The sequence below is a fragment of the Calonectris borealis genome, chromosome 25, assembly GCF_964195595.1.
Source record: "Calonectris borealis chromosome 25, bCalBor7.hap1.2, whole genome shotgun sequence".
In the NCBI taxonomy this organism is placed as follows: Eukaryota; Metazoa; Chordata; class Aves; order Procellariiformes; family Procellariidae; genus Calonectris; species Calonectris borealis.
Window position 1 is genome coordinate 7,934,385 of NC_134336.1, and position 132,842 is coordinate 8,067,226.

At 47.9% G+C, this 132,842-nt stretch overlaps 4 protein-coding genes and 1 non-coding gene across 9 annotated transcripts in view; all 5 read left to right on the forward strand.

Moving 5' to 3' along the window:
- Positions 1–56,978: 56,978 nt before the first annotated feature.
- CITED4 (Cbp/p300 interacting transactivator with Glu/Asp rich carboxy-terminal domain 4) lies at positions 56,979–59,169 on the forward strand. The gene is made up of 2 exons (XM_075173769.1): positions 56,979–57,048; positions 57,293–59,169. Exon 2 carries the CDS (start codon positions 57,305–57,307, stop codon positions 57,917–57,919), a length of 615 nt encoding a protein of 204 aa, XP_075029870.1. The 5' UTR covers positions 56,979–57,048; positions 57,293–57,304; the 3' UTR covers positions 57,920–59,169.
- Positions 59,170–79,042: 19,873 nt separating this feature from the next.
- STX12 (syntaxin 12) lies at positions 79,043–93,417 on the forward strand. 3 transcript variants are annotated; one of them, XM_075173775.1, is made up of 9 exons: positions 79,043–79,304; positions 82,717–82,786; positions 84,738–84,837; positions 86,703–86,840; positions 87,649–87,692; positions 89,588–89,693; positions 90,172–90,244; positions 90,414–90,496; positions 91,955–93,417. In XM_075173775.1, exons 1-9 carry the CDS (start codon positions 79,106–79,108, stop codon positions 92,045–92,047), a joined length of 906 nt encoding a protein of 301 aa, XP_075029876.1. In that variant the 5' UTR covers positions 79,043–79,105; the 3' UTR covers positions 92,048–93,417. The 3 variants fall into 3 exon arrangements, with proteins under 3 accessions (XP_075029876.1, XP_075029875.1, XP_075029878.1); XM_075173774.1 differs by having other exon boundaries at positions 79,092–79,304; positions 92,019–93,417; XM_075173777.1 differs by lacking the exon at positions 79,043–79,304 and adding an exon at positions 80,497–80,555 and having other exon boundaries at positions 92,019–93,417.
- A 1,399-nt stretch (positions 93,418–94,816) lies between these two features.
- PPP1R8 (protein phosphatase 1 regulatory subunit 8) lies at positions 94,817–121,451 on the forward strand. Of its 3 annotated transcripts, none has more exons than XM_075173771.1 (7): positions 94,817–94,965; positions 108,188–108,248; positions 114,701–114,854; positions 115,478–115,698; positions 116,346–116,490; positions 117,700–117,764; positions 118,768–121,451. In XM_075173771.1, exons 1-7 carry the CDS (start codon positions 94,904–94,906, stop codon positions 119,119–119,121), a joined length of 1,062 nt encoding a protein of 353 aa, XP_075029872.1. In that variant the 5' UTR covers positions 94,817–94,903; the 3' UTR covers positions 119,122–121,451. The 3 variants fall into 3 exon arrangements, with proteins under 3 accessions (XP_075029872.1, XP_075029873.1, XP_075029874.1); XM_075173772.1 differs by having other exon boundaries at positions 94,886–94,996; XM_075173773.1 differs by lacking the exon at positions 94,817–94,965 and adding an exon at positions 98,594–98,706.
- LOC142093056 (small Cajal body-specific RNA 1) lies at positions 111,130–111,295 on the forward strand. The gene has a single exon (XR_012677285.1).
- Positions 121,452–129,923: 8,472 nt separating the features above from the next.
- THEMIS2 (thymocyte selection associated family member 2) overlaps positions 129,924–132,842 on the forward strand; it is a 9,483-nt gene continuing 6,564 nt past the window's right edge. Inside the window, 2 exon segments of the mRNA XM_075173878.1 lie at positions 129,924–130,110; positions 130,607–130,729. Of these exon segments, the coding sequence (XP_075029979.1) occupies positions 130,636–130,729 (94 nt within the window). The 5' untranslated portion in view covers positions 129,924–130,110; positions 130,607–130,635.

A 132,842-nucleotide genomic window follows, 5' to 3' on the forward strand; every position in this document is an offset into this window, starting at 1 on the left:
TCTGCATGCAGTCTTGATGTCCAGTGTCCCCAGAGGCCAGGACAAAAAGCCCCGCACTGGGTTCCTCAGCAGCACTCACATCTGCAGGGATGCAGGAAGAAAAGCCGCTCTCTGGGTTAGCAGGAGGTACAGACCAGTGAATCTTTTATTGGGACACAGGACAGATTCTTGTTGTGGTGACTGAGAGAAGACCGCTGAGCCACGAACGGGGAGCACAGCTGGATGTCTGGGGGAAATACTGCTGGGACTCTGGCCTGTGTTAGTCTGAGCGGCAGCCACAGTACTGTTACCTTTTTGGGTGACAGTGGGACCGACCCCACTGAGTGACTTGGGGCCATGTGTGAAGCGTTCGGAGGCAGCCCAGTGACTCTGGGATGGCCCCCGGGTGCTTCAGGCAGATCTCAGCAAGGCTCAGAGGCTGCCAGAGGGGATGGAGTGGCAGGCTCTAGTATTTCTCAGTTTATTCAGATGTTAGATCCTGCATATGATGCTTTTTCTCATCATCTTGGGGTCTCTCCAATAATGAAGACACTGTATAATATTTGCAGATAGGGCAATAAGTAACTGACAGCCATGAGTCAGGCAGCAGCACATACCAGTTGAATACTTTCAGGAGAAACCAACAGTAAGAGGAATGTGGAGCAACCGAGATGCGGCACACAGCCTGGTGTCCCTCTGCGTGCATTCACCGCGTCCAGCAGCCACCACCAGCCCAGATGCAGCAAGGTCCAGTTTTGGTCCATGCAGGGGCTGATGGCAGGGGACCCCTGCATGGGTGCTGAGAAGACAGGCTCAGGCCAGGAGGTTGTTCATCCTCCAGGCACAGCCTTCTGTTGCACAGGTCTCCACTTACCTCCCTTGGCAGACAGCAGCAGGGTTGGCTCCGCAGTCCCTCCAGCGTGGCTGACCCCAAACCTCTCTCACTGCCTGGCCCAGTCTCCCCACCACAGCTGTGCCTGAAACCTTCTGGATGAAAGGCCTCTGAGGCTGCATGGAAGAGATGGGCTGTGTGCCAAGGTGAAGGTACTTGGCACAGTGTGCAGGTCACCAAGGCACAGAAGCGTTAGCTGGGATGAAGCTCTGGAGGTCCCTAGTCCAGCCTCACGTTTGAACGGAGGTATTGCCAATAACAGACAATGTCACCCATGGCTTTGTCTAGCAAACTATTTGGAAGCCTTTGAAAATCTGCCTCAACAAGAGTCCAGAGATAAAGTAGTAAATGGCAAGAGAGAAAGCACCAGCAAATTCTCCTGCAGAGTTGATGGTTAAGGGAACAGTTCCTGGAGCAGCTCCCCCTTCATTCCTGGGCTGTAGCACCCAGTCACAGACTGCACTGGAGATCAGCACGGTGCCTCATGATGCTGGAGATGTCTCTGGGCAGTAAGGCAGAGCTTTGCTGTGTTAGGAGCTGTGCAGTCACTGTGGACACTCTGGAGAGCCCATAGTCTAGTTCCTTGATGAAGTACACATGTATCTGGACAGATGAGGAGCCCACAGAAACCACAGGACAGTGCTGATGTACTGATAGGTGTTGAGCTCAGCCTCAGGCATGCTCAAGGTTTTCACTGGCGGCAGGACAAAGCAGAGCATGAAAGGAAGGTTTGGCAGAGGTAACAGGATTGCTATTCTGGTGTTTACCCCTCAGCATGGAGAATGGCACAGTAGAAAGCCCAAAGCATAAGAGGCAACTGGAGGAAACCAATGCATGAATGACTAGCAGTGGACTCTCTGGTACGCAGGTGCAAAGGACGCAGTCCATGGAAGGACCTGAAGGTGAAGGCAAGTACCTTGTACCTGGCAGAGCAGGGATGGAGGTGTGGGGAGGGATGTGAAAGAGGGATGATGCAGGAAAGCAGCAAGACAGCATGGTCCTTCAAGCAGTGATCTGGGCAGGTGGTAGCCTGATGCTGGTCAGATGAAGAGGTACGGCAGCTGTAGTAACCCACGCACATGACAGGGAGGACACAGGCAAGTGCGCTGTCGGTATGTGGACAGGAACAAAAAGGCTGCACCACTGAGATATTAGACACAAAGAACCAACAAATAAGGTACTGCCTGGTCACAGGGGCTCAGGAGGAGAGCTAGGACAATCCTGCTTTCCAGGGTACAACAGGCAGGACAGAGCTGGCTCCAGTGACTGAGGGTACCCAAGATGGTGAAGATTAAGAGCTCTGAGCAAGTGATGTTTGGCTTACAGCTGATAGTCCTAAGTCCCTGGTCAGGACCGTTGCAACAGATCCAGTTTCCTCCCAGTGAGAGAAAGAAATCAGCACATTGCATCCCCATTAATTGCTCACAGCTAATGAGCCTTATGAGGTGAGAGCACAAAGGCCAGCTACTTAGAGGTCCCTCTCCCATCCAGATCTGGAGCATCAAGGGAGCAGGAGGGAAGAGAAGAGGAGCAAGAGAGGCTGAGGCCAGTTGGTGTCCATTAACCCCTTGCCCAGCCAGCAGGAACTGGTGCAAGAAAAACACCATTGCAGAGGGTGCATCTTGAGTCCCCTGAACCACCTTAGGGCAGTCCCCTGCCACGTGTCGCTGCAACGTGCACGTGCCAGCCACACCAAGGCAGCACGGACTGTGTCCTCCTGCAGCCCCACCACCTTCCGCCCTTCCTGGTCCAGACTCTGCTCAGGTGCAGCCACCTGCACAAGCCACTCCTGAAGCAGGCTGCAGGACTGTGCTCGTGCGCTGAGGTTGCTCCCACTGGTCTGTGCCACCCAGCAGCTCTCAGACACAGCCTGCAGGGCCAGGCTGTGGTAGTAGAGTGCTGCTGAAGCCTGGGCTGCGTAGGGAGAGGGGCTCTGTGCACTGACACCTGTAGAGCCGGAGAGTGATGCTCCCTTTCTGACAGCGGCAGAAGGGATGTTGTGAGACATAGGCTAATTTCACAGCAGGGCTCCTTTTGTCCCAAAAAAGAGAGGAGACAACAACAGGGGAGCAAGCAGCTGGGAGGGGTTGAAGAAACCCTTGCTTCACCCCAAAATTTTTTCCCCACAACCTCACTGAGCAGGAAACATTGCTAAAACCCCAGAGAATCCCAAACGCCTTTGGGGTTTTCCCTGGACAGGAATTAGGAGTGATTCCCAGGGCAGAAACAGTGTCGCAAAGGCTGAGAGCCCAGACACTGAATGTGCTTTCACTTCCAGCTCTCACTATGTGCCACATCCTTTAGTCATCTAGACCCTACACAGCAGACACTTCTTCCTGGGGTTTCGAGCTGGCAAAGGTAGGAGGGAACAGACCAGGGAAGCAGAATTTCTCCCATTACACCCTGTGCCATGTGGATGGTAACTGGAGTTTCTCCTTGCACTGACAAAAGGAAAGATATGTTACTCTCAGCGGGATTTTCAGCAGGGCTCAGCAACCACGTGTTGCTCACAGCATGTGATTTTGCCCCTGGGAGTTATGGCCGTAGCCCTGACTCTGCACTGGTGCACGTCTCTGCCTTCACCTTATCTTGCTGGGGGAAAGGGCTGCTCCACAACCCCACCTCCCACAGCATCCCTTAGAGGCAGCACCCAGCTTTCACTCTCTGTAGCACCTGGAGTGGCTTTCACCCACTCCCCAGTTCCCAGAGGAGGACAGGAGGTTTGTTTACTGGAAGTTGTTACACAGGACTCTTTATAGTCCATATAAGTCGCTTCTCATTACAGTATATGTTTAGCTATAATTATATGCGGAGCACATAGATGTGCATAGAGCTCTGCACTCCCAAGGCGCTGCAGAAATGACACTCAGCTAATCCACTAGCCGAGGCAATGTCTGACCCCCAGCCATTCTTGCTACGGTACCTAAGCGAGTGTGCTCCAGTGAGGAGCTTCAGCAGCTCACAGGGGAGCAGGGAAGTGCATGGCAGCATCTTCGCCTGTGACACCTCCTGGGACTGCATGTGACCGTGCTGAACCCAAAAGTGTTGTGGAGATGCAAACACCACAGCCACAAAGATGCAGGTTTGGCTCTTCTTCTGCTCGTTCTGCCTTGAGCGTGAGCCAGCGGTACCACGAGCACGCCAACATCAGCAGCACAACTGGAGGCTGCAAGGCATAGTCCTTGCAGCAAGCAGCTGTGGGAACTGAGTTGTCAGCCTTTCACTTTGCCCTAAACATGACGCATGAACATGCACCATCCCACGGATCACCTCCATCCTCCACAGACCTCCAGCGACAGAGCACTGCTCAACTCCCATCCACAGCAGCCCAGCAGTGCACACAAATCGGAGTCACCATGAGCAGACTCTTTCCCACCTCAGTGTCTCCAGCATCTTCTGGAAATACCTTTTTTTTTCCTGGGCCTTCCCCGAGAGCATTGCTCTTGGGGCACATCTCTAGAGTCATATCCAGTCTCATGGTCTTTCTTAGCAATGAGCTGGTGGTTCACTCCTGTGAGCAGGTCCCTAATCCAGGGTGTCTGTGCAGACAGTATTACACACACACACAGACACAGACACCCACAGCTGTTCGTACCAAGCCAGCAAAAACTCATGCCATGAATCTGCCAGCCGAAACACCAGCAAAGCAGAGCTGTGAATCACTTCTCAGCTGCAGGGCTGTATTGACTCTCAGAGAGTAACTTTTAGTACCTACAACCACATAATGACCACATAAAGCCTTGAACTGGAAATGCAAATAGACATATAATTTATATTTAATAAGGCAGTTAATGTACTGTGTGTCCAGTAAAGTACCACCCAGCTCCTATCACCCATTTATTGAGGTTACTCCACATAATAAATTCCAAATGAGTGATAATGGCTGTATTTGGAATTGTATTAATAACTATGCATGCGTATCAAAGCCAGGGAGATGAGGGTCTAGCCTTGCTGTGCAGGCACGGCAGCACGAAGGCCCATGAGTATTTTGGAAATTTTATGTAATTGCCATCATGTTCCAAATGAATGAATTAATCGGCTCCCCTTGCACCCTGGCAGAGGGGACCCGCTCTCAGGCACTGAAGCAACCAACACCATGTACAACTGATGTAAAGGAAAGATTTAAAGGGAAACGTTTTCTGCAGTGTTTCAAAGTCTCCTACCCAGGTCTGGGTGGGAAATTTGCACCTGAATTCATCTGTGCAGGTATCTGACTTCTTAGGTTCGTTGCAGTTTGGAGGAGAAAACCTGTAATTTCAGATACCCTGGAAGCAAAAATGTTTAAAGAAACCTGAGTTAAATTAAGTCCTAAGGGGAACCAGGAAATATCTAATTCAAACTGAAAAGAAAGGTTTATTTTAAGCACTACCAAAAAGCTTAGAAATCAAATGGATATTCATTTCAAAAGAAAGCACAATACAGTAAATGTAATTTATTGAACTATTTGTTTCAATAATACATTTAATTTTCAGTACTTAAGTAAATACATTTTGGGGACAAGTGCCAGGTGAAAAGCCTCAATTCCTTTTAAGATCTTTATATTTCTCTAGCTCAGTGATTTGCTGTCATAGACACAGACTGAGCCCCTATCACTTCTTTTTGTAATGAAACAGGATTTCGTCCCAACTATTTTTGTCTTTGTCTCCTGCGCCGTTGTCCAAGCTGGCAGCTCCTGCAGACACTCACCCACCAGGCAATTCACACATTCATGGGAAGGCACTTGCACCTCTGTGCACACTCACGTGCACTCATGCACCTTCACGGCAAGCCAAAGGTTAGGGGAGATCCTTGGCCTGAGCAGACATGAGGTTAGGAATATTTTAGGAAGGCTGGTAGTCATCTTCTAGCTTTACTGATGGTTACTTGGGGTCTGAAAAGCCCAAGAGGGTCGCTTGGTTGATCAGCTCAGGGCTTTTAACCCAGGGCACGTAAAGGACTTCAGAGAATCCCAGAGTTGGTAGAAAGGACGTCTGGAGGTTTTTAGTCCAACCTCCTACCGCCAACACCATGGCTTAGTCTGGTCAAGTCTTTAAAACCTCGAGGAACGGAGATTCCCCCTCCTGTCTGGTGTCCCAGACTGCACTACCCTCCTGGAGAAGAATGCCAAGAACCTCCCACATTGCAGCTTTTGGCCAATGCCCCTTGTTATATTATCTGGCAAAACCAAGAGGAGACTGGGACCTTCTTCGTTTGTAAGAGACTTGCCTCAGGGAAAGGCGTGCCATCTGGCCTTTTAGCAGACTGTGGTGTAAATGTTAGGGCAAAACGAATAGGGGCTGAGCCCAGAGGAAGAGTGTGACCCAGGAGGACCACACAAAGGAGCACAGCCTGTGAGGAGGCCTGGCTCTCAGCTCTGCTCAGCCACCTCTTGGGGAAGTGGGTTTTCCCAGCCTCACACTGTCCCTCCTCACATGGGCTTTCAGCCAAGGCATACATACTGTTGCATAAGGACCAAGTCTTACTGGGCATTTCTGAGCTCCTCTTGCCCAAAAGCAGCAAGCTGAAGAAGAGACAAGGTGTCCTAGTGTCATCAGTCCCTTGGAAAGGGAAAGACTTTCAGACTTTGTCTTGAAGATCAAGTGCTATCAGACAGACAGACTGACAAGGTACACCCCACAGCATCCACTCCAGGCTGGTTGCTGCACTGTGCTCTGCCTCATGAACGGGCAACAGGAGTTAAAGCTGTGACTGGGCTGGCTTTGCTTGCAGGGCGTTGGTTGCTCGAGTATGTGAAACTCACTGCAAGGACAGAAGCTTACACGGCTTTTCACTTTTTACTGCCCCATCACATTGAATTGTACATGTGTGTTGCCTCTGGAGAAGACGGACTCTGCAGGATGTCTGGGCTCAAGGGTTCTTTCCTGACTCTCAGTGTCTGGAGGACTTTGGCGTGCTTTGGAGGCCCAGACACATTTTGATGCCCCTGAAGCATCACTGCCATCCTTGCAATCACCACTTAGCTGTCTGGTCCTCACCTCTTTCCTGCTGACCAGCTCTTTGCTGCTCGAAGCCTTCAAGTGAGTTTGCAAAAGCTTCTTCCCTAGGAGCCTTCCTGAGGCAGAAGCCCACAAAATTCACAGGCAGCATTTATGGTTCATGTGGATCCTTACCCACAGCAGCCCATTGCATGGAGCTCCCCAGGACCACTGCACACTGGAGTCACATCTCTGCTCTGCAGCAGGGACCCAAACCCATCACTGATGTCCAAGGGACCCTCAGCCTCAGGCATGGTTGGCAGTAAGGGCTGCTCAGCCATTAGTCAGGCACCACAGCACTACCTGTCTCAGGAGCTGGGTTTCAACCCCAAATTTAAGATGTAGCCTACCGCTGTTGACTATCCAGTACACGGTGAAAGGTTTCCCAGTGCTCCCACTGAGGTGGTATATGGCCAGTGCCTGGCCAAGGCCAGGAACCCAGCCTGAAGACGTCCTCACCCTGCAACCCAGCTCACATCTGTCCCCACATGGGACAGACTGCGCAGCCAGGACCTGCTGTTCACCAGCGGCAGTGGGGAAAGGACAGGACAGGGTTCAACCCTGCGGTTTCCAGAGGGTTAATACAGCAGGGCCAGCCCTGCCTGCAGGAAGCACTGCAGGAGTTTTGCTCCCTGCCCCTGCCAGCTCTGCTGGCCACAGGGCCCTGGATTTCCCCAAGTCCCTCGCACACCTCTGGCACTTCGCAGTGGATCCTCACCGCATCCCTCGGAGCTGGCTCCCCTGGAGAATCGGGAGCCAACAGGGCTACAGCCATCAAGTGTGTGTTTGCTTGGACAAGCTGCAGACCCCGCTCCTACCCAGAGCAACCCCCCTGCATCCCCCCTGCACCCCCCTTCCTCAGCCCCTGCTCAAGCCCTGGCTGCCGGCCCCGCGGCAGTGCAGCACGCACTCGTAGCGCAGCCCTGCAAGGGACGAGGCAGGCAGATAGAAATGCAAAAGCCAAGCCACATGGAGATCATCTCTGCTAGCATCAGATAACAGTTCAAAAGGCAAGCATCCTTTCTCCTTGCTCTCAGTCTCCCTCTCAGTTTCTTTTGAGCACAAAAATAGCACAACAACAACAAAAAAAAAAAAAAAAAGAGGAAGAAGAAAGGGGGGGGAAGGAAAGAAAAGAAAGGGGCGACTTCCAGCCAGGCAGTAAAATGCCATCTGTCTCCTGATGGCTCATGTGACACTGACAGACGTCCACTGCGAACCGGAGCCAAAGGCACAGCAGCCCATGATCCCTGTCACAGCGGGCGAGGGAGCACCCCTTCCCCAGCCTCCGCTCTCTTCCAAACCCATCAAAAGTTTTTGAGCCGGGAGAAAAAAATAAATCAGGCTGATCCTTGCTGCCCTTCCTGCAGGGAAACATGCCCAGGGCGGTGGTGGAGGTGGCAGTGTCGGACTTTGGAGCGGGGCTGTCTGTGCCGCGTGACTTTTCACCAGGCTGGGATCTCCTCGGATCCACCTGTTTCCCTCTCAGAAGCAGCTCCTGGAAAACAAAGGAGATGAACAGCAGGCAGCCCACCACCCCCACGCAGCCCAACTGCTTAATTGCCTCTAGGGAAAGAGCCTCGCTGACCCTGGGAGCCTCCTCGGCTGGAAGAGCAGAGACGAAAAGGGAGTTGTTGTACAAGACAGACGTGCTGCCGTGGCTGCCAGTGACCGGCCGTGGGCCAGCCATGCAGACGCTGCCACAAAGAAGGAAGCTGCAGCTCGCGTTTCCTGGGAGCACAGATGTCTCTAGATGACATAACCACGTCCCAGAAAGAGATATGCCCCGATTCGGTCCCAGAGGAGATGGTGGGGAAGTCCCCGTACAGTGGGTGGAAGAGGAAAAGCCCCAAATGTTCCTGATTTCCCTGGATTCCCAGCAGTGATGGCTTCAGGAGAATGAGACTTAGCTGGGTGTTGGAAGGTGCAACCTTCTTGCCCTACATCCCGAGCATCTGTGGCTTAGCAGAGCAGCGCAGACCCCGGGAAGCTCAGCACCCTGTGGCGAGGCTGCCCTGCGAGGGCGAAGGAGCTCCGCTCATGGCACCCACCGAGCGGTCCTGGGCAGGCTGGGTGCGAGGCCACGCACCTGCATGGAGGCATGACCACCCTCGTGCCAGCTGGGGCCGCAGGGCCAGCACAGCAGTGAGGTGTCCACACACCCCTTCTCTGGAGCACCAAGCCCACCATGAGGAGCCAGCAGCACAGGCCAGCACGCGCCTCCTTCCCCATGAACCTTTTCTCATTCCCAGCCTCACCATCCAGGCTATTGCTCACCACCCAATACGTGGCAGGACCTCACTGGCTTGGCCAACGTGGAGCGGAGTTGCTCATGTCCTAAACCTGTCTCCTGGGCACAGAGTTGCAGAAGGAGTCATCAGCCATACACAGAGCTGGGGGGATGATGTGAGGGGGTGCAGGAGGCTGGTTTCCCCTGCCTGCCAAGGGACCAGCAGGATGATGCTGTAAGGTTCCACAATACCCTTGGACCCTTCTCCACAACCATACCACCCATCAGTACTCAGGCATGGTTGGGCACCCTGTTAGGTTCTGGGCACCTTCCCTGAGGGGAGCTGGAAGTCCAGGGCAGCAGGAGATGGGCAGCTCCCACCAACCCAGCTGCAAAGTGGCAAGTCCCTTTTGATGCTGGCACCTTCTTGAACAGCCTGAGAGTCACTCACGGCTCAGCACGGTCCAGGGGGGAGATGCTGCTGCCAACACTGAGCACCGCCTAACCCCTGCTCCATCTTTGAGCCTGACAACATATCTTTCTAAGCCTCTGAGCCCAAAGGCAGATGAGGACCTTGACCTGCAAATATTCATTTTACATTTTTTATTAGGAGACATGGAGTCAGATGCAATTTCCCAAGGGCATCCCCAGACGAAGGAATGCAGAGACAGAGCCCAGCATGCAGCAGGTTTGCTGAGTCAGAGCTGGTCACCGGATACCCGGCATGGGTTGGGATCCTGCCTCGCTACAAGTGCAGCACAAGGCCAGCCTGGCCCCTGTCCCATCTCCACCAGCAAGACTGAAGCAGCCTGTCAGTGGCTGCCAACACCCTGGTCCTGCCAGATGAAGCCACCAGAGAAATAACACCACATTTCACACTATGTCCTCCCTGCTGCCTTCAGGGACAGCCCTGGTCCTTGGCATTGCCAGAGGGATGAGAGAAGGGCTGGACACACGGCTGTCTCATAAGGGTGGGCAAAGAAACAGCAAGATTGGCCCAGGACAACCCAGGACAACACCAGGCCATGGGGCACAGCACCAGGGCAGCACTTCTCTCCCTTGCCAGCTGCAGCAGGTCAGTGCTGCATCAGGAGAAGCTGCCGTGCAGAGCTGCTGCAATGAGACTCCCCAGAGCACACCATGAACTTAGGCTGTGAAGCCTGGAGGATCCTGGCGTATCGCACACAATTTGCCAAGCAGACCCTCAGCATCACCTCCCCCAGCTCCTGGTCACAGGTTTGCTGCCCACCAGCATCTTTCCACCTGTTCCTACACCATTTGACCCCAGAGGTGGTCCGTCTGACCTCTGCAGCTATCCCTGACCCCGCAGTTATCTCAGGTGACACCTTCAGTGACTCCTAGCCATGTCCTGCTCCCCTCGATGCCTGCCCTGGCTGTGTCTCCTGGGCTTTTTCAGGAGGACGGTGCATGTGTCATGCAATGGGTACCAGGGCTCAGGGCTGTCTGGGGGACAGGGAGAGTGTCAGTACATGAAGGGCTTTGAGCCAAGACAAAAATGGTCACAGGGGTTCAAAAGGCCCTAGAGAGACCCTGAAGATTTTATTATCGTGGCAGAGGAAAAAGCTCTGATTACGTTGTGAAACGATGGTGTGGGATTGCCTGGCCTCAGCCCATGGTCCGCGGGAGGGATGGGGACAGGCGTTACTGCAGGTGGGGCTGGGAGGTGTGTGGCTGCCTCCGCCTCAGTCCTGCAGGAGCCACCGTCCAGTCCTGGGTATGGAGAAACACTCTGAAACAGCCTGGCCCTGCTGTGTTTAACCTGGCTAATGATTAGCTAGGTAGGACGTAGCCATTCAAGGGCACAGGGTGAAAACAGCCCTTCTGCCTTTGCTTACACAGCACACACAGCTGGGCCATTCCCACAGCCAACACCCAGAGAGAGCAACAGCGATGGGGGAAATTGCAGCTCTGGAGCAGCATCCAAGGGCTTGGGCTGGGAGAGCAGCCCAGAGGATGCTGCCCAACCCAGCTCTGCTTGAAACTTCCCCCAAGCAAGAGCTGACCCCAATGTACACAGTTGCAAGTCTCTGCAGAGATGTTTTTGCATCCAAAGGCAAATCCAGGGAACTGGGATCTCACTCTTTGTCCTTCTGGCATCCATCAGAAGTTGAGTCAGGAGTTAATGTGAAGCTCTGGGGTCTCATACTTGGAGACCCCACAAGGTTTGCTACTACACCCTCTTACCTGCCCAGAGAGCAGGCGCTTTCTCCTCCAGGGCCACTGCAGCAGTTTTACAGCAAACTCCTTCCTTTCACTACCCAGTTCAGCCCCCCGCATCCCCGGGATCCTGCCTGAAGTCTGCACATGGCTGCCATGATGAAGAACAACAGGTCTTTGATCAGGGTATGATCCCATCTCTGCAGTGAGAGTGTCAAAACTCTGAGAAAACAGAGCGTGGCCATGGCTGAAGGGATCTCTGCCTACCTGAGAAACACCCCTCCTAAAATTTTATCCAAAGCCACCCTCTGGCCAAAAGCTGAAGGCATCAGGTTCTGTGCTTCCCCCAAACCTGACAGCAAAATGTCAGGACCAAGAGGCGGAAGGAATGGAGAGACTGCTTTGCCTGAATGCACACGTGCTGTACATCGTGGGATCAAAGGGCCAGACAATGCTGGTGTGAACCCTGCACAACCAAGCACAGGAGACCACCAGCCCTGAGACCCTGCCTGCCCCACCTGCTCACTCCTGCTGCTGCCTGGGCCCTGGCACCAGGCTCGGCTGCTCCTGAAGACTGGCTCTCGGCTCTGCCCACCACGGGGTCCAGCACTGTGGACCTGCTGGGGTGGCACAGTGCCTGCCTGGAGCTCTGCTCCACACGGTTGTGTCTGTGGGATCCATCTTAGGAGCCAGTTGGAAGAAGCAGTGCATGGCTTGTCTGCGGCACTGAAGAAGGAGGGGATGTCTCCCAGTTTTGGAGACTAAACATAGGACATGCCCTCTGACAGGTACTCATCTCTCTTAAGGTGAATGTTTTAACACTGGGACTGGCACCCAGGGCTGGGGTGGAATCTCCGTCTTTGGAGAATTTCAAAACTTGAATGGACTGGCCCTGAGAAACCAGTTGCAGATTTTAAGCCAGCTCTGCACAGAGCAGGAGGTTGGACCAGAGACCTCCAGAGGTCCCTCCCAAACTAATTCTTTCTGTGATTCTTTCAGCCCCCTGAACTTTTGCCCTTTGCTGGCCAGTGAAAAGAAATGGGCCCATACATAGGTTCCCACCTATGGCAAGTTTGGAGGAACCCAAGGACTGGATTTGACTGGCTGTAAGTACAGTGGGTTTATAGTGTGGGTTTTGCTTTGCATGGCTCTGGAAAGCTAAGGCTTTACATGTCTCTCGTATATCCCTCCCACTCAGGTTAATATTACTCTTCTTCTGAAGTGGAAATCACTTAAAATGGCTCTCACAAGTGCTTCTTATCAGCTTGACTATATAGAAAAGTGAATATGAACTGATCTTAGTTAAATGAAGTCTACTTCAGTTGTCAATTAGGGGTTCAAAGCCACTTAATTAATACACTTCAGCTTCACCTCCCTGTACACAGATCCAAAGGGACCCCTTCCATCCACTTTCACTGCTCAGCAATTGAACAACCCTACTCAATCCACATGATATTTGAAGATCTTGGTGAACTTCATCTAAGCCCAGATCCAAAATCCTCTTCTGATTCAGCAGACCCAGAACAATTTCCAGCAGTTCATTAGCCCTTCGCTCCACACCAAGCAGCCGGCATCTGCTGAAATGGCTTAGAAGCAGCAGCAAACCCCAGTTCTCGAGATCTTATAAATTTTCTTATGTTTTTGAGTTTCCAAAGCGCTCTGTTTTCTCTTCTCTCAGATCACAGAGAGATGAACCTGCCGGAGACACATGCCCCAAATCTCCACACAACATTGACAATTGGGGTTTCTGATTTTTTTGTGTGTGTGTGTTGTTTTAGCAATAACAACATATTCCACACCTGCCCCTCAAAGGATTGCATTAGTCCCATTTCAAGCAAGAGATCAGACTCAAGACTTCCAAGATCCGTTCCAGCCAACATTTGTAGGCCAACAAGTCCTGTTTCATGGCAGTCCCTGCCTTCCCAGAGGTGGGAAGTGCTTCTCTACCCCGTTTCTCCCGCCAGTTCTTGGTGGTCTCTCCCAGAAATTATCCGTCAGCACCGCCTCTTTCCTTTGCAAGTAGCAATAGCGGAGCACTAGCAAGGTGTGCTTTCTTTGGGTGTGAATATGCACAGGTCTGACTTGGATGTGCAGGAGTCTGGCTGCATCTCAGATCCATACAGGTTCCTGCTTCCCACGGTGCAATGCTCAGTCTGTGTGCACACAAACAGCGTTTTCTCTGTCTGTCCCGCTGTCTCCTTCTCTCTTTCTTTCCTCCCCTCCTGCAAATTCTTTCTTCCTTCTTCCTTCAAGTTCTTTCTTTTATTTATTCTTTCCTTTTTCTTTCATTTATTCTTTCCGTTATTTTCCTTCCTTTCTTCCTTTCTCTCTTTCTTTCTTTCTTTCCTTCTTTTTCTTTCATTCTTCTTTCCTTCTTTCTTTCTTTCTTCTTTCCTTCTTTCTTTCTTTCTTTCCTTTCCTCTGCATTCATTTGAATGACAAAGGTTTCCGATTACAGTCCTCCTGGGGAATCAAACAGCAAGGCTGCTGCTCACTTACTGACTGGCAGATTAAGATAGATAAAGGGAGAGATTTGTATATTGACTCTGTGTTTATGTAACTCATGTGCAAGGCCTGGCCAGGAGCAAAGGGGGATCTGACCCACATAAATAATAACGAGCAGCATTTTTAAACTAAATCATCTGGAAAATTCACAGACGATTCCGTCGGTTCCTTCTATTGTGTCACCAGAAGGTCATAAATAATTCAGCCTTGCTCAAATATTTATGGAAATCAATTTAGCCCTCAGTCCAACGTCATGTCCCTGAGAAAACAGTTTCCTTTCGTATCTCAAGTGCAAACCGACTGCCCTCCATCCCACAGCCTCCCCAGGGCCAAGGGCACCTGTAACCTCCCAGCAACATGCCCAGGCGCCAGCCCAGCCGAGCAGGTCCCCAGACAGCTCTGGGGCTACAGGGACCACCAGGAGGATGAAGCTGCACGTGCTCCTCCAGGAGAGGAGCAGGACCAGCACCTGCCACCCTTCTGCTGTGACCATCCTGAGCTTCACGATGGGGCCTCTGCTCTGGCCCAGGGCGGTTGTCAGCTCCAGAGCCGAGGGACAGGGCTTGGCAAAGCTGTCGGCACATGGAGAGCAGCTCCAGGTGACAACCGGCCCTTGGAGCAACGATCCCTGCACAGGAGAGAGAGGCTCCCCGATGCGATCGAAGGTCACAAAACAAACTCCCACAGGAGTGAGCAGCCCCGGGGAGCTCCCCGCGCCCGCTCCCAGGGCAAGGTCCACGGCTCTGCCATACCCACTGAGGAGCAGCTGCTGTACGACCTGCGCCACAGCCTGGCACTTGCAGCTCACTTCCTTGCCTCCTCTCTGGCTGACACATGGCAAAGATGCCCAAGACCTCTCTTCCCAAAAGCAGAGCGGCCACACGGGCTGCCCATCACGACCAGCACCCACGAAGATTTCCACCGACATGGCTAATCCACCAGGCTCCTAGCCTTCAGCACATCATTGATCCTTCTGGGAGCTCAGCACGTCCATGCACTGTTCCTGTTTCTTGATGAAAAACCCATTTCATGGGAGCTGTGAACCTCTTCCAGCACCTTCATTGCAAACAAAGAAACAGGAACCCAGGGTCAAAAAGCTGTTCCCTTCTGCATGTCATCCAGGGGTGCAATATGCTCAAAGAGTGGCTAGACCACCACACGGATCAAGATCAAACCACCTACCAGCTCAGCCACCAGCACAGAAACTGGGGGGCAGCCATATGCAGCCCATGCCCATAGGGAGAAGCCACATCTCCTCCAGCATCAGTGTTCCCTGCAGCTCCTGTAAGCATTATCTCTTGGTAGGTCACTTATCTGGCCTCTCCCCAAGTTCCTGGGCCCATTTCTCTCCCTGCAGTTTGCCTGGAACAACATGCAGAGCTGTGCAAAGCCACGACACAGCTGGGTTCCCAAGACACCATGGACCATGGCAGACACCAGGACACCTCCTCATGTAGGGTCCTATGTCTGTCCCAGGCAGCAGTGCAATAAACTGGGCAGACACTGGGCTGCGTGCCACTTGGGGACCTGAGGTGGCATGGCTATGCTGCGGTGAACAGTAAGCCAAGGAGCATTTGTGGTGGTTTGGAAGATTCTCCTCCTGTGTTTCCACCGCTGGAATATTTCTGCACCAAAAGCACCAGTCTACAAGCTTTGGCTTGAGCACCCTTTGGCTGTGAGCAGCCGGGGCAGGAGCCAAGCCTGGTGGGGAGAGCTCAGGGCAGACCTTCCAGTGTATGGTCATGGTCATTGACAGCCATAGAGGTGAAACATGGATGTTCCCTCCAGCCATTCAAAGTGTTTCAGATCCCCAGGTTCTTCAAGGTAAGAAACACACTGCGTTGCAGGATGAGGCAGAGAGAAGGTGTGACTGGTAGCCTGAGGGGCTGTAGGAGTTGGTATCATTGATGGCCAAGCTCTGCACCCTCCAGGCTGAAAGAACAGCAAACGCACACAATCCAGTGTGTGAAGAGGGTTTGTGAACTTCTCCAGCCATAAAACTGGATAAGAAAGGTCACAGCCTTTCTCCTGCCCAGGCTTCCACAAAGCATGCTGCATCTTGAGTTTCCTCTGAGTTTCCAAATCAGGCAAGGGCTGGTGTGTCCCATCCAGACCATGCACCATCACATGGACCCACATTTCTGACCTCATCTGCAACTAGAGCTGTCCTAGAGAAATGTTTTGCACTGGAAGTTCTTTCTTGGGCCAAGGAAGCTTCTCCAGGTAGCACTGAAGAGAAGACACACTCCTCAGAGCTAGCCTTAGCAATCTTCCTCCAAAGCGCCTCTGCTTTTCCGTGGCCTCTCATTTATAGCAAGAGAAAAGGCACAACTCCACGATGAGCAAGAGGCCCAGGATCCCATTGCTGCACACTCTGAACAAGGTGCTCTGGCTGGCTCTGGTAGGACACATCACTCCAGAAGCCCTGTGGCTGTGCTAAAAGCAGAGGACACACCTGGGTGTAAGATCCAGTGATAGTCCAGGCACCAGAAACTCAAGCTCTCCTCTGTAACACGTATCACTCATCCCTCCCAGCTGGCAATCAACCAGCACAGAGGAAACAGGACAAGACTGAGGCCCAAGCACTCACGCATCATGTGAAATAACCCGGCTATGTCAGACTCCAGCACCAGCTCTGCTCTTTACAGACTTTGGAGGTCTCTGCAATGATGCAGTTCACTAGGATTTGAACAGCCAAAATCAGCTCCTAGCACTGACCCACAAACCCAAATCAGAGATCAAGCAGCAGAAGCAGCAGAGGCTCTTGGTTTGTGCTGAGCAGAAAGCTGCAGGAAAAGGAGACACTCCAGCTGAAGAGTCACAGGTCCTCCAAGCAGGTGTGAGCACTGTCACTGCTTGGTAGAGGACAGCAAAACTCAATTTGCAGTGATGGTCCACGATGGAGACCCCACAGAACTGGTAGGTGTTTGGCATGCTCCATGCAGCAAAATGGAAGCTCCATACAGCACCATCCTGAAGGATGGAGCCAGGTGGGGTGACTAGTCCATGGGAAGACTTGCACCTGCATGGCCTTCACCCAAGTGAACATGGAGATAGGAGCCCTTGCAAAGCTGGTGCCACTTAACTGCATTGTCAGATATGATGGGGTCAAGATTCATAGCTCAAATTGCCAAGCTTAAGAAAACAAAGGCTAGAGAAATGATTACGAAGTTGGAATAAAATGGTACTGGTCCTCTACCATAAAAGTAAAGCCCAGAGCAGAAAAAAATCAAACAAAACAGTGCCACAGACTAGGTACGCAGAGCTTCACATCTGCTTTCCAAGGGCTTCTCCTAGGGTCATGTCTCTCAGCACAAGACTGCTAACTCCCTTCTGTTTTTCAGACTCTCCTCTTTCACCCATGGGTGAAATGCTGAGGCGCTCTCAAGGCCCATGCACACCCCATGTCTGCACATCTATTGACACCACTAGATGAGAGCACCACTGTTGTTCCCACATATAAGAGGACCAGTGGTCCGCAGTGGGGACACTTGCACGGGTTTGCATGGGCAAAACCTTTACTTCAGGTGACCCTCCCAAATGAGCCACCCCTCTTGTCTCTGGGCTAGCTCTTTTTCCTGCTAGGGTTTCCAAGGAGCAGGCAGCTTCAGAGGGGAAAGGGACAGTGGAGCTAACCAGGGCTGTTAGACCTGCCGCAGGAAAGATGCAGCAATAGTCATGCTCTGCCTGCACACCGAAGAGCAGCCTGGTGCAGTTTGCCTGCAGCTCCCACTGTAGGGGCACGTCTGCCCTAGCACGCCTGGGTGTGGGAGACAAAGGCATCAGGATGTCCACAGATGCTACTAACGTGGAAGAGCTTCACCGGAAATAATTAGCCCTTGTTAGGAAAAAATCCTAGGGAAATTTTTGACAAAAAGGTGGGTAGAATCCTTTTCCTGTTTTTCACTCTTCTTGTCTGGAAAAGTCCCTCTCCTGTCCAGCATTTATGATTTGGGGTCTTTGAAAGATTATTTTTCTTTGTCAGACTGGTGATTCATTACAGATGAAAGAAATGGATGTTCCTGGGCTGCAAGGTCCTGAACTGCCCGACATTTGGGATGCCACCTAACAATTATCCTTAATTCACGGCCCCATTGTAAAAGTGTCTGCCTCTGCACTCATGCAAGGACATCACCTGGTCTCTCTGCAGAGCTGTTTCATGAAAGCATGTGCATTAGTTGTGTTTTATTGAAAAAGGGGTTAATTTGTGCCCTCTTCTCCCCCAAGCACAGTACACAATCAATCTCAACAGAGCTGCTTGGCTTTCTCCTCCCTTCTCCAGCCGCCACTTCTTGGCTCGTAATAAATTATTCAGCTTTCCTAAATATGCATAGGGGTGTCATTAACAACTAATTTTGCTTATTTAAAACAACTGCATAATCAAACCACTATAGTGTTTCGCCTTTCTTATAACCATGAATTATTCATGTGCTGGGAATCTGCATGCAAATTTATTGATTCTTAAAAGGGCACATTTTTCACAGCCTGGAAAAAAACAAACCCTGGTTATTCTGGTTTCAAACATTTTGGCCCAAACTCCCATCTGGGAACAGAAGCAGGCAAAGCCATAGCATCACCAAATGCACCTGGAATTCCTGAGTGCAACAAAAGGGAGTGTTTCCAACATTGCAATTAATCATTTGACAATCTTGACTTGCAGCCCTTTCCCGGAGTGCTAATGGCTTATTGTTGCAGCATCCATTTCTCACTGACTTTTGGTGCCTTTAGGTGCTCCCATACAAGCCACAAAGAATACCTGGGCAAGGAAGAGACATCTTGCAAAGACGTGCAAAGCCACCAGTATCACTGGATCCAGTCTGGGCTTATGCCACAAAGAAAGCACCGAAGATAAAAATCTGTACAGCTTCCAGAGGGAACATGCACCAATGCACGCTTTCAGCCTTCAGGCCTGCTCAGCCACCACCACTAAGGGAAGCAGGGCATTAAGCACCCACACACATGTCCCTGCACACGCACACCCCTTGATTCCTATACTGGCCTGTTGCATCTTGTCTCATTCTGAAGCTCTTCTGTAGAGTTGCGTTCAGAGATCCGTCCCCCAACCCTACATCCTTCTTGCATAGATCCCTGAGGACCTGGTCCCATCCTGCTCTTAGGGCCACAGAATTACAGAGTAATTGAGGTCAGAATGGACCTCTGGAGGTTTCTAGTCCAACCTCCTGCTCAGAGCAGGGTCAGCTATGAGATCAGACCAGGTTGCTCATAGCTTTATCCAGTCTTGTCTTGAAAACTTCCAAGGGTGGAGACTGCAAAACCTAACTGCAACCTATTCCACCACTTCATTGTCCTCATGGTGAAGAATTTTTTCCTCACACCCGTTCTGAAACTCTGTTTTTTCAATTTATGTCCATTGTCTCTTGTCCTCCTGTCATGCACTACCATGAAGATCCCGGGTCTCTCTTCCTGATAAACTCCTCCTTCCTCCTGGTTATCATTACTCTCCAGCCTTCGAGGCCTCCCTAAATCTCAGGCTGAGCTCTGGAGGAGCAGTGGCCTTAATGATAGCCGCAGCATCACAAAAGCTTCTACAAACATCTCCTCATTCTCAAAACGGGCATTTTTGGAGGAGGCTTTGACAACCCCATCCCATGAAAAGGGACTACGGTGAATGTTAGAAATGGAGCCATGGAGCAGTGACCTTCAACTCATTGTAAACAAAGAAGGATTCAGATTGTGCATCTTCTTGTAGGTACCTCCAGGTCCTCAGTCCCTGGCAAATCATACCTGCTGGTGGTTGGAGGTCTGAAGGGGAGACGAAGAGTGTCTCCATGCTCCCCAGTTGGAGTTCTTGGTATGAACCCCAGCAGACAGCTCCTTCCTGAGGTATGCTATGGGCCTCCAGCCCAGAGGCAGGTCCATAAATGCCAGGCAGAATCCCAGGGAACGCACATTGCTTGTGCTTGCAGGGTTATTAGCAATGCTTCTTCAATTGGCAAGAGCTGCAGGTGTGTCAATCTTCGCAGAGCTGTGAGCTGCAAGTCCCTCAAGATCTTCACCGGTCTGGGGACACTGCAAGCTCAGGACAGTGCTCAAATCTGCAAAGCCAGTGTCCAAGAGCTCCCTGCTCAGCCCCTAACGGCTGTAGCAGTGTTCACAGGGGGCCTGGGTTCACTGCCAGGATGGAGATTTCAGTTCATCTACTCCAACACAGACCAAAAGCAGGGCAGCAGCACACCAAGCCCAAGGGCATTTGCAGTGCTGCCATTCAAGAGCCATTCTGGCAGAGCCAGCGCCGGGCCATGTCCCTGGCAGCCTCTGGGTTCAGCATGCGTGGCCTCGGTCAGAGATGTCCTGCACAGGGCACAACTGCACTTCCATAGCCTCTGCTGACAAAGCCATGGCTTATCTGCCCCACGTGCCATGTGGGTTTCCTCCCTGAATGAACATCAGATGGTTCATTTTATTCGTCCCTTGAGAACTGCTAAGCCTTTTTTTTTTTCTGTTTACTTAGTAAGGGACCAGGTTGCTGTGTTTTGATTTGTCTTCTTACTCTTTCATGATAAAAAAAACCACTAGCCACAGGAGGAACATGAATCTGTAGATGTTTTTTTATAACACAGCAGAGTTCTGAGACAAGATCTCCCTTTCTTCCTTTCCCTGTCTGTCTGCATCGCTGGCTGGCTGGCTGGCTATCTCTTCATCTGCTTGGCTGCAGCTTCTCAGGGTGTCAGTCAGAAGAAACCACATGGAGCAGTCTGAGGACTTGATCCAAATCCCAGCCCCTACCTGTCCTGTGATGGTCTGGAGTTTTCAGCCAGGACTTGTTCAGGGAGGACCCAGTGGTGACAGCCACAGGTAAGGCAGAAGGAGCTGGGACAGGAAGATATCTTTTGCACAAAGCGTACAGTGGGATGCGGGACGGCTGTTGACGACCCCCGTCCCACACGTTTAGCTCAAGGCAGTGGTGTGCTGACCCATCCTTGAATGAGGGGATGGATCTGCTCCTTGCTGGCACTGCGGAGGTGCGAGCACATCGTGTCACAGCAAGGTCACCTCGGAGCTGGCAGGACTACACTGGTTATAACACACTGCTCTGAGTCACTCGTGGCTCTGCTAGAGCTCCTCACATAGCACTTGGAGAAGGTAATCACACTCAGGGTGACCTCCGGAGTCCAAGGCACCAAGGCACAGGTCTTTCAGGCTGTTCTGGATGTCTTCTCAATGGCCCACGTCCCTGTGCACCCAAAAGCCATTGCTTCTTCTCCCAGTTTGTGACACCTCTGTGATCACAACCTCCACTGCTCCTCCCCGCATCGTTCAGCTCTGCGGTCCCTTCACCAGCTGGGCTTTGCTGAATGCGTCTGCCCTGTCTGCAGACTGGACAGTGGCGGGGCGCGGGTCTGGGTGAACGATGCAGGAAGGGTAGGAAAAACTGAAAGCAGAGATGGAAAGGCACTGGGAGGAAAGGGTAGGATAACACTGGTAAGCTGCTCCTTACAACCAAGGATTTGAAGTAGCTGAACTGGTTGTAAACCAGGGTCCCGTGAATCTTTGGAAAAGCATTCAGTTGCTTAAGTGAGAGAAAACCTTCTTAAGATAGAGTAGCTAACATCCCTGCTCTGATCAAACAGATGAATGATCCCAGGAGAAACGTCATTTAATCAGAACAGCAGGAACTTGACAAAAATCCCAGTTGTACACCAAGGGACATATTAACCAAAATCCTGCTGTAGCAGACTTGCACAGAGGCACAACTTTGCAAGCCAGGAGCAGCTGCACTGACACCAGTGGGTCTGCTTAAAGCGCATCTGAACACAGGTTCTCAAGAGCTAATTTTGTACAGACAGCAGCCCTGAAACGGCAGCTTCTGGGAAACATAGCCAAGAAGACAGACAACAGGCAAGGAAAAGAGACCGTTTCAAGCCTGGATGCTGAAGAAGTTCTTGGCAGTGTGGCAAGGAGGTTTTGGTTACTGTTGAAGAAGCAAGTTTGTGCTCTTGTTTTGGAAATGGGTAGAAGGAGATCTACGAGTTTAAATGAAAACCATCTGAAAGGCATCCACATGACTTCAGTTGGGAGAGTGCTCAGGTAGGGACAGCAGTCTGACAGGATGAGTCACTTAGCAGAAGGCAATCCATGTGTCACTTGAGACAGATCCTATCTTGCTCCAGGAGACACAGTCCTGTATGCAAAGAGCCTCTATATCAAAAAAGTCCTATCTACTACCTTGAGATTGAAATCTGCACTCCATGGCCCCTTTCCACCTTAACAGGAGAGGAAAAAGGTACAAGCATGCTGGGTTCACACAGAGCACGCTGCTGGTGGCCATTAACAATGAGGACAAGGAACATGGAGTTTCACGCAGAGGTTAACATGCCTCCAAGAATCAACCTGCATAAATTGTACGAGGTACCTCTATTGTACACGGTGTAACTTCAGGTACCTCCTAGAAAAACTTAGAGCTTTTTTTCCTCTTTAAGGTCAGGCTCCTGTCTCAGTTTCGTGTCTTCAGTTTGTCTCTGTTCCTCTGTTACAGCCCCCTGAACTTTATGAGAGCTAAGTGCATCCCGTGATTGTGGTGCAGAACTGGTAACCAGGATGCCTGGGTTCTGCGGAGGGTGGAGAAGGTGCCGTCCGTCCTCAACTTGTTGGGTGAGAATGAGCCAGTCATCTTCCTCTTGCAGACCTCATTTTCCCAGATGGAGATGGTTCTATTTACCCACATTTGTAAATACAGTTTTACAGCCTAGGTTAATGTTGATTTCCAAGTGACTGCGCTAAAGTCTCACCCAGCCCTTAGCACCCATTCAGAGCTTCCCTCTTCCCCAGCGTTTCGCAGGTCAACTGCAAAGCAACACAGATGCATCAAGAAGCTGATATGGGTGGTATCAAAGCATGGCTCCTTCCTGCGCTGCTCTTCAGAGGGTGTTCCCCTGGAACAGACTCCTCACACAGCCCACAGGAGGAGGAGATCACTTGACTCCTCTAGACACCTCTTACCCATCACAGCTGTACCTCCTGGAGCATATTCCAGATCCGCTCTTCAGGGATAGGTGGCTGACCTGCTCTTGACGCCTGCGTCCAGGCAGAGCCCAGCACACGCACACCCATTCCCCACCTACCCATGGCTTAGTAGGAGCAGATGAAATCTGGAAATGTCATGAGAACAAATATACAAACAGTTCGTTTAGTGTTTACATCTTTGCTGCACGTGTCTGAGTAGCTCTCTGCCGGACCCCGGCGGGTGTCCGTCCACAGCCTGCCTGCCTGCCCGCAGCCACCGCTGCCCTCTCTGCCCGCCCCGTGGAAACAGGGAGCGGCAGGGAATGTCTGGATTCCATAAGAAGCTGAGATACTCATATAGGCAGCATTAATTACAACTCTTAACATTTAATTATAGGTTCCCTTGGTTTCCACTGCATATTTACAGCTGAAAAACCTTGCTAATTGCCTCTGTGTTTCCATAGCTCAGACGTGAACTCACACTCCAGCGATGGCAGAACCACTCTGCGCGTTCCAGACCAGCTCGTGACCTTAACGATCTACCACCCATTTACGGGCACCTAGAGAGAGCTGAGAGGAGGAGCCAGCTGCTCCCCACCAACCTCACCCCCTGTTTACAACAGCATGTCCCAAAAATGGCTTCAGGCAGTTTAGGAGAAACAGAATCTCCTTGAGATCAGCAGAGGAACAGAGTTGCAGAGTTGAGCCTTTGGGGCCAGTAATCCACGGGGAGGCTGGGACCTTCAGGGACATAAGACACTGCTCCAGTGGAGCTCCTTCTAAATGGACTGGAAAAAAGATCTGATCTTATGCAAAAATATGCAGCTGCGAGCTGATTGCTCCCAGAGTCACACTCTGTGTGCTTCACCGAATGCCCACAATTTCACAGGGATGCGTACGGGCGCAGTGCAGCAGGGACAGCACGGGGACTTACGTTGTAAAACTGAGTCATATAGTGAAGTGTTCCATCCACGTCCCTTCGCTGCAGTTCCCTGCTCCCTTCCCGTTCTCTGTGGTGTGATGCTGCCCATGCTGGGGTGGAGGGTGTAAGTTGCCACGGTGGGTTTGTGCTCCCCTTGGAGCAGTGTGGCTCCAGGCCTGGAGGGCAGCAATGGCACGGCACAGCGAGAAGGGAGCATCCTTGTTTCTGCACCATTCCCAGCACTCTTCCAGGAAGCTGGACCTGCAGAGCTGAGCCTGAATTAGGACTTCAAACACCCCTCTGAGCACTGGATATCTATTATCTCTGCTGCGCGGGAGGCAGCTGCTTCCTCCAGCTGAATTAGGGGTTATGTGACCCAGGAACAAGAGCCCACAGCACGTTTTGTAAGATCGCTCATTTTGCCCTGAAGACCCTCCCCCCAGTGCTTGCCAAAGGGACAGGTCCAACTGGACAGGAGGCATCTGGCCATTCCCAGAACCAGGCGTGATCTGTGCAAACGCACCCTGTCCTGCCCTCCCCAAACACAGACGGGAAAACTGCCTCGCACGGAGCCGCTCCCTGCCTTCCCTGGAAGCCGAGCTGCCGCAGCAGGGACATGCCCATGGGATGAGTGTGCAGGAGCTCCACTCCACGATGGTGAGGAGCAATGAGCTGAACCCAACCTTGGAAGGCAGGGAGCAGCAGCTGCCTTACCAGACTTCCCAAGACAGCCTTGCCAGGCTCTAGCCTCTGAATGCCCTTTCCACCCTGACGCTGGGCATCACTAAAATCAGCTGGAGATGCTTCCTGCAGCCTTTTCCCATGGAGTATGCCAGCCCTGACTGTAGAGGGCTTGGAAATCTCCTTCCGTCTTATCACATCTCATGCACAAGCACCAATTGGCTCGAGGGGAACAGCAGTAAAATAACCCAACTTGCAAACACCGAACAAAGCGCCTGAGACTGCCCGTGCTGCTTGGAGCACACGTGCTCCCAGCTTGGCGATATGCTCCCATCAGCAAGACCGCGTCACAGCGACCCCTCCACAGGCTGCCCCACAAGGACCCTGCGGCAGCCCTGCAACTCCTCGTTCTGCAGGCAGCACCAGAGCTGCCGCATCTCTTAAGAGAGCATTGAAATAAAGAAAGGACTAATGGTATTCATCTCACAGAGCTTAGTCCTCTGTGGCTCTGGGCCCCGCAGCACTTATGAAGCCCGCACATCACAGCACCAGGGCTGTAGTGACAAATATGTCTTCATTTCTGTGAGGGAAGAAGGAGAATACACCCAGCACGGTAGAAATGTGACCGCTCCCTACTGCACTCTGCCCTACTTGGAGACAGACAAGATAAATCCTACTGACTCCTGGCTCGTTCTCCTCCTGCTCTGCTTTTGCTCAGGCTAGCACACCGATACCAACACGCAGAGGCATCTGCATCGCCTGCTCAGCATCAGCGGCAGCTGCATAGGGGTGGCTCCAGAAGAGCTACGAGATCCCTCTGCAGCCAGGAGTCTTTTATCTGAAACCACCTTCCAAACCACACAAGGGATTCAGCCCCTCTGAGGTGGCAGGGGGATGAATCCCCACCACTGGGCTAAGCAGTGTGTGTGGGTAGGTGGGAACGCAACAGCCTCCGTCCCATCACACTGTGTGGCAAAGGTGGTGGATGTGGGCCCAGAAGCTCTGCAAAGCAGCACGGTCCAGGCTGGGCACTGGGCTCAGAAGCATTGGGACCATGTAACAGGACAAACCCCAGGCCCTCTGCACGCCTCAGTTTCTCTATCTCTAAAAAATGGGAACAATGATAATTCACTGGTTTGGGGTCTGAGGTTCTCTGCATGTCTTGTGGGTCTTCTTGAAAGATCTCCTGGGGACTGTCTTCTAAGACACTTGAAGGTGAGCGTGGCTGCCATCTGGAGCATGGCACACTGACCTAGGAGAGCTCGCATGGAAACCCTGGCCTTTCCTGTCTGTGTTGGTCACCTGGTGGCACCGAGGAGGGTGGATCGTCTGATGCCACCATTGGGTTTATGAGCTCTTCAAAAGAAGTATCTCACTGAAGAAACAAGCTGATGCACAACCACAGCACTTGGGAATCCACCTCTTCTCTGGTGCTTTCTTGCCCAAGCCAGTCCATGGCAGGCCCCAAGTCAGATGGTCGCAGCAGGCCATTGCTTAACCCATCCGCTGTTCCCCGAGGACAGATCTTTTGCATTTTGCCTTAATGCCACAGCGGAGTCATCCAAGGAGTCATTCAGCCCTGAGCCACATCTGTCCAAGCACACAGCTGGTGTCCGGTCCCTAGGGCAGCACACAGCCACGCACTGCAAGACAAGGAGTAGACACGCCTGGGGCACAGCTCATAGACCGTCCTTAAACATCAAACACCCATTTGGCCCAGGGACGGATGGATCTGCCCTTAGCAGGCGGCATCCATTGGTTCCTCTGCAGCTTGGAGAGAAATCCCCCATATGACAATGACTGTGAAAAGGCATCTCTGTCCTGATGATTGGGTGGAGAAAAGATAAGGAAGAAAGTATCATTTCCATCCTGCAAACCAGGGCCTTCTCTCCTGCTTGGCCTCCATGCATACCCCTTGTTATTGTTTGTTTGTGTTATATAGGTGCTTTCACCGCCGTGGGTAGACGGCCCTGGATGTGCAAAAGCAGGGAGAGGGGGCCCAGGTTGTCACCTCCCAGTTTCCCCTCTCTGCATGTGCCCTGATAACAGCACAGGCTCCAAGTGCCCCAATGCTGTTTTGCATCCCCTCTCCACTGACCCACCAGCCAAATGCCTCCTGGCTGGGATGCAGCCTACAGCCACCCCGCAGAGCTGCATTCCCGGCCGGGCTCGGTGGCTGCAAAGGGCCGGCGGCACAGATGGGAATACCAGCCCTTGTGGCACCTGCCCAGTGACTCTGCTGGGTACAGTAGGTCTCCCTGCCTCGCTGGGATCAGGCTGCAGGGTCATCACTGCAGAAAGGCCAGCCAGAAAATTTCTCACCAGAGCTGATAACAAAGCATACAGACACACATGCCTCCCTCCATGGAGAACCACCCCAAGGGCCACTCCACACGCTGCATGTTCCAGCAAAATATATCTCACAGGACAGCAACTGTGATGAGATTTGCACAGGGCTGGGGAGGAGCCAGAGGAACCACACCAGCTGTGCCATGCCACCTGCTGCCTGGATGCCCCATGGACCCCACCTTGGATCCCTGCGGGATGCCAGCCAGGGGCCGCTTTGCAGTGTAACCATCCACGGGATGGAGTTTTCTGCCACACCTGCCCAGGCTCCCATCCAGCTCCCAAGGGCTTCCTCTTTCTTCTGCCCTGCCATGCTGCCAGTAACCCAGATGCTATGCCCTGAAGCTGGGGTCACCGGAAACAGCCAGGTCTCCCCCCATCACAGCACCTCCTCCCAGCCGTGATCACTCATGCACAAGCTTTAAACTACTTCTTTGTGGCTCAGCCTATCCACATCCACCATGGCCACAGACTTCACACAGCTCGTTAACTAGCACCACACGGGGTGTTGCTTTGTATTCAAAATTGCAGGATGCTTGCTACACAAGGTGCCGTCCAGCTCTCCTTAGAGCCAAGACAAGGACCCCTCTGGCCTTGGGAGGACCTGGATGAGTCCTCACCAGTTCGCTGTCTATATACAACCTCATTCTTTAGCTCAGCCAGTCCCAAGGGTTTTCATTCCCATTTAGGGGAATTACCATATTTGCCTGTGTTTGTTACAAGCATCAGAATGAAACTCTTCAAATTCCATCCTAATGGGATCCTGCCCCTAAGGGACTAAAACTTTTTCTTCACAGCAGTCTCTGTCTGAGCCATGCATGAGTACTTGGAGCTCTTCCCAGTGTTTACCTGGAGCTGCGAATAGCTGCCATTCAGTTGAACTGCATGAAGTTGAAGCCCTTATTAGAGATTTCACCAGAGCAGACTGTGGAGGCTGATCCCCTCTGAGGGGGCTGTGCCCCCCACATCCCCTACACCTACCCAACCTGCCCAGCCTGCAGCACAGGAAGGAGGTGGACCTTTGCTCTGTGTCCTGCTCCCCACGAGGCAGGCAAGATATCAGACCGTCCCTGCAGAGGAGAAAAGGGGTTGGACCTATAGATCTTAGACCTCTGCATTGCTTTGGCTTGAACCAAACCCTGAACCGCCACATTACATGATTCAGATTACTGCAAGTGATTTTCCAGGGTGATAAAGGGAAAACTACGGGCATTGGTATAATCCCAGTTGATCTGAATGTTGGGAAATGAAATAGCACATGGATTTCATCACTGACAGCCACAGGAGAGCATAACTGTTGATTTAACTTACAGGATCACTGAGGCATGGGCCCAGAGCATCATGTGTCTGGAATGGTGGAGACCTCTGATTCATGTGCAGCAATGGCCAAATATGCCATCTCACAGCTTTAGCAGAGAAGCCCTCACAGGGGTTCAGGGACCCCTGCTGTTCAGGTTTCCCCTGGAAAGCAGGATGCAATCATCGGCCAAAGAGCAGAAGCAGTGTTGGCGGGTGTCAGACACCTCCTATCCAGGACAGGTCAGACTGCTCATCAAAGAGGGATTCAAAATCATGGCTGGTCGAGGAGGGGCCTGTCCCTGCCCTGATCAGTGCTGTGCATTTTTGAAAATTCAAGGAGTCACTGGCTGGACTGTGAATAACCCGTTTCCCTGCACCCCACTGGTGTCTCAGCTTGCCCAAGATGCTCCTGCCTTTTTTTGACTTAACCTGATAAACAGCTGCCCTTTTCTGCTCTGCTTCTCAGCAGAGTTAAATGAAAGGACTTCAGATGATTTGTAATGAAGGAATTAAGGTCAGGATTTTTAAGTGAGCCAGAGGGAATTAGAAGTCCACAATCCACTGAAATTCAAACCTGTTGCTTCCTGGAAGAAAACTCTTTTCAGCAGTACCAGCAGAGCATCTGACTTTGCTCCCCAGAGATGTGAACAAGCCCTTTGCTTTCCAAACGGTGATCAGTCCCACTGACAGCTACACCCTGCCTGTGCAAATGAGGTTCAACATGTGCCTGGACTTCTGCTAAGTGCATTAAAAGCCCACATGATAAAAAGTTTAGATGTCATGCTATGCTGCATTATGTCACATTAAGTCATGTGATGTCACCCTACATTATGTGAGATCACAAAGCAGCTGTGTCCTGGTGATTCAGTCATAGAGGCTGAAATATAGTCTCCCCCTCCCAAGGCAGTCAAGTCTGGATGACATAAGAACACAGAATATTCTGTAATTCTCTGAGTAACTATTTTCTAGGTGCAAAAATGAAATTTCTGAGAATTTACAAGAAAATTGTTTATTAGTACATGAGTTAACATTAATACAGAGAAGACCCTTTATGAAAGTGTCTGTCCAGTGTCAGGTAGCATTTCCCCCCGATGATGATGTCAATGAAACAGCTCCCAGCCTCTGATAGATGAAATTCTCTGAAATCTTGTGGAGACACTACATTTCAAGAATATTTTCTCAGGAATAATGGACCTTGCTGCCTATTGCTCTCTCTAAGAAATTTCCTTCTGCAACAGCTATCACTCCTCCTGTCCTTCAGACCTGTGTCACCCCTTCTTATTCCCAGTTAACACACAGCCACAGCACTGTCATTAGGAAAGCTCATCTCTTGGAAGGGCCACTGCAATTTAAACCTAACTTTAGCCCTGAGTTTCCCATTTGCTATGGTTGTTTGTGCATAATTATCCTCTGAAAGTGTTTTATCATCAATTTTCTAATCTGGACACCCCATCTAAACAGATGTTTCTGGCTGCTCTCCAGCCAGAGGTCTTTACACACTTCACGTTTGTGTTTGGTCTGTGCTGTGCTGCTCCTTGCAGGTGGGATCGATCTGTGAGCAGGTGAGGTTTTCTGTCATTTTTCACCAGGCTGCACCAGAGCTGCACTGAGCGCAGCCGAAGAGCTCTGGCATTGTTGATGAGCCGGAAAAAAGTCACGATGCTGATTATAGTCTGTCAGCTTCCCTAACCACTTCCAGCAATTAGATTTAAGGACTTTCTTACTAAATTTACAGAAATTGCTTCCTTCCCTCCTATTCCTCAGAGCAGAATCAGCAGAGCCTGATCCCAGATCTGCCCACTTGCACTGTCAGGACAAACAGTTCCTGATGCATCCCGGTCAAACTGCGCCTCCGGTCCTGGTGCAGCCTACCCAGGCGGACACCAGCACCAAGCTTCCCCAGGACCCCGACCTTTACCAATAACCCAAGCAAGAGACAGCAAAGGGATTTACCTTCAAGCCAGGTGTGTATCATTTGGCAGACGAAGCAACGTCAGCTCACAGGCAGTGGAAGCTGGGCTCGGGTCAGGAACCAGGTGGATTGCTGCTAACAGATGCCGGGGAATTTGTGGACTAATTGCTTCCTCTTTCCCCTCAACCCCATGCACGCAGTCCTCTGGCAATTTGAACTCCTCTGATTTCGACAAGGCAGGAACCACCCTTCCCCAGCCCCTGCGATACAGCCCCTTCCCTTGCACCAGGAGACGGACTCTGATCATGCAAACAGCCATTGCACGGGGCTGATTTGGCCGAACACAAAGCAGTTTTTGCAGGGTTACTTTTCAGCCTGATCAACTCCCCAGATTAGCTCAGCCAACACTGGCACAGAGGCAAGCAGGAACATGCCACCAAGGGCAGGAGCCACGGCAGGGCCACAAAAACTTCACTTAGATCAGCTCCTGCCATGTGAAACAGGTGCATGAAAGAGAAGATGTCTGTAAGGGACACTTCACCCCCTCTCTGCCTGCACTCTGTGTTCCTTCTCTTCACTATGTCCTTGGCATAACACAAGCTGTACCTTTCCACGGCAGAACACATATTTTTTTTCTTTGCAAAGTGGCAGGCAGCCCTGTGACACTAGCAGGAGGCAGAATCTGTACCAGAGTCCTTATCTCCCAGAGGGTCCGTCCCCAGGAGATAGATCAGCAGACGTCCTGCAGAGCAGTACGATCCACAGTGTGTCCTTTGAACATCAGACTCAGAGGGTGAAGAAACAGAGCTTCTGGAAACATTTCCAAATCACAGGAATGGCATGAATCCTTCCAGAGCCTGAGTGGATGAACATGGACCTGGCCAGGCAAGGGCTTCCCAGACCACTTGGGCTGGAGAGCGTGGCAGGAGAAACCTAAAGGCCAGCCCTCCTGTTCAGGTGCTGGGCTGTTAAAGCAAGTCCTTCCCACTTGCCCTGGTGCAAGCACACAATAATGGAGGTTTCTGTGCTGTGCAGTGCTGAAGTTTGAAGCAAAGCCCACGAAGTGAAAAGCTGAGACTGGACATACCAAAGTCTGGGTGTTGAGGTCCTGCAGGAGTAATCTGGCTCTCCATGCTCTTTCCACCCCAGGAGCAGTGCGATGGGAGGACAAGCAGTGAGCAAGGGGCAAGCAGTGAGTCCAGAGGGCTGGCAGGACTGAGGTGCAGGGGCACCTTTCCTGGGCAAGTGCACCTCTCAGCAGAGGGAGACCGTGAATTTTCAAGCATGGATACAAAAGGTAGAGAACCCCAAATGCTGGTAGGGGCAGAGCTGGTGCTGAGCCTGCTCTTTCCCCCCAGACCATTTGCAAGACAAAGAGGGGCTGTATGTATGTCCAGCAAGAGACTGGGATGTGTTTATTCTCTCCATCGCCTCGATCTCCATGCTTTAAACACTCTCCAAGAATCCCTTCCTCCACAGTCTCCCCTGGCTTGTCGAAAATGCAAAGCCTGCATTCCCAGATTCCACCAAAATCTTGAGCTCATTTTTTCCTGGGCCTTCTTGCCACATTTCTGTCTTTATTTCCGCTCTCTTGTAGGTCCCCTTTCTGGGGCAGGGATATAAAGACCCTTCTTCCCTCCTGCCTTACAGCAGTGGGAGGAGCAGCCAGCGAAAGCAGGGGAAAGAGCCCTTAGACCACTGGTGCCAAGACAAGGGGCACCAGTCCCCTGACCCTGGGGACCACAAAGCTGATTCAGTGGTTGTGGAAAGTGTTGCACAGAGGTGGAGTACACTAGGACCTCATTAGGTTCAAGGGGGACCCAAGCTCAGAGCAGACATCTTTGGGGGAGCAATAATGTGACGTGAAACAGCAGCTGAACAAAAGCTTACAGCTACAACTGGAGAGCTGCGATATGCTGAGCAACCACAGCCAATGCTTTTGGGACTATCACGGGTCCTAAGCTTGTGAGCACTGCCATCAGCTCAGCACCATCTGAGCTGTTACTTCTGGAAGCAGGTGGTTTTTCATTTTGCTTTCCAATGATGTGAAAATATTTGCATTCATCCATGGGGTGCAATGAACTCTCTGTCTCCAGGGGGTTTCTCACCCCCATGGGTATGAGCCAGCCACATGCCCTGGCTGATTCCCACTCAGTGAGCTCCACCGGGGTGAAAAATGGGCCAGATGTAGGCACTGAGCTTTCCTGCAAGAGCCACTGCAGTTGGCTGGCTCTCTGAAGGCAGACCCTTTGCTGGCCATGAGATGCACCTTGTACAGTGCAGTGGAGGCTCTCTGCGTCCAAACAATCAGGAGTTCAGGGAAGCAGCAACTAAGTACCTGCATGAGCAGGTCAGCCCTTGGGTCACTCTGTGGCTCTTCTTCATGACATTTTTCTCAGCAAGCATACACAGAGATGCTAATGGGGCTGCAGCGTGGAGGAGATGAATGAGGAACAATTAGTCTCTGTTTCCCAGTCCTTGTCCACAGCCTATCTTTCCTCCTTCCCCTCCAGCATGCCCTCGTCTCCACCAGAGCAGCTCAGCCAGGCCTGTGCTCCCCACCAACACCCACCCATCCAGCCCCTGCCCCAGCCCTGCCTCCTCGCCCCCACGCACAGAAGGTGTCTGCTCACCCAGGATTCACACAGCCCTTTCTCTATCCCCAGGCAGACCACACGGGCTCTTGCCCAGGCAGCCCCAGTCTGCTTGATTTTCCTGGGCTCATTAGCAGGACTCTCATGTGATTAATGTTTTTTTGTTATTTCTTGACTACGGGGAGAATCATGTTGTTCTTTCAAGCAGCACGAGCCAGAAACTGCAGCTTCTGCAAATACCTTGTCACGTTAGCATTCCCCACAAGTCATGCATCCGCATTCCCTCTTTGGATTTGTCTTGCACTGGGAAAGCCTCTCTCATCAGACCTGACCTGCAGCACACACCTTGTAACACAGTCCCAGGGCACCGCACTCCCAGGTTCCCTCTGAGCTCTCCTCCCTGACATGAAGCATCCTACAGTAGACACAGCTGGGGAGCTTTCCTATGCCTCAGCAAGAAAATAAGGCCGTAAGGGGCTGAGCTCAGCCAGTCTGATGTTCTCCTGTAGGACATGATGAGCCCAGGGACGTGGGTCTGGCCAAAGCATTGGTCCTTGGAGGTATCGGTTAGCATTGATGTGGAAAAGCCACCTCTCTTGGCTGGCCCCAGCAGTAGCTCTCAGGGTTTGGTGCCTCACACTGCTCAAAATCAGAGCCTGCCTTCCCATGTGAAGGTTTCAGCTGCCAACCATTGGACTGTGTCCTGCCTCTTCCTACCAAACTGAGGAACCACTTAGTGCTTGGGCATTCTCCCCAAGAAAACTTCAAGGCTGAACAACAAAGCTATCTCTCAGCTCATCCTCTTTCTTGCAAGAAAAGTGGCAATCCAGGAGTGATCTCCCATGCACTATTTTTCCATTAGCTGCTCTGCAAAGATCACGGTTGACCAAGAAACTTGGCTGCATGGTGATGTGCAGAGCAGAGCAAGCGCTGCTACCACATCCCAGGGGGGAAGTCTAGCTGCGGTGGTTCTCATTGTTTTTCACTTGTTTTACTTAGCACCCGTGTTCAGCTGGCAGGAAAGCTTTTTATTGCAAAGTAACTTCCTTCAATGATGGGCTCAGAAAACCTTCCATCTTCTATTCTTGACAAAAAACAAGCAGAAACTCAAATTGCCCTCCTGTCTCATCAGCTTTCCCTGAAGGGGAACCTGGTCAGTGGAAGACTTCTGCAGGGTTTCCTTACACCTCCCCTGCTCCTGCGTTCCCTGTGCTACGCGTTGGTCCCAGGTGGACGCTTCATGGGGAAACACAATCAGGTCAGGGCATAGCCATGCCTGAAGCCTTAGCACAGGGACCTTCTTCCCATGAGGACCGTGCTGTGGAACAGCGTTTTCTCTGTTTGTGCCAGTTCCCCAAGTTCATTTGTCTTAGGAAATGCAGTATTTATAATTTAGAAACATTCTGTCAACACACATCAATTTTGGCAGATTTTCTGTTTAAAAAAACTGTCAATTTCCTTCCCCTGCCCCTCCTGATCCCTAGTCCCACATCAGTCTGTTTTTTAACTGTAAACACAGTGCTGCCACTTCCAGCCAAACAAAAATCTGAAGTCCCCCATATCATCAAATTGGCTTAAAGATCATTTAAAGCATAATTATTAAAAATCATGGGAAAACTAGGTTGGTGTGCTTTGCCGTCTATGCTTGAGTCTGAAAAGGTCACATTTCTGTCCAAGTGTCTCCACCTAAGACCCTTTTTCCTAAGTGACAGCTGAGATTCAGCTTGGCACCTCCTGTGGATGGAGCTTCCTTGGGGACCAGAACTTGCATGAGTACCAATTTTGTTTTCAATTTGAGCCCTGGGGCTTCCCAAATGCAAAGCCTCAGGCAAGTTCCTCACAAAATGGCATGCAACGTCGGCTTGGTGCTTCCTTCTGATTCAGCAGAAACCAGCAGCGCGCTCTTGCAGATATGGCAAACCATAAACTGGCGTGCAATAGATGAACCGTGCCTGGCAGGCTGAGGGAAGTTATTATCTGCCATACTTGAGGCTACGCCTGGAATACGGGGACCAGTGTTGGACCCCCGGTCCAGGCACCCGGAGCACAGAGTTAGAGGGAGAGGCGAGTGAGCGGGGCTGAGCTAGCATGGTGAAGAGGAGGCTAAGGGCAACCTAACAGCAGCCCACATGGAAATTTCATCTTCATCTTGGAAGTTTTCAAGACTAAGCTAGACAAAGACACATCCAGCTTGATCTAGTGCTGGGGATAGTCCTGCTCCAAGTGTGAGGCTGGACCTCCAGACATCTGTCCACCACCACTTCAGTGATTCTGCAAGCCTCCTTGCCCCTGCTTTGAATCACCCATTACCCAGTGCCACTCAAAGCTTCCGGAGCTGCCAAAAATGTGAGAGAGGAACCCAAATATCCATGTCCCTCATAGGTGCTGTCAGGATTAGGTGTTTTATCAGTCTCCCAGGCTGCAACACTGCCCAACAGGAGCAAAATATTGTAGAGAAGTATTGGAGAGGCATGAAGAGTGCGAAAACTTGTTTCTTGTGGTGACCACAAATGGACCAGGCAGATCTTCACAGGCTGTGAGAGATGAAGGGGAAGGGAAGAGCAGGCAGAAAGGTGAGGGAAGGAGAAGGGGAGCAGGCACAGAGGTGTGGGTACAGCAGCAGCATTGTTCAGCGCTGCTTGCAAAGTCTGAGGAGGCTCGAGGAATGGTTTCCACTCCTGCCAACAGCTGTGACTGACGGTTTGTCTCCTTGGCAAGGGTAGCCAAATCCCTGTGGTGGACACAAAACAGAAGTGGACTCAGAGGTGCAAGTCCCTTCCCTCTCTGTGCCCCTGTCCTGTGTTTCTCCTAAGGACCACCGCAGCATGCACCCCCCACCCCTCTAGACACCCAGAGACAGTCCTCTCTCTCTGCTCTGTTGAATATTATGCATGTTACACCAAGTGAAGTAAGTTCACCAGCAGGCCTTGAGAGAGCTCACTCTTCCCATGTCCTGCTTTCTGCTGCTCGAGCCATGGAGATGAGAACTTGGTCCCCAGAAAGGCCCTTGGCAAGGGAACTGGGGCAGAGCATGCCTTTCCTCACCTGCTCCCATGAACAGTGCCGTTTCCCCATGCTTCATATTCAGCTGAAACTCCTGGCAATATCAGCCTAACACTACAAATCCTTTTGATGGTCCTTTCAACCAAGTGCATTTCCTAGTGAATAAACCATCTCCGTCCCCTCTCCCAGCTGGATCACCAGGAAGGTGAGGTTCATCAGCTGGATGGGCACGGTCCAGTCCCGCCCCGGCTCCCCAAAGGACATTTACGTACCTACATGGCTCACCAGAGAACTAAGGAGACCGAGTGCTGCCCACGATCCCGACGTGTGCTCACCTGAACAGTCCCTGTGTTGCCTGGGAGAGCAGCCCAAAACCCCCGTTTGGACACATCCCCAAGCATGAGTTGCGCAGTGCAGCCCAGCGCTCATGAACCAGCCCTGGAGCGTGCCTGCCTTTCCCAGTCTGCCCAGCAGCAGTAGGGCTCCTCTCCACAGCCTGACAGTAACAGCACCAGCTCCCCCTGAGGCCCCCACATCTGCTGCCCCGCCAGCCCAGACATCCCTGCAGAAACTGCTGTGGAAAGCCAAGGAGATGGCAGCACTGGAGGCAGCCAAAGCAGACCTCAGAGAGGGTCCAGAGCTTGGCTGGAGCCTTCATACCATTACTGTAGCCCCAGAGACCCTCCAGCAAGCCTTGGAGCCTGGTGGGGAGAGCACTGGGTGGCCTGTGGGTGTCTCACCAGTACTTCCCATCACCTTCTTGTGAGTCGGGTACAATCACCCCTGATACATCTTCCCTTCCTTTCTGGGCGCTCTGCTGCCCCGAGGGCTGTCGGCAGGAGCTGGGCAGCGGAGCCAGGGGAGTGGCGGTGGAGTGAGGGGTGGCCCTTTCTCCTCACCTCTGTAGAGATCTCAGCAGGTGCAGACCCACTGGAGCCACTCCAAAGCCTCTCTCCAGGAGTGCCACCGCCTGCATCATCCAAAGCAGCATCTTCTCACCCAACGGACCTCAGTCAGAAAGGGGCTGGAACCGTCCCCAGCAGGACCTCACTGTCAGTTGCCAGCACAAGCCTCTGAATGCACCTCACCCTCCTCCTCCTGCCTTGGCCCCCAGAAGGCCCACCACAGCTTCCCCACATGCTGCTTTCTAGAAACACCGAAGTAGGGCCAGTCTGATATGGAGCAACAGGGCTTGGCTCTGCTGCCCGGGCTGGATGAAAGCAGCCGGTCCCTACCTCGGGAAGAGGGGGCTTTTGCACCACACAGCCCCCCCTCTCCCCGCCCCCCGACACACGCAGCTGCCTGCACCCCCGAGGACGCTTGCTGCCTCTTCCCCTGCTGGGGAAGCAGCTTCCTCCTTGCAGAGCCGCGCAGGAAGCACTGCGGTATTTATAGCTCTCTCTGAGAGCGTCTTGCACAAACTCGGGGAAAAACCTAGACTCAGTCAAAAACAACCTCCATGCACCCAGGGCCGCATTGGGAGCTGCTACCGCGGGAGATGTTCTCAGCGCACTCTCCTGGACCACAGGTCCTGGGAAGGGGGTGGTAGGACCATGTCCACCATGCAGATGGAATGAGGAGCCTTTCCCTATGCTCTTCTCTGCTGCCGCCTCCTCACTTGCCTCCTTCCATCTCCGTCTCCCACCATCTGACCCCTCTTCCTCCCTCCTCCATCTTCCTCCTCCCTTCTCCTCATGCTCTGCGATCAAAGCAAGCTGCTCCCCACCTTGCCAGATGCACTGAGCAAGGAAAGCAATCACCAAGATGCAGAGGACACTGCTGCACAGGAGGGAAGGACAAAACCTGCTGCTCTGCGTAGTCTAAAGAAGACCAGAAGAGTCAGAGCAAGTCATTGACAAGTGGTGACATGAATTCATCTCTCTGGGCCACCGGGAAGCTGCGCAGAGTGCAAAGATCCCTTCCACCAGGGATTTCAAGGTGTCAGAATTTGACTTTGGTCTCAACTGAGAAAAAAGACATGGAAACAAAATTTCACATTCATTATTTTAGGTAATTCCAAGTTTCCATTTCTATTCTGAACTTTAAGTGATTTTCTGCTGTCACATAAAGGAGGAAAACCTTGAGATTTCAAAACATCCACTTCAAAAGAAACACGGAAATGTTGCACTCTGAAAGAGCTCTGAAACACGTTCAATTACAACTCTGAACTTTTCTTTCCTGAATGAATTCTGCTTCATTTGGCCCAGTTCCATGATTTCTTGGTAGATTTGTATAGACTGAGGCAATACTAGTTCCAGGAGATTTTTCCCAGCCAGTTCTGGCCCTAACGTGATTCCACTTCCAAGCACAGCAATATTAATTTCCAGTTCATTTCCATCTGACCTGGAGGTATCCTCACCCTTAGCTGTGTCCTGCAATCAGCCCTCCAAGCAGCCTACAAGACACAACGAGTGATGACCGTCCTGGCACCCCACCACAAATGACCCCACCAGCACTTTTTTCCCCGTTTCTCTCGGTCCTGCAGCTGGCCAAGCTTGCCCAGCAAAGCTCTCCTGTGGATGGGAGAGGCACACAGCCAAGATTTTCCACCTTTCATCCCAGAGAGATGCAGGGGCCACACGGAGCCCAGCCTGGACATGCCCAGAGCAGCTAGCCCCTTGGAGGAGCTAAATTGCTGCATCCTTCCCAAGGCTGGCCCTCATCAAGAAGGCTGCAAGCCAGCCCTGAGGTGACCCAGTTGTGGCTTGCTGTGCTGAACCTGGGTCAAGAAGTGCTGCTGCTACCTAAAAAGCATGTCAGGTAGGCAGTGCTGCCTCAGGCACAGGAAAATAGTGCATTTGCTACATCCCCTAGCAGAGGAGACAAACCACTTATTTCTTGTTCCTCCGCCATGAACATGGAATTGGCTCTTCCAGCCAAGCTGGTCAGCATGGGCTGGGCCCACTATAGCCGTGGGCCTTCCTGTCTCATTGAGCTGTTCCACCTAAATCAGACCCATTTCTGGGAGGCAGGTAGGCTCTCATGTTTATCAAACATGCTGTGTCTGAAAACTTAATCCACCAGAAAAATGCTCTTTGCTCATTCCTCCTGTGTCCTGGCTCTGCAGCAGCAGAGCTTAAGGAGAGCATGCAGCAAGAGCTCCACCAGCATCGTCCCGAGGAGGAAAGCATCACTGTGCAGCTGTGCAGAGACCAAGGCTGGAGTTTTCTTGCCAGAAATTATGTCTAAAGCCTGTGATGAAAGTGCAATGGGGGAAATGTTTACTTTAAGGTCACTGTCATTCTGACAGTGCTTTCAAACAGTGCTTGCTGTGGAGTGGAAGGAATAACAGAAGAAAACTCTATCTTCCTTTCCCAGGGCAGAAATAATTCCCAAGAAATCAGCAGGATTGACTGAGACCTGGCATTTAGTAATAGTCTCTGCACGCAGCTGTCATGATTGTGCTGTTTTAAGACCATTTACTCACTCGTCCCAAGTCTCATGGCTCCGCTGACACCACTTGCTCCCTCCCTCCCAAATACCAAGGTGGCACATATGCACCCTGCAGAGCTCCCAAATACCAAGGTGGCACATATGCACCCTGCAGAGGCCAACCCAGCTTTGCTTTGAGGGATTAACATTCATCCCATGTTTGGATGGGATTTCCATCAGCATTTCCAGCCACTGGCGGTGGGGCAGTGCAAGCTCCTGGCGCCGCGGGCAGACAGCGAGCACAGCTGCCTGCATACGAGAAGCATGGCCACAGCAGGACTAGGTGCAGCGCTCGCTACGCTCCCACAGACATTTTGGAGGGGTCACAGAGCTGACTGTGGGTGTCAGATCATTACAGCACTGCTTCTGAGGATGTCAGACCTATAGCGGTGCTACTGGTTCAGGAGTGAACCCCAACAGCCTCCCACGCTCATGTGAATTCAGACCACGCTCAAAGCCCATCAGGACAGGTCCAAGGAGTTTCATTTCTGGAGGGCTACAGTCTTCAACCTCGTTTACATGCCGTTTTCAACTGCATTGGAGCCCAGAGCTGGTTACAGGCCACGTGGCTGGAAAGGAAACACATTCATAGGATCACCAGAGATGAGAGAGAAAAAAAAACGCAGTTGTTTCCTTAAGCAGGAAAGGAATCAGGAACAAAAAGCCGATGCAACAGGAGTGCCAGCCGAGCCAAGGCGACTATAACGGCTCGACTATTTCATAACACGCTTTCTGCGGAGGGCAGCGGGGAAGTGTGGCACAATAACAGCGCTCAGCCCTGCACCGCAAGGGCAGTGCAGGCAGCACCATCCATGGAGACCTGCACCCTGCTCTGCGCCAGCAGCTGCTGGATCTTCACACAGCCACCAATACTTCTAACGCTGCTGTATCCCTGCAAGGCAAGACAGGGTTTCTATTCCCATATTGCAAAATGCTGGATCCTTGGGAGGATCTAGGTAAATGCTCAGCACTGGGGCATCTTGTCTTAAAATATGCAGCTGTGCAAGTCCTGACATTGGTGCCTTCGTCCAGAGGGCCACTGAACTCTGATGAGTCCCATGCTCAATCATGACGTGCCTTCAGCAGCTCGGAGATATGGGAGAACTGGACAACCTTCTGCAAGGACCAAGCACGCTTGAATCTGAGCCACCCTCAGTTATCTGCTCTGGCTGAAGACTTCCTCCTCAGTTATTATGAATGGTCTTTCACAAAGAATGGCCATTCATCTCCAGGAGAGCATGCAGGATTGCATGCATGCCTCTGAAAGCACGGCTGCAGGAAGCCCTGAGGCTTCAGCATCTTGTCCTGCTTCAGAAAAAGGAGCTAGCAGATGACTAAGTCCATCTGCACTCTCTCCACTGCTCCCATCTCATCCCATCCCATCCCATCCCACCCCACCCCATCCCGTCTGTAGTGTCAGAGGCATCAACAAGGTAACCAAGAAAGACTATACCAAATAGCATTTTACTTTATAGATGTGATATATGAAATATATATGAAAGCTGTGCTACAGCCCCATATTTAGGACCTCTTTTGGATTAGCAGAACCCATTGTCTTGGCTGCAATGAGCTGACGGTTCCAATATCCCAGCAGGGAACATGGGAAATGTTTTTGATGTGACAGAATTCAAAACTGGCATGGATTTTGCCATTTTGCTAGTGTCATTCCTCAAAGCTGAGCCTACAGGGGCTGCCAGCAAATACACCATACACCCCCCTTTAGCCTGCTGCCCTTCTCTCCATGCATATGTGCATATGTGCGTGCATATGTGTTGCCTGAAAATTCCTGCTTGGGTTTGGGAGCTGCAGAAGAGGAAGCCCTGGAGCCCAGGGAGCAGGTTTCCATGGCCCCAGCTTCTGCCGGCAGTGTGCTGAGATGATCTGCCTTTGTCTGTAAACCATTATCTCTCCATCCTCTCTGGGAAAGACCCAAGCTGAGGCTGCATCTTGAAGATAACTGCTAACATGGGAATATTTACGCAGGTCTCTCTCCTGGACTCAGGCCAAGCTGCCTGTGGTTTGTGGCCTACAATAACAAACGTTACAGCAGAAGATATAGTATTTGTTTAACTGCTTGTTCTGTCAATACTGTAGCTTGCAAAAGCCCCAAGATTGCACAGCCAGAGCTGGAGACATTTTGGAAATCATCTGTTCTCGCACGAGGAGTAGGGTCTGTTTTGCTGCGAGGTGGGACTCTGCCAGGCTTCGCTCCTCTCTGGAAACTGGGGGTGGGAGGGTGGGATGGGGGTGCACCTGCTTTCCAGAAGAGATGGCTCTGCTTCCCTGTCACTCTCTGAGCTTGGAAGTCTCCAGCATAAAACTGTGTCCTGGCCTGCCTGGGTCTGACTGTGCTTTCAGCAAAAGCCTCTGCACCCGAGGTCTTCCCCTGTGGAAACCCAAAGCTCTGGCTGTGGGAAGGTCCATAAGCCAGACAATTCCTATCAAGGTGCAGCAGTGTGAATCCCTGACAGCAAGAACCACCGAGATATATGGCCCTCTCAAAATGCAGATACTGACAAGTCTCGGGCCACACAGCTATCTGCACAGTCATTTATTCTGCCCTGGAGGAAGCTCCTTCAGATGCCTAGTGTTCCATATGGCAGCAGACAGCTTGGTGTTAGGCCCTCTCTTGGCCTGAACTGTAAAGCGTCCACACAACGAGTAGCAAAAGGCAGATGCTCCACTCTGGAAACTCAGTAGACCCTGACCCAACAGACCTTACAGTCTTCTTGGACCACAGAAGCTCATAGAGTGGACTTGGCGTCACTTTGGGACTAGAAGGGGCCTTGCGTGAAGACAGGTCTGCCCTCCAACCCCAGGCAGCTCAGCTACCCTTGCACTGTCATATTTTAAAGCTCTTACAAGATGCAGAGCTGACTCCAGGCAGGAAGATCTTCCTTAAGTCTAATGTGAATCCTCCTTCCTGCAGTTGGTCAGCTGCTGGGCACCATAGACATGGCAGAGAGATCTGCCCTTCACCTTCACAGTAGTCCTCTGTGTATTTGAAGGCTCTTCTGCCTGCCTCGATTGTCCTTTCTCCAGGATAAACCACCCAGCACCTCCAGCTACCAGGGCTCTGCTGTTGATTGCCCATCTCAAAACACGCTCCAGTTGCTCCACATCTTTCCTGAAGTGGTGAGGCTTCAGGAAAACCCTCCCCTAGGGCTTCCCCATTCACAGCCACCCCGTTAGATCTGCTCCACTGTGCCAGGACCACATTTAGCCAAACTTCACCACGCACGTTTGTGGTGTCTCAACACTGCAGCGCTGGCTCAGCTACCCCGTTTAGACACAGGTCCATACCCCATCTCGAGGAAGGTGCAGCAGTACCCAGAATTCCCAGTACAGCGATGACTTTGTGGCCGGAGGCATGGTGAACTCTAAGAAAACGTTTAGCAGACATCCCTGTGTTCAGTTCAGTTCCTGCTGTCTTGCTATGGTTTCCTCTGAAACATGAGGACATCTGGCCACAACATGGTGCCAAGTGGAGTATTATCCCTTGATATCAGTATAGGCCAGAGCCCTGAAGGGTCGCAGGTTGCAAAATCAAAGTGAATGAGAAGCGATGTGTTTTCTGGAGCAGCAGGTCTAGCGGGTAGCTGTGTTTGTGGGCTTCTCCCAGGACGCAGGTAGGTCCTCCAGCGGAGCTTGGAAGGAAGAGGTAAGCACAGGATGGAGCCAGCAGAAGCAGGGAAGGGAGGCAGCCCCTGGCATCCAAGACTCTGTCTCTCTGCAGGGCACTTCCACTGCCTCCTTTGCAGCCCAGTCCCACTTTCCTTTCCTCTTTGTGAAAGGTTTCAGGTTTCTTTCTGGGGTGGCTTGAGTTTGTTGTGAACCAGAATTGAAGTGTTGAGCTGGGAAAGCTGCCGGTTTCATTGCTTCTCAGAATAGCAGCTCTTTTTTCTAAGCCTTATTTATAAACGGCTGCTGTTTGGTTTTTTTATGACAAAGATAGTGAGTTCAGGAAATCAGCAGTGGTTTCTGTTATCTGGAGCACAACCACACTAGAGAGGGAAGAGGGTGTCACACTCCAGGAGCTTGTTCATGGAAACTGGTATCTCATTGCTTTGCCTCTTGAGAGTCAGATATTTATAACCCCTCACATCTCCTCTTCCTGCTCCTTTCTGTCACCAGCTTCAAAACTTGTTCATATTTTTAACCCCACAAAAGTAGCCAGTGGAGGAGAGCCACCTCTCTTCCCTTCCGTCATTTCCATGTGTAATTCGTTGCTCACACATTGCACAGACCAAACACCACAGTTGCAGCAGTTCAAGTTGTCTCCAGTGGACTTTCCCACCTACTGGCGTGCTTTGTCCTGGCCTTGGGGGTACCCCATCATCCCAGGCACCCCTCATGTTCCCCTTCCCAGGCACAGTCCAGGTTCACACTAAACACTGATGTGCTCCACACCTCTTGGGCAGTGCAGATCCCAACCAGAGCAGATGGATGCAGTGAGGAGGGGTGGGTGGATGGACAGCCCACAGGGGACCTGTCTGCCCCAGTGCAGGCAGACCCTGGATACCTCGGTGGTCGGAGCGTAAGGGCACGGGCACCTGTGGTGGGTCCAGCCATGTAGCACTGATTGCAAACCTAACAGTGAGACATCAGCAGCAGAACACATCAAGGCATCTCCCGCAAGAAGAGAAAGTGATCAGAAGCTCAAGGAGATCCCAATAAGATCTCAGAGAAGCAGCGCTCAGAAGCTGCTGCACAAACTGCAATACAAGAAAGATATGGACTTAGTGGAGCAAAAATGATGAAGGCACTGGAGCATCTTTTATATGAGGAGAGGCTGAGAGAGCTGGGACCCTTCAGGTCCCAGAGATGTTCATGCCCTGCAGCACAGAGCCTATGAGGACAGAGGACCTTCTGGCCCAGGGAGAGGAGCCCACAGAGGCAAAGGAAAAGGCAGTGATGCCACAGCAAGGTTTGTTGAGCTGAGTGACTTACGGGCTTGCAACAGGCTGCCACTGCAGATGCCACCTGCGATTCCTTATGCAGCAAGCGTGGGCAGCCCTTGTGAGCACGTAGACCTTTGCAGTGGATCAGGCCTTGATCTGAGGCATTTAGAGCAATTTTGTTCTAACACAGTGCTCCAGCCAAAGCCCTCCAGGGTGCAGCCACAGACTTTACCGCTTCCCAGGCACGGCGCGTTGAGGCAACTGCCCTGGGGACAGCAGCTGAGTGGGTGCTTGTTGCCAGCCCAGCCCCGAGAGAGCAGCAAGTGCATTCAGCTACCAGAAAGGCTACCCGTGCATGGACCCCCTCACCTGCGTTGCCTTCCCCTTCCCCTAGCACCACCTGCCCCAGCTGTCTCGCCATGGCGCTACACCCCCAAATCTCAGGGACCCAAATACTGCGCAGACCAGTCCAAAACACAGGCAACACCTGCCACATTCCTGAGCAGTGACACTGGGCCACCCAGTCAAAAGCTTAAAAGCATTTTATGGCAGTGGCCATAAAATGGAGACTATGAAATGCACACTGTGATCTAGATGAAACCATGAAACACATGCATCTCTCATGCTGCCTTGGTGAAGGGTGATCGTTCCAGGAGTGCCTGCAAAGTTTGTGTGCTAAGAGTGTCACCTGCTCCCTACACCTCGAGAAGGAAACTGCATTGCTCATACAACTTTGGGAAAGGAGATCTTAACTGGGAATCCTGGGGAAACCTGTGCAACTTGGATCAGCTCTTCATATGGGGAGATCAACAGCAGCTCTCTGCCCCCATGGGCTACTGTGGAGGCCCCACATCCATGCTGGACCTTGCCAGACCTCTCGAGTCCAAACCCAGCACCCTTTCACCTGACAACCTCCAGCTGAAAATGCCCAGAGGAGGTACCAGAGACCGCTGGGGCTGCACCGCCTTGGATGCAACGTGGGTCCTGCTTGTTTCTTCTCACCCTGGTCCCAGCAGCCTGGTGCTCCTCTTTGCTCAGTGCTGGGGGACCTCAGCTCCTGCAGTCCCAGGGCAGGGCCCTTGGACTCTTGTGGCCAAAGCACAGCTGGCAGTTGACTGCAGTGCAACCAGGGTTGGGGCTTGAGAGCTGGTCCAAACTGATCTCCAAGGCTGAGGGTGCATTTCATGAGCCACAGTGGGCCAAATTATTGCTACATATCCATAGCAAGGAGGAGATCTTGCTTCCCAGTCCAACTCCCTTCCTCCCTGCTTATCTAGTGCCAGCTCCAGCACTTGGTGGACCCCTCTGTGTGCTGCTGGAAATCCCTAAAACAGCAGATAACTATCCCAGTGAGAAGACAATGCAGCTGCCTGCAAAAATGCAGTCATGGAGCACAACCCCATGGGTTTTTTTCTCAGGACAACACTAACACAGCTACCTCACCCCAAGAGATGGGAATGCCTTCACAGTGCTGCTGGAAAGCACAGCACAATCAAGCCATGGTCACCTATACAGGGACACAGGTAGAGTTGTGGTGGCCCAAGTCTCACCCAAGACCTCCACCTCTGTCCAAGGTGAGAGGTCTGTAACTCCACGCAGAGCTGTCTCCCAGCATTGCACTGGTGTCTCCCAGGGGTTGTAATTTTCTAAGATGGAGATTCTCATTTCAGACCCTCAACTCTTCCTTGAACCCATTTCAGGTTCTCAACTGCAGAGCCCAACTCAGACCTTGCCAAGGCCAGAACTGGTGGCACTTGGATGTTGGTGTCAGGAAATTTTATCTTTGAGGGCTGCCAGCACGTGACTGATGCCGTCTTGTGTCTCCACGGGGTAGCATCAGAGAGACCCAGGTGACCTCAGAGACTGGCCTCAGCCACTTCCCCATTGAGATACACAGGAGCATCCCTTGAGACAACCCCGCACAGGCCGTGCTCAACCCTGTGAGAGAAGTGGAGAAGGGGGGGGAAGAAGGGATGCCTTCAGTCCTCTAGGCCCCGCTGCAGGCTCACCCCCCGCCAAGCACCACCTTGGGCATTGCTGCAGCTCCTGGGTGAAGATGCACCCATGGCTCCCAGCAGATGCCAGCCTGTGGCAGGAGATTTGCCACACAGTCTAGCTCTCATTTTCCTCTTCTTAACTCCATCCCATGATTCCAACTTCTGCATCTCACATCAAGCCAGGGACCTCCTTGCACAGCGTTGGATTGACCACCAGCTGCTCCCACCTCTCCTGCACCCCATCCCGTACCCACTAGCACCGACTACCCCAACACCGCCATCCCTGGAGCCCACACAGGAGGAACACAATGCAGAGCAAGAAACCAAAAATGCCTTTCAAAAGCACACAGCGTGGCCCGTGGCAAACAGGAGGACGGTTTCTCTCCCCCCTGGCACTCTGCTGCTTTCACCAGCTTGTCCCTTACACAACAGATGCCTTCAGCAATCAGCGTTCCCAAAAAGGGCAATTGCGTTTTAATCCTGACAATGGCAGCAGCAACACGAGCTGTTTTCCTAACACCACATGTGCCAATAGCTACCATGGATTTCAGTGGATACTGGCCAGGAACACGCATTTTCAAGTAGCACATGTTTTCAAGTTACTCCCAATAAATTGATAACTCACTTAAGCATCCAGACCATTTTGTTCGTGCAGAAAGAAAAGACGTCCACGTGAAAACTAGGCTTCCTCTGGCCACAAGCCCCGCCACTTTGGCCAACCGCCACACACCTGGCACATGTCCACTGCACCAGGCCAGCAGTGCTGCTTGAGTCCACTGACATTGCCACCCTGGTGACACGACAAGATGACTAAAGTCCAGGCAGGTAGCAGCAGGATGGCTGCTCAGTGACATATGCACAGCTATGTTTCTTTCACCACAAATACCAACAGATGTTTTCTTCTTCATTTCTGAGATCAGAAGGAGGTACTGCTCCCTGTAAGCTTTTACCATGACAAAAAGGAGAATGGATGATGTAAGAAAAATAGTTTCTTTATTTCCTTAAAATAAAACAAACATTTTCATTTAGAAGTTTTTCCATTAATTAAAAAACGCTTGTCAGTGAAATCCCTGGTTTAGTTAGCAGGTTTTTCTGCTGAAGCTTGGCCTGAGTAGAAGCAGCCTGTCTAGCTCCAGGAAGAAGTTGTTGCAGACCAAGGAAACAGCAATGGCCACCCCAGATATCTTCTCCCCAGAAGTGTCTACAGCCTCCCGAGATGGTTCAGGCTGTGTCAAGGGCCCTTGTAGCAGCCTGTTGTCAGCGCTTTCCCTTCGCTATATAAGCAGCAGTTTCTCGTCCCTCACAAGCCGTGACTCACCCACACAGCTCTCTCCCGTCCTACCCCAACCCAGTGACAACTCAGAGACTATCATCAGCCCGCAGCCCGAGCCAGGGTCCAGCAGAGCTCACCCCTGATGCAGCAGAGGGCCAGCTGGAGGACAAAGCCCGGGGGCTTTTCTCCAAAGCCCAGTGAAGCCCCCCTGCCTGCTGCAAGCGCAGCCCGCAGCGACTGTGCACAACCCTCCGCGCACAAAGCTGCAGCCACGCGTTACGGAGCCTGAAAGCCTCCTCTGACGGCAAAGGCTGTGATGCTCTGCCCTGGCTTTGGAGGAGGCTGGTGGGAAGGCAGGTCCCCAGGCAGTACCAGGGGCTCTTCTCAGCGGCAGGGACCCAGAGGAGCAGCTCCTGCCGGAGGCAGCCATGGGACCGGCGCAACTGCCCACGGTCACGGCAGAGCCGAAATCCAGCCACGCAAACAGGCACTCCGCACAGGACACCCTCCACGCTCTGACGCCGTGTGCTGCCAATTAGCTGACAACAACGCGATTTGTTTTCAGGAATACTGAGCTGATGAATAACAAAAATAGGAACCTGACAAACAGGTCCCGACAACCTGGATCCCAGGCAGCTCTCCCAGGACAAAACTTTCAGTCACCCTGAGTCACGCGCCCCGTTCCTCTCCTGGCCACATGAACCAGAGCCGCCGGGCACCCAGCCCACCCGCAAGCTTGCATCTTCCCAGGGTTTCGCCGTAGTCCCTGCTCAACACTCAGACTGGTTATAAAGTGGAAAAGCACTTGGGCATCCTAACACAGTCAGGGGAGTGAGAGGGGCAGGAGTGAGGTTAGAGAAGCACCGTCATAGCCATGAGGGTCTGGAAATACCAGGAAGAGCATCGTTGCTACATTGACCCAGGGAAAACAACCACTGCCATTTGAAAAGGAGGTTGCATAATGTGAAGGAAAGGGAAGGCAGATAAACAGCAACAGCTATTTCTGATGATAATGCAAGAAACACCACACTACAAGTGCCCCCCAAAGACTCACCACCACAGCCCTGACTACCCCACACCTCCAAATGCAAGACAGTTGCATGAGGCAACTTCAGCAGACCAGAGAAACCGCCACCAGCTAATCTCCCTGAAGACAGCAGCAACACAGGCGCCAAGAGATAAGAAGAAATAACCTAAAACTTCTAACTCCATGGCCCAGAGGACACTGTGCCTTGCAGAAACCAAGGGGACACAGTCATTCGGGTGGGAAAGCCCCACTGCTGCCCGTCTCCACTAATCCCACTGCCACGCACCAGATCCTGGGAGGAACTGGCAGAAGGACAGGGCACCGCACGGGGACCCAAGAAGAGGTAGCCTTGACCCGTGATGCCTGACTCAATAAGGTCATCACCAGAAAAACCACAATGCTGCTCTGTCCATCTCGGCTTCAAATCCAGCCTGAGGGAAATCGCAGTGACCAAGACATCCAGGAGGCCACGCAGGCAGAAACATACGCCCAGGCAGCAATGCGAGCCAGGCCTCGGGCAAAGCAGCTTCTTAACCTGAAGCAGACCTATGGGTTGCTGGCACGAGTGGGGATTACTCCGTGGCTTGCCTTTAGCAGGGAAAGGGACACGCTGGGGTACCTGGGCAGGACAGTCATGTCCTTCATGGGACTGAAGGGACCATGCAAGAACAGAGCCCTGTGATATTGCATGTGGACCATCCGTTTGACACCAGAGCTGGCTCAGTACGCTGGCTTGCAGTACATGGACCACAGACACCAGCTGATATGGAAACCTGGAAAACTCCAAGGTGGAAAGGAAGGATAGAAATGGGAAACACCAACAGAGCAGTAGCGAGGCCTGTGCAGGCTGGTGGCCCAGCCTGTGACCAGCAGAAGGACAGGGTCGGTGCCTCAGCTTCCTCAGCCCCGGCGAGCCACGGGGCTGTGCTGGGTGGAGTGACAGCACCGGGGAAAGGTCAGCGGCGACACGTGCAGCTGAGGCAGGAGCGGGTGACGCGTGCGGCCCCGTACCACGTCAGAGGCTGTGCTGGCAAACCGGTCTGGCAGGCTGCCTGCTCGGAGCAGCACCCGGAGCCCTTTGGGCCAGGTTCAGGCTGCACGTCCATGGCTGGGTAGTGCTCAGGCTGCCAGCTCTCTCCAAAGCAGCACTGATTTTCTGTTGTCAGACCCCAAAGGGAGGTCCCTGAGGGCTTGGGGAGTGATAAGTGGGATCTCTGGGCGGAGTGGGGACAGGCAGCTGGGAGGGCTGGGGGTCAGGTACCACGCCAGCTGTATTGGGCTTGGCTCTGCCTCAGGACTGGAAGCCTTTCGGCCCCTCGAGGCTAAAGTGCAGCCAGCACCCGCCGTGGTGCAGATCTACACACAAAATGGCTGCATTGGCACAAGTGCAGCAGACCAAGGCAAAGCTGCAGGGCAAAGAGCCGGGATGCTGAGCAGGACCTTGCCGAGTCCCACACCGGCTCTGCAGGCATCAGCGAGGAGAGGCCAGACCCCACCGCCCCCTCCTGCTCCCTGCCAGCAGGCTGGCCCCAACCCCACAAGGACATCCAGGCACGTGGCCGTGCCGGGCTCGCCTCCCTGCCACCCTCCCTGAGACTGAGAACAAGGCGCTGGCGCGGAGCAGGGAGCAGAGCAGGAAGCTGCCAGCACAAGGGGTGTGCAGCAGGCCCAGAGGAAAGCAAACAAGAGAAAGCAATTGAGGAAGCTCGTGTCTCATTCGTGTGCGTCTCAGCCAAAGTCCAAAGCAGGAGGTGCTTGCAAAGGACACTGGAAAAATTCCAGTGATGTTATCTGCCCCCACAGGCAAGATTAGCCCAGAGGAAAAAAAGTAAGAAGTTGTTTACAAGCTGGGCAAGCCAGCTCAGTGGTTGGAGCACGCTGGTGCTGGGGTCAGCTGCTGGCCTGGCTACGTCTGCCACTTCCGAAAAAGAACCAAACCCCTCCATGCCCCGCTCTGGTCTCAATCGCCTTCGCACAGTTTAGTGGCTCTGGCAGGTGAGACGCTGCTGAAGGGCACTCGGTCCCACATCGCCATCACTGCAGGCAGGAAGCCGTGTGTCCCGCAGTACCTGTGCAGGGAGCTTGCACGCGAGCCACCTGCACGCTTGGCAGCCTCCCGCAGAGCTGAGCAGAGGCAGAGCCTTCCCCTCCTTGGCATCTTTGCTTCCGAAACCCAGCATAGTTAATGGAGAACCCAGTCTCCCTGGAGCTGGCCACCAGCTGCAGACCAGTCACGCTCTCAGCATTAACAGTCCCTGTATCCAGCGAGGCTATCAGGGAGCAATCTGCCCTTCACCCTCCTCCCTTGGGCCATTTGCACTGCTAGCCTGCCTAACACCTCCTGCCTTTATGAAGTGTTTCCATCTAAATGCAGATGAGGAATCACAGGATAATGTAGCACCTGGATTCAGCTCTCGTGGAGGACCCTTTTACCATGCAGAAACAGGGGAGAGGGAATTTTGGGTTCCTGTTTGGTGCATCCTTATGTTGCTGCTGCATAGCTGCCCAGCCAGCAGACAGGGAGGCACTGTAACTGCCCTGTGCCCTGGAGAGGAGCCGCACCGTGCCCCTCTTAGGCTCTTCGCTTTTCCTCCGTATTCTTTGTCTGTTTTGGTTTTTTTAATCTTAATGAAAGATCTTTTCTGCTGGACACCCGTGGCTGCTCTCGGTGAAACCCACCCTCACCTCATCTCCTGTGCATCTAGAAGGCATTTGCTCAAGGGAGCTCTGCGCTGGCACAAGCCTGTTCCTGTCCAACATGTACTAATGCACCTACACCACAGAAGGAAGGCACAACGCCATGACTGCGCCAGGCAAAGTCCTCTCCTGCAGACCACGTGTGGGGTGACAACTCCACAGACCCATCACCAAGCAGGTAGTGCCTGGGGCACCTTCCCAGGAGAAGCTCATGTGTCCTGCTGCAAAGCCCCGGGGCAACTCAGATCCACCACACCTCCTATGTGTGGCTATGCTGGGACCCACAGCCCTGATGGCACCACAGATTCCCCATGTCCTGCCCAGGGAATGGTGCTTGTCCCCTCACGTGTCCACATCAGACCCTTCTGGAGACAAGAAATAGGTTTGGTGTCTGAAATAATTTGCTGTTGGCCAGTATCCCTCCAGTCCTCTTTGTCAAAGACTCCTGTAAGACACAGAGTTACACTCTGTGTCAAGAAGCTTAATATTTAATTAACTTCTAAATCTTGGCTTGTTGACATACTTATTTAAAGCCAAACTAGAGAAACTCCATGGAATTTGCTCCTGGTTCAGTGTTTATAGCACCATGGCCTCTGCCGGACTTCTAAGCTTCAAAGTCGAGGTTTGCAAACCACTGTGATCATCCTTAAACAAACAAAAAATGACAGTGCATTGCATCCCTTTCTCATCTCCTGATTGCCAATAAACAAATCTGCTAGGAAAGCATTACGTGTGCAGCAGAGATTCACTAGGATCCTTTCAAGATATGGTATAGAGAACTCCAGCAGCTGACAGTGAATGTTTGATTAAATTGGATGTCCCAACATAGTCAAACATTAGGTAGAAAAGCTTTCAACTCCTTGGCGGTGCAGGAAGAGGCAGTGCACCCCCAGAGAGGCCTTGAAGGAATCAGACCGTGGTAACCCTTCTACCAGAAAGGGAAAAGCAGCTGGCAAAACCTGACACTTCGAGTGCAGCAGATTTGTTTAGCCACCCTGTGCCTGGTTCATGGCTGTTCTTTCTCTCCAGGAGCTTGTACCACCAGTGAGGAGCTGGCTATGGCTTGGTGAGCTGCTCTAGTAGCTGCAACCCATCCCCACTGCCACCTTCCTCAGGGACCCCTCCTGCCCTTCCTTTTTCAAGTACCCAAAATGTAGGTGCCATCTTTGCATGATGAGGGGCAGATTAAGTGAGGACAGAAGGTTTATGGAGAAAAAGGCAGGTGGGAGCTGGTTGCTGCCACATGTTATGACTGCCTTGATGTTTAATAGCTGATCTTCCTGTATGCTGTGTGCCCTTGACATTTTCCACCCTTCATGGAACAAAATGCGTGCTTTGGTGATTCAGATCTGGACTTGTCCAGTCCAAGATCTTCCCAAATGCCACAGTCAACCAGCTGCTGTGCCCAAGGGAGCTACTGCAAGCTAACAGCATGCAAGAGGAGCAGCAGCTCACCCGACGCCTGGCATCTTCTGGAAAAACAATACTTCAGGAATCCTTTGTGATACAACCGAGAGCTCCAAGGAGTTTAAGCTGATGTGGAGGTGATTTATGTGCACTGCTGCCCTGTGTCTGCCCACGGCCAGACCCAGATACAGCAATGTCAGACAGTCGTACCTGATGGATCTCAGTTTAGGTCACAGCTCTGCAGATTTCCAGCCTTCCACTGCACATTTCTACTCTCTGTAGTCCTTCAGTGAGTGGGGGACTGCAAAAGGGCTCCTTCTGGACATTTGTCCCTCAAAGGCAAGCTTCTCCCTTAACAGATGATATTTCAAATTGCTTTAGCTTCTATGTGCACATCCCAATTGCTCTGAAACTTGCAGGAGCTCTGAAGGGCCAAGCATGGACTTAGCTGGGCATCCAGGAGTCTTTGAATGATGGGGTTCCTCAGACCCTTCCATCTACACCCAAATACATAGCTCTCATTGCTACTCAAATTGTTGTGCAATCTCCATGCAAAGGTAAATCACACCCCTCAGCAGTGGGTGGGTTGTAAACTGAAATGCATAGTAAGAACTGCTTGGTCAGAGGAAATTCCCAAAAAAGTCCTCTACCTGCTCTTCATTCATCAATACATCTTACATCCTACAAAGCTCTTTATAAAAATGTTCTTCTTTTTTTCCTCCCCCCCCCAAAACTGAGGGCCTCAGACTGTTGCAAAAAAAAGATCTTGGACTGTAGATCAGCAACTGGAATTAGCAAGAACCAGCTCTGACACATGCAAAACATTGCGAGATAAAAGTGTTCACATCTCTGTTTACAAAAAGCTCTCGCCTGTGCCACCTCTCATCCCTGCGGGGCTTTGGGGACATGATTTTACCACAATAATACCACTGGAGCTGTGCAGTCGATGCAAGATGATCAGGGATCAAATATGAGGAGGGAACATCTTACATAAACAAAATAATAGGTAACACAGACTAGCTGTACACCACACTGCAAGCACCCTCCGAAGAGCGAAAAGAAAAGGTCTGCAATGCGCTGGTGATCAGATCCCTAAACTGATGCCCACCCACATGGATGCCTTGACCTGGGACACTGACACACAAGCAGTGCTTCCAGATCCCCAGTCATGCAGAGCCAGACTGGTGCCACTGGAGCAACAATCTGATTAATTCCCAGCATGGGTAATCCACCCTCGATAACACAGGGCTGATGACACCAGTACAGCCAGACTGGGGAAGTCCCATGTCAGGAAGCTGTGAATGACACACTCCTGGAGGTGGCTTATGTGGTGATTTAAGTCAAGGCTGACCAACTGACAGCCCCAAGGCTGGATCTGATACACAGGCAGTTTATCTGCTTTCCCAGAAAGGCCAGTCTGTCCATGGGCTGATGACAGATGGCAGTGCATGAGGAGATGGAGGAGAGACTGCAAACCTGGGGTTAGATCGAGTCCTACACGGTGCCTTGTAAATACAGCTGCAGTGGTTTGGGTCCTTCATACTTGAGACCTCAGCACGACAAGGAACGACTGCTTGTTCTGGGCCAAAAAGACTGGTGAGAGAGATGCTACCAGGACTAGTCAGCCCTTTCCCAGCTCTGCTCCCCAGCTGTTGGCTGAGCTGCGTGAAATGCAGCAGACAAGTCTACGCTGGTCCCTGTAAAATAAAATATTACTGGTTCAAGAACGGGAAGTCCTCAAGACACAGAGCACAGGATGATGGCACCCAACACGGCAAACATGGAGGCTGTGGATCTGTGGACACCTCTCGCCACCACAATGCCTCCCGTACCCTTCCTTTTCTGCAGGCGCTTGTTCCTCTCAAAATACCCCAGGTTATGCTGGTGAAACATCTGGGGGACAATGTAACAAGCTAGATCAGAGACCTGATCCCAGCCAACATAGCTCCATTTCTGGTCAAATTATTTTCAGACTGGATGAGTTGCTGATCTGGCTTACCCCTCCCAAAGAAGAAGGGACATAATTCAGTGCAGAGACGGAGGGGACTTTCACACTTGTGTTCTGCAAGCGTGCTCTCTTGTCTGCCAATTTGTTTCCAAAATGATGGGCCATTTACCACCCTTGGCATCTTCTGTAATGCAAACGGCTGTGAGACCCCCTTCCCACCTGTTACTCCTGTCCAAGAATTCCTGCCCCTGATCAGGACTTGTGCTACACACCACACCTCTCCTCCGAGTGAGAGAGGCTTTTATGGCTGGATGCATCTGCAAAGACGAGGGCAGACACTCCTCTTGTGTTTGTTCCTCATCTGGGTGTGCATCTGCATGTGAACTCTCAGGCAGGCAGGTATATGTATGTGAGCATGTGTTTACTAGCACTAAAAAATGCATTTGTCAAAATCTCTAGAGTTAAAAAACAATCATTACGTAATTACATTAAACAATTAACCAACTGATTCATCAGTTAGAGGCTCACCAACAACACCTGAAAAACCCATCCCGTCCACTTAACAAGGCAGAAGGTGGCACAAACAAAAGCGACTACCAGAATGTCCTGGAGGTTAATGGCCCTGTGCTCTGTCCAGGGGAGAGAAGACACTTTCCATTCCTGGCTGCTCACATCTGGAAGCTGATGGCTTCTGGGCATTATCTGCTCTGAACTGCTGGTTTAAGGTGTTTTGATACAGAGATATTTCATATAAGTAACTCCAGGCCAGTACTGTGTGGTTAGGCACTCAGCCAAAATGCCCATGCTGCCTAACTTCAATACCTTCATGATAGTATATACTTAGACCTCATTTCTCAAGTAATACTGTTAGCCACAAACAAGTTCTTCGGCAACCTTTGAAACACTTTGTTGGCACTTCCTTCTGCTCAACAGGGTCCGTGAGCATAATGAATATGCAGAACATATAAAACTCCATGAAACAGCTGGCTCCACGTCTTCAGAAAAGATCTGTCTGTTATTACCGGAGCTGTGATCTGTAATGCTGTAGTTAAAGGCTGCACAGGAGAGCACACAAAGACAGAATGAAGTTGGGGAAGCAAGTTTAACTTTGCCATCACCTGCCTTCCAAGTGGGTAACCATGCAACACTAATATCTTTAAAGAAGAAGTCTCTGGGTTCCTTCAAAACAAAAAATAAAGGGAAAAAATCACTACTGCGCTTTCATATGCTACTGGAAAGCACCATAGAGAGCACCAGTGCCACTGTAGTCTAGGCCCATGGTAAAATAATTTGGCTAGCATGGCTCAGTGGGTGAGCCTGTGGGTGGCATTGGGACCCCATGAGCCAAAACTGCACTCAGAGGTGAAAGGCACTGCTGCAGACAGAGTTATACAGCAAATCTCTGCTTGTAACATTCACCTTGCTCCCAGCTGTGTTTAGACAATGTTGGTGCATCCTTGCTGGGAGGGCACCACTGGCAGAGTAACCAACCGTCTAGTTGATACCCCTAAGTAACTAACCTGAGTCACCTTGGCTGGTGACATCTCGCTATGTGGTAGCGTCCCATTGCTGACCCTGCAACCAGAACTGCTATCAAGCGAGGACCCTTCTCATGACAGCCAGCAGCCTGCTGCACCAGGGCACACGCTGGCAGGGGCCAGTGCGCAGCGGCCCTGGAAGCACTTGACAAAGGTCTGTGTGCACATCCTTCAGTATGAACAGGAAATTCAGCACAACCTCCACAGCAGGTACCTGCGCCCCAGCCAGCCGTGTGATCAGGTAGGAAGGCTTGGTCAGAGTGGCACTGCAGGAGAGGAAGGCACTGGAGGATGGCTCTCTCCAGAGAGTTAATCTTACGCCATTTGCAGTATCAGAGGCAGACAGGGTCCCTGCTCAGGAAGCAGAGTGAATACAATGCCAGCAAATACAGTTCAAAATTAGTGTTTCGCGTGAACACACCACCATTCCCAGCGTGCATGGGTTGGGAGCAGAAACGACCTGCCTGAGGTTACCCGGTCACCCCAGGCCCAACCCCAAGGCACATAAGTGGGCTATTGAACAGGGATGACCCAAGTTTTCTGCAGCCGTGTATCCCTGGAGGAATTGTGGTGCCCATACCACACTGAGGGATCCCCAGCCCAGCATGCTGGGGACACTATCCCTTGTTCCCAACCACCTCCATGCCCCTTGCCCTTGTTGATGCTGACATGGAAAAACAGGACGGTGCACGCACCATCTGTGGGGATGGTAACACCAGGCAGCATGGCTGGACCCTGGCATCCTGTTCAGGAACAGAGTGTGCATTGCGGAGCTCCTGGCCCCCAGCAGGGTAGCAGCAGGAAACTGAGGGCGCTGGGCTGGGCACCCTGGATGCCATCCATTCCTTTCCTCCCCAGCCTGCCCAAGGTGTCTGCACCTCGGATCCAAGCGGAGAGCGCCCGATCCCAAAGCCCTGACAGTGGGGATTTGCCAACCTCAGTCCCCTACGTGCTGGAGGCAGCCAGTCCCCCTCAAGCTGGGCCGTGTCGTGATAACGGGTCGTATCGCGACCAGGGGGCGTGTTGCGAGCCCAGCTCGGAGAGCCCCACCAGCAGCCCTGCCGTGCCGTGCCGTGCCCTGCCCTGCCGGGAGCGAGCCTGCCAGCCGCGGAAGCGGCCGGGCCATTGTGCCGCCCGCCCGCCCCGTCGGGGGCCGGGCAGCACCGGCAGGGCCGGGCAGCACCGGGCCGCGCTCCAATGGGCGGCGGGGGGCCGGGCCGGGCGGCCCGCCCCTGCCCGCGTCCCTATAACTGCCGGCAGCGCGACGCCCCGCACACGGCGAGCCGAGCCGAGCCGAGCCAGCGCGGCGCTGCTGCTGCGTGGACCCGCTGCCCGCCGGAGCCCCGGATCGGTGCGTACCCGCGCGGGCAGAGCCCGGCTCCCCGTCGCGGGCGCGGGGCGGTGCGCAGGGCCGCCGCGGGGCGCGCCGCGCTGAGCTTTGTCCGCCAGCGGCGGGCAGCAGCTCGACTCCCAGAGAGGTTGCAGCGCGGTGCCTTCCTCGCGGGGCGAAGGTGGGGGGTGCTCCGGGATCCTCGGTCGGAGCCGGCTCGGACGGGAGTGGGAAGCCTTGCCCTGAGCCGTGTGTCGCCTTGCAGGGGCCTGGAGCCATGGCTGAGCACATGATGATGTCCATGAGCCACGGTGGCACCGGGCTGCAGAGCTACCGCATGGGGGTGAGTGGGCTGCAGGGACCCCCGCAGCACGGGCAGCATGTGCTGAGGACGCTGCCTGCCGCCAGTCAGATGATGCCCTACGGAGGGGCTGGCATGGATGGTGCGATGAGGCCGAGACCCAACCTCAGCGGACAGATGGGCCACCACCAGATGCAGAATGCGATGATGTTCAATGGCCCAAGTCAGCAGCAGCAGTACATGGGGCCGGTGGGCACCCAGCAGCTAATGGCTAGCATGCACCTACAAAAACTCAACACCCAGTACCAGGGTCACCCGCTGGGTATGAGCAACGGGCCCATGGGAGCTGGTGCCCAGCAGTACCGAGTGGGGCCAAGCCAGCACCCAGGCATGCAGCACATGCCCTCACCAGCGCTGAGCTTGAACGTTATGGACACTGATCTCATAGATGAGGAGGTTTTGACATCCCTTGTCCTGGAACTGGGGTTGGACCGGATTCAGGAGCTGCCAGAGCTATTCTTGGGACAGAACGAGTTCGACTTCATTTCAGACTTTGTTAGCAAACAGCAACCCAGTGCCATCAGCTGTTGAGGGGCTTTGAGCTCCTCCTTGTGTCTTGGTGGTTTTGTGTTTGTTTCTAACTTCCTTCTCCACCTGCCATCCTCCTCCTGTCCCCTGCCTTGCCCTGTCCTGGATTCCTGACCTCTCCAAAGAGACAATCATCGGACACTGGCTTGCAATGGATTGCTTTTCTCTTCTGTGTGGTTTTTCATTTGGGAGTTCCTGGGGAGGGGGTGTGTACCCCAAACAGAGCAGATCAAGAGCTCTTGCTGTAGAGCTGCCTCTAAATGGCATTAACAGGATTTCTGGCTTAAGTAGAAATAATGGACTTATGACTTTCCACAACTAGGCTTTGAGCGCAGGAAGCGATGAGCAGCTGGCAGCCCTGCTGGTAGCTGGATTTGCTCAAGGATTCTATGGTGCCAGCAAAGTTAAAGGATCCCCTGAGAGAGGATTGTCTCCCTGGTGCATGGTTTGAACCAGTTTCCCCTTGCAAACATGGGTGGGGTTAGATATTTGTTGGGACTTTTTCCTGTGACAGTAAATAGGTCTTCAGTCTTGTCTGTTCAGCTCGGAAAGGGGACACTTCCCCTCCAGCAGGCTTTTTTTAACTGGCTGAGAAAAATTAAGTATGCCTTGGGGAAGGGAGTGCGTATGTGCCTAAATGTTCATCTCTGTGGAACTTCGGATCTCCGACCTGTACAGCTAATCAACTGTAAAATCTACAAAGTGTTTGAGGTTGATTCAGGCATAAGGCTTAAAGCTGCAGTCTAGCTCCACTTTTTTCCACCTCTGAAACCAAATAAAGACCGTGTAACTGTATATTCCAGATCTAGTCTTATTTATTTTCCTATGATTATTTATTTGCAAGGGCTTCTTTTGTTATTTGGCTTTGGGACTGCTGGGAAGGATGCATGGAGAGTACTGCAGCTTTAAGATGCTGGCTTCAAAAAAAGAAAGCCTAGGATAATTTTCAAGCTGCTCTGCAGATAGTCACTTCAACCTGAGATCTTTATGCTGAACGCATAGGACTGTAAATCCAACACCTTTCTGAATGTGATAAAGATGACTCGATTTCTAATTCCCTCACTCGGAAAAGGTTAAATGTAAAAGCTAGTGGGGTTTTATTTCCTCTGCTGTCTCTTGTTTCCAGGCACTGTGGAAAGCTCCTGTTAACTCCTGGTTGCTGCTGCCCCCTGCTGCTGACAGCCCCTGGCAGCTGTCACTCAACAACCAAGTGAGAATGTACAGATGAATTTGCAAATAAAAGGTGAAATATCTCCCGTGTGCATTTGTTTAGTGCTCGTCTCTGGCACAAGTGCAGTGCGGTGTTGAGCACTGGGGAGAAGTGCTTTCTTCGCTCCCGTCGGTGGGCTGTGGATCCAGTCGCTAGTGTCCCCCACCTGACACCTAAGTTGTAAGGATTGTGTTTCTAGTTTAGTGCTTGGACTAAGTCAGTCCTCAAAGTGTGGCTGGGAGGATGAGATGCTCCTTCTCTGTACTGAGGGCAAATTCCTAACGTGGATGGTGCTGGCCTGTTGCAGAGTGGCTGCTGTTGCTTGCAGCCCTGCTGCTGGCTGACCCAAGGTGCTCAGGGAAGTGGCTGGTGACTCCTTACGCTTCTTTCAGACCAAGTGCAGCTCTGACAGCGGGGATGCAGCTCTGCTAGGAGCTCTCTGCTGCAGTTTTCTATGCCACAAAGGCTCTAAAAATCAAGACAGCCTTTGATCTCTTACTCTTCCAGAGCTTAGGTTTTTCTTTTTAAAGGGTTCCCAGCCAGTTCCCAGCAGAGTTCAGGAATATTCCCATGTGTCCCTTTCCTGCCCTGTAGCAATGGGGCTGTGGATGCTGGTACTGGAGTGGCTGGATCACTCTGACCACCCTTTGGATTGCCTGTCAGTGTCCCCTGGCCTTGTTCTTGCACAACTCAAGAGCAATTGTTAAAGTCCTGTCCTGTCCTTTCGGTGGTTATGCTTGTGCAATCTGGAGAGCTGGTCAAAAAGTAAATGGAAGGGCTTGTGTTGCAGGTGGGAGAGCCCTACTTGGGCTGTCAGCTGTGATGGGCTGTTTGAGACCTGGAAGAGCTTTGCTTTCTCTGTGCATCTGCAGAATAGCAGATGGCTTGGTCAGCAGGTTGTAGGTAAGCAGCAAGGAGTTGGCAACTGCATTTATTCCTCAGAGTAAAAGTAGCTGAACCCCAAAATAAACAGGGCATATTCTAGGCTGTCAGTTGTGGTTGTGGGGGGTGCAGGCTGTATGACACACCATTGTGGCCTACAGTGTCCCAGCTAGAAGTGGGGAGCTGTGGCCAGCCCACCGATGCAGCATTGTCAACTGTAGCAATTTCTGCAGAGGTTTCCCAGGAACAGGAACACGTTTCTCCACAAGAAGCACTTGGTATTTGATGTAAACTGGGCAGAAGAACATGTCTGTACATCCTCTTGGGGGGCTGTGCAGTGCACTGGGAAAGGGCTGTTGATTTAAGTCGGAGCAGGGGAGCTGATGTTACCAGAGATGTGGAGTGACTGGGGGGTCCCAGTCCGGATTTTCTTAGGAGTCTGTCCTAGCAGGCTCAGTTGAGATTATTTCCATGTCAGCTTTCATACAAATGCAAACTTCAGAGCAGGAATGAACTCCTCGGGAATGTTCTCTCTTCATTTCCCTGAAAAATACTGTTGTGGTCAGCCTCTATGATTTCCTAGATAACCCAGGCCAAAAACACTTATGACTTCTGCTACAGGCCTATTCCTTCTGGCTGGGTTGGAGTGGATGAGTCCAGTGATCATCTCCTTTCTAATGCCTTCTTGGTTTAGGTGCAGTTTGGACCACCCCTCTTCGTGCTGCCTGCTCTGTATGCCTTGTGTTAGGCACACAGGACCAGCTACAACAGCATGAGCTGCAGCTGGGACCGCTCCGGTTCTCCCTCTCCACGCGACTTTACGGTGCAGCCTGCCTGTCCAGGTCCCCCGGCAGGGTGGCTGGCACCACGCAGTGAGCAGAGGTGCCAGGTGGCACAATGGGGTGACCCGGCTACCTGGGTCTGCAGACGAGTTTCTCAAAGTCATCCAAGATCACCAAAAATATCACAGGACCGAACCCTGCTTTTCCCGTCTGGCTGACACTGACCTCTTCATCCAGCAGCAGGCAGGAGGGCAGCAAGGTGACGCTCCAGAGCTCTGGTATCTGCAGGGGGCCGACAGGCACCGCAGGGCACTGCAAACGGTTGCTGAATGACAGTGCCAATCAGTCTGGGAGCTTTGAGGACATAAGCGAACTCCTCATGTAGAGAGGTTGCGTTTACAGACAACTGCTGGGAAGCACCTCTCCTCTGAGATACCAGGAGTCTGTTTTCTGTGTTGGGGAAGAAGTAAGGTTCTCCCACCCCACCGCCTAGTCCAGATGGGATGGCTGGGACACAGCCACCCTGTCCCCTCACCTAGGCTGGATCCTCTGTTACACTCCAAATAGACTTTGCAGCTATTCTTGTGAAGACCAGGTCTGGAGGGCAGCCTCTGGGAGTAGGTGAGTGTGAAAGTACAGAAAGACAAGGCATTTCTCTACATCCCTGACTTTGACCACATGTGCTCTGAAGGTGATGAAGTTTGCTGATAATGCTCGGTGATTCAGAGTAGCAAAGATGAAAGTCCAGCGCAGAGAGCTGGTGAAGGATCTGCTAATAGTGAGTGACTGGGCAATAAGATGATCAATGACTGGTAAATATGAAATGGTATGTCTAGGGTTGATGTCTCCTCACTTCACACACAGTGCTGGGCTCTAAACTACAGCCACTCAGGAAAGATCTCAGCATTACAATGAATATTCCTATGAAAAATCTCAGCTTGCTGTTCAGGAGGAGCCAGACAAGCAAAGGGAAATCATTAGGAGAGGAATAGAAAGCAGAATCAAACAGTGAATGCCCTACAGTATCAATACGCAGTTCAGCTGCATCCTGTGCACTGCCCACACTAGTAAATTGTCCAAAATTCTGGTCTGTTATCAGAAAAATGATAACGTAAAACTAGAGAAACTGTACAGAAGGAGGAAGCAACTGAGGCAGAGTAATGTTTCTCAAAAGAAGCCACAAAATAGACTGGGACTCTTCAGTCAGGAAGAAGGCTGGGCAACAGAGATTTATAAAATAAGTGAAAGGGGAAGGTGACTAGGGAATTATTTTCCCCAGGTGTAATGGAAGATATCTGTTGATTTCTGCAAATTTAGGTGGTAGGGGCCAGGTTCAATGCAACATGCAGCTCAAACAGTGAAGCTCTTTCTGACAGCATGGGAGGTATATGAACTCTTCAAAGCAAATTAAAGGAGATGGCTTTTTCAACAATGAATGATTGAGCTGTGGGACTCCCCTGCACAAGATGTTGTGGATATGCTGAAGGTTTGAGGCATGGCCAGACAAGTTCCTGGAAGAAAAATCCATGAAGGGTCTGTAAGCACATAAAAATAATGTCTGCTTAGGAGGTTGCAAGAGCAACAGAGAGTTAAGGGCTGGAAAACTGGCCAAGCATGCACTATCATGCATGCTTGCCTTGTGCTTGTGTTCTGCTGAAGGCATCTACTGAGGACAATGTTGGAGGCAGGATATGAAACTATCTGGCAGATCTTTTGGCCTGACCCAGGACACCTCTTACGTCGCAGGATGTGATAGGTGCTGAGACACATGGCTTCGAAGGGCAGATAGACAAAAGACCTGGGGAAAAAAAAACATCCCAATAAAAAGATCCTGTTTCTGAGTCAGGAAGTCTTTGATTCAGGAGGTCTTTGAGATCACTCAGTGCTGGAGAGCGAACCCGGGAAGGACCACGGCAAGTGTGCCAGCATCCCCTCTGCCCTCGGCACTGCTGTCAGCCGCAGGCTGGGGCAGTGCTGTGCACCCCAGGAACATGTGGTCTACCCAAGCTGGGGGTTACCCATCTGCATGTGTACCCGCTCTCACTGGCCATAACTGGAAATTTGGGCATGAGCCAGAATAACACTGCCAAAAAGAGACAAAGTCCCATTTGCAGCCAAAGTGATTGAGAACATCAAGTGAGAACTGCCAGGGAAAGTCAAGCTAAAAGCCCACCTAGCCCTACCTGCTCTCTGGGATTGGATAGTCAGGGAGGAAATTTGAGAAATCAAGTGATTGTACAAAGAGCTTCTCACGATGCTCTTTCACAACTTTCTGAAAGTAGTGGTCCAAGGAGTTCTGAGCCACAGGATATGTTTTTACCATGTTAAATACCCAGCTATGAACCTACCCACCCTACACTTGCAATCACTTTTTAATTCATAGGTACATTTTACTTCAGCAATATCTTGTGCCAATGAAATCCACAAGTGACTTATGAAGATGTAATCAAGCTCTTCATAAGAAGCTTAAGCTCTGTAAGCTCCTCTTCATTTTAAACCTGCCACCCGCTCACTTTGTTGGGTGTCCCCTAATTCCCAATCATTTCTTCGTCACCTTCTCCACACCAATAATGATTTTATAGCTCCTGTGATGTTCCCTCCTGAGTCTCTCCCCATTCAAGTATCACTTTGTGTTGTAGGTTGTCATGATTGCCTTTTTCTGTCCTGTCTCCAGTTTTATGGGATGGAGGAGGGAACAGCACTTGTTTAAGCCGTAGATGTGTCATGGATTTCTCCAATGCTATAATTAGGTCTGGCTGTTCTATATTTCAAACATTCATCACAGAACCACAGAAAGATTTAGACTGGGAGGGACCTTTGGAGGTCACTCAGTCCCATCTCCTGCTCTAAGCAGGACTGCATTCAAAGGTAGGGCAGGCTGCTCAGGGCCTTGTCCAGTCAAATTTTGAAAACCTCAGGGGGTGGGATTTCTCTGGACCCTGGTTTCAGTGCTGCACTGCTCTCGTTTCTCTCCCAATTTCTCACTTTCCAGTTGGTTGCTGGCTGGCACAGGCACTGACCTGACGTTTTCAGAGATCTGTATGCAGGGACTCCAGATATCTCTCCCAAGGGATAATACCGTATTTGTAGCCACCTTTGCAGGTACTGGCAGGGTTCTCTCTCCTATGAGCAGTCTTGGCCTAGGAGATGGTGGATGGCCACCTCTGCATCTAAAATACAAGTGCAATTGTTGCCCAAATACCTGTGTTCCTAAAAACTGCACCCCAGCACCATCCCTTGGTTCTCCCAGCAGCTCAGACACTTCCCAGGGGCATCCTTGATAGAGTCATTCTCCCATCCACACTACAGCTGTCAGCTTGCACAGACTGACGCCATCCTGCCATGAGGCGTTCCTCCCACTTTGCTGCTTATGAGGGGTACAATTCTGTTTCCTCCCTGAGCCTCCCATCGATGAACCCTCCTCCCTGTGCTCCTCCACCCTGGCCACATCGGCTTCAGGAGACAGTGCTCTGCCTGTGAGATCCTGGAGGGCTTCTGTCATATGACATGTATTCAAGGGACAAGCAATCATACCTGTGACATTCAGGGTGACACTCTCCTGAGCTCAAGGCCGGATTTCATTTTAGTTTTAGGGCTCTGTTTCTTCATCATTCTTTTAAACCCTGTATCATTTTGTTTGCATTTGCCTCAGAAGTTTGGAACGAGGAGTCCCATCTGCTCCTCTTCTCCATGATGCCAGGCCTGTTCACCTTGGGAGCTCACAGTTTCTGCATCCCTCTCCCCTCAAGCCTTTAGAAAAAACAGTTTGCATTTTCTTGATCATAAAATAGCAGGAGTAGGCTTTGCTCTGCTTCTCTGCAGCACATGTCTGGGTTGCATTTTATTCCTACTGAAGGCAGCCAGGATGAGAATACAATTTGTTCTTGAGACATCTTGACTTTGCTCATGTGTCCTCTGGACTACCAGAGAGGTGAGGAAGAAAGGGGATTTTGCAGTTTACCTCATCCTCAAACTCCAAAACACTTTTACTAAGAAATATTCAGGCAAATAGCTTTCATATTATTGGCTACAAGAGAACTGTCTCAGATGTGGTTTTCTCCTCTAGCCACATTGTAAATTCTCCTAGTCAAATACTGATGTCTTGTAAAAATAGAACTGTTGGCTGTGCCTGATGTCATCCTGTGCAGTTCCCAAACCAAATCACAGCACTTGTCTCAAAAGACAAGCTGGGTGCTTGTCACCCCTCACACAAACAATGGCACTGCACCTACAGTAGGGTTTAATGCAATGCTCTGCACATTAGCTCCAGCCCTGTCTTACAGGTAAGTCCCTCCTCAGGTCCCAGCTCTCCTCCTAGGGTATATGGCAATGGACCGAGGCAGAGGCAGGTATCAGCTGTGGGGCTGGTGCCTCCCAAGGAAAGCATTACCCACCACTTCAACTCCATCACACACGGTGTTTGGACAGCACTGAGACGCTTGTTTATTGCCTGTTAGCACTGGCTCCCTGGCAATAGCGTTGCCTCGCTGCACTGTCAAGGAAAAAGACCAATTTGGATAAAAGCAGCCAATAACAAACAGATGACAATGAGCCTCACAGCTGCCACAATGGGGCAGAATCACTTTGGCGTGGTGTGGGACTGCAGCCTGTCCCCAAGGGGACTAAGCAGGGCATCCAATGTACCAGGTGCTGTTATTGCTAACAGCAGAATCTAGAGTTAAGCCTGGTTATGTGAGTGCCAGAAACATCTGTATTGTTCCCTCTTCTGGATCTTCAGGTCACAAGCACCTGCTCATGAGGATATCTCTGAGATGCATGGTGTTACCTGCCTGAGAGAAGAAGAGTCAATGACTTTTTCCAAGGCATAGATCAAAACCAGTTCCTGAGTCCCTTAGCAGCTCCAGAAGTCCTCTTCAGCCATGTAGTCCATGCACCACTGAATATCAGCTATCTCCTGCTTGGTGCTGAGGTTAGAATGGATGATAAGAACTTCCTGGTCCCACATCCCCACGTGCTCCATCCCCATGCAGAAGCTCCCAGTGAGGAGCCAAGAGGTGCTCTCTGTCCTATTCCTGATGCTGCTAAGTCAGTATGAGAAGTGAAGCCACACAAACTTTGGGCCACTTGTCAGAGCCATGGCCGTTGAAACACATTGAATCCAGCCTTACTTTCCCTTTGCAAATGATTCAGGGTCAGCTCACAAGTCCCATATCTTTATCTGTAACCAAACTTGCTGAGCAGCAGCTTTGTGTCACAGTGAGGTTCCAGCACAGCTCACACCGAGCCTTGCAAACCAGCAAGAGGAACCAAGAAAGCTAAAGGTGTCCCAACACGATGGCCTGCAGCACATTCCCATCTCCAGCCATAGACACTGCTATTAACAAGTTATTTGCTGCAATAACTCCTTCCCTTCTTACTTTGTAATGTCACTCTCTTTCCAGAATACACTGGACGAGGTAAGGTATTTCCCTCTGTGAGCAGAGCTTGCTTTCTGACCCACCGTGCATGTTCTCCAACGTGCGCTTAAAACTGCGCTTTACCATGGCACCTCCTGCAGCTGAGGAGAGGGAGCAGGGTTAGAGTCTAAGGAATGGGTAGCGTTGTTGCTGGGGTGTTCCCAGTCCCATTGCTGGTGCTCACCATCTCCTCTGCTTCCAGAGCCCCAGAGTGTGTGCCTAGGGTTCAGACCAACAGTCAAAAATCAGTCTTGTAGGGTTGGCTTGAAGGTAAATTCTACTGAAAATTCAAAACAAGGCATGGGACAAAAATAATTGCAACGCAAAGGGCTCATGTCCACAAAGCTAATGCCACGTGATTGCAGATATATCTGTATGTAGATGACAACAGGTAGCCTGTAAGAAATAACAGCATTCCCAGAGCTACAGGATGCAGTAGACATCAGGTCAAGTCTTACTTGAATTTCTTCAAAGGAGGAAGGAGGAAAGTCTAAAAGAGAATTTGTTAAACCTTAAAATAAACTCTGTTCTTTGTAATTTTCAACAGGATTTTCAGAGACTAGGAGGAGCCTCTAGTACTGTTCAGACATCAGCAGTGCTGCTTTTCAGAGGTGATTTAAGGTACCTTTGGGGTCTGTCACATCTGGGTGTATCATTCTTACATGGATAAAAAGGTTTGCGTGGGAATCTGGAGAAAATGTATTACAGATCATCTTACTATCTGCTAGACTTGACCTCAAAAACCTTATGGAAGATGTTTTAGTCCAGGCAAGACTATTGAAAACACCAATTAGACATTGCAATCCTGGACCAAGAAAAGTATATTTTGTTCTGTGCCGTGAAAGATCTCTTCAAGTGTACAAACCTCTTTGAGAGGGGCTTACATACTGATCTCAAGTAACATTTGCCATGCAAAAGGAGCTGACAGTCTTTACTAGACTTATACAGCAAATCCATTGCAACACCAAATTTCCAAATATTAGCAATTTCAAACAGTATTTTCGATCCTAAATTTCCTAGTTAATTTCTTAATTACATGGCTTTCCCAACACAACAGCAGGAATGAAACCATGAGAGCAACATACCAACATGAACGAATGAGCAAAACATCAATGAATGAACAGATCCAGTTCTCTGCTAAAGAAACTGGAAAATTTCTTGCAATAGAATCATGAAATATCACTTTGTTTCTTTGGAGAGAAAGAAACTGACTGGTTTTGCACAAGTGCATTTGAGAATGATCCAGATTCATCCACCAGCATATGAGACAGTCACCTGCTCAGGATACAGGAGTTTTGTAGACGCTCTACAGCCCAGGCACTAGAAATCCCCTAAAAAACCTCTTGTTGTATATCATGCTCTCTGCTGGGCTGCACAGTAGATACAGCACCCTGGGCTAGAGGGGTGGAACTGGTAATTCAGGCATTTCAATTAAGGCAGAGGAGGGATGGAGCCCTGGCAAGTGCACACAGCTTTGACAAAGAAGCCACCTGCCTTCATAGGAGAGGCTGTTCTGCACCTCAGGGGACAAGCCAGGTCCTTCTGTGGACTTCAACAAAATGATACAACAAATGGTCCAACTTTGAGAGAAAGGCTGATCCCAGGTCTGAGTCTGAAACTTCTGGCAGGCTGCTTCAGAAGATGCCTAAAGAAGCAAGAGTCCTTCACTCAGGTACAGGCTACTGTGATCCTGGGAGAAAACCCAGCTTTGTGAGCAGGTACCAGCACCAAGTGCACATGAAAAACATCATATACCTGCTGGCCCTGGAATGACAGCTTTGGTGAAACGACTCTTCTTTTCCAACTTAAGGAGATTTCAGAGAACTGCTTTCATGTCCTTCTTTGTTGGTAGCTGTGGGAAGAAGAGCTGCAGTCCCAGCCCTATCCTACATGTGCTAAGCATTGGCAGACCAGTGGGTTAAGAACTCTGTGGCTGCAGCAAAGAATGCTAGAGGCTTTCTTGCCTTCCTCCGTAAGAGCCAAATCTTTAGAAGGGAGGACTTTGGGCTTTCCAGGAAATGGCAGAATCAGGCCAGGGTGTTTCTGGACCCCCTTCTTGCTTATTTAGAATAAAAAACCGTATCTGCCTGGTGCACTGGACTGTGACAGCTGGTGTGACCTACACAGCACTGCCATGGCACTGGGTAGGGGTCAGAAAGCCAGAGGCAGACAAAGGTCTCACATCTTAGATCTGCGGCTGAAGCATCCTCCTCCAGCTGGTTACACACACCCCGTGGCAGCCTGGGACGATGTCTTTCTCTCCTCCTTCTCCTGACCTCTGCCATGTGTGAGGGATTCTCTATACCCAGACACACCTCAGTGCGTGGATACACCGCATTCAAAAAGCAACCGGCTCCTTTCCTTTCCTCCTCCTGGCTGCCTCTGCAAGCCACCGTGGCCAGGTTTAACCTGCAACACCAGCAGCAGGGCAAAGAACCAGGCAACAGGTCTGTCCTGGGAAAAAGGTGTGGGAAATAAGTAACAATTCATCTCCTTGTTATTAACGATGCACCACATTAAATTTGGAGTCACAAAAGGGCGAATTTGCAAAACATGGGCTCCCCAGGTAGAAACCAATACTCAGGAAACAGCAGTGTCCATGGGGAAGAGCTGACACACGTCTCTGATGCATCACACAAAGTAACACCGTGCTATCCAGGACTGGGTGCAAAGTGGGGTGCACCTCCTCCTGCACCATCTCCACCAGCCTTTGCACGGAGAAGCAATGCTGTGGCGGTGGGGAGAAGCTCAGCTATAGCCTACCACAGCTCATCTGCATGTCCATAGGAGCCAGCCCAGGGCTCAGCATACGGATACGCAGGTGAGGCTCTGAAAGCATTGGCTCGATGTCTCCTCTCTCTTTTGGGTCAGCAGCTCTGTGTATCCTCACGTCTCTGGATCATGGGCAAGGACACCACAGTCAAGAAGACCAATGCAGAGGGGCTGTGCATCACTCCCCAGAGCTAGGCAGGCAAGCTGGGCTCTCTTGAGGATGCTACTGTGGAGTACTCATGGGGTGTAGTCCCACTTTGCTGCACCCAAGCCCCTAGTGCAGCAGGGATTCCCAGGAGCTTCACGTGTGCCTGGATGAATGGGGATTAGGGAAAGCAGCTCTTTGCCAAATCTGAGTGATATTCCAGAGACAAAGGACTAAGCCCATAGTAAAAGCTTTGCAAGTGACTGCTTTTGCAAGCATCTGATCCCAGCCCAACTCCCAGTTCAGCCTTTGCCCTGAAGGAGGTGGAAAGAGGGGGGGATCTGCACCTCAAATCTTTGATAAAGCTCTTGTTGATTAGCAAGCACAGTAGGTTACTCTATTCTCAGCAGTACTTAAAGGCTGAGGGTCTCTTCTGGGGCATGTAGTTGTTTATGGCACATTACAACACTCACGATTTTCAGATGCTGGTTACAGTCTGCCGTTGGGTTGCTTCATAATTGCTACACCAAGGTATGGACCAAGTCCTGCTTTTCCTGTTTCAACTGTAAATACAGAAGACAGTTGATTGCAGGGCATTATAGTGAGTTGAGAAAAGTTTTGACAAGTCAGCCAAGTCCTGTTGTCAGTTGTATATACGCAGCTCAGAAGCACTGGGACCTTTCAGTGTGCAGGGGGCTGTGCTGCATCCTGCAGCCTCCGGATGGAAGATTATTTCCTTTCCAGATTTGCCAGAAATATCCCTGAATTCACATTTCCAGGGAATTCTGCAAGTTCAGCCTGCTACAAAAGTCCATGACCTGCTCGTGACCACTGAAACACCAAGGGGGTGAAGAGACCTCAATTCAACAGTTTTCTGATCTTCTCCCGCTCTGTTGGCTCTGAGCCCCGCGTCCACCCTCACTACCCCAGCTGTGTTTGGTGTGCACAGCCACACTGAAATCTGGCTCTCCCTGCATGGCTGGAGAGCTGCATAGTCTGCCCCATCCTCTCCCGATCCCTATGCACACCTCTGCCTTTCTCCGACAGCACCAAGACAAACATCAGAAGGGGAGAGAGGGTTTTATTTCATTCTTTCATTCTCAGCCTAACTCCTGTGTATTGTTTTGCTAGGCACGCTGGTCTGTGCCAGGCTACTAAGAGCCACAACCAAAAGCCACCACATCACTACAGGTGGGAAAATCTGGGTAATACTGCAGCGCTGTACTGTGAGCAGTGCCAAGAGCAAACCTGGTTTGCAAAGGGAGCACAACTAGGTCAGGGAACGAGCAGTAGTTTTAATAATTAAACCTAGACCTGGCTTCCTCGGAGTTTCTGGTGGGGTTCAAAAGAGGATCCTAGTGTCCCTGGAGGAAGAGGAGCTCAGCACTGCCCCACAGAGCCACCGGCCTGCTGGAGCAAGACAGGGGGAGGTAGGAAGAGTGTTGTCCAGCATCCCCACACAATTAAACTAGGTGAAATCCTAAGAAAGGCTTCTAATAGAAATGAGATTTGAAGGTGCCTATTTCTCTCCTTTGACAGGGAAGGAAAGCCTAGCTAAGGCTTGGAGGCTATGTTTTAGATATCTCGGAGAAGACAAATCCCACCTCAAGTGTATGCATGTAGTGAACACTGCACTATTCAGCAGCTTGGAAGGATACGGCTAAAACTGCTGCCGATTTCTGCCCGTACACCGCAAGGATCATGCCCTTTGGACAAGCACAACTGTTTCATGCTTTAAAGGCATGACTGCCACAAATGACTGATTTCTCCTGCAAAGCCTTTGCAACAATCCAGGGCTGTGAACAGCACCGACTGCACAGCCAAAGTGCTTAGAGCTGAATTAGATACTCACTGGAGTTTGGTAACTCCAAAGAGTCATTAAAAGCTGTCGGTGTTGTAGCATGCCCCCAGCAGATGGTCAGCAAGATCTGCTCTATTCACTCCTGTCTGAAGGATCTCTGGGTGAATTCAAGGGAGTGAAAGAAAAGCTGCAAGAGTCCCTGCGCCCTTGCAAGAGAAGGCTCGCACAGCAGGCTGTTTATAAATAGCAAGTTTCAGGAAAAGGCACTTTCCGTTCTGGTGTCAGTACGCTGTAAAGAATAAACAGCTTTCAGAGCTGAAAAAAGCCCTCCTTATCTTCTCAGTATGCAAAACCCTGCATCTGCTTCCCTGTGCTCAGCAAGCTCAGGCATTCAGGGCACGGCAGCTGGCAGGAGTCCCCTCGGCCCGGCAGGGAGGAACGCCGGGGACCCTGGTTCACGCCCTGCACAGAAGCATTTGCTGCAGTTTTTACATGGCCACCAGGAAGAAGGCAGACTTGTTAAAGCAGGATGTTCAATCAGTCCCCCATTTCTGCACTAGTTTATATGGGATCTCAGAAGAATGACAAGGGGCTTGAGCATGCTGGAATAGAGCCCACGGTGCAAGGGCACGGCTTCTCATTAAAACACCTTACCACACTTTCACAAATCACCCGAGCTGGACCACAGGCTAAAATACATAGTATACCAGGTGAAAAACAGATAGTGAATTCTCTGTTGTGGTGTGAGAGTGGCAACAACAGAGCTAGGAGCAAAGGGAGGGACCCTGCGGCTTCTGCTCTGAGCACAGGCAGTTCAGTCCAGCAGCACCAGACGGGAACTTCTTTAAGGATTCAGTTTAAGTCAAAGTAGCTCTCGGACCTCTCTAGTAAAGACACAGTTTCTGGAACCCTGGCACTTTCTGAAGAGCACACCCTCACTTTCCCTTTTGTCTTCATCCCTGAGGGCCCCGGACTATTTTGATGCCCAATGGAAAGTGGGACAGGAGGCTTTTTCCATTCGTAGGGTGGACGGGAGGCAAAGCCCCACAGATAGCTGGGTCCACTTCCACACCAGGGCCTTAAACTCAGCTCTTTGTAGTAGCCAGTGTAAAGCAGAGGAGAATCGGGACACGCTGCAAGGAGCCCTTCCTCCCCATCCCAGCACGGCTGTCCCCAAACCAGGAGGGACGCTTGGCTGCTGAGGGCTGTGCTTGCCCAGGGGCCATCCATGGTGACTGCATCGCCCTGGCATGGGTACCGCTAAGCAGCCGTGGTACCCTGACAGTGCCAGCGAAAGCGGGAGGGGTCCCCAGCCCCCTGGCACCCAGGGCCACCCAGGGCCACCCACGGCCACCCAGGAACTCCCACGGGGCGCTGCTGCCCCCCGGTGGCACTGGGCGAGAACCACAGCCCAGTCCTGCCACAGCGCTGGTGCTGGGAGGGGGTCCGGGTTTCACACCACTGGGGTCACTGTTAGAAGCTGGTGCTGGCCCCTTCCGTCCCGCAGCCATGACGATTGCTCCAAAGACGGAGGGAAGCATGGGCTGTGTGTAACGGCGGCGACACCTTCACATTTTGCACCCTTAGAAACTGGAGCGAAGAGCCAGGGCCCTGGAAATCCTCCTCCTCGCTGAAGCAGAATATACTGTACGCACACCAGTGTTATGGGGATCTCCCCCAAAGCTATTTCTGCTGCCTTAACTCCTTCTGCAAAACTCCTTTTCTGCCCCATGAGCTCCCATGTCCCATCTTCTCCCCCCACCAAGTTGGAGCACAGCCAATGCCCATCAGCTCTGCTCCTGCACCAGCACTTCATGCATTGGGGGCTCCCCCTCAAAACTGCTTAACAGGCCAGGAAGCTGCAAGTGCCTTCAGATGCTTTCTGCGTCCTGGATCCGGGGAAGCTGGACATGCAGGGAGTGGCAGCAAGGCCCAGCCACTACAGCAGCACAGGACTGGATTCGTGCACCTATTGTCAGAGAATGACGGTCTCCATTAAGTCTAAATCAGAACATGATTGATACAGGTCTCCTTTCTAGCTCTGCCACAGACTTCCTGTGAAGTCTTGGACAAATCATTTAATCTCCCCTCCATTCCAATTTCCCCTCTGCTCAATGATGCTGAGTCCATGTTTCATAAAAGCTTTGTGATCATTGTCCCAGTGCTCAGGTAACAGCAGTGTGAAGTGCACGATAACGCACGCTGCTGTACCCAGAAGCATCCTTCTCAAAAAATCTCTTCTGTGGCCATGTGCTAGAACAGGGCTGTAGCACTGAGCTCTACAGATTCCCAAAATCCTGCATCACCTGGCAATACCGATACACAGAAACCGTCTGACTGCAACAAGTGTGAGGTCCACCGAATCTACCGTGCTGCCTGCATGAGCAGCCACAACCAGCTGCTCCAGCCAGAAGCAGAAGCAATTTGCCATGAGACACATCTTTAGAGAGCCTGCACTTTGATGTGTGCAGCACAGCGGCCTTTGAAAACTGCTGAAAGCCTCTCTGAATTACCTTTTGCTCTCATTGTCATCCCATCCTTTTGCTAAGCATCCCCCAGTGACTTCCTACAGCCATGAGTTCCATAGGCCAGTTACATGAATTATTTTGAATTTCCATCAAATATCACCTTGTTCTTGGTAGGAAACAAAATACAGATGCTGTTGAAAAACTTGTGGTTGACCAAGTTTTTCCAGCCCACTGTCCCACCTGCTCCCCAGCACAGGACTGGTGGTACACAGATACAGCTGTACTGCTCCAGGACCACACGTTCCCCCGGCCCTTCAAGTATCTCCCACCTCCCTGTCTGCAGCGAGCGCTGTTGTGCAGTTTGTGCAAGGTTTTCCAGTATCAGGAATTCTACTAACAGTGAATTGTGATTTGTAAGAAAAGATTTTGTCTCGTGCTGGCTCAGCTCTATCACATCATTGTTATAGAGACGCTCTTGGTTTGCCAGCTATGGAGAGCTGGGTCTTGCCCCTGGTTTACCATTGCCAGATACCATCTATAGCCTGATTTTAAAACCCTCTCGGATGCCCTGCTCCTCGGAGCCTTTGACTTCCCGATCCACACTGCTGTAGCCTCTCCGGAAATAAGTCAGAGCCAACAACTTCATTTCTGCCTGGCGTGGAGACTGGTTATTGCTGTAAGCACAGTGGGAACACAGAGGTCTTGCCAAGCCACACCATGAGTTTGGTGGAGGGGAAGCAAGGCCTGGCTTAGTGCACGGGACACTGTCTGGTACACAGGCAGCAAGACAGCTCTGCTGATGACTCCAGTCCCCTGTTTTGTCCACACAGCCTACAGGTCAGTTCCTTTCCAGGTTCTATTTCTAGAGACTTTCCAAGGATTTTGAGGCACCAGAGAAAATGAAGGCAGTCTTTCAGGCCTCTGCCATGGCTTGACATAGACACTCCTCTATGTCAACATGCACCAGATGGTCAGACATGTATTCACCAGTGTCCTGTCCTCTGCATCCTGTCAGTGACAGTCATCAAAGCGTGGGATCCTGAAAAGGCACTCTCTGCAGAGCTCCAGCACTGCTCTTTTCCTCCAGCATGGTCAGGAGGATCCTCCAACTCAGAGCGGTGCAGATATGGCATGCCATTTGAAAACACAGCAGAAACACAGGTCATGCTTAGGTAACATACCCAAGCAGGAATGAGTGCATGATACCTAAAGAGGTTTCCAGGGCCTCCCAAACCCACTTTTCCTTACTGCTCAGATTCCAGGCTCTCCAAACATCGGGCCCCCATGACCTTCTCATTGCCAGCCATAGAGCACTTCCACCTGGCAATGAGCTGCTTCCACTGCTGGCCAGAAGTAGTAAGTAGCAATGATGTGAAAAGCATCTCCAGAGCAGAACTGATCCTGATAGGCAACTCTGTCACCACCTCCTTCCCTGCCAAACATTGCTGTGTTCACTAGGAATGCCACTTTGCACCTATGCACATCTGTGGTCTCAGCACCAAAAACAGCCGGCAGAATCACAGCTTGCTGGGCTTCCAGGCATCACCTCGATTGTGATGACCCACGGTGCTGGTCTCTCTGTAGTTTTCCTTCTCTGTATCCTCTCTGTGCTTCCAAATCTTCCTTTTGACTGACAGGCCTGTAGCGCATCTGACCAAGCAGACACGATGTTTTCCACATCCTGTTTCCCTCTCCATAGATCACTCCAAATTAGATTTATCTTTGTGAAGTTCTTTGAAAGATCTTTGAAGACTCTGTTATGAACAGGCATTACAGGCACTCTGAATGTGCTAGTTGTTTTCTTCCATGATTCGATTTAGCCTATGAAGAAGAAAAATCCTAAATTCATGCTAGCAGCATGCAAGCTGGTGACTTTTGTTATGGTAATGCAGTGTAGATAGCTGTGTGTGAATCCAGCCTATGCTTCCTTGCATATGCATGCTCTCTCTGCCACCCACTATTGCTCTCCACAGCAGTTTCTCGGGGAAGGATTGTTCCTTTTGTCCCAGGAGAAATGTACCACTGAGAAAGGACTAATCTTCCTTGGAGGGCTGGAGATTTTTTTAGATACATCTAGAAACTAAGACGAATTCACACTGCAGAGTGCGTAGGCAGAAATGCAGTGCAGGTGCAATCCCCGATGGGCAGCAGCGAGCACTGGTGGAGGACACATGCATCGCCCTGCATTGTGTATGCCACAAGCCTCCTTAGACCTGAGAGATTACCTCTGTGGTCTGTGAGTCATTCCTCTTCTTTCTACTGCTCATTTGGTCTGCAGGCTTCATGTCTCTGTAGATGGTCCTATTTCATTGAAGAAGTGTGCAAAAGAAGATTTTGGCAATTGTTCTGCGTTTAAAGAATTGGTTCTTCAAACACTGAATAAATTCCCCAACTTAAAACTGTTGTAAACTTTTTTCTTATAACCAAGCTTTACTTTTTCCACAGGGATGGACAGAATTGGAGCTGGGAGAGCCAGGTGCACAACACGGATTGATTTTGCAATCAGTTATGCCTGACGATGACGAATGTATATAGAGTAGGGAATAGCTGGCATCACGAAGCTTGATCTGCGCTCCCTTCCTCCCCCATGGGTCAGTCATTGTGTGCAGTGAAATCTCATGACCCAGAGATTCTCTTCTTTTGGAATTAACATTTTTATTGGTTTTTCCAAAAAAAAACCCCAACTCCCAGGGCACAAAAGCACCTAGAGAAGATGCTGGTGCTTTTCAGCCAGACAATATCGTGTGTAAACTATCAGGCCAGAAATTTACACAATAAAGCACGACCATCTTCAAGAGACTGACTGTTTGTCTGTCACCTCTTCAGAGCTGACACTGACAAAACAGAACAAAAGAGAAGGAAAAAGATCTCTTATTCTCTCAGATGAGAGTGTCATTATTCTTCAAAGGAAGACAGGGAGTGTGGGATTTTATCACAGCAAATGCACCACGCTAAAATGGACACTCTTTCAGAAGAACAGCTCATCCAAGAGAACATACTGTACATCTCAGCTGCAGCCAAACAATTCCAGTGTCATTACACATCTGCAGGAACCATGAATCCGATGCAGCTGAGACAGGGATCTGGATTTTCACAGTAACCTGCTGTCAAGAGACAAAGAAAACCCTTTTAAAGTGCTGCTTCTTTTCTTTAAAGTGTATTTTCATCTCCTGACAATGGTTTGCTTATTTAGCGTACGTAAAAGAGACCATTTGCAGTACAAATTACTTGCTACCGCAGTCCAACACCACCATATGTTTGCTTTACTTCCATTTATTTTACAAAGCCTTTCCTAGGAATATAGTTTTGGAGGGATGAGGGTTATTTCTCCTAGAATACTTCTGAAGCTGAAAAGCAACTTCCAGTTTGTTAACACTCTTGTGCTTCACTAAAATTTGTAGTACTGTTTATTGGAATTTACTACGTTCTATTTCAAATTAGTTTCTGTCACAAATGGGGTCAATCTGGGAATTCTCTGTGCTACCCTCAGTGCCCTCTCCAATGCCTTCTTTGCCATAAGCCCTATTTGTGCTCACCAAAGATTCGTTGAACGTGAACAAGTGTTTTAACAGTTCAGGACCTGCAAGTATTTGCCTACATGCTGTTTCAAGCAAACCAATGGTCAAACCGACTTCAACAAACCACTCGTGTGCTTAAAGATGAATAAATATCCATTGGTTTCATCCATAGTCCTCCTCTACATTTACCATCATTTCAACCTGTTGTGGACACTTCTGTAATTAGAAATTTGTTACAATATCAGACATTTCTCAAATAAATATTTACGCTCTTACTTTTAATCATACATACACTGGCTTCTTTACTTCTTACAGGGCATGACCTCAGATTTTTTGTTCAAAGATTGGATGTACTTTCCTTAAAATACTATAGCTTCTGCAGTAGGGAGCAGAAATGGATGTTAACTTAGATTTCTTTACTCTTGATTTGAAAGCTAGCATTGCATTACTAGCTCAACAAAAAGAGGTAAGTTGAGAAACTGTGTAAAAATATTATGAATTTTTAAATCATTTTAAAATGTAAATTGTTTTCAACATTTAAAAAGGTTCTCTATTTTATATTTCTAATTGTTTCCCTCCTAGTTTATATCCTGATATTGCTAAAGTGATTATTTTGTAATCTCTGTGAATACACATTGAAATATTCATGCTTTTTATAACAAAATATCTCATTTTTATTGTGCTTATCGTACAGAAATGGACACACCAACAGCTTCACTAACAAATACACACTGAAATGCAAAATCAAATACTGAACTGGACCAAATCAAAACTGAATTGCTTCAGCAAGGTGACATGTCCACCTCCCCCATCAGCACCTGCTACCTGAAACCAGTGAGAACAGCTACCCTTCAGTCACTGCTGCAATTGCGCCTTTGACTGAAACCTTAAATATGCACTTACATGTGTAATAAATGTTCACAGCAACTTTGTTAATTTATTGGAAAGCATTTTTAGCAGTGAAGCAATTTTCTTCTTTAGAGGCTGCATTTTCAGGTAACGGGGCTATTTATACCAGCAGAGTAAATACCACTTTAGTATCTTCAGGACTGGCGCAAATGTTTTTGTTTCTTGACTACAATCTTTGTACGTTCAGGTACAATTGCCTCCAGTGGTGGCATTAAAAAAGCACCTATAATTTAGATCATTATATATTTTAAGCTGAAATTAAAACAGGAAAAAAAGAAACTAATTTTACAGCCTTGGTTTGATTAAAATTAGTTATCTGACCAAACAAATTATACAACAGATTATTCAAATTAAATTGCTCTGCTGGCTTGAAAAAGGCATTTCCCCAGGAGCCACTGTATGCGTGTCATGTTTTGAGATGCAATTTAAAATAGTATATATGGAAAGAATCTCATAATTGTCTTTGACAGCTCTATAATAATGGAAAGATAAGGGATAAAGTTTAACTGCAAATTGTTACGTATGCCCTCTTCCAAACATACTCATTATTCTCCCCGTTTTATTGACTAATTATAAATTCTAGGCCTTTTAGAAAGCTTAGAGCACTCATTGCCTTTCAGAGGTGCTACAGCAGGATTTCTCTCATCTAATGAGGCCTAAAACGGTAGCTATCTTGTTTTGCATTGCATTCACGCAAGCACAGCCTTGGCTTTCCCTGGGTCTGCAGTGACACCTCCCCTGCTTCCCTTGGGTGGGCCCCGGCATTCGGCCACAGGATGAGGCGGAGCAGGAAAGGGCCTGATCTAACAGAAACAATCAGTTCCCTGATTCAGCTCATCTGCAGAACTAGTACGGGCCCTGGCAGAGGCACAGGGCAGGGCACAGCTTCGCCCCACAACCCCTGATGGTGGTGCTGCTCGGTAGCGAAACCATGCACTCAGTGCCGGGCTCCTCCTTACTCTCCTGCCAGGCGGGCAGGGGCCGCGGCGCCCCGGACGGCCGCGCCGGGCTCCTCCTCAGCCTCCTGCCAGGCGGGCAGGGGCCGCGGCGCCCCGGACGGCCGCGCCGGGCTCCTCCTCAGGGCCCTCCCAAGCAGCCCAGCTGCCGCCAGGCCTCACCACGGGCAGCGGGCCGGGCGGGGCCGGGCGGGGCGGCCTTCCGTTACCATGGCGCCCCGTTACCATGGCACCCCGCGGGCTCACCTCCCCTCGAGCGCGCAGGCGCCGGCGGCCGCGCCTCGCGCATATGCGGGCGCTCCGTCAGCGGCGCCCGGCGGCTGCGGCGCATGCGCAGAGGCCGCGGGGCTCTGTCAGCTGGGCCCGGCGGAGCCGCGCTCCCTCCCGCCCGCCCGCCCGCCCCGGCCATGTCGTACGGCCCGCTGGACCCCTACATCCCCGGGGCGCCGCCGCCGCCGCCGCCGCCGCGGGACTTCGGCGGCATCATCCAGACATGCAGCGGCAACGTGCAGCGCATCGCGCAGTACAGTGAGTGCGCCCGGGGGGGAAGGGGCGGCCCGGCCCGGCGGCGCCCCCTGAGGAGCGCGGCGGCCGCCTCGCCGGGGGTGCGGGCGGAGCTCTGCTCGGGGTCCCGCGGCGGCCGCAGCCCCCTCCGGGGCTGGCAGAGCCTCCGCCAGGGCGGTGCCGGGCGGGAGCGCCCGGCATGGGCGGACCGAGGGCCGGTCCGGCCGGCATCAGCGGAGGCCTCCTGGGGGTGGGGGCCTCACTTCCCCGTGGCCGTGGACATGCCAGCCCGTGGCTGAGCTTCCTCCTCCGTCCATTGTAATTTACTGGGCAGCATGTAATTAACATGTTGCCGCTGGCCTGGGCGAAATGCGTGCTCCTGTCGCTTTTGATGCGGTGTTTATGTCCCTTTTACCAAGCTGTGCTCTTCCTCAGCAGAACTGAAACCCTCTGTCACCCCTGGCAAGAGCCCGGCTTCTCCTTCGCCTTTAGGTGCCTTCAGTGAGGTGCTTAAATGGAAGCAGGGAGCCAAAGGTTGTCACCCGCCTTGCGCAGGGCATGTGGGAGAAGCTGCTGTTGCAGAGATTTCTGAAGGCTGATGTTAGCTTGCCCGTTTCCTCTTAACTGTGCTGGCGGAGTTCTGCAGGGCAGCGTTCTGCTGCTGAACAGATTGCCATTAAGTAAATGGTGTTGCAGTTTCTTGGTCATATGGTTGTCGTTAGAGAAAGTTATCGGTAGCGTAAGCTAATCATTGAAATCCTAGTATTGATCGCTGAAATACTGCTTACTAAATGAGTCACTTCCAAAAGAGTCTTCGATATAACCTAAGGATACTGCCTTTGCTAAAAAAGGCATTAATTGTCCAAGTACCCATGCAATTTTTTAGGGGCAAGGTCAGTTGAACATGTTGGTTCCTCTGAAAGTTGGTGACTCTTCTCCAATTCGATTATACAAAGAATATTGCTGAAACTGCTTTGCTTTTGCTCAGTCATGTTCATTTCCTCTTGGTATAGGCATGGCTGCTAGTTGAATTGCTTCGAAGTTCACCAAATAACATGGGTTGTCTGAGTTTTTTCCTTAATTTTTTTTTTTTTTTTCCCCTCTTCCTTTATGCCCCCCCTCCCTTCCATGGGACTTCTGTGAGCCTCCCCTTCTAAGTAGTTCAGCTTCTGTTTCTCATAGGACAAGCTTCCACTGTCTCGTGACCAGCAGCCGTCCTATCTCAGTGCACTGCTTATCTCAAATGAAACAAATAGCCTTACAGTCTTTATCAAGGTGGGTGGGAACACACAGAACATCTGACTTAACGTTATGGTAATTAACTTTATTACACATTTTATAAAAGCTTTCCATTCAAGCCTAGGAGGAGAAGAGATATTAAGCCTGTCCTCATTTCTGCTTTCATTCCCTATAGGGAAAACAGCAAGCAAACAGTGGACACAGCTGACTATTATTCACTCCTTTTGGGAAACTCTGTAGAGTTAGCATTTCACAAAAAATGTACAGAAAACTGGTGACCTGAGCTGGCACAACTGTTGCTTGCAAGACTGTTACGTTACCTAAGCATCTAGAGTAGAGACTGAAAAGTTTTATGTAATCTTAAGTGTAGAATAGTCAGTATGTGGAAGGCTTTATAGCCTAAAATTGAAAAGGTTTGGAGACTGAAAGCTGTTGACTGAGGTGGCTCTCTATGTGGATATGTATAACCACTATCCAAAGAATAAAGGTGAAGAGCTCCAGCCCCTTCCTTTAGCCTCCCAGACAGTTTGCTCTCATTTTGTGTAGACTTTCTGCATTGCTGTTGGCTGAGATAAACTAAGCATAGCGAACTGTTGAACCTGGCTCAGACCAGGACAAAAAGCACATTGCCTGGCATGGAAATGGGACTCGCACAAGACTCTCCCCCAATGGAGAAAAAAAATACATCACAAAGTATCTAGACATCATAGCACAAATGCCATTGGCAGAGTCCTTGATATCCACACACAGAGTATAGTCCGTGTGCCATTTGTCAGTTTAACTTGACTATGAACTTTTCTGACCTTCCTGTGGCTGACAGAGCTGTGAAATACGTGCAGTCTTGCTGGAAGCCATGTTCAGCTGAGTGTATAAGAAGTTGCTAAACAACTTCTCACTGTATGAGTTAATAGAAGTCTAGAATTCTCAGGGAGAATACTCTCGCTGGATGCAAAAGCTAGAATACTTGCCTAATTACTAATTAAATCATATTGCAGCCTTAGCTGAACTGCCATTGTTATAAGCCATTGGACATCACTTTAAAAGAAGTGGCTGTTGTAGGAATCTGATGTTTCTTCAGCCACGCATTTAATCAACTGAAGTGACGTGCTCCAGGCTGAAAGTAGAAATTACACCAGGAGGATGTCACTGAATTGGAAGTAGCTCTTGTTAAACTCATGGGGTATTTCAACTCAATTCAGCTGCCTATAGAACTATATTAAGCTGATCCTCCTTGGTCTTGCCTGTCTCGATGTTTGACAGGATAGCATACGATTTCAGGATCGACTTGGGCCAATCAGTCTTTGTACTGCTGTCATAAGTAGTGTGCCCAGCATCTTTAGTAGTGCTAAAAATTGTGCAGCTGCAGAATAAAGTGGATCGGCTTGTTGATCTCTCAAAAAAATAATCTTCTAAGGTAGAGGGATTGGGGAGAGAAGATGATACTTGCTTTTCAGGTAGGTTAATGGTTTGATGTGATTCGTTGTGTGGTTGCATGATTACTAGTGCCTACACAAGGAAAATAGTAGAAAAACATAGGAGATAGGGGAGAAAGAGGGCTAGAATATCTTTTCTCGCTACAAGATGATTTCAAATTGATGCAAGCTAACCGTGAGGTGCACCATTGCTATCTGATGTTCTTGAAAGATTGTTTGTGCTGGTATTGCAAAAGGTTTGGGCTATCATGAGTAGAAAAATTCAGATTTCTTTTTTTCTAACTGATAGCAACCCTTGGCTTTTTCTTATTTATTTTTTTAACCGAGCACTAATAATTTAAGTAACTTTAGAATATGTAAAAGTGGCAACACGGCGTAGTAGAGTTGTTCTGCAGCAGTGATAGCCTAAAATACAGAAATAGCAAGGCTGGTACAAACAAACAGCTATATTAGTTGGTCTAAAAAGGCTGAGGAAGAGGAGTGCACAAGCTTTTAGCTCCACAGACTTGTCTTCAGGGTATGTATGCCTCACTATCACTTTCTTATCTGAAAGTTAGTCTGTTAGGCTGGATCATGTCTAAATGGGGATGTTTAAAATACACTTGGCTTTTAAAGCAAAGAACGTAAGTGTTGTCTTACCAGCTTGAGTTAAGTTAAACATTGAGAGAAATCCTTTGGGGAAAGCTAGAAGAATACATTCAAGAACGAATAAAATACACTAGAACTTGTCTTACTAACTCATCTTGTGATCTCTTTATCTTCAGCTGCTCAAATAAAGAATTTGATGAGCCAGCTGGGAACCAAGCAGGATTCCAGCAAGCTTCAGGAGAACTTGTAAGTATTAAATGAGCTAACGTCTTTATAGGTTTTCTTTTCTGTTTGTATTCTTAGAGGAACTGGGATACTTACTTTGGGGAGATGCTTTATTAGATAAATTTAATACAGTCCTACAAACCAAAAATGACTAGCTGCATTAAGTAGTTTACTGGATGAATTAAGGTGTTTCTGAAGGATTCTGGAGAAGCCATTCAAAACTGCTGGATAGGAGTGGTTAGAAATGGTATAGTTCATTTAAAAGGGGTAGTAGTACATCAGCCATGCATTAGCTCTACTCTGAGGACTAGCCATAGTAGCTTCACTTGTGGTTTAGAAGAAATGAATGCCATACTAGGTACTTGGTCCTCACATAAGAGCAATAAGGAAGAACAGCAAGGAAGACCCATAATTGATGAAAAAGTAGCTTGTAGTACAGATGGATTTAGGCACTAGAAAGATTGGCAATCCTGTATTGGCGTTCAAAATGCCACATGTAGTTTCAGAAGAATAATATGACAGTGGGGAACAATATAGAAGACATTTAAACAGGCATAGTCCAAACTGACTCCTAGAGAGACTGAATAGGGAGTCTGTATGAATGTGCATCTTTTACAAACTTGTGAAGCATAAATAGCAAGTTATGAGAAGAATAATTTCTGGGGTCATAAAAGAAAACTTGTAAGTAAGTTCTTCCATTATCTTTTCACGTGCCTGTGGTTTGAATCTCTGAATACGCAAATTCCCCATTTTTTATAATAGCTGATTTTTGGATAAGTTCATAACTTGTGGTGATAGCTATATATGCTGCATTTGAAGGATGAGATCAGAGCCCAGTTGGGAGAGAAAGGAATTTGTTTGCCTGAGCTGCTCAGTTGACTTGATCTGTATTTAATCGGTAGATTAAAGAACTAATCACTGGTGACCAAACAGATGTCTTTCCATTTAATTTCATTGTAGAAATGGCCCTCCTCTTTAAGGTGAGAGTGGTTGCACTCCACAAATTGTCAGCTGCCATACAATTTTAATACAAAAATGCATGGGTGGTTTATTCAGCTCACATATTGCAGGTCAACTTATACAATAATGCAGCCTGAATACTTTGATTTGTGTATCTATTGGGCTGAATAGGTGATTTTCACTTAAGTATCTTGTATCCACTGAATGCGAAAAAAATTGGTTCTTGTTTTAGTATTTTCTGTCTTCCTGGTTTACAGTATTAGTTTTTGTGCATATGGCCACAAAAGAAAACTTGCAGTTCTGTTCTCTGTGAAGCTCTAGCATTCTTTCTAATAAACTGCATCTTTGATGTACAAGATGATGTCTTTACATTAAGTTCAATGTAACTAATGTCTTTCTGTATTGTGGTACTAATGAAGATGCTGCTGCACTTAGATCCTTTGCAACAATAGCTTTGAATTGCAATGTTGTTGGAAAACATAAAGGCTTAAGGGAAAGCCTTGCATTTCCCAAAGTAGAAGCTGGATCTTTCCTCTCTCTGACCATTAATTTTCACAAAAACGTAAGAATTTAATATCTCTGAGTCTCTGTCCTTTTATCAAATGTACATTTAACCAATGGAGTTAGTGGTTGTCAAGTGAACAGTTAGTTACCAATTGGTACCACAAGGAGTTTGCCCTAAAAGAGTGATTATGTTCACTGAATAAACTTGTCTCTTCCTTGAATTTCTCTGTCTTGTGCCATTGGATAAAAATATCTTTTTAAAACTACTGAATTATACTAGTTAGCAGGAGCACAGAACTTCTTTGAATCTTTTTTTAAAACATAGTCCAAAGTCAAGTTGATGGTAAATGCTAAAAGTATGTCTCTGTTCCATTAGGGTGCAAAAAAATCCACTATAAAGATGTGTGATCTTGGAACCCCTACTTGGTCATTATTTTGGAAACTGGAATGCTCGGAGACTGCTTTTTAGGTAGAAGCTTGTGTAACTGCTTTTGAACCTTTATTTCAGACAACAGCTACAGCATTCTGCAAACCGCCTTGCCAAAGAGACCAATGAATATCTAAAGGAGTTGGGGTCTCTACCACTTCCTCTGTCTGCTTCTGAACAGGTAGGCACACAGAATTTGTCTGGATGTATTTTTAAATCCCTCATTTCATGAAACTGGCTTAGACCACAACCTCACAAAGCTTGAATTGGCACAGCTGAAGAGACAGCAGCCTTTTGCAATGAAGAATGTTGTTGAAGTAGGGAAACATGTTAAACTGGCTACATCCTGGCTGCTTATATGACACTGGGAAAACAAAGTTTCCCAGTGGCAAATAGGTGTAAAACTTACTCACATGAGAATAAGAAGCCCTAAATGTTTGGGGAGAGCTGAGTATGCAATTTTGTTTTTCTGAGTAAATTTCTGAAAAACAATCTTGTTTACAAAGTGCCTGGTGATGCGAGGCAGTGTTTTGGGATAAGAACTCATAGCAAACTGCATGTCAATATGAAATGCGATCATGCCAAAAAGCTTTCCCTTGCATGTGATTTATTAGCAGTGGGGGGGGGAAGCTGACTCACGTTGCTCATATTTGAATAAAGCAAAATACAGTGAGGCAATGATTATGACTTTATCTCTTGCCAAATAGTCCTTTGAGTTCTCCCTCCCTATGGGAAAGGGAAGGGACGGTCCTCTGCTGTTGGTGTTTTCTTGCTCTACTTTAAATCACTACCACAATACCGATATATCTGCTTTTGTGATACTGTTGTGGGTGATCTGTGGATATGGGTTAGCAGATGTTGTCTTAGTCTAATTCTGTATTTAAAGCTTTATATGCCAGTTGTAAGCATGGCCACGTTTCGCCTGTTTGTTCAGCAAATATTTTTCAGTTAATCTCCGCCTGATGAACAAAATCCTGTCTTGTGCATCTTGCTGGATGCAGCAGTGACTTTTGAAGCCTAGTGAAGCCTGTTGGAGCAGTCCAGTCAAAGGCTGCAGGAGCTGGCATCAACATGCTGAGAGTCTCCTCTGGCAGAAGCATTGTTGCTTCCAGACAGCTCGGATGGAAACTGCAGCGTATTAAGTGGCTTATTATAGAAAAAATTAATTGAAAACATCTATCTCCTTGAAATGACTGTTGAATTGATACAAACTCATTGAAGGATTACAATACTCAACAGCCTGCAATTTGAGACAGCTGTTAGGTATCTCTCTAATGGAAAACATAAGAACTGACCAGAGTATTGAGTGTCCTTGCGACAAGCTTTTTTACATCGTCTTTTTCCCTATACTGGGATGTCACAACACTCAAAGGAGACGTTCTGTGGAGGCTAAATAAGTTGATACTGTAAAATGAGGATGAAAAGGAATATTACAACTAATGTATTCAGAGAAAAGATAAACTGAAATGGTTATCAGGACTAAGGATATTCTCTGATGAAATAACAGCAGGCTTGTAGTGTGGCATGGCTCGGAGAGACAGCTTATGAAACTGGGGTAATGGGTGTTGTCATTAGTTCTGGAAGCGTGGGGCTTCCTATATTTGTAAGAAAGTTAAGCGGGTTTTCTTACCAGGACAAGAGAAAGTTAAGTACTACCAGGTTGTCTAAGTAGAGGAATGGAGGCTAAAGGCATTGTAGGTATCTAAAAGGTACGTGATTAAATGTGATAGATTACTGGAATGTGATTTGAATAAAAGTAATGGTGTAGAAGACCTCTCTACTTCAGACTTAAAACTAGATTGAAATTAGAGAACCATATTGCACAAAACTGTTCTGCAGTAGGCAAGGCGTAAAGCATTTGGTATAACAAATTAAAATATGGTGGGCTTTTTGTTCTCTCCAGCGCCTCAGAATGCTGGAACCAAAAGATCACTTGAATGCCAGCATTCATTGTTGTTGTTATTATGATGATGGTTTTTTGAGTCTGACGGTTACATTATCATGAATGGGAGTATCTGAACACTTGTTTTTGTTTCAATTCTTTAGCGTCAACAGAGGCTTCAGAAAGAACGTTTAATGAATGACTTCTCCGCGGCCTTAAATAACTTCCAGGCAATACAGAGACGAGTGTCAGAGAAGGAAAAAGAGACTGTAGCAAGGGCGAGAGCTGGCTCCCGTATCTCTGTAAGTATTCATAGGAATTTTGTATTGATATAGTGAACTACAAGTCTTTTGAGAGATCTTGTACTTGCCTACCAACTTCATAGCTGTCTACTGACACGTTACTGAGTGCAGATGAGGCCTCGGTGCTATTTTGTCATTCCAGGTGTTGTAAGTACTAGCCAGTTCAGTGTGCTCCTTGTCAATGTTAGTAGAGGAGGGAAGGAATCCTGGTAGTTGCAAATGTTGTGGAGGATGAGATGGGGAGTCAAAGTATAGTTAATAGCAAAGTGTTGTAGGCTGCTCTTTGCTTGACATCAGCCCTAGACTATAAAATTTAAGAGGTAGACTATAAAATTTAAATAGACTATAAAATTAGTCTACCACACCTTAAATTGCATCTTAAATCTCACATTATTTCTTATAGCTTCTGTCCTAATATCTCCAATGTACGTTCAAACCTTCTCCCTATTATGTTTTGACAAACCCCTGTGGCTACTAAGAATTCATAATAAAAAGGCCAGTGAAAGCATTTTTCTCCCCTTGCCTTGGGGCTTTGTGTTAAGTATGCATTCTTAATTTCTACAAGGGAACACATTTATCAGTTGGATTTTGCTCTAAATTTTTTGCTACATGTTGAGAAAGGAAGTGACAAACAATGACAGCTGATCTGAGTAAATGGACTAGCTGCTTTTGATCTCTGTTGCCTCTGATTTGCAGAGATAATCTGAATCTAAAAATTAAATCTAAAGATGAATCTAAATCTAATCTTAATTAACCTAAGTTAAGTAAGTTAATTAACCTAAGCTAATAACTCATTTATCTCTTCCAGGCTGATGAGCGGTTCAGAGAAGAACAGCTTGTTTCATTTGATAGGTAACAGCTCCTTGTACTCTTGATGTATAGTTTTAACTATGTATAACTAAAGTTTTTATGGTAAGATATGTTATTGTAACTTGGGCCAGGGTCTGCTAGCTGAATGCAAAGCAAAAAGATTTGAAATGCAATTATTACAGTACTTGTACTATACAATGTAAAAAATTAACTGTACGTGACAGTATTTTATCTTCCTTAAAGGTGGGTTGTGTGATTACTGCCCTGAGGGGAATAGTAGAGTCCCTAGTATGTGACAGTAGGAGCTCCTGGTTTTCTGAGCTGTGAGCACAAGATTACCAGACAGGATTTCCCTCACTGTGATTCTTTCCACAAAGAGCTGTATATTTATTTCATGGGTTTGGGTGTTATCTAGCAGCCCGGTTGGAGCTATTACAGAGTGGTGGCTGAGGCTGCCTTAAATTCAGAAGTCCTGGACATTACGCACCAGCAAACTAATCCTAGAACATGCACAAGACAGCATTACTGTCACCTGTCAGACAGTGTGCCTGCATGGTAGGTAGGTTTGTAAAATGTTATATCAACTCTACAATGTGAGTAAAGAGAACTCAAGACACTCCAGAAGTATCTGTGATTCCTGTGTCAGTTTCTACTGTATGTATGTTTGAGAAAACTGGGATGAAATCTGCTGGCCCCATCTGTATAAATCCTTTAACTTTCTAAATCAAGAGACCTAGCTTACATGTCTCATCTATACACCCTCCCTCTGCAAACTGCACTTCATCTGAGCAGCTGGCTGGTGTGCATCCCCTTCATTAGCCCTGTGCTTTCACATACTGAATCAGGAGTGAAAACCCCAGGTTGTTCAGTTATACAGATGCTGTGATGAGTTTGAAGGCCTTGCTCACTAAAGGAAGGGGAACCAGAAGGGTTCATGCAGAGGCTCTTAGCTCAGTTAGAGATAGTGGCACACTCCACACTTGAAGTTGTTCCTGTGTGCTACATGTCAGAAACTTCTGCCTTAAATACCTGAAAATCCTACTCTCATCTCAGAGCTGAATCGCTGGGATAGTCAGCTGTCTCTGACCTAGTCATGTAGTTTATCTTCATTTCTTTTGGCACTTTGAGACTTTAACACTTACTATTTAGTGTTGTATACCTCACACTGGAATGTTACAGTGCTTTCCAGCATACTTCTCTTTGAGAAGAGGGAGATGTTGCCCTTGAAGAACTTTCTATGCTGAACATATAGATGGCCTTGTATTATAGCTACTGCCTTCACTATAATTGGTGTAACTTGTGCAGCAGTTATGAAGTACCAGCTCATCAGGAGAGAGGTAGACTGGGATGCAGAGTTGTTTGGTTTTTAACATCTCTTCTGATGTGTTATTTAATTTGAAGTTCTTGCTAGACTAATAAATTAAAATACTAAAAACTTTATTCTTATCTCCAAATGCCAGATAGCAAATGAGAATCTCTGAATCCAGATGCTTGTCAGGTGTTCTTTTGTTCTGATGATTTTGTGCTTGCAGTCTACTCTCTGTCAAGACTTTCACCCTGATTTCTCCCTTTTTGGGGGATGGTGAGAGGGAAAGAAGGTACAGGTATTTGGGGAAAAAAAAAAAGCAGAACTGAAATAAGGAGGTTTCTTCTATAATGCTAGGGATAACTGTCACATCCTAGAACAGAGTATTCTATGCATGTAACTGCTTTCCAGTTTCTTCATTTTTCCTGATCTGTCCCTTTTTTCAATTGTTCGAATTTGTAACTGTTGTCACAAATCAGTCCTGTCTCTGTATACAGTTGCAGGGCCAGGAATCTGGGGGTTGTTCTGTAGGAAACTTCTCAACTTAAACTCGCTGGCACTTGCTATAAATGGAGTGTGAAAGTACCCATACTCAGAGAAAGAGTCCTATTTTCTTTCCATCTCTTTCCAGTGGTGAAGATTGGAATCAAATGCAGTCTCAGGAAGAAGATGTGGCAATAACTGAACAGGACCTTGAACTCATTAAAGAAAGAGAAACAGCAATCAGGCAATTAGAGGTGACCAGTAGATCCTGCACAGTTAACAGTATTGGGAGATAAACCAAAGAAGTTGTGCAGTGCTAACTAATGGGATGGGCTGAGGAGATCTGAAGGTGGAGGAACAAAGTTCCTTGTAGAGAGGATTGATGCCAAGATCAATCTCCCTGCTCCTGTTGATGGAGACTAGGTATATTTTCCTTCGGTGTTGACTGGTGGTCCTTCAGTGATGGTAGGAGCAACTCATGTTACAATGTTCATCTCAATTCCATACTAATAGCTAATTGCTAGTGTGACGAAACAAATATTCAGTAGCAGGAATATTGTAGGCTCTTGTGTTAATCCCAAGTTCCATAGATAGTAGCATCAAGTCACCTCAGTCAGTGAATGGTGGTATCTATTCTGATGCTTTAAGCGATGGTCAGAAAAGGTACTAAGAATGAGGATTAGAAAAATTGTAACCAATGTTTGTTATAACTTGTCAAACTGTTGTCTTCAGGCAGACATTTTGGATGTCAATCAGATATTTAAGGATTTAGCCATGATGATTCATGACCAAGGAGATATGATAGGTAAGTATATTTGGGTAATAGGAAGTTTCTTTTTAGTTCAATTACATATTTTGCCTACGTAGATTAAATTTTCCAGTATTTTGTGTTTAAAAAAAAAGTACTGTATTTCTCATTTTTAAACACTGAAGCTCTGAAATATTTTACACTGAGTTATCTTATTTTTCCATAGATAGCATAGAAGCAAATGTGGAAAGTGCAGAAGTCCATGTGGAAAGAGCCAGTGAGCAGTTACAGAGAGCTGCCTATTATCAGGTAAATGTTTGCATTATTGTCAATGTACAGTTGAGCAATAATGGAATTAGGCATAACAAGACACATACTGAGGACTGCAGCACACCAAACAAGTTATTAAAAACAGCTTGTGCAAGCTGGCACTCACTCAAAATTGTGCTGCAAGGAACAGATAAAGCATTTGAGTCAAAAACATGGTATTGAAACTACCCTTCTATTTCAGAGGATATATAGTCAGTCTGTTCCTTCGCATGGGTTTGCTCAGCAAGTTTAAGTGTTTAGCTGTCTTTGCTGTTCTCAGGAGTTAGCAGAACAGTTAAACAAGAACAAATTCTCATGTTGTATCCATCTTGTAAACATATCAGGCAAGACATTGATGTGCAAAAATCCTTGCCCAAACCCGGGGAAACTTCTAGTGACTGGCATTTGCAGCACCCTTCTTCCTAACTGCTGAGTTTCTATCCCGTAGTCTGTCCTCCCTGTCTCATCAAATCTCTTGCAGTCGTTCTCACTGCTGCTTAGATCTCCTTTGTGTATGATATTCAATGTTTTCTGTGGGTTCCTTTCATTATTATTGTCCCTGTAGGTTCAGGTTTTGTGAAGGAAGAAGGGTTCTGCTTCAGTCAGTCCCATACAGAGTTTCACTGCTGGGACTTCAGGCTTCCACACAAGATAAAAAAATAGGACTCTCTCAAGCTGTTAAGTGGGGAGGTACTAGAAGGCAATAAAACTCCAGTGCTGCTGCAAGGGAGGGAAAGTAGCTTTTACCGTCTGGCAGCATTTAGTTGTATTCTCTCTCTCCAAAACTTTATAAAGTTTTGGGGTATGTTATAAATCTAAGTTTGGGAGCTATTGGACATGCATTGGATGTGTTTTCCTGGATGGAGAAGGAAGTGGTTATATATAACTATCCTCAAATCCTTAGATACTAAGTTAAAAATATTTGGTGTATATGGACAGGCTGTAGTTTCCTATGATGAATAAAGTGATCAAAGCTGTAAAATCAAAGTACAGTAACTGTATATTAAATCATTTAAACTGTAGAAATGCAATACTATTTCTACACCGTGGCCAAGGGGTTAGCAGTTTTATTAGTCTTACTTGGAAAGTCTGAATAGCTAGAGATGTTTGGCTTTCCTTTGAAGCCATGGTGTTGTGCCTTAGGATGAAAAGCATATGGTAGGTGTTGTCAAGATGAAGTAAAGCTTGCATTTTTCCTTAAGAGAAGCAAAGCTTGTCACATTTTGACTTAACTGCATCTCTTAGACCACTGTGCTCCTAAAACTAAAAACATTTATCTGTAGGATTATGCAGTTTAAGGAACATGTAAAAGTGTTGAGACTACTGGTTACTTCTCTTGAATAAGTATGGGTATCAAGTGTTCTAGTTCGCCAAAGTTAGTAACGTTAACTGGTAGACTTGCTCTTTCCTCTTGTCATCTGTTCCTGGTGTCAGTGGCTTTTTTTCTTCTTTTGTTAGAAGAAATCCCGTAAGAAGATCTGTATCCTGATTCTTGGTCTTGCTGTGACTTCTATAATCATAGGATTCATTATCTGGCAGACAACAAAATGAAATCTTCACATGGAACCTAGTCTCATTGCTGAGATTTTTTTTCCTCGGAGCGAACAGGCTGACTAGTCTCAGAAATGAATTGACCACCTTGAGAGAGTACAAGCTGGAGCTACTTCTAGTAATAGATATTAGCAACTAATGTGCAGATAACTAGTATTTGGAATTAGTGAACCATGGAGACAGTATTTATCAGTTTATATACAAATTATATTGTTTTATGTAACTAAAATCTTGTGGGTTTGCTTTCTGTAATGTATTATTCCCTGTCCCAACTGTATGCTGAAGTGTGATCAATAATTGGAGATGTCTTGGTTTTGACAAGTGGCACAACTTTAACATTTTACATGTATAGGTAACTTTGTTGGACTGGAATAAGAATGACATTCAAAGAGGGCACAACACCAATTCACATTACCTTAATCCAGCAGTTTCTAAAGTCTCCAGTATCTGCCCCATGGTTTTATTAGTCTCCAAGTGGCTGTGGTTCTAGATTCTCTTGAAGAGAAAGATGTTGTTATAGATTTGAAGAGCAAGGAGAAGTATGCATGGATGATAGTTGGAACCACTGCGTGCTGGTCAGTTTAGCCTTGAGACTCGTAACTGTCTTGTTTAATTTTTTGAGCGTGGTTGGGGTTGTTTTTTTCCAAAATGCATCATTTGAGGACAGGATGTTCTTTGACTTATAATCTAACAATGCAACTTCCTTAGAGAAACTAGCTGGTGGTTTATTATTGGACTAATAAATCTCTTCCAGTGCTGACTCTCAAGCACTAGAAATACAAAGTTTAGCTGTTTGCTCCTAATTGTTTTGTAGAAGCTTCCAGAGAGAAAATCACACAAAGATGAGGAAGTGGGCACCTAAGTTTACAAGCGAGCAAGGTAGATGAGTATTAGCTGAAATCTTGCTTCTGAAGAAGTACTCTTGAAGCTCACTTGTAGTATACTAGTAAATATTATGTGTGGTTTGTGAACATCTGGTATTTTCCATTCTTTATGAAACAGAAAGTGCAGAAACTGGCTGAGTGAAGTGCTAGGTTTTTCAGACTGAGGATGTGCGTGCAAATGAAAAAGATAGCTGGTTCCAACTGTCTTGCTGGTAGAGCTGGACAGAACATAGCAGCCACTCCCCGCTTCAATGTAGCTCTGAACTGACATGCACTGAGGGAACAGTAATCTGTCCAAAGCCCAACGGAGTGTGGTAAACGCAGCATACTGACCCATTTTGTATTTAATCCTTATTCCATGTCTCCTGTATAATAAAGTAAATGTGAAAGCTGGGAAGGGAGTGTGTTCTCCCAATTGCACAGTGGTTTGCACTATTGCACCATCATTCCATCTAATAACCATCAATAAACACTTTTAAAAGCCTATGTCAGAGCTTCTTTCTCTTGCAGTTGAGACATTGGCATGGGTATGTTTGCAGTTCCTTCTGTAAGCAGGGTAGAGGATTTTTTATCAGCAACAAGTGTTTCCTCCAGCTTTAGTTCTGTGGTCCCTGATTCTCAAGAATGAAACTAACTGAAAACACTGAATGACTTTCACATGGACACACACAAAACTCCTGCACAGAGCCCTGTGCAATAGCTGATCACAGGAAAATGCATCTGATGCCCCAGAACAGTGTTGGGTCAACTTTGGCTAGTTGCCTGTTGCTAGAACTTCAAGTCTTTGCTGAGCCTGTATGGTAAAATCTGGGAAGGGAGCTGTGTGTCGTTCTGCTCCTTATTTAAAATACTCCTCCTAAATGGTAGAGCCTGCCGCTGTGTGCACTGCCTGCTGCAGGGATGTCACATCTCCGTATCAAAATGAAAGCACTTGCCTCATCCCCATGCTTAAAAGGGAGCCCGGGTGCATTATTTGTGAGATCTGTCCTCACTCTAGCCTGTTTTAGTCCTCTGGAAACTGGAATTGAGACCACCAGTCCAGCTTGCTGGACTCAAGATTGCTGTAATTGCTTGACTCCTTTCTCCTTTTTCTTTACATCATTGAACTTAGCGGTGGAACTGCTGCAGAAACTGTTTTTACAGCAGTCTTGACTAATGTTTCCGAGTGTGAAAAACCACCATCGGAAACTCTCATCTCTGTTGCTGCAGCATTCTGGCACTACGTGTTCCTGGCTCTCAGATGTGTTTTCTACCACTCTGGGAGATGCTGGAAACTTGCTCTAGGAAGTCTGGCGCTGGCCGTGAGAGCCGGTGCCGGGATAAGCTTGTGCCGCTTGTCAAGGTGGCTGTTCCTGCGCTGCTCAGGGGTGCGAAGTCCTCTGAGCAACAGCTCTTAGGGGAGCTGCGGCTCACTGGGATAATACTGGAGAAATACTTTCCCTCATATAAGCTCAATTATCTGTACTTGTAACGAAGTACGTGAGCCGTGTTACCCTGCCATCCAACTGGTTTTGTCTGCTGCCCTCTAAAAAGTTGAGCCGCTAAAGCACTTGCTAGACCGGGGTTTTGAAAGCCTGCTACAGAAGGGTTTGATCCGGGTTACTCCCCTGCTGTCGCACCTGAACTCCCCACCGACACTCCCGCAGCAGCGAGGGGCCGCCGCCAGCCGGGACCGAGAAGGCGCGTCGGTGGACGTGGCCGGCGGGCACACGGGGGCAGCGAGAGGAGCCGGCGCTGCTCTCTGAGGGCCGGGCCCCGTGCCCCGGTCGGCGCCGGGCCGCCTCGGATCGGGCAGGGGGCCGCCAGGCGCCGCCGGGCCTGGCCCCGGGCGCCGAGGCCCCGCCGCTGGGCCGGGCCCGCCCCGCCCCGCCCCGCCCCGCCGGCGCCGCGCGGGGCACGCTGGGATCGCCTCCCGCGCCGGTCCTCCAGCTTCCCATCCTGCCTCGGCCCGCCTGAATGGGGCAGATGCAAGATGGCGGCGAACGCGAACTCTGCCGGCGGCGGCGGCCTCTCGCTCTTCGAGTGCCCCAGCTGGTGAGCTGGGGCTGGGGCCGCTCCCTTCTGGGTGTGCCGCGGGCTTCGTGCGGGATGCGGCGGAGCGCGGGTGCCCGCCGGGCCGCGGGGCTGGGCTGGGCCGGGCTGGGGGAGTGGCGCCGGGTGGCGGGGCTGGGCCCGGTGGGGGCCGGGGCTGGCCAGGGCCGGGGCTGGCCGGGCGTGCATGGGGCGGGAAGGGCCGTGGGGCTGAGGCCGCCTGCCCGGGCCTGCGGTCCCTGACCCCGCAGAGGCGGTGGCTGGCTGCTGCAGCGGCGCTGGGCCGGTCGAGGGGTCCAGGCTCGGGGTCGTGCAGCCCGCGGGTGCATCCACCGGCAGCGACTGCCTGCGGGCTGCCTCGGCTTAACGCCAGCGTGCAGCGCTGGCTGAAGCTGAGAATGCTTCCCGGCGATGCTGAGTCTCTTCCCACGGGCTTAAACAGAATATGTGATGTAGTACAAATTAAATTTTCTGCTCAAGTTATGTATTCAGTATGAGAAATCTATCAACTTGACACTAACCTGGATTTTTTTATTATATTGAGTTAGGAAGTCAGGGCAAACTGATGCGTTGGAGAAGCAGCATCAGGACCATGAATTTGGCTGGTAGAAAAGTGCACGTTGGAAAGGATCTCTGGAAATCGTCTGGTCCAACCTTGTGTTGAAAGCAGGGCCTTAGATTAGGTTACCTGGGGCCCTGTTTCATTTGCTTTCAATTTTTTGATACATTACTAAATAGATCTTTGCTGTACCATTTTCTTTGGGTGCCAGAGCATTGATTATTCAGGGGATGTGTGCAGTTATATTTTAGATCCCATAGAAAATGCTGCAATGTTACAACTGAAAAGTCAAGCACTTGTATGTGAGCTAGCTATGTAGGTGCATGCATGATTGCAGTCTTCAATTGCATAGTCATCTGGTTTTTACTACAGGTCCCCTACCTTTCAGTGCTTTGGTGATAGCACTCAGTGAATGGATGCTTAGTGAATATGCTTTTTAATTTTGACCTGTTTTATAAGTGCCTCCTTTACTTAGTAAAACTATTAACTCTCTCATGGAAGAGAATTGCTCATATATTTTTAGTATTTTATTTGTGCTGAACGTGTACAATAACAAACATCTATGTTAGGCAAGATGATGCTCCATAAAATGATGACACAATAGAGTAGATAAAGCCAAAAATTATTCAGTGTTAGTACTTTCTGGATATTCAACTTGAAATTTGAAATATCATATCTTTAATTTTTTTTTCTTAGTGTTTGCATACAAAAGTGTTCACAACTTGCATCATATTCAGTGATAAATTTGAATGACTTCTGCCATTCAAAAGCTATAGATTGAACAGCTGGAGAAGTATAACTTCTGAAATGCTTAGTTTCAGTAACTTGCATGCTACTGCAGAAGAATTCCTAAATAAATACCATCTGGAGGGGAGGACTGTAACAACTGTAACTGTGAGGGCCTCTTTAGCTATATACTTTCTGGCTTCCGCTACAAACAGGGCAGGGTCTTACAGACAAACAACTTGCTTCACTGTGCTGGCGCTGGCCTGATTTGGTTTTGAAGCACAACCCCTTGTGCTGAATGATAGAGAAATGAGGTGGAAGGGGTGTCGGGGAGATGATCCTAGCCAGGGTTTCACACCCAGGAATTAGAGTGTTGTATTTGGGTGCCAGGGCCTGTTTCATTCTAATATTTTAAGATTTTTGGTAATTTGTTTTTTGCAAGCTGTATGTCCTTTTACTATAATGTTCTAAAATCCTCCTCAGGTAAAGCAAAGCTCATATTTGGACTCTCTCCTTATGTGTTCTAAGGAAGCTCTTTATTTTCCCTTGCACCTCTGTTGTACATATGCAAATTGTAATATTTTAGAGACCGAGTTTGGGCAATCTGTATGTTTATACCAGTGTAGTGAAAGGCGTACCTGATACAGTTTGATCTTAGTCAAATTGACATGCGTAGATGGCAATTAATATTGGTGAAAGATTCGGTTTTGTGTGGAAAAACTTAACGTTTTTCCTTAATACTTCTTTTGAAACAGGTAAGCTGTTGTTTCACAAGTGTAAAAAAAAAAAAAAAGGGGGGGAGCGCGCAAACAAAAAAAACCCAAACAAACAAAAACAAACAAACAAACAAAAAACTTTGTAGCAGGAAGCCAATATGGATAGCTTCCAGTTACAGTGTTTATATGCTGCTGAACAGGAAACCAAAAATAGGAAGTATTAAGTAGTTATGGCTGGTTGTATTCCACTCGCCCAAAAGGAGGGAGGAGCTCTCCTACCAGGTGGATTTACTTACTTCTGGCTTATTTTTCTAGTCTGCAAAAAAAGTAGAATGTATTTTATGTTAAAGCTTTACATGCCTTCCACTGGCATCTACTGAATTACAGATTCTAGCTCACAGTTTTAAAGTATGTATTTCTTTCAGAGCAAATCAAAGAGCACACAGTTATGATATTGAATAAGTGATGGGTCTTTCACAGGTAGGATTCTCCAGAGTGAAAATGGTTTGCGGTAGCAGGCTTGGACCAATAGTGTTGTTATACGAAGCTCTGACTACCAGAAAGTCTCAGTTGTAAATGTATCATGCAGGATCCTGATGTCTGACGCAAGCACTGAAAAGTATTTTCTGTAGGTAGCAGTGTAGATCTTTGTAGGGAGAGCTTTGGGTGACCAAAAACATGGAGTTGCAGAGGGTCTTCATGGTCAGTAGTAGCTGCTTCTGTAGTGAATTATCTTCAATCTCATCAACCTGTATTAAAATCAAAGTCACAGTCTTTACCTATCTATTTATTTTTCTGCCTCTAAGTAGAGGTGCCTTGGGGACTGCAAACACCAATCATATGAGAAATATATCTTAAATATAATCAACAGAAATAGCTTTTTTTTTCCCTGGTCTTTAAATTGTTGCCCATGCTTTTGAGGTTTGCCTCCATCATTGTATGTGTTCTTTCCTAACGTGGATAGTGTTTTAGTATCCAGTTTCCAGAAAAGATTTCTCTACTGAAATTCAGGATTTTCATCCGTTTTAAGTTCTGGCTTTGATTTAGTTTTTATGCTGTTATAGGTTACTTCTTCATAGTCCATAAAATATTTGTTCTTTCTTTTCTCATGTTTCCAACAGTTAAACTAGCTCAAGACAGATGAAAAATAATGAATGCTGTCTTTTAGTAGTACTTGCTTATGCCAGTACTTGTTTATGCATGTACTGTAATTCCTCCGTACACATTAGCAAGGACATGAGCTATGCATTTAAAATTGCAATAAAGATGTTGCCAGTACTTTCTGTGGATTAAAATTTAGCCATACCATGAGATTAGAAAATGTCTTTAGATAACAATTACATATCCTAGTTTTATTAAGACCTTTGCATGCCTTCTGAGGTGGTGTTAGTGAGTAAAAGTAATTTCCATGAGGTACAAATGGTCTGGGGTGTAGTTCTGAGGTGACCGTCAGATGTTTAATGGATACTACCTGTCTCTCCTTTTGTCCTTTGTTTAACCTGCATTTGGGGTTGTGAATCTTTCTGTAGTCTCTATCTTGACACAGCATTAGCTGGGATGTCAAGCTTGTTCTGGAATGTACATACATTTGTAATAGTACGTTTTAAAGGCAACCATCGTTCCTCTTCAGTTTCTCTGAGCCAAGAACAAGCTATTCCTGGCAATGATTGTACACAAATTTCTGGAGAAGATGAGCTCTTGAGTTCTGGAAGTTCTGCCTTGTCCTTGAAGTTGGGCCTGAAGGTGTGTACAGTAGTAACATAGGCCAAGATTTTTAGGAAGTGCTAAATTTAGGCTTCTGAGTCCACATTTAGAAACCTAAATAATTGACCTAATTTTAAACTAACACAATAGAATTAAAGTTGTCCTGTCTATGTCCTTAATAGCTACAACTCAAAATTTCTCTTTAGACCGGGTAGGACTTACTTCAGTGAGGCTGCTGAGTTTCAACTGGGTATAGCTGTTGTAACCGAGTTGGCATGTCAACACTGAATCTTAACCTTGTCGAAGAGATACTGTCAGCTAATTTGTAAAACTTCAGTGCTGTTATTTGGTACTTATAGCTAGCATCACATCCCAAAGCGTTAATGTCTTTGTCCTCTTTTTCTGAAATGTTTTATTTTTGTTACTCAATGTGCTCCTTCCAGGGTTAAGCTCAGCTTGGGCTTTTCTTCCTCTTCTTGACTGTCTGTCCCTGCTTTTTCCTATTACTCTGTAGTTCTGCAATAGAGGGTTTGCCATCAATGGCAGAAATAATCTATACAGATTCCTCACAGAATCGTCCTGACGTAATGCACAGAACAGTGGACTGGCCTGTAGAGCACAAGGTGAAGAAATTGAAGAAACACATTTTTCTGTTTCTAATACAGCAGAAAGAATTTTTGCTTGTAGGTGTTTTAATCTTTTAAAAACCTATGCTGGAACTTGTTTTTGTTCAGTGGCATCCCTCTTAAATATTTCATTACTAATCATTCTAAGCAGTTGGTGTCTTCTATAAGGCCAAGAAATCCATACATGTAGCTGCTGTCGGAAAACCTGAACTTCCCCGTGTCCAGCTGCTGGACTATATTGTGAAGGAACTAATTATTCAAGGCAGGGAAATAGATGTACTATGTCTGCCAGAGGCTGACTTTGTCAGATGAACCAGCTTTCTTCAAGACTATTTCTTTCAGAACACACAGGAAACGATCATTTTGGGAAGCAATAGAGGTGTTCATACAAGAACTGTGAGCGTATAAGGAATTGACTTTGAGGAGGCAATAGCAGGTGAATAGAGTCTGTGGGCTGCCCTGTGTAGTGTTGGGGGTTTTTTTATTAATTACCTTGACAAAAGTGACCACCATACTCATTAGTGACACAAGCATAGTCAACATAGAGGCCAGGTAATCATCCAGTCTTTTTGGTATAATTTGAAGACCAGAAGAGTAGAAGTAAGATAAAATGCAGAAGCGTAAGATGGAAAATAGGGACTAAGAACAAGAACTTCTTCTTAAAGCCAGAAACTCACTATTCAGAAGTAAAAGGACACAAGTTCATATTCAGAAATAAAAGGGACATATACAGAAGTACATAGGCTAATCACAGAAAGACCATCAATCACTAGTAATATATAACTGTTCAAAAATAAATAAAAAGATTAATACTCTACTTGATGTGTAATAATATATATCTATTTGTAAGGTAGGGAAGTGTCAGTGCTGTTGTAGAAGGCACTGATGAAAATGCGTAGTCTGTTACCTGTACTGAATAAAGCTCAATTCAAACTGGAACAGATGCAATGGGAAAATTCTTTGATGGGGAAACAGCGATCTTTCTTTGAGACAGAACAGAGCTTTAGTTGTCTAGTAAAATAAAAACAACACTGGTTTTCAATGGCTAAAGTATTTTTAAAGAGGGATAGTATTGGGGAGGTTTTTTTATAGCTGAAGGGAAAGAACAAAAAATTTAGGATGGAAATTAAAGGATTTGATTTCCAGCCTAAATTTTTGATCGAACTGTCGGAATAACAAAGCTTTGGAACAGCGTACTGGTAGGCATAAAGGTTACAACGAGACCTGCAACGGCTGGACTTGCTGATTTTGGAGGTCCTGTCTTTTCTTCCTCTGATTTCTACAGGTAAATTACACTTCCAACATACCTGTTCTCACCCTGAAAATGTAGGAATAATCTTATCAAATAACCATTGCATTGTTGCTCACTACTTAATATTAATTTTCCTATTTAATTCAGTGCTGTTTGAATTCATTTTTTGATGTCATAAAACCTGTAGTTCTCTCTAATAGAATATTTATGGCCCTGCTCTCAGGAATTAAATTTTGTATACAATTTCCAAATTTCACTGTATTCTATGGAGACTTTGTTCCTGAGTGAGTAACCAAGGGAACCAGAGTGAACCAGTAAAATCTAGTTCTCTGTGGAACTGCATTGTAACAAGAAAACATACATAGTGCCAAGGTGAAGTTGGGCAAATGCTTTAATACAAATGGAATGCTTTGTTCAGTTGAAGCAGCTACATTTCTCATCAGAAATCTTCCAGAAAATATTCCTAAAACACAGTGCAATGTTTTGTGTTCAGGAAAGGTCTGTAATCATCAAGTTTGAACCGCAAACTTTTTTAACTGTATTTCTTACAACTGGAAGTTTGGCGACAGTTATTTTAATGCTTCTAAGAGTAGAGGAGATCATAAATGCCTTCCATCGATCTGCCTTTTTTTTAAAGTTCAAATGCCCTAACCATCATATTTTCTCCAGACATAACAAGGTTGGATCAGAATTATGAGTCAGCTCTTTATCCAGCCATCTTCTTTCACATGGGAAGAAAGCATTCTGCATGAGCTAAAATAATTACCCAAAAGATTTTGGCCTTAACTTTGTCATAATACCTCCTTGTATTGTCAATTCAGTCACCTAAACAATTCCAGTGCTAGCTTGGTCTCAATTTCTGTGGTGTGTACACTGTGCTTTGAGAAAGACGTATGACTCATTTCCATCACTGATGCACAAGATCGGCAACAACTTTGTGTTCAACCAGCATCTTCGTAAGAGGAGGATTTTTCTTTATTCTGGTTTCTTTCTATAGCAAAGAGCATAAAAACAGCTGTACTAATTGAAAACAACAGCCCAGATGGTTTCCTATCATATTGTAGTAGTGACCAATAACTTACGTGTGAGCCTGAAGTATTCCGTCCTCCTGTATGCACTCTAGGCTTTTGGCCGTCAGAAGCAAAGGGGGTTTGTGAGCTGAAGACTCTGGGTGGTCATATTTAAAAACTAACACCAGACTTAATCTCCACAAATTTTCTGGTTTTTCTGTGAGTTTAATTCCACAACACTGGGTGACAGTTCTTTCTACAAATTATGCAAATGGTGGAAAAGGCACTCTCCTTGTTTTCAGATCCAGGGCTCCTTGCTGCTTGTGTTTCAAGAAATAATGAATACTTTAGTTTTGTAGCTTTCATTAAGAGGACAAAGGGCATGGATACTTGCCTGTTTTTTTCCAAGTGTCTGAAGAGATGTACTCTTTTTTTTTTTTCCTTTGCATGAAGCCATCCATACTGGTTATCATCCTTATGCCCTTCTCGACGAGAGAGCCAGAACTAATACAGCATTCAAGATGTGAAAACGTTGTATTTTTATAGTTTCTTCCTTACGATGTCTTTGCTTTGTCAACTGTTGATGAGTGTTCCTCTGATTCTTTCTGAACAGAGTCATGATGGCTCTAGATCTTTCCTGAGTGGCAATAAGGAGTCTACAGCTCCTGGCTGTGTTTGCATGGTTGAGGTGGTCTTTCTCTAGCATGTACTAGCACTCAAGAATGCTGATTTTTAGTGTTTTTTCCCCAGGATGTTTTCTCAAGCAGTAGTTCAGTATCATGAGATTCATTTGCAGCATTGTAGTCTGATTTGAGTTTCCTGCATAACAGTTGTCATAAGTGATTTTTCTCATTTGTTCGTTGGCTCCTTTTTTCCAGACTGCATATAAACATCACAGAGCCCTTGCAGAACCCTGTTCCTTCCTGACTCTGAAGCATTTACATTCCCTCATGGATTAGTGTTTCTTTTCCCTGTCACACCTTAATTTCCATGAGACCATTTGCAAAAAGTTTTTTTTAAAAATGCCAGACTACTGTACTGATAGCCTTTCTCTACTCTATTGATAACCTTACTGATAGACATCATCTTGGTTGTCTCCAGTAATTCTGGTAGATGGTGTGATACTACCTGCCTCCTCAAAAACCACATGAATTCTTTCTCTCAAGTATTATTTTTAAGTATTATCTCGATCAAAGATATAGGAAGCCACACTACAGATGGTTAACCTTCAGTCTGGAAGAGGAACAACTGAGAGATATGTTGGGTGTCTTGAATAGTGAACAGAAAGTCTGTAGGAGACGAGTGTTTGCTGTCCTTTTGAGAAGGACTAGAGTTTGCAAAATCAAATTAATAGCAAGCAGATTTGTGGCCAAATAGTGGAGAGGGTGCTTCAGCTATATGTAGGTGATCTATGAAATTGTTTGTGTAAGATTCAGTGAATGCATTAAGTTTACGTGGGCTCTTAGAGCAATTTATGTAGATAGCTATTTAAATCGATAGCAACTATGGCTCAGGAAGTCCTTGAGTTGGTAACTGTTGGAAACTGGGAGAGTATTCCTGTGTGAGGCACCCGATACTGGTTACTGGAGGTAGTTTTTCTTTTGCAAATGTTCCTTACTCTGGGTTTGTCGGTTTGATTTGCCTGATACAATTCCACAGGAATGTGAAAGATAAGTAGAGCTCTTGAAGTCATACAGAAGCAGCACTGCTCTCTTGATTAAATAGGGCTCTCATTTTACAAGAGAAATGGTCTAAAGGAACATGAATACGGTATTTTTGGACCACTGTGTAAATAGTACACATCTTGTATGCAAGTTTTGAAGAGTGTCATTTTAAGGAAAGTTCACCTTGCAATAAAAATAAAAAAAAAAAAAAACCCAAACAAAACCAAAGCACACACAAAAAAACCCAAAACCCAAAAATGCAACATCCCATTAGGAATATTTTGAGTATGAAAACAGTCCATTTTGTAACTCCTCATCCGTTGTACAGGTAGTGAAAAACATTCTCAATTCCCTACTCATTTCTCATCATCCGTGAATATGCCCACTTTCTCTTGCAAGAAGTCAACTGATTTGGCTAATGAACATCAATTTTATCCAGGTACAACATTAACTCCTTTCCCAGGACATTCAACTCATCTTAAGTAGAACAGAAACTATTTCAGTGCTCAGTTGTATTCTGTCAAACAAGACGTTCTTTCAGCATGGTCATTGTTGTCTTGGGATTCTTACAAAGGCCGAAAGGAGCAGATCATGTGTAATTCAAAACAAGGTTTATCCTTCTTTTACCTAAGAAAAATGTTTCACTGGCATTGGAAGAACTGTCATATCATCATGTTTCCAAAGGGTAAGTACTGTTGAGTATTGAAGTGCAGATTAGGTGACTCTATTTTGGTCTGGCGATTATTCAATTCCTATCTGTCTGCTGGTTCTGCTCAGTAATACAGTTCCTAGAGCTCTGCTCTCTACAGCTTCCTGAGGAGGAGACATAGAGAGGGTGGAGAGGGAGATGCTGATCTCTTCTCCCTGGTGTCCAGTGATAGGACACGTGGGAATGGTTCAAAGCTGCGCCACGGTAGGTTTAGATTGGACGTTAGGAAGTATTTCTTTACCAGGAGGGTGGTCAAACACTGGAACAGGCTTCCTAGAGAGGTGGTCGATGCCCCATGCCTGTCAGCATTTGAGACATTTGGACAATGCCCTTAATAACATGCTTTAGCTTTTGGTCAGCCCTGAAGTGGTCAGGCAGTGGGACTAGGTGATCATTGTAGATCCCTTCCAACTGAAATATAATATTCTCTTGTGTTCTACCAGTTTCCCAGTGAGAACTTTACTGTATGTAGTTTCCACGTCACTCCTGAAATATGCTTTAAAATTGGTATCATCAATTGATACTTTCATTTATCTGATAGTGAGGGTGGTTTAAGCAATAGATTGCTAAACTGTTAGGTGTAGAAAACTGGTATTTGGTATCTCTTAGAATGCTTGGCCAAATACCATCTGGGGTTTGCAGTTTGTTACTTCTTTTTATCAATTCTCAAAAACTTTCTCATTCTGACACTTCTTTGAGTTCCTTGGACTCGTTCTTAGTGAAGAAAATCTCTAGTGTGGGATGTCCTCTCGCCTCTTCTCTGATCCAGAGAATTCATTTAATGATACTGTTATGGTCATGTTCCCCTTGCCAATCAGCCTCGTTAATTCTCTGGAAGGCTTCTTTTCTCCCAAGTAAGCCTTTGGCGATTCAGTAGGCAGTCTAAGCATACTTTGTCTCAGTTAAACTTACTGAACTAGCGATCATTAACAATGAGTTGATTCACAGGTCTTATTTTAAGGTCACTTGCAGAATGCTGACCTGTAGAGAGCAGAAGACGTTCAGGCAGTGGGGACTCTGATACACAATCTATAAAGTACAGAGCAGCTTCTTGTTTCTCTCTTTCAAACGCAAGCACTTGTGCTGGAGCCAAGTTCTGATGTGAGATCATTTGTCTTGGAGCAGTGCTAAGCTTGGCTGTCCGTATGTGTTCTATGGAGAGGAGAGTCTGTTGGCCTCAAGTAATTCTCCATCCTTCAGAACAGTGTAGGAAAACTAGTTCAGTGGATGTTTTAGCACATTAGTTAGTGGGAGAGGACTTTTTTTTTTAATATTGGAAATAAGAGGAGAAAAAACTGCTCTCCTCTAACAGCATAGTACCAACTTTCTAACAAACTTTTTTCTAGTAGATTTTTGCAAGAGATTTCCTTTCAATGTTTTATTTCCTTGATGCATGAGGTGAGGGGTCTGGTAGGGCAGAGCATGTGAGGGGTTGTTGATAGTTCCAAATACAGCCATTACTTCTGATCTTTGATGGCTCTGGAACTAATTAGTTTTCAATACAGAACTGGAAGATCTTTCTACTTTTTTCATTAAAACACTTTTCAGGTATCTGACTTCAGCAGCCTAAGCTGTGACATTGATTTAGTTTGTTCCAAAGGGACAAATTATTTTTTTGAGTTTGTTTTGATGGTATTATAATCAGTATTTACAGCCCTACTGTGTTCAGTGTTTTGCAGGCATAGGTAGATGGGGAAATGCTGTCTACAAAGGATTCTCAGTTCAAAAGATGCCAGAGAATAGATAAATTTTTCAAGCACCTTAATTCATAGCTGAAGGCACTATCTTGTGCTGCTGCTGGGCTTTTGTTCTGTGTTCAAAATAAAGATGAAGGTAAAAGCAGAGTACAATAACAGCAAGGGTGAAACTAAAAGTAGAGAGGGTAATGAAAAATCAGAGATTGTATATGGCAAAAGATGACCATCAGACAGGATTCAGTTTACAGGAGAGGAAAGTGGTTGTGCTAGAGCACTTGGGAGCTTTTCTGTGACCTAACAGGTACGTTGAGGATGTTGCTAAAACGTTTTTAGGACAGTCTGACCATTGAGTATCCAGGAAGAGATCACTGAAAAGAAAAGCAGAGGCCAAATTGAGTAAGTAAGTAGACTTGCTTGTAGAGTTAATTTGTTGAAAGGTTCACCTATTTGGAAGAAAAAAAAAAAGTGGGGGAAGCACCTTTTGTTTGATCAAAGTAAGGCAGGCTTTGTGAAAATTATTAAAAGTTGTGTCGCAGAGTAACTAGAACTTGGCAGTTTCAGGGGAATGGAGAAAAACAAGTTTGCCAGTGCTCAGGGGCAGAAAGAGGAAACACTGAGAAGTGGACATGAATCCAGGAATGAAACCTGTCTTTCAATGAAAAATGAGAGCTGAGATCTGAGGGGAGCACAGGAAGAGACAACAATACTCAGGTGTAGCCTGGCTGTATGATCCTAGAGCAAAACTTAAGAGGAGGCAGTCCCCTGGCTGTACTGGAGTGACTGGAAGAGTCAGTCCTTGTAGAAGTCGTCAGACAGACTGTGTATCTTCTTTGGGAGCATTTTTACTTGCTGGTCTTTCCCCCACACCACCGTAATCCCGTTTCTAGGAAGCTGTCACCATTTTAGCAGATTGCCCTGGAGCTTTGCATCCTCTGCTTTTGCTGCTGCTGTTTGATTCTTATCCTTTTGGATAAGCAATATCAGCCATACCCATCTTATTTTGTTAGGATGGTACTATCCACAATCTTAGAGAAGGGCTTGGTAAGAAAACTTGTGAAAGTCCCAACTGGCATATTCAAGAAGGGCCAGAGAGAGATCTGAGCAGGCTAGTATAATGGATTTGGAGCAAGAATGGAAAATGCTTGTGCAATACTTGAGAAAGAAATGAAGTAGAAGTAATAGAGGACTGTGTTCTTGTATGAAGTTATCTAGGAGAGCATGTGTATAGTAACCAGATGACCTGGGGACACAGAAGAAACCTTCAAATTGTAAAGGCACATCCCAAAAACATGAACATCTATATTTAACCCTCTCGAACAACTTCAGTTACAAGTGACCTTTCTTTCTTCTCCATCCATGCTGAGAATGTCGCTACCCATTGTCACTGTTCTCTTGGCTTGCTCTGTGCAGCGAGCAAAGCAGTAAATGGGAATGTGATCTCCTCTGCGGAAGGAGTTCTTCAGAAGGGCAGCAGTGTAGCTGAGAACTGGGTCACTGCTATCGCCTAGAAAGTTGGTCCAGTCGTGGAGACAAGCAGCAGTGCTATTACCAGTGAAGAAGTACTAGAGATGCAGATTTTTAGACATCTGAGCAGAAAAAGATCATTTGCTGTCAACAGCCAAAGATCCTATCTAGTGAAGGGCAGCGTATTGATACCACACTGGTGTCCTGGTTTTGAGCACTGTAAATACCAGATATGTTTTTGATGCTGCTAATCCTCATGGGTTCTCCCGCATGTTAGCATTGTTTTGCTGTGCCTTGCCGAGTCCCATGTGCCTCTGTGCTCCCTTTGCCCAAGTGGGAATAATGCTCTCTGACTGGTGAATCTGCTTCACAGGAGGTGAGCAGGGATGGAGCTGTAGGGCTGGGGGAGCTGAGTTGCTGTTTGTTTGAGGATTTGGTGGAGGAGGATTGTACTGTCGTAGGGTAGGGGTCCCTCTGCCATCTAATACTGTGGTCTCTTCCATGTTACCTGAGTTGGTAGGAAAGTTTGATTATAGGGTGAGTGTGGAGGAAAGCTGGCTATTGGCCAGCATTTTTATAATGTTACAGGTGTGTGTGGAGCCCCTTTCAAGTTTTTTGCCATTACCAGCCCTAGAGCGGAAGGATGGTAGAAGTTTCCGTTCCTCTCAGCAGCTAAGGGTAGAGACCTGTTTTGAAGGTAACATGAGAAAAAAGAGCCCTTGAGCAGGCCCTTAAGCAAACAGTCCCAGCCTATCCCCTTCTCTAGTTGGTAGCCTTTTCCTGGCCTCATACCATGTTCTCTTAGGAGCTGCTCTGTTCACTTTGTAAATCAGCTATTTTTCACCTGCAGAAATAAAGCTTGAAATGCTTCATGTCCTGTTAGCTTAACTCTTATTGTAAAAAATCATGGTTTATGTGTTGTCAGAAGGAATCTGCAGAGAGGAAGAGAAAATTATGGTATTTTCATATTTTCCCCAAAATAATTCTGCTTACATTTGTGTAGGTTTGGTCTGTAGCTCTAATAGAGTATTAGCTCTAACACTAATAAACTTTTTATTAAATGTTTTGATATTATATTTTCCTTTCTTTATTTTCCAGGGCAGGGAAACCGCCACCTGGCTTACATCTGGATGTAGTCAAAGGAGACAAACTCATTGAGGTATGAAAATAGGTTTTGTATGTATTTGGTGTATTGTATACATAGGCACCAGCAGTAGAACATTTCCCAGCATTTTCCACACTTACTCATAAGTATTTCCTTTCTCTCTCATATTCATTATTTTCAAATCAGTTTGTTTTACTCTGAAACTTCAGAATGAAGTGAATTTTTCCTTGCCTGTACTCTAAGGCTGTCTCATACTATACAGTGCTTCCATCAGTTATCTTCCAATTGGATGCACTGTTTGAAGGGATACAAAACTGCAGTGCTCAGCTGTGTCAACAATGACACTTCGATTCCTAAATATTAAACCTGTCCTAGTAAGAGAGAGAAAAAATAAAATGTTTGTAAGGGAAGCTCGATACTTTGCAGAACCTTATTTCTTCCAAACTTAATTTTGGACCAAAGTTGACATTTTGTTCCCTACAAGATACTTTTATAGGAGGTATCAAACTGCAGCCAGAAGGCACCTTGTCTTAGGAACTTCAGGAGCAGAAACTCGAATAACATGGGGAAAGAAATCTCAAATACAAAAGAGTAAGAGTAAAAACTCTTCACTTTGTACTGCTTGTTTGAGGTACTTGTCTGGTCGGTTTATTTTTAATTTTGTTTTACAGTAAGGCTAACTAGGCATCCTGTATTTTACAGGATTGTTGCTCTGTCCTACAGTATGAAATACAGTATGATTTTTCATCCCATGTTCTGGATCTGCAAACAGTGTTGTGATTAGCACAGATACAATGAGTTATTTTTATTACAGCAAAGGAGTTTGTCTGATATATACCATCTCATTCTCTATTTCATATTTTGTCTTGTATCACACTAAAAGTAGTAAATAAAAAAAAAGAGGCTCTTTAACATGGTTGACAGAGAGGACCCAAGCCAGTGCATGTATTTTAGCTGTGGAGAGACTCCTGACTTGCAATTGACTGAAACAGAGAAATGTTTCTGGGCAGCAAAAGTTTGCAAAGTTGAGCCAAATTTTCTGAACAGAAACTTGGAAAATTAAGAACTTGGTGTTAGATCAAGAAAGATTTAGGTAGCTTAAAATCTTGGCTGTTTTTTTATGTATGCTGCCACAGGAGCATCAGACAGTATTAATTGTTCCTTCTGGTGTCTAGCAGAAGAGATTTACTGTTTAGAATTTGGTTAAGTTACCAGAATATACTTTGCATAGGAAAGCAGATAGAGATGTCACAAATAGGTATCTCATAAATAAACTTGTGTTTTCCCAGGCCAGAAACCAGTAAAATGAGGCTTTTCTTTGTAGTCCATTAGGCTTTTCTTTGTAGTTGGTTTTACAAACTGTTTTGAGAGAGTGCTCTTACTCTGGATTTAAAGACAGAGAAAATTGGTAAAGCCAGTCTTGACCTAAAAGAGATCTTAATCAGCCTTAATTTGAAAGGAATTAGATACTAACACACATTTACTGCATCTTCAGAGTAGCTCATTAGTTCATACAAGACATGGCTGAGTTGGTTCATAGCTGCTACTCAGACTACGTTGGAGCTATCCTTAACTGGCTCTTTCTAGCTTTCAAACCCTTTGCATTGCATTTTTCCTCAAACCATGGGCCATGTATTCTGCTCATGGTACTGTTACATGTTCAGAATCATTTTCAGAGATCAGAGAGCTGTAACAGGATTGCTTCTCAGCTCAGCCTTCTCACTGCCAGCCTAGCAGCAGCGTCGGCGGTAAGGATTGTACTTGGCACTGGGTTTTCCAGTATTTATTTCAGGCCATGTAATGAGATTCAGTGAGCAAAGCCAAATGGCAGTGACTTTGGGTTTTTTGGTATGTGGCAGGTGGCCAAACATAATGCAGCCTTCGCACCTGGGAGACTTATTCTATAAGAGGAGTTTTTTCTTGTTGTGTTTCTTCTGGATTTTTGAGCATGGAGATAGAACTTTAGGATGAAAGAGTTTATACGGAGCTCTCTGCTGAATTAATCCTCAGGTGCTAGGCAAATGTCTATCATGGGAATCCTGGTCAGGACTGAAAAAAAAAAGCAGCAAAATGCCGTATGAAAGCTGAGATGCACCATTGGTTTTGGCAATGGATGAGCAAGTTTGGTGTTGATAAATTGACAGTCAGGAATATCGTCCTGGTGGTGTCAGCCTCTGAGGCTGGGCTGCCCAAAGCTTTTGGACCTACAGGAGACCCAAGTTGCCTTTATAAGCCTGGGATCTTTGTCCACATTGGGAAAGTGGATGGTACAAACATCCTGATTCCCTCTTCCTATCATCAACTCTCTTGATAACCTAAAAGGGGTTCTTTTTGCTGTCGTGCAGAGCACTGTTAAGAGACATTGCTAGTCCGCTGTCCAAGTACTCTGAGGTTCAGTAGAGGATGTGACCACACAGAGGTTACAGAATGACTGTAGAGTTTGTGTTTCACCTCCTGAATATCTGATGTTGCTATCAGTGTTACTGAGATCAGTGGAGTACAGCTTGCCTGCCATTCGGTGTGTAATAGGTGTGCTGAATGCTGTGGCAAGTGGTGACCAGGGACAGGCGCCTACGTGTGTAGCACAGATCTTGCTATCCTACTTCTGTCTGCTGAAGTAAAAATCAGAAGAGCTGGCTTGGTGGGGAAGGTCTAGCAGGCTGTTCCATGTAGCATGCATGCCTGCTTGCATGGTTGCTTTGTGGCCTTGCACACTGTATACAGGTGATGACTTAAGTCCTCCAAGTCCACTGTAGTGGTTCCATGAGACAATGTACTGTGTCTGTGCATGGGAACTGTGCAACAAATTGACAGCATTGCAATGTGATCCGTCTGTTTCGCTTTTTGGTATGTATGGCAAATAGTTTTTCAGTTTTGTGTCTTATGGTAGGCAGCAGTAACCAAGAAACAACATTCTTAAATCTTGTGGATTACTGAGCACTTGATACTAACCGAGCCATCCGTATCCCAGGTCTTGTGCAGAGGTCTGAGGTACACCTTGTGATGGCTGGGTCTGAAAAGTGCAACATTAAAAAAAGCCATGAAGTGTTTAAGCTCAGTGTATAAAGGATAACACCGGGTTATAACTCAGAGGCACAGAAAATTTTGGAAACATTGTCTTGAAGTAAAGGCAATAAAATTATTTACTCTGTTGATGATTTGTTGCAATATTTCCAATTTATGAATTCGTTTGTGTCTTTGCAAAATCTCTTTAAATGCTGTCAAGTCAGAATGGTATTGTTTTGTGTGGAATGGGTGCAAATGAAAACTTACAGAACACTTTTGGTTTCAGTTGTGGACAAGAATGAGAAATTGTTGGGCCTATTTTTATGGCACTTGAAATCATGAGATAACTGCTTGCGGAGCTGAGCATTGAAATGTGGAGTAATGAATCAGCTTCTGAAGATCCACTTGTTTGTATCAGAGTTGTGTTTACACAGGATGTTTTTTCAAATACACAAGAACAAAAAGAAAAGTTAGTGCTGGTCTTTCCTACAAAGTGGAATCATAGAATTCATTAATACAAAGGTACTGAATTTGGGAAGACTTAGAGTGCTGACTGATTGGAATGAGTAAGGTACTGCGTAATATTGGACATAAATCTATTGCTATGAAGTTGAATCCCCAGAAAACCTAACCAGCGTTTCTCAAAAGATGTATTGTAACAAACACTATGGTATTCACAGATCAGTAGCTGGATGAAACAACTGTAATCTTAAGGGAAAATATCAGTGAGACTAATGGAATGATAGATGTTGATTAATGCTTGCGGGGAAAAGCATAACAAAAGTATGCTAGCATGAAAAATGTACAGGGAGGAGATTGATTGATCTATTTACAGGTGGCATTTAAAAAAAAAAAAGTGAAATAATATTCAACCAGAAAGGACTGAGTAAACCATGTACTAGTTTAAGCTCTTTATCAGTGGCTTATATTTTCTGATTAATTTTGAGGGGAGGGTCTTGTGAAAACCAGCATTTGTAAAGAGACAGAAAGTGATAATAAAGTAGCCAGGTGGGAGTAGAATCCAGTAGACTGTTTCAGTATATTGATTTCTTGGTGGTTTTATCTGAATTATACTGAGGCTTCGAGGTATGCTATTCCCCACCAGACACAAATAGATTCAGAGGAGACACCTGCATGTTTTAAAGGTCCCAGTTGGAGAAAAATCACTTGCATTTTGCAGTTGCACCTCATTTGACACCAGATAATGTACTTGAAGGTGAATTGCTAATTAAACTGTGATTCCTGTCTTATCAAATGAGACGTCGACTCACAAAGAAGATTATTTTCTTTTTTTTGTAGCTAAAGTCTTAAGTATTGGCACTCTTGTGGATTTTCTACCAGCCTGTGTATCACTGAGGGTACTGGTAAAGTTGTCATTCTATCTAACTGTTTTCCCAGAACTTCTTGAAATTTAATATCTTGTAGTGCTGGTTGAAATTGGCCAGTTGGTTGAGAAGTTATTTGGTTTAGTAGTGGGTGTCAGGAGCTGATGGATATGCACACAGCTTGGTCACCTAATCTTTCTTAAAATAAAGAAAGCAGGCCAAAATATGTAAGCCAGTAGATTTCACAAAGCATTTACTCTCATGAGATCATGCTTAAAATGTATTCCTTGGGCTAGTTGGGAATAAGACATTAGCGGATTATTACTTAAGGGACCAATTAATTGTGAAGTCGTCGTCATGTATACTAGTATGGAGTTGAGTTGTTCAATTAATTCTTCTAGTGACCTAAAAGAGAGAATAAACATACAGAAGTAAATTAAATACTTATTACTGAATACCAGATTATGAGAACTTGCAGCATGGGGGCTGACAAATGTTCAGCAAAACAATGAGAAATCCAACCTAGAAAATGCGGAACACATCTGGGGGGGAAAGTCTGAAAAAAATCAGTGGGAAAGTGACATCTGAATGCAGCAGTGCTAAAAGCCTTGTAGTTCATAATTGATGGGCGGGTAAATAGATGTAACTTTGCAACGTGATTTGTAGTAGAAAATGAGGTCCATGTGATTTTTATGCTTGCAGATAAGGCAGAGGAATATAATACTATGTCTTATTCCAAGCTGTCTCCTTATTTTCTGTACGACTTGGTAGTGCCACAGAATAAGTAACTGTCTAGGTGCTCATTGTGTCAGTCTTTCTGATAGCTCAAAAAAACCTCAAACCAGCTACCTGTAACTACTTTGATACTTTAGCTCTTTCTAGCTGAGCATGTGGTTTATACAGCTGGCAAAACTGAGGAGCAAACTGATTGATATGAATGCTGCTGCCAGGAGGGGAGGTCCTTCCTCATCACACAGTCCTAGTGCATATAATCCATTACTTCACTAGAGCCAGCTGGGATACACATTTGACTGAAGGCAAACGAATCAGTCCACTAAAACAGTAGTAGACTAACGCAGCAAAAAATGCTTTGCAAGCTGAAAACTTTGCTCAGATGTGTGGCAGTGCAACTGGGGAGGGGATTGTATAGAATGGAAGCAGGAAGAGAGGAGAAATCCTTGTGCTCTAGCAGGCAAAACGTTAATTCAGCTCAGACCATCTCATGAAAGCAATGCTTTCCTGAACGAAGATCTTTTTTTCTGATAGAAAAATGTATCATCAGCATTCATTTGATCATGCTATTGAAACGTTGTGTGGGCTTTGGTAAATGTTTCAAAAAGCAGGAGAAGCCATCTGTTAACAAATCTGTAATGCATTGCCAGCCTTTGACTTGTGCACTGGAAGCAGGAAAACACAGGTTAGGTTAAGATCTTGGGATGCAGTGAGAAAGAAGGCTGCACTGCTTAGGTACTTTAGCATTTAGGTGCAAGGAGTTCCTTTCAACAACATTGTCTGCTAATAGAAATATGCTGTGTATACTGTAGGACTCTGTCAACATGTTCCTTTGCTTTTCAGAGATGGTTTATGTAACTGATACTACAGTGTGTAAGATCCTGTTTGAAGAAGAGATTAGATCTAGGATGAATTAAGAAGAAATGCCTAAAATTAATGGCTTACTTGAATAGGCTAGTGTGGATTCATATCACTGTACATATTCAGTATAGTTTTACATCTTTATTACAAAGGTCTGAAATCTCCTGTATGTCCATTTCTATGCAGAAATATAATTTTGATGTTCTTTATTGGACTGGAGATCATTTAGCATAGATTCCTGGCTTAGACAAGGCCCAAGGTCATCTGCCTCGAGGAATATGTAAAAATCATTGGGAGCAGATGTGAGAGAGAATCTCTTGTATGAGACAGTCTCATGCTTTGAAGAGTTATTGTCCTTCCCAGGCTGTCTTGTATTGGCTGTTAAAGAAGGGAATGACTGGGATTCTTCCGTAGAAGATTTGAGTTTCTGTATTGAACAGTGTCAACCAAAACTGAAATACTGATTAGATGTTGATGCTTGTTTTGAATTTGCTCTGTTTATTCATGTTCTTGAATTTTTTCAGGAAGATCCAAAAGATTATAGGAGTCTAATATGCTTCTCTGTTTGATATTCTACCTCAGAAACTCATAATTGATGAGAAGAAATACTATCTCTTTGGGAGAAATCCTGATCTGTGCGATTTTACCATTGACCACCAGTCTTGCTCTCGGGTCCATGCTGCCTTGGTCTATCACAAACATCTCAAGAGGGTTTTCCTCATAGATCTAAACAGCAGTAAGTAGTGTGACATTTAACCAGATAGAAGTATGATGCTTCAGTGCTTAAACATTTGAGACACTTTTTCCTTTTTTTGTTGTTGTTGTTTGCACTGTGTGGATAGATGACTATAATCTGAATTAGCATCCTAGTGAAAGATTGGCAAGGGTTAGAAGCAAAGGAATGTTTGCTCCAGTCAGCTTACATCTGCTTCACTTGGTGTTTAAAACATTTCTAGACTCTTAAGAGGCTAAGGGAGAGGAGGAAAGTGTCTTGGCCTTCCCTTCACAATTTTAATGAAGCTTTCTCTTCTGAGGGTCGCTTCCCAAGATCTAAAACCTGACATACTGTTTTTTCCACTGAGGGAATGATTCCAGACATGGTACCTTGGGACCTACAAGAATCCAGAAAGTAAATGGTGTTTGTCATTTATTTCCATGACTTTGAGGACTTCTGATATGTGTTATCTTAGCTTGTGAGATGGTAGGTAAAATGTACACAGCTAATGTTTTCAGCAGTACCTCAGTGACTTGTATCTCAGAGCAACCATGTACAGTTTCTGAACTTCTCAAGACTTGAACTCGAATACTGTGAGCCCAAGCTGATGACTAACAGACTATTTTGTATTTTGATGTTCTCAGCACATGGCACATTTTTGGGTCATATCCGTTTGGAACCTCACAAACCCCAACAGATACCTATTGACTCCACGGTTTCATTTGGCGCTTCTACACGGGCATATACTCTGCGAGAGAAGCCTCAGACACTGCCATCAGCAGTTAAAGGAGATGAGAAAATGGGTGGTGAAGATGAAGAGCTCAAGGGCTTGCTGGGCCTGCCAGAGGAGGAGACAGAACTTGACGTGAGTTACACCTAGATGGCATTTCCAGCTAAACGGATAGCATTTCCCACTTGTTTGCTTAGGTTCAGGTTCTTAATTTCTTGGCCTTGAAGGCCTCTGAGGTGTCTTCTGCTGGCAGATAACACACAAACCATCTCGTTCTGCCATGATAAGCCTCTGGTCATGCTGCTTCCCAGAATCAGTGACCTAATAATCCCACTATTCCAATGGTCTTCTCACAAAGGCTTGCCAGGGAATACGCGCTCTCCATTACCCCAGGTCAGGGGTGATTTCCCACACTGTTCCCCCTTGCCAGATAACAGTGAATGTTGCCCTGTTTCCTACAGTTAGCTAGTGAAGAGGGAGAAAGCAGTGTGTGTGGCATTCGCAGGATTGTGGAGGTTGGAAGGGACTTCTCGGGATCCTCTAGTCCAGCCCCGCTGCTCAGGTAGGGTCAGCTAGAGCAGGTTGCCCAGGAACGTGCTCAGTCAAGTTCTAAATATCTCTGCAGACAGAGACTGCACAACCTCTCTGGGCGACCTGTGCAGCACTGGAGCACTCTTTCTTCCTAGGGGTCTAAACTTGAAGCTAAACAGTGTGCTCTGGTCTTTTGATATGCACAATCACATGATTAAATCAGACTATTTCGTCTCCAAATTTGTCATTAGAACCTGACAGAGTTTAATACAGCCCACAACAAGAGAATTTCCACGCTAACCATTGAGGAAGGGAACTTGGATATTCAGAGACCAAAGAGAAAACGAAAGAACTCCAGAGTGACATTCAGTGATGATGATGAAATCATCAATCCGGGTAAGTAGTTTGCTTTACTCTTTAGCTGATGCCTTTAAGGCCCTCTTTCTAGTATTCTCATAGGGATTCCTCATGGCTGCATAAGGCGATAAGGAGAACAGAAATCTGGCAGTCAATATTTGGGATCTGCTATTTCAGAGAAGCTGCTACATGTCTCACTTAAGTTTTTGACCTCTCTCTGTTTCTTCTCTTCTACCTGTAAAATAACTGCATGATTTGTGCAGGACAGGGATATCACTCTCAGCTTCATTCTTCAAAATTCTGTCAGATGTTGGAAAGATCTCATGGGTCCAAAAGGAGAAAAGTGTTTTAAACTTTTTGCCTTCTTTAGAATCTAAATGGGTACTGAACTCGTTTGGTTTTCATCTGTCCCTTAATGCTTTCCTTAGCTGTTGCCTAATGGATATTTGTCTCAAGGTCAGGGGTTTTTTGCTACTTGTCTGCATATCTGAAACAAGTCATTCTCATTCAAAACAATGCTTCTGAAGATGTATCCAATTCCTAATTAGTCTTTTTTCTCCCTTAGCTGTTTTATATTAATGGCAACTCCTATTAATGATATTTATGGCACTCCTATTAATGATATTTTATATGGATAATATTCCTATCAATAAGAGTAGCTTATTAATGAGTATGCATTTTAAAATATAGTCTGGAGCTAGTTTCATTTGGCAGCATATACCATCCAGAATAACCATTTTGATTTATAAGGTTATGCAATTTAGTGCTCAGAACATCCTAATGTAAACAGCAGTCATTCACATTACAAAAAGGTAATTTTTTCAGACTTTCAGAGACTCTACGTTGAATTCTTCTGACTCCTCCTTCAAGGTCCCCCAAGGACTTCTGGGGCTAGCTGTTGTGCCTTTGAGCACGTGCAGTGCCTTGTCAGCAGCAGCTTTCAGCCCAGCACTCCAGTCTGTCTGATCAGTGCATACTGGCCATCCGTCTGTCCCCCTTCCCCATTCTCCATTTGCAAGGAAGCCTTTCTTACCAGAGTATCTGATGAGCCCACCTTGAGGCAAAGCCACTAGGTGTCCCCTTAGCTCCTCTCTTTGTTTGGGCGCGCTTGTACTGAGAGCTACCAGCGCGCTGGCTTTGAGAAGAGAAGGTCCATGTGCCAATTCTTCATGCAGGTTCCTTCACCTGACAGATGTTCTATCCTTTCCTGTATTCTTACTGAAAGCCTCACTGTTTTTGCCTTTACAGAGGATGTGGACCCTTCTGTTGGGCGTTTCAGGAACATGGTACAGACAGCAGTAGTCCCTGTTAAGGTACAGAATAACTCCCAACTTTCTAATTAATACATTACATTGATGAACTTGCTTTATGAATTACACCTTAGAAACATAATGTTCTCTGGTGGAAAGTGTTTTATTGTTAAGCAAAAGTCATGTTCATGTTTCATAATTGTCTTTTTTTAGCAGATTTGACCATTTCCCTTCAAATCCAGCTTCAGCTCTTTTCTTTAATAACACATGGGATCAATGCCAATTTTTTTCCCTCCCAAAAAGAAACACTTTCCAGAAATTCAGTATGGTAATTCTAGGCATCTGTTAAAACTGTGGGAAGTGTGGAAAATAAAAAGTAAAAATAAGAAGTTGTTTGTTTAAATACTCTAAGTGTTAAAGATTTCATAAGGTTGTCTACTAGGACTAGCGGGGTTTAGACTTTGCTCCAAGATGAGTGTTGCCGGTGCTATGTTTAATTTGAATATGCTAGGAGTAGGGAAGGTTTGCAAAACTTCTGGGTAGCTAAGTAACAGTGTAATAGCAATTTCACTTGTTGCTGGTATACACTAAATAATGTATGTGGAAAAGGATAATTCTACATAAACTCCAGACTGCAGGAGAAGATTCAAATGATCAAGAGCTAGACAAAATCACTCAAGTGTTCTAGAAGTTGCAGTTTCTTACTGTGCGGGGAAGGAGGGTCTGTGTTACTGACTAAAGACCTACTTGGTCTTGCGTTCAGGACAAGCACAAGACTGGCAAGTGTGTACAAGAGGTAAAGAGGTGCTCAGACCTGATTTAAGTTAAACCTGAGCTTCAACTTCTGTCATCCCTTCCTGCATTGTGCACCTTTAAGAGTTTATTAAGTGGTTTTCAAGGAAACCCAGAAGAAATCTTCTGGGACAAAGACTGGGATGTGGTCTGTAACCACTTTATATGAGGCTGGTCTGTGTGCCTTTTTGGGGAAAATGACGTTGGCATGCAGTTTAAATAGCTTGCTTGTTTCATGTATTTTGAATAATTCTTTAAATACTTCCATCTACAGAAAAAACGGTTGGAGAATCCAGGCTCATTGACCACAGATGATTCTGCATCACGACGTATGCAAAACTTTCCCTACAGTGGAGGATTATATGGTGGTTTACCCCCAACTCACAATGAGGCAGGTTCCCAATCGCATGGCGTCCATGGGACAGCACTCATTGGTGGTCTGCCAATGCCCTACCCCAATCTTGCCCCAGATGTGGACTTGACTCCTGTTGTGCCCTCAACAGTTAACATGAACCCAGCTCCAAATCCTGCTGTCTTTAATCCTGAAGCTGTGAATGAACCCAAGAAGAAGAAATATGCAAAGGAGGCATGGCCGGGCAAGAAGCCAACCCCTTCCCTACTGATCTGAGTTGGGTTTTGTTGAGGGAGGGTGGGAGTTACGAACTCCAGAAACTGTTTATGTGCAGTATCGTCTTTTTAAAATTTCAATGTCCTAACCAGATGTAATACCAAGATTGGAGAAGTGAAACATCCTTTAAAGATCTGTCTTCAAACGTTTTTATATGTCTGTTTAAAAGAAAAAAAAAAATACAGCTCCCATATCCTTTTGAACCAAAATATCTGGCAGCCTTTTCTTAGCCATTACTGTCCCCAGAGGTCTTTACTCTGAATTTTGATCCGTAAGTTGAAGGGGCAGAGTCATACAATTTAATTATCATTTATGGCATGACCCTGCAAATTCGTGTATTTAGGTGTCGTGCTTACTATGAGTAATAATGTTCCTGCTGGACTCGCTCATAGCAGGTCACCTGTATCAGAAGTAAATGTTTGTGGGGCCAAGCCTTTCAGAAATCCCATTGGTACGAGTTCTAAAACTTGCAAAATATAGGTCAGCTTTTATCTTTTACATTTTCAAAACCCCACCAGTGTGGGGCATTATCTTTTTTTTGTTTTGTTTGACTACAGCTTGTTTTAATTTCCACCTAAAACACTACAGCATCCCATTAGTTCATGAGAATGTGGAGTTGAGATGGACAAGAAATCGGTGGGCTTCCCTAGCTGTGGTCCAGTATTGTACGATGGAGTGCTGTGTGGATGGATAAAGGGGCGAACACGTGGATGGATCTGAGCTTGTGTTGGTGCTAATGGCGTCATACAAGCATGGCAAGCGTAGGAGCGTTTGGCTGGTGGATAGGCACTATCTACACTGTACAAACAATAAACAACAAAGTAGTGTTGACTTTGTCCCCTGTGATAACTTAAGGTGGAGTTAACACAGAGGAGAACAGTTTCTTTTAAACTTGGTGGCCCTTTTTACTTAAACAGCTTCATTTTTATTTGTGAACGGCACTTGTGAGTTTAGAGTATATGTGAGATGCAACAAGACACACATAAAAATGAGCAGCCATCAGCACTGTCAGAGGTCTTGCGTGTTTAACAACTAAAACCACAATCTGCACGCTATTCTGGCTGCTAGTAACAGTGGGTGAGAATTGAGTGCGACTTAAAGCTAGAATATGAATTCTCAGTAGAGAATCTGCCTCGCCTTGAATAAAGCAGTGCATAAGTTGGTTTAATAATATTACATTTTTTGACTACTTCATCACTTTTTCCCATTGAATAAAATGAGAAGCTTGATTTGGATTTTTGCTCTAGCCCTTCAAATCCTTGATTTTAGATTTCAAAATCTGATTCGTGTGTATTCAGACACTACCTTTATACAAGGTAAGGCCAGAGCTCTGTTTTTCTTAATTTACTCTGTATTTCTTTGCATTCTATAATTCAGTTCAGCTACGTAGTCACATTCCTTTGTTGTTTGGGGGATTTTTCCAGGAAATGTGCACTAAAATGACACTAGTATACCCAGCTGTTCATTGTGTACAGTACTACCTGGCTAAGTAGCGTTGTGAAAATCTGATGGTTGCTGGAGCAGTGCTGTGTTATAGTGCATCTGTGTGCTGTATGCACTAGACCTGTTTTGGACAGATGCTCCAAAATCAGTGCGACTTCTGCGTCTGCAGAGTGATTGCTTCTATCATGTTATTGAGGTAAAAATGAGCTAGTAGCTACCCCATTTACAAGAGCAATGGCTTCAGAGACTGGTTTATTCCCCTCCCTCAATCATCGTATCTAGCTCAAACTATTATATGGATGAATACAGTACCTTCTCCATGATATAGTTGTGCCGCTCTGTTTATTTGCTAGTATGATTCAATCCTCAGACATTCTGCTTCCAAACACTCCATGCTGACTCAAAATCTTTCTCCCTTTATTTTTAGTTTTGCTTCTTTCTGGTATGTAAAACTTTCTTTTTCCAGCCAGTCTGCTTTATGAAGGCAACTCTTTAGGGTAAGACTAGTTAGGGCAAGTAAAAGTTGAACAGGTTTTCTTCTTCCTTTTTTTCTGTTTTGGGGTTGTTTGGGGTTTGTTTGGGTGGGGGGGGGAGGTGTTGTTTTGGTTTTTTGCAAGTGGCTCTTTGCAAGATTTTTCTTGAAAAGAGAAGCTTTACTGCTCATTGTTTTTTAAAGCTCTTCTCCTCCCTGAGTTTGAACAAGCTCTCATTATTTTAGAGCTTAGGGGCCATAGCTGGCCAGTACAGGAGGGGACAGTATAACATCTAGGGGCTTTGTACAGAAGTTTGTACACTTGTGTAATATGTAATAGGCCTTTTCACACTTTCTGTTGAGCTTTTTACCTGTAACCTTTACTATGTTGTAAATTAAATGCAGATTTTGCCAGTTTGGAGAGTGTAGTGTGTTCGTTCCCAAGCTATACTTCTGCAGTTGGGACTGTACATTGTTTTGTGGCTTATTGAGAGATTTCTGCCATGACAGTGCAGCTATCGCTGCAGGTCTTGTCCTTAATGGCTGGCTCAGGCTGCAGCTTTAAAGCTGCTCCAGCTTCTTTGCTCATGACCTGCTTTGCTGCCTTGTGCTGCAGTGCATCGCACTTCTGCACACAAGAGTAACACTTAACAGTGGATTTTAAACAGGAGTCACCTTTGTTTTGAGTGAAGTTTTATCTGGTTCTGGCATAATCGTCTCTCTGCAAAAGTTATACTTTAGAGCCCAGCTTTGCTTTTCTCGTTGCCCAGCTTGCTGCCTCTGACCTATAGAGTGGCCTTGGGCAGTCTAAGTGCACCATCCTTTGTCACGCTTTGTCTCTGCAGCTTGTCCTAGGCTCACTGGGGAGAGCAGTAGTGAAAAACAGTAAACTGGGACCCGGTTAAAGATAACTGTGGTGCCTGCAGTGTAGGGTTGAGAGGGATTCCCAAAGTTTGCTGAATTTATTAATATTTAGGCTACAGAGTAGTATTTCTTCTCAATCCAGTATTTCTTCTCAATCCAGCAATATCTTTTTAGCAGCTGGGGCAGTTACATTTTCATTATTGTGTGTCAGCAGAAGGCTGAATCTTCACAATTCGTGTGCAAGCTGCTGATCTGCCATAAGTAGAAATAGTTGGTACAGATGAAGTAGTTAACTTTGTGGTCTGACATTTTAAGTGTTGGTGTGGTTAGCACTTAATTTCCTGTATTAAAGGAAGTATTAAAAAAGAGTCAATTTGCATGACAATCTAAAGCACTCTCTGCAATGTGGAATGCAGAGATGGGAATGGGGAAGAGTTTGCAGCTGAATAAATGATTGAGCTGAAGAATAATGACTGTTTTCCAGGAACATCTGTCCTTGCAGCATTCACTGGATTGTCATTGTAACCCCTCTTCTCTCTTTTGGTTTTGAAATACAAGAGTGCAGCACCCAGCAGGCATCCCAAGAGCTAGTAATGAGCTGACAGAAGTTGTTTTATTCCCAGTGTGGTGTGCAATAAGATGCCAATGTGTTAGACCCTGTGACGACATGCCTGAAAGAAGGACTTCTTGGAGGGGAGGTGACTTTTCCCTGGGGTCTTTTAGGAGAGCAGGAATAGCTTCCAGCGCAGAACAGGTGCGTGTGCCAGCTGAAGTGTGTCCTCGTGCAATTATACCAAGTGCTTTGAAACACTCAGTGGCATGGGGAAAGACCACAGTAGAGGCTTGGACTGGAAGACGTGGCTTAGGACAAGCCAAAAAAATGGGGCTGTGTATGGCTATTACTGGGCTCAGAGGTCAGATGCTGTTTTAAGAGGTTTTTTCAAAAGCAGTCTAATACAGTCAGGTAATTTGTAGGTTCTTTCATCTCAAAACTCTGTCCTAATCTAGCACTAATAGGTAAAGGCGGGGGGGAAAAGTTTCTGCTTTCACTTCTGCTCAACACCAGGAAAAGCTCCTCATTCATACAAGCTAGTGATGTCATTGGGACCTACCTGCTTGGTGTAGGGGACAGGAATGGAGAGTGTGAGGTAGGATTGTGGCAAGTTCAGAATAGAAAACTCTGTGTTTTGGGTCACAGTCTTCGAAATTAGCCTTCCCTGAAGGTCCCATAGTAAAACAGTAGGAGGTACCTCACATACTGGCATCATGTTAGTGCCTGAGATTAACCATGATGCTTCCCCTGCCTCCCTCAGAGGTCCTGCCTGCTCCACAAAAGCAATAGCTTTCCAGCAGCACTGATGGTTGCTTCAGTATTGTCTTTGGCTTCTTACGAATTTCCCAGGACTGATGTCCCCTTCAGAGAAGCTTTAAGGGAGAAGCAGCTAAAGAGCCCGAATCTTTGCTGTCCACCCTCTTGTACATAGCTGTCTGTCTGGCCTACATCTGTGAGAGGTTTCAGTCACATTCGCAGAATGGTAGAGGAGGAGGAAATCTTAAATACTAGATGTGCTCCAAGTACTGCTCTGGTCATTCTGACACATCTTGCCATGGCCCAAGTTGTTCACTGTCATCTTGCAAAGACACCCAGATGGGGAGCTGCCTGCGTGTGTGCTGGCCTTTGAGGAGCTGGCCGGCAGTACTGGACTAACCTAGCACCTCCAGTCGTGGCTGACCACAGAGGCTTTTCGGACTCATATCTTGGCTGTGATGGGTCATTTCCTGCCTGAGGTTCCCCAGCTATTTCTAGATATGTCAAAGAGGCCTTCCCTTGCTTGAGCCTGGAGGAAATGGAAGCAGCATTTCTCCTGGTGGGTGAGCAATGGTGTGTTTACGCCCCTATCACCCCAGGGCAAGTCCTTTCTGAAAGGAGGCGCAACCAGTTTTCTCCAGGGTCTTTGTAAAAATACTGGTTTTATAACTTGAAGAGCTAGCAGGAGCTCGTTCTCTATTAACCTCTCCTATGTAGTCTTACCAGAGTACTCAGTTACTTTGACAACAATTTCAGGGTTCGGTGAAGATGAGGAAAAGCCTGGAAATGGGCTGTTTAGGCAGTGGTTCCACTGCCTGCTTCAACTTGATACCTGAAGTAGCTCTGATAATTCTTGCTTGTTGACAGCTCAGAGGTTTGTGCTCCACTGCAGGGAGTGTTACGAACCTTCAAGGTGAGGATGGTTCAGGCCGAGAGACCAGTTTTGCTTGGATCTTAGCAGCTGATGTGATCCCCTGACTTCACATGTCTTCTGTGCTTGTCTGTCTGGGGCCCTGCTTGTGGGATCACAGTTCTGCTTCTGTTTGAGAAGCTCTGACCTCCTGCATGTTGTAACTTCAGGCCCCCAGCTGCAGCCAAACAACAGCAAAGTTTAGGACTTTGACAAGCAGTGAGGATGACTTGGGGACTGCCTAAAATCGGTGGAAACTCCAGTTGTCTGTCTGATGCCATGCAGGGCAACTTTTTTAGGCAATTCTTACGTTTCCCCAGTTGAGTTTGGACACCAGAAGAGCAGGCGGACAACTTTGCTCCCTGTAGCTGTTCATGATTTGTGTGATTTTTTCATCCCCATGACCTGAAGTTGGCCTGTTCAAGGCTTGTTCCTGGCTTCTCCGTGGGAGGTTTTCTCTGTCCTACAGCGCAGAGGTCATCTGCCTGTCCCTGAGTGCCTCTGCTTCTGTGTCTCTGCTTCACTTACCCTTTCTTCCAGCCACACCACACGAAGGAAATGGAGACTAAACCCTATGGGTAGGAGGACTGGTACAATGAAAGGTGCTGAAAGCTAAACATCTCGCCTCTCTGAGCCTGGGAATGCTGTACAGAGACCAAGGTAATGACTAAAATGGGCAGAGTAAGAAAATGAGTGTCACAAGCCCAGGTGAGAAGTTTGAAGACGAAATAAAGGGTAATAAAATCTCTGATGTCATGTGGGATGGAACGGTACCCTGTGGGTGAGAATAAGAAACCAGTGGTGTGTTTTCCCGGTACTCTACCCACCAGCTGTCACCGGAGCAGTAGGGACACGACAGAACATCATTGTGTCTCCCTGAGCATCTACAGCAGGCACCTGGGGAGCAGAGGGCAGCTAACAGCCCTACGCGCGGTGGGGAGGGTGTCCTGTGCTCCAGGAGCTGCCCATGAAGGCAGAGCGCCTTGCTGTCGGCTCTTTCAGTGCAGGTCCTGAAGCATTGTTTGGGCACAGCATGGCAGAGAGATTTGCCCAGGGCTCAGTCAGGGTCACCAAGAACTGTCATCTCCATCTGATACTGAGTACAAGCCATGGCGAGTAGCAGGGAGGTAGCTTATAGTGTGCTTTGAATCTTTTCAAGAGAAATGCAGGACGCTGGATACGATCAGCAAGTCCTAACTGGAGAAGACAGAACCACTGGTTCAGTGACCATTATCATCCTGTAAAGCTTATCTGTCTCCTGCCAGCATCAGCTGCCGAAAAGCTCTTTGCGCTGCATGGGCCGGCTGTAAATGCTCCTCTGAGATGCTGCGCACAAGATCTGCCAGCGAGCTCAGTGAAAGCTGAAACGATGGACGGGAACATCTCTTCAGTGGCCTCTTCTATGCCAGGAGACAGCACTGCGTGTATGTTTCAGACAAGCTGTTAAACTACAGAAAGCTCTCCCTTACATGCAGTACTTGTCTGCTCTTCCCTTGTTATGCTTAGTCATCAGCCTAACCTTGTGTACTTACATGAATCATTTGCTGTGTGCTTATTGCTTCCTCTGGGGTTATGTGGTGTTCTTCTGGGGGGGCTGGGTGGGGGGTGGGAATAACCGATTACATGAATAACCAATCTCTAGTAAAAGGTATATTTCTGTCCAGGCTGTCTTTTGCAAAAGGCAACTGTGTGGAACTGGTAATAGCCCTCTGACTAGTGACAGTTGCTAGCCACCAGTTTCCTCATTTGATATCACTGGGCCCATCTGTTAGAGAGGTTTTATGTTTCTCTTGTTATCTCGTAACAACTTTATCTCAGTTATTCAGTATGCAGAACACAACTAATTGTACTAGATGTAGGCTTTACAGTTGCTTGCTGCTGAACAGAATCCATCACTCATACCTAGTTCAGCATTTGAATTTCTGCAAACTATTTCCAACAAATTTTTCATCTATATTTTTCCATGATGTTAACAACGGGTGTGTTCTGCTCTGGCAAATGTACAATTGGAGGGGAAAAAAACCAGCTGGATTGTTTCCTGGCTCACTGTATGAGGCAGAAAGTAGCAACTTCCTCTGATGCAAGTCCCCTGCTCCTACTACTGTCCGTCCTCATCACCCTTGTTAGAGCCTCACTCGGGTAAGAAACAACCGCTTGTGGGTCCTGGCTCGCCCACCACCCTGTCCTTTGCTCCCCATGGTGGTACATGATTGCGTGAAGGAGGAGGAGAGGATCCCTTTGCAGGGAGATACCATCTCGGTTGGGTCCTGTATAGGCACTGACCTTGGAGAGTGTAAGGACATCTCGTGCAGTGAGAGATGATGCCGGGTTAGCCTTAGCGCAGGACTGGGAAGTGAATGGCAGGGAAGCGCCCGTGAGCTTCGACAGGCAAACGTGGACAGTACCATCAAGGCGCTGTACAGGACCCTGCAGTGCCATCAGGGCCCTCTGCTATTGACATTCCCTCTTTCTTGGTCTTTCTGCTGCACAGCTCCTCTGGCCTTGGCAATGAGCTGGGTCCTGCTTCCTGGGGTGAGCAGTTTTATCACTTGGTGCTCCAATTTCTTCTGCTCCAACGTGAGTTGGAGCATCTCTATATGCTGCCCTGCTGTAACGGGGGACCCCTCTGAAGGGGGCACTTGCTGGGCAGGATCACCTCTGAATTTGAATTCGGAGAGGTGGAAACGGTGCTCACAAAGGGGACCCTCAGTCCTGGGATCGTGTGTCTAGCCTAAGCTTAAGCCATCCTGATGTCGTAATGTCTGCTACGGGAAAAGAATGGTCTTTCCTCAGCCCCTGCGGAGTGCCTGCTTGCTGTAGGGAAGTGAGGGCTGCTCGTGGAAGGAGATGGGCTGGTTTCTATTAGCGTGTGAAGTAAAGCAGCAGTTCTCAGGGCCCCGTGGTGGCTGGCCAGTCCCTCCCCTTGCAGGCAGAGTGGGCAGGTGGGCACCAGGCTGGTGGCGAGCAGGAGGAAGTGACAATGTTCCACCCATTTGTTCAGCTGAGTGCTTTGGCTGTGTTTGGGATGACAGAGCCCTGAGGTATTTGCTGCCTTTTCTTCCAACAGCTGCTCTGTTGTTCCCAGAGGCATCCCCAACCTCATGGGTCTGTTACACGTGCTTCTGGGTATCTGCAAAGCAACAACCTCCTTCACCCATCCCCTGATGAAATCAGGCTCAAGGCTAAGCTACCAGGAGAGGATAGCAGGCATTGCTGGCCCCAAAGCAGAGCTGCTCAGCCCCTTGACCTGTAGTAAGCTGTCTTGAATATGTCTCTGCCTCTCCTCACTCCCCTTTCCTTGCAGCTCTTCCCCGTCCCTGAAGAGATGCTGCTTCCTCCTTGGCTCTGTCTCACTGTGGCCAAGCCCTGGCTCTTTGCTGCTGGAGCTCAGCAGCCTGGAGACCCCCTCCTAGAAGCCTCTCTCAGGAAAGAGCCAGTGGGCTTTTGAGCTGACCATGATTGCTGTCCATCGCCACGCTGATTGGACCTGTGTCCAGGGCTTGGGACACCTCCATGACCCCTTTTATTTTTCCAGACTTCCCATGGATATTTGCACACTGAGTCCTCAGCTGCCTTTTCACAGCCATGCTCTGCAGCTGGGCTATCAGCATCCCCCCGGAGCACGTTTCCCTGTATCACTCGCCTGCCCTGGGCATCGGGGGCTGCTGGACCAGAACCGTGTCAATGAGCAGAGCTCTGGGGAGCTGCGCTAGCGCTTGGTCTTTCCTCTGTGCCGGCTCTGCTCGGTGTTAGGTTATCACATGCCCCTGGGAGGAAACCTCAGCATGGAGTAGACAGTCTTTGGTATCTTCTCCAACCACGACCAGCGTGTTACATGCTGAACCACGGCCTGCTGAGCTGTCCAGTTTAGGCCACTGTATTTTCTGGTTCCTGAAGTGACCTTTTATTTTTAGACATATTTTTCTATTAGATTTTTAAACTAATTACTTCTCTTCCCTGTCCCCCTCCCGTTTTCTCCAGACGGGTGGCAGAGCACATGTATGCAGGGTGGCTGCAGCCAGGCTCTTCTGGATTGAACTAGACCAGCACATCAGCTGGGGAAACCCTTGTTCTCTTCCTGCAGCTGCAAACATAGGTCTCAGTTGTACAAAGTCCCCACCCTGGTTTGCCAGGGATCAACCACAACCACAGTCACCTGTTCCCTGCCAGAGACCCTGGAGTCAGCCTTGCCACTGGGGTTTTAGACTGTCTGGGCACATGGCTGGTTCTTCAGGGCCTGTTTTGGAATGGAGGAATAGATACTTGGTGTGCAGAGACCTTTGCTGTTGGCTGTTCAACTAACCCTGTGATTTCCAGAGCAATACATCTGGTCAGCTCCTCCCTGGACTCTGCCTTAGAGCAGCAAAACACCCCCAGAGGGACAAGCTCTGCAGATTTGGGAGCTTTTCCCTACTCTATTGAGAGTTTCCTGACCTCCCATGGTCAGTCTGTTCCTGCCCTTCAGGAATTCTTGACATTGATACAATAAAATAGACTTTCTTCCCAGCTATTGGTACAAAGGATATTTCTTGCAGGCACTGTGTCCCATTCCCATTTCATGATGATAAAGCTGATGGCATCTAAACTTCTGCTGCTTGGGCTCTTCCACCAACTTCAGCTTCGTTCCTCTAGTTCCACGTGGGCTTGTGTGCCACTGCCCAGCTGTAAACCTTGCAATGTCCCATCAGCATGGGCTCAGCATCTCTACACCTTCTGCAGCGATGCTGAGCCTGCCTGGGACAGCCTGTCCGGCTGGGGAACAGAGGGGGCTGACACATGGCAGTTCCCATGCCTTTTCCCCTATATCCTCAGTCATGCTCTTTGCTCTTAAACGTGCTGCACCTGTGCTCTTGCTGTGAACAGGGCAAACCATGTGCTGGACCGAGACCAGATCATGGCTCATAGATCAAGAGAAGCTATCCCTGCTGCCGGCTTGCACTGGGAATAGCGGACCCAGTGTTGAACCCCGAGTTCAAGAAAAGGGATCACCAAAGGGTAACGAAGATGGTCTTGGGGCTGGGCACACAACCTACAAGGAGTGTTTATGGGAGCTGGGCTGGTTTTGTCTCATGAAGAGGAGGAGAAGGCCGATCTAATAGCAATTACTTGAACAGTTTTGCTGACAGTGGAGCCAAATTCTTCCCAGCAATGGCAGACAAGATAGTGAGAGCCAATGGCCGCATGTACAGCGTCAGAGGTACAGACTGGATATCAGGAAAACATCTTCTCTGGGACGGTGGTACAGCCCTTCAGCAGATCACCAGAGGGGTGGAAGGTCTCCATCCTTGTAGGTTGTCAAGTCCTTGACGCGTCTGACTTGCTCTGCTGCCAAGGATAGTCCAGCTCCAAGTGTCAGTTTGGCCTGAAGTCCTCTAGGCATCCCTGCTGCTGTGACACCCTGCGTGGGGTGCTGGAATTGCCTTGTGCAGGGGGAATCTCAATACTCCACACTCTGTCCCTCAGATTGCTTTGTCCTATGCTAATAACGGGAAACACAAATTCCCGTTAAGTGCAGCTGACTTGCACAGCTGGAGTCAAAGCAGAGAGACCTGTTTTTCTGCGTCATCTGCTTAAAAATACTCTTCTCCGAGTGCCATTTCTACATTAAGTCCCATCCTGTTCCTGTTCCTAGCCTGCAGCTTTGGTTTGATTCATAGGGCAAGTTGAGGAAAAATCCTTACAAAGATGAAGCTCATCAGGAGCAGCAGCTCTCAGAACCGCCGTTCCCACCTTGACAGCCTGTGGGGCTGGCAGCCACGGGGACCGTGCTCTGCTGCTTTGGTGAAGGACGGGGCCCATCTCCGCGGGAGAGTGAGTCGGGTGCTGCTGCCTGTCCTGGAGGCCTGGGAATTTTGCTCTGCCTTTCCCACGGCTGATGCTGCCGCAGTGACACGCAGTCCAGACACACTGACTCCCCTCTTCTCCGCAAGCTGAACACAGCCAAGGCACGGATGTTTGTGCCGGGAGCAAGTGGGATCTGAAAGCCCAGAGGTGAGCAGGATGGAGGTGCCTGTGTGTTTGTAAGGGGGGCTGTCTGGACACAGCCCTTTGCTTTCTCTGGCGTCCACCCAGACCTACCCTCTGCTCCGCGGCACTATCGCTGTGTCTGGCCCCAGCCACAGAGTGGCAGGGCAGGCTGGTACGCAGTAGATGTGCAATGGGGACAGCCTGGGTAGGACAGGCTGGAGCATTGGTCCAGCCAGGACAGCACCCTGGCAGAGCTGGGGGGTCCATGCCTTCACCCACCTTCAGCACCATCAGCACCACCAGGGCCAGGACTGGGGGACACCAAGCCGTGACATGTGATGGGGGCCAGGAAGAGGATTGTCCCAGCAGCACATCGGCCAGTCTGTGCAGGCTGGAGAGTTGCCAGCAGTATGGGTCTATGGCCAGAGAGGGAACTTAGCTGCTAGAAGCAGAAGTGAAAGGCAGGCAGAAGTGAAAGCAGAGACCAGAGCTGCTTCCCATGCGGTTCCCCTCTCTGCAGAGTGCTCTGGAGCACCCGGCAGCACGGCCATGGAGCCCCTCTCCTTCCAGGAATACATCTGCTCCCTGGACCCCACCACCCTGCCCCGTATCCTCAGGATTTGCTCCGGTGTCTACTTCCAAGGTGAGTGCTGGGTGCCCTCTGCCTCCAAAGAGTGCTCCAAGGCTGTGCCACCTCCCCCTGCCATGCCACTGCAGCCTGGGCTCCCCCCTCCCACCCTGAAGATGGCTGGTCCCCTGCCACCAGGGTGCCCGTGCCCGGGGAGAGGCACAGGTCCTCGTGCCACCACCAGACACTCGTGCCTAAGGCACAGCTTCTTGCAAAAAGCTTTCTCTTCTACACCCAATGCCGGCCCAGCTGAGTGCGCCAGTGCATTCAGTCATGCTGCTAGGAAGGCAGTGAGGCACCAAAAACCATCCAAGCTGGTCCTCTACTTCATGCCCAGCTCTCATCCCAGGCAGCGAACCACCTGCTGGCGGTGGATCTGGCAGGGATGGAGCCACATGTTCAGTGGCTGGAGGAAGGTGGGATGGCATTGCCCCAGCCCCGATGCGAGGAGTCCAGCAAGGGTGCAGAGAGCAGCCTGGTCTGAGCCCTCTGCTTCCTCCTGAGCCCTGTCCCTGGAGGCGTCTTAGGTCAAGGAGAAGCCTTGACCAACACGGTTTCCTCAGCTGGTGGCGATGTTGGTGGTGAAACAGAACCAGAAGTTAGTAAATGGTTTTGCTGGATTTCTGGGGCTCCCAAAAATGCTGGGAATGCACAGAAGGATCCTGGCAACACCAATGTGGGAATTACCATCAAGACTTGTAGGATTTGTAGCATTTGTTTAGGTTACACTGGCTTTTAAAGAGCAGGAGAAGTGGTTGGGGTGGTCTCACTCTGCTTCTCTGGTGCCCAGTTGGGGTGGATGTATAGCTTTCCCAAAGACTTCTGGTGGCCTTGAGAACATCTTAACATTGCTAAATGAGTAAAAATGCTACTGTTCCAAATTGAGCAGCACTCAATTTGTTTAGCAATTGCTGGTAGTCGTGGTGAGGTAGCTGGTGCTTTCTGCTTCGCATAGCAGGGGGTTTGTCATGAGTTCACCTCAGGGAGGGGAGAAGTTTGGGGCTGCACAGAAGGTTTGGTAGCAGTTCAGTGAATGCAGAGATTTAAGGGCAGAAGGGGGCAGTGCTTGTGTTGGAGGGTATCGTAGCCTGAGGAGCTTCTGCTCCAGGAAAGGCTCCGGCTCCAGGAAAGGCACTTCTACCCCATACCTTTGCAGCGTGATCAAGCACTGAATCTTTCCTGCTGCATTTCTCGTCTGAGTTACGTTGGTTCAGCCTCCAGCTATTCCCGTTGTACTCCTGCACTGCTTTTCTCCCCTGTTGTGACCCCTGCACAGTTACCAGCACTGAAAGCTTTCCGGGACATGGGCTGTACAAGCTTCCAGGTATTCCTGATCCCTTCAGATAAGCATCAGCCCACCCCTCAGCCAACCACCTGGCTGCGTGTTCCCTTGGCTGCTGATGAACTGTGCTGGACCTTGCAGACAGATCAGAGTGCACCGGGGATCAATCAGTGTTGCACCTTGCAGATGTGCTGGCCTGCACTGATGATATTTCTTGAACACTTCTGGATTTCTTGCCACTACTGAAGATCTTATTACGTCTGGCTTTTTGTTAGCAAAAATTTGTGTGGGTGCCCAAGATGTTAAACAAACTGCTGCTGGTCTCAGCTGCTTCTCGGGCTCCTCTCCCAGCCATGCACTCCTCGCCGCCTCTGCATTCTTGATCCTGCTTTATGTTGCAAAACTGCTCTGGCTTGGTGCTGCGGTGGAGCTGAAGAGCCCTTTGGGGTCCTGCACAGGGCATCCACAGCCACGTGTGTCCGTGTGTCTTGCTGCCAGCCAAGGGGGCCAGCCATGCTGCGTGTGTATGGAGTTAACCGGGTCTCTGTACCCAGCATGTGAGCCATCTCTGTGCTCTGGGCAGCGCGGCCTGGCTGTGGGTTTCCTCCCTTTTCAGACCATGCCCTTGATGCTGCCACAGTGTGACCGGGCACAGAAGGGCTGGAGAAGGGGGACTGGGGCTTACACAACATGCAATACTTTCTGAAACTTCCTAGCTTTCATCCACCTCTTCCTGTGGTTTGTTTTTTCACATTTATTTCCACTTCAGGGTTCCCCCGCTCCGGGGGGGCAGGCACTCTCCCGGCCAGTCCCACCCTGCTGCTCCCACCTGCGCTCCACAGGCAC

Coding starts and splice junctions, on each gene's coding strand:
- CITED4 (XM_075173769.1), top strand. CDS start 57,305: ATGGCTGAGCACATGATGATGTCCATGAGCCACGGTGGCACCGGGCTG.
- STX12 (XM_075173774.1), top strand. CDS start 79,106: ATGCGCAGAGGCCGCGGGGCTCTGTCAGCTGGGCCCGGCGGAGCCGCG. Junction 82,787..84,737: donor AGCAAGCTTCAGGAGAACTT/GTAAGTATTAAA, acceptor CCTTTATTTCAG/ACAACAGCTACAGCATTCTG. Junction 84,838..86,702: donor CTCTGTCTGCTTCTGAACAG/GTAGGCACACAG, acceptor TCAATTCTTTAG/CGTCAACAGAGGCTTCAGAA.
- PPP1R8 (XM_075173771.1), top strand. CDS start 94,904: ATGGCGGCGAACGCGAACTCTGCCGGCGGCGGCGGCCTCTCGCTCTTC. Junction 94,966..108,187: donor CTCTTCGAGTGCCCCAGCTG/GTGAGCTGGGGC, acceptor TTTATTTTCCAG/GGCAGGGAAACCGCCACCTG. Junction 116,491..117,699: donor TGATGAAATCATCAATCCGG/GTAAGTAGTTTG, acceptor TTGCCTTTACAG/AGGATGTGGACCCTTCTGTT.